This window comes from Oculina patagonica, chromosome 13 (genome assembly GCF_052425735.1).
Source record: "Oculina patagonica isolate OP01 chromosome 13, crgOcupat, whole genome shotgun sequence".
NCBI classification, from domain to species: domain Eukaryota; kingdom Metazoa; phylum Cnidaria; class Anthozoa; order Scleractinia; family Oculinidae; genus Oculina; species Oculina patagonica.
In genome coordinates this window covers 18,599,943-18,743,428 of record NC_135770.1, presented here as the reverse complement: position 1 = coordinate 18,743,428, position 143,486 = coordinate 18,599,943, and the positions used below count along the sequence as shown (strand labels likewise).

Here is a 143,486-nt window from a genome sequence, read left to right as displayed (position 1 = left end):
CCGCCCGTCTCTGACCAGCCTTTTGAGCCACCAAGTGACTCTGCGGAGTCAGCGGACTCGTCGGGTTCCCGATCTTCCACAGCAGAGGGAAGACCGATGTCGCCTGAGTCAGTTGTCTCTATGGCAACTGGTACCTCCCCCTCGCCTCCTTTGACTCCGAGTTCTGCAGCCAGGAAAATGTTTGATTTCAAGGGGGGAGCTGCATCTTCACAAAGCCGAAGACAGTGGGGTGTGACAGACAAGGTGCCGACACTTATTGACTTTATTAGTGTTTTCTCGTAGCTAGTAACGCCCCTTCCCTCGAAAAGCTTTCTTGCATAAACCTAGGACAGGCTATGCCCACGTAATACACAAAGACATTGCCAAATTAAAAGTTCGTTATCACTGAAACTGGAAAAGAAAACACCGCAGATGCCATGTGTTACTGACGCCATTTTATCTTCTGAATCAGTGTTCTCGTACATCTCCTATTGAACATGCGTTATCAGTGTTACTTTTTCGTCTTGCAGGCTGATGAAAAAAACGAAATGTGATCGACGAAGTCGAAGAGAACTTTTACTTTGATAAAATTTGTAATAATGTTGTACAGTATTAGAAATATATCGAAATATAGTATCGAAAAACGTGTCTGATGAAATTGCTAACACGTGGTATCGTTGTTTGTATTTTCAGCCTGTAGAAGATCTAATGCTGTCCTCAATCCATGCATTCTCTGTGGAGTTACGTTTGGCTTCCGAATCGGTTCTTTCTAAAGTGAAGTATGTTTAATAATCATCCTCATTTGCCATTTTGAAAGTGTTCTCTTTCTAATGGCTCGAGCTTACTGATACTGTGCCAAAAAGCAGTTTCTGGCCCTTTCTTTGTCACACAAGGCTTTGTGGCATGACGACCAAATGTTAAAACATTATTTCACTTAAAATAGGAGTCTCTATGATGGAAGTGAAGAGTTGAACGGGACGACAAGATCAAGAACTGATTCTGATAGTAAGCAGGAATCCCAGAGTGCTTTACCGGATTGGAAGAGCTCGCACGCGGTACGTGAACGTAAACTGGTGCCGAGTTTTGAACGGTTGTCTTTAAGTTTGTTCTCGTCTTGATTTTAAGACTAACAAGTGCATTAATATTGCAATTGTCAACGAAAATAAGTATTTTTAAAGGGTTTAACAAAGGGTTAAAGTTCTACAGTTACTTAATTTGACCTTGTTGATCGAGGATCTTTACTTTTGCAGGAGATAGCGGGGATATTCCGAAATTTGCGCAAAGTTGAGCTTCGCCTTCGCAGTGAGTATTCGATGTTCTGCTTGTCGGTTTTATTAGATGAATCGTAAACTATTAATGTTCAGTTTGTAACGTCAAAACGCTATTGTAAAGTCCATATTTATTTATTTACTGGTAAACTATGCCATTTATCTCGACAACATTTTCAAGGTCAGAGGTAGTTGTTTCTCTGTTTTTGATCAGGAAAGTTGCATTTCACTCTTTTGTTTCCTTCTTTGCTTAGCGATGGAGCAAGCTTTGTCTATTATGTGTGTTGCAGCACAAAAGGAGCCTAAAAATGTAAGTAGATACGGTACTAAATCAAGGGGCTAAACCATGGTAGTAACAATGACACCTTTTTAGTCCCCACGCTTTCATCAGACGAGTGATCAAAGAAACCTAAACATGCAATCAGCAATCACCCCTAGTTTTGGTCCCGACACTGACATAAGGCTAATCAAAGGAACCTAAACATGCAAGCAGTTATCAACCCTGTTTAGCCCCCTCGCCAATAACATTTAAATCAAAGAAATTAAACCTGCTTTTAGTCTCTTGCTGAAATGTGTACACGGCGATCACACCAGTATTCAGTCCCTTGGTAGAACATATTCCCTTCAGCTGAACTTACATGCGTAAACTGTGTTTCATCCATGATGTAGGGGCTATCAGTTATGTAGCTTTATAGTTATCGCTTTTACTCGATTGAGCAGAATGATACAAAGGGAATACAGTATTCAGAGAGCCGTTTGGAACTGGCCTCTTTCCCTGCTGTTTCGGCTTTCCCTGGCTGCCACTAATTGCTCCTGGGTCTCCGAGGATGAGATACCAGAAAGTCTTTTGCTTATTGCGTTTGGAGCTGTTTGGAACTGGACTCTTTCCCCGCGGTTTCGCCTTTCCCTTGCCAGCACTAATTGCCCCTGGGTTTCCGAGGTTGAGATACCAGAAAGTCTTTTGCTTATTGCGTTTGGAGCTGTTTGGAACTGGACTCTTTCCCCGCGGTTTCGCCTTTCCCTTGCCAGCACTAATTGCCCCTGGGTTTCCGAGGTTGAGATACCAGAAAGTCTTTTGCTTATTGCGTTTGGAGCTGTTCGGAACTGGACTCTTTCCCCGCGGTTTCGCCTTTCCCTTGCCGCCACTAATTGCCCCTGGGTCTCCGAGGATAAGATATCAGAAAGTCTTTTGCTTATTGCGTTTTTTTCTTGTTAGTCTTTCCAGGATAGGAAACTATCAATGGTGGAAACATCAAGCTTGGGTAAGAACAAATTGTTATATTTTTGTTTATTTATTTTTAATTTTTTTTAATCAACTCAGTTGCGTACCTTCGGTTCTGTATTTCTATTTCTAACATCCAAGACAATGTGATAAGTATATTGATAACTTTTTCTCCTTTAGCTTCAGGCCAGAAATGGAGGGAGTTAAAAATCAGAGCTCGTCGAAATTCTTGGGCAGTGGAACACAGAAACCAGTTTCCAGTCCCACCAGCGGAATCAGACGAAGATGACGAGGACACTTCGTGATTTCATTATACAACGTATATCATTCAATGGGCGATTTTTGCAAAGTATCTGGTGATAATCAACACGAAATGACCCGGAAATGTGCAAATAGTTCCGGTGATGTATGACTGCCCTTCGGGAATCCCTGGGCTTAGTCTTTCATTTGCCATTTACCTGGGTTTCTACGTTGTTCCGCCTCGAAATCTGGGCGAAAGGACGATTTTTGGTTACTTTGAAATTAGAAATTCGTTGTTTCAATTACAATTTGAACAGAGATCGAATAATCTTCGCTTCTTTCCTGGAAGTAAGCTGCTTTTCTGATCTAGGAGGTATGAAGCTGCTACTGCTGACCGAAAGCTGTCCAATGAATTTTGAACGTTCGGTTGCATGGTAGCGAGATGTTCCTCGCACGAAACGTTGAAAAGACGCTTTATTTTTTTATGACGTGAAAATCATTGCTCTGGCGCAAATAATTTCGCCATTTTTATCGTGTTAAAAATTGTTACCTGCCTCGCTTTGCAAGCAAAGAAGGGACTATTCCAGGTAACAAAATCAAGTGAATGTAAATGTTTATAAATACGCAAAAGGAGAAGGTAAAAAAGTAAAAATGTTATTTAACGCAACCTCGTTTCCAGAATCTCTACTGGAAGAATAGAGAGACCCTGGTAATGAGGTTGCTATTTAATAATTAATTAGATAATTGATGTATATAGTGCAGATGAAAAGGAAAATTAAAAAAAAAGCATTCCATCGTCTGGCTTTCCTGTTGACTCTGTGTTTACGGGAAAACTAAAAAATACCATGCATCTGGGTTTACAGGGTTAATAAAGAGTACCAATCCTGCGTTTATTTTACATTTTTTTTTTTTTTGGGTTCTGTATTTTTTTGCGCCTGGTATTTTGTTCTGGTTACTCGCTAGAACTGTAACTTTTAATAAGGAGGCTCGATGTAGTTTTTTTTTAGCCTAAGGGTAGTTGTTTTAAAAATTAAAATTATCTAGGTAGCCAATGTTCGACTTTTGCCAAAATACACCATTATAAGCAAATGTGACGAAATTTTAATTTTTTACCCGTCACTCAGACACAAAGGTTACCATAGCAACGTTTGACGTTTTCTTTTGTTCTCAAACAAGCTTGATTTTCTCGAAATCTAGATTAAGTCGTGGTGTTTATTTTTTGATATGTTAAAATTTAGCAGATTGACTACCTGTTGACGAAATTACTAGATAATTTTAATTTTCAAAACAACCACCCTTCGGCTAAAAAAACTACATCGAGCCTCCTTAAATTAGCAACGAAAATAGCCTTGTGATTCGCGTTCCCGCTCCGTGCTCTGCCCGCTGTCTGTTCACGCGTGAATGAGTACGTGCGTGTGTTCACGCGTGAGCGGCATAGCCGCGCGTGTATTCCCAAACGTGAGCCTGCTCGCAGGTTACAGCGAACCTTTTTATTGCATACCCTTTGTTGTTAATTTCTGATCTCGGATTACTGTTGATCGGCTTTCAAATAAGATTATAAAGGGCAAGAGGTTTAAAAATAGCAGCATAACGAGATAGTACAATTCTAATCCGAATTAATTAGTGTCGGCTTTCGAGTATCATGGGTTGGATCGTAGTCTTTCAAATAGGCTTAAAATGAAAATGACGAAGAACATCTTAACGCCTGTGGGCGAAACGAAACGAATTTCTTGTGTATTATACAGCTAAGATTAGCTTCATTTTCTCAAATATATTAATGAACTTGTACTAGTTGTGCTTGAGATTTTGCTTGTATTTTTCCCGGATGGACTATACACAAAACGCAATGGAAGAACGCCAGAGAAAGTCGAAGGATCGGGGAGTGCAAACAAGAGGCGCGAGGGATGGGTGCGTGGGGCGAGCAAAGCGAAAAAAAGGAAAGACGAGAAACTTGTAGAGCTACGCCCAGACAAAAAAATGCACCAGTGCTCATTCCTTCTCCCCTTTTCAGTTCCCCCTGGCCTTTCAGTTACGAGATTCCAATTGACGTTAATTTACGTGCTTTTGCGCGAAGCTCGAATTTTATCTGGACTCACTAACAAATTTACTTGACGCCAGGAGTCACGCAAGGCAGAGAGGTTGGTTGCTATGCTAATCAGTGAAAGTTTTCTTCGGGTGCGAACAAAAATTCACAGGCAACACAAGCGTTTGCATGACATGTATTTGCACCAATAATTGGCGTACAAAACTGTATAGCATTTGACGTGGCTGTATACAAATGCTAATGTAGAGTGGATATAGAGTGATACCAAACTTGTCACTGTGGTTTAAATCAATTTTGAATTCATGTTTATAAATAATTTGAAGTCATTTGCAGGTTGTTACCAAACTTTTTCGAAATGTTTTAACCCTTTTTCTTTTGTCCAAAATCATTCTGCTACTCCTGAAAGAATTTGTTCATCCTTTTGTAAAAGAATTAAGTGCAGAGATGGAGGCGTGCCCATAGTTACGCCGGGGTTGTGTCCCCGGCGTCTGTGACGGCTCAGTCACTCGGGGGACTTTTGCAAAGATCAATCAGTGTTGATTCTTGGAATTATAGGCACCTTCCAATAAGCAGAAAGGGGTTTGGGGGAGCAAATTCACGCATTACGTTTTCTGACAGATTATGTTAAGGGTTTCATCCAAGACTCCCGCCATAATTGTTTGCCGCAATTCTAGTTATCAGACGGTAACTTTTTTGACCAGCGTTTATTCTTTCATCAAAAAGGTATAATTATACTTTATCAGTTTTCAGTATCTTTAATTTTTGAAGAAAACTCAGCCTTTTAAATGAAATATCCGATTAGCGAACGTTGTTACTATACTTGCATCTATGCCAGAATCCGGCCGGCCGCTGGTAGTACGTTCTCTAAGGTACCAAAAAGGGCAGAATAGTAATGTCATTTCACGCAATAAATAGGATAAGTAATAACTGCTACATTTGTTGTAAACTGATTTGTTGGCTTGTCGTTGTTTGGTTTTGCTAGCTTGATTATTTCTGTCGATAAGGACCCTTCAATGTTACTTGTAAAAATCACATTAGTTATGCATAAATTAAATGTCTCATCTTTCATTGTAGTTCAAATATCGCAAAAAAAGACGAGGTTCCAATACTCCGATTCACGGTGACTTTTAGTATGTTATTCCTCAATGTATGCAAAGTCGAATAAGGCATGTTTTATTTTTGTTGCAATTTGTTTTGGGTGTAATACTAAGTTGACTGGACTACAATCAGCCCGACACGAGTTACATACACATGTTTGCGTGACTCACTTTGGAACACCAACGTTTGTTTGAGGCACCTTGCTTGTGCATTGTGTGAGGCGTGCACCGGCAGCACCGCCATCAATACGACTTGTGTGATGGAACCGTTTGCGTGACTCGCTTGATGTGCACCGACGCTTGTGCCCTAGCAAAGGGTTTGCGATTCCGAATGCGATGAGTGTGACAGGAGCCTTGACCCCAGGCTTTCTCTCTTTTTCCTCCCTTGCCGAGTGAAAGGAGAGAGAATGGAGCCTGAGATCGAAGTTGGTGTGTGACATGTGACCTGAAGTGCACAGACATTTGCGTGACTGCCGCCAGCGGTGCTCTGTGCAAGTCTTCCACCTGCCTTTGTTCTTACGCGGAAGTTTTTCCTGAATTGTTTTATAAGAACGGCAACTGACACTTTTCATTACCGTTTATTCATTAATTCCATTTCCACCTGTTTTTAGTCACAATAGCGTTAGGCTTAAATTAAATACTCTACTTAATTTTCATTCTTTTTTTGTTCTTCATTTCACACGTATATTTTTACAATGGCAAAAGCGTTGAGTTTCAGCTGTCTATATCGCGTGAGGAAATGGTACTGCGCGCGTGTATACGCGCTTATGCTCATCTTTCAAACAAGTCCTTTACCCTCGACAAACGTAAACTCTATGAAACGGCCTTAGCTTGCTTATATTGCAATTAATCGATCACCCTGGGTTCTGAAACACTTATGTGCCACTAACCCCAAACAAAACCTATCGACTAGTGTTTTATGGCCACAAACTTGCCCGGGAGGGAAAATAAAAAAAGAAATCGACACTCTTACTCCTAGTGAAAGCGATCGACATTCACACCATTGATGAAAACTCATGTTTGTAGGAAGAGAGAACCAACGAACTGGTCAACAAACGGCCTGCCTTGTGTTTAGCTCGCGTTTTTCACGCGCAGACTATTCAGCAAGATAAAGTTAATTTTATGAATGATTAAGTTCTCCAAACGTGTATGACATAAATGCTTGAATATGAGTGAGAAGAAGGTATATGGCTAGCTATCGTGTGGAACGCAATATGTCAATATATACACAAGATTGTGGAATTCGCTATTTCTTGAAATCAAAAGGCTCGTCGGTTTTAACTAAAAAAAAAACGTGTAAAAATTAAAGGAGAAGATAAAAACCCGTGGCCAATCAGAACAAACTAGGCACTTAACCATCGCATAAGCTTGCATTCTGCTTCATTTTCAGCTCAAAATATTTAACTCCCCGAGTCATGGAGGCAAACAACTCATCATAAAGTACTTCACTCTAAATAACAACTTTATCTGTTGTCGAATTCACAAGATTACTGTTCCTTGCTGCGCCTTCGAAGCGGTTCATCGCTGAACCTTGGTTTCCATAAACAAGTTCCTGCGCTCTTGTGCTTCCTAAATCAACTGTTAGTGTCATTTTAGTCTCGTCAAAATATGCACTACTAGTCTTTCTTCTTCTGAACGGTGGGGTTTTCACTTTAAACCCTTCAACAATATACTGTCCGTCTAGAGAGTTGTATCTTGCTGTGATTCGTTTAGGGTCCACCCCCTCGGGTATAGGAACAGCTCTGGAAAACTTCGCACCCTCCACTCCCATGTCGAGTCTTTGCGTCCGCTTTCCTTGCAGTAACACGTGATCGCCTTCAACTCGCCACGTCATGTTCTCCGGGCGATAATTTCCGATGTCAAAGCATGCAATACGGACGATATCTCCTGCCTTCTCAGTGCTGAATTTGTCTTCTCCCACTGAAAAGAAGTCTGAGGAAAAGCCAGGCGAATTGAGTAGACCGCTTAGTATTCGTTCGCTGTCACCAGAAAGGCTGCAATATAAAAGAAAAATAAAATTAAAAACGTTCAACAAGACATGAGCTTCAGTCCTTAAGCCTGGTTTTCACTAGTGACTCAAGCACAAGCACAAGCGCAAGGATAACAGCTCTTATTTTATCGTGAAAACGGCTTCGACACAAACAAAAGCACAAGTGTTTTGCATTTTGATAGTTGTGCTTGTGCTTGCGGCAAGCACAAGCGCAAGGATCAAAATGTGTCCTTTTTGCGTGATTGTGATTTTGCTTGTGCTTGCGCTTGTGCTTGCGTCGCTAGCGAAAACCAGGCTTTAAAGTAAAACGATGCTACGCTAGATAATAAATCTCGAATAGAGTCGCTTTCTTGAGTGTCGAAAGTAATTCACATTTGCTTCGGTTTTGTTTTACTACACTCCGTGATTTTCTCAACCAATCAGAAGTAAACCAGAACCAATCGTGACTCGCTCTCACACGTTTCCCGCGCTTCGTGTCGGCTACATGTATTTGCTTGAAGTTTCGATTGGTTCACTGGATTATCTGTTACCTTTGTGATAAGCTTGAATGATTCTTTCAACACTCAATTGAAAACCGCTCTATCGAGTTCGTAATGTTACTTATACTCGCCAGTTAACATGGCAGGTAGTCATGTTGTTCTAATTTAAAGTACGACCTTCACCGAACTACAGTTGGACCTCGCTAATTCGAACTCGGTTATTCGTTCCCCTTATCGCTCCCGTTTCCCTGGCCCTTCGTCACTCGCTTTTCGCTCCCGCTTCCTTTTTTCCCCTGACGGTTGAAATCGGGGTTCAACTGTATTACTTAACTTTACAAATCAAATGCGTCATGTAACATTACCTGTTACTGAAGAAAATATTAGCGGTGGTCTCTTTTAAAATAAGCCGTGATAAGGTAAAATGTCTTATACATCATATAATTTTATAACCACAAATAGCCTATATAAGAAATGTAACAATTTTCGTAATTATAGGTTCTAACAACGATGAATTTTTGTCACTACTTTCGGTGGGTCGCTACTACGGAAGTGGACAATGACAAAATTGCGTTCGCTGAGTCATGCAGTGAAAAGATGTTGCAAGTGTTATCTTTGAGGGAATTTCTGTCGGTGGATATCAAGATCTCTTGAGCCATTTTGACTTTGCTTACCTAATTGTTTCAAAATTTCGCATTTCCATTGTCATAAGTAACCACTTCACGAGTTGGAACACACACAAAAATATATCATTTGTTTTCACCGCCTGCTCAATGACCAAGGAGGGAAAGGTCACGTGACTAGCTACACCAGCTGAAAGTGCAGATAAAGAATCTCTGGCTAAAAGGGAGCAACGCAACTAAAACTGCGGATTAATAACTGCACATCTAGCCTTTAGCCGGTATAAAAGCAAGTTTGCACGAAACATTTTCAACGAAAGCACAGTTCTCAAGTTCTCATTACAATTAAAGACGTGATCCGAGTGAGTTATTTTGGAAAAATCGAAGGTTCTGGAAGTTCTTTTGCTCTTGGAACACATGGCTTTGAATATCTTATTGTTTTATTACCATATAATTAATGACACATTTGCCCCGTGCAGCTTCGAATTGCATCTAAAAATCAACACGAGTTATCGATCAATTGTGCAATTTCTGTCACCGTTCCACCTGTGGCAGAAAGTTCTCGCTCAAAATAGAAGTCCTTCTTCTAAAAGTGTACTGATAAGAGTTGTAAACAGACTGGACATTTATAAGAAATAGCTGTTTACAATTTAAGTTCAACTGAAGTATGAAAGCGGAAAGGACAAGAGGTCGGGCGAATGGCGCCCTTCCTCCTGCTAATTGCTTCTGAGAAATTTTAAGGTACCTGGCTCATTTTGAAGCATATTTGGTCTAAGTTATAATAAATTGCACAGTCAGGGGGGATCTAGGAATAGCACATTTTAAACCTCCTACTCATCACGTGTTTTGACCTCCCGTTGTTAGTTTCAGTGATGTGATACTAAAACTACTGGAACGATGAAAGGGAAACTACGAAAAAATCGCAATTAAAACACACCAGAGTTTCGTTCTATACCTATCGCCATATTTACGCTATATCAGTTAGAAGTTTAAAGAAAGCAAAAAAGGAAATGAGGAAAAAGAAAAACGAAAAGACGTAGACTAGAAATTCAATTAGAGAAAGCTGTATACATTGTATTGAGCTGCTGGTTAAAAGATAAACAATGGGTGGGGTGGTAGCGGGCTCGATTGGTAATGTTTATTACGGTGATAATGATTTTCCTATGCGAGATTGAATATAATCGAAAATTCAAGAAAAGTGGTATACAAAACAGATAAGCTGTCCTAGATCATAGCGATAACGAGACAAGACTTGTGCACAAGAGTTCAAGCCGATTGTTTTGTTTTCCTCGCGCCCTCCGACCCTCCAATCAAAGATAATTTATAACACGATAACAGCGTTTGCCATAAAAAAATACAATAGTAGTTTCTCGGTTTAGCTCCATGAAGCCTTAACTGACTAAAAACAGAAGCAGGGCACTGCTGTGCATGGGAAACTATGGACATACATGACTGTATCGACTCTAAAATACCAACATTTGCCAAAATACAGGTCACTTAAGGCGTGCAACCGATAACATGCTAGACAGCACATGTTCAACAACAGGTTCAAGGCGCAATTGTCATAATTTTCAAACAAAAAGTATAAATTTATAAAATGAAAATTTGCGGTAAGACTACATAAAACTCTCTCATAACCGCGTTGCTCTATTGTGAAAAATAACCCGAAAACGGAACGACTCCACATCGGTGATATCTCGAGATATTACATAATGAAATACCCCGCTTTCTTTGGCAAGAAAACCCAGTTTGATCACTGACCGAAACACCCACATAACATGCGCTTTAGTTAAAAACCAGCCAACGAGAGACAAGAAATCGGTTATTAGCAATGGGAACTCAAAGAAATCGCCGGTAATAAAATCTTAACTTACAATTGGGAATTCAAAATGCAAACAGCCTTCACAAAGACGAGCACCTTGGGACTACAGATAAAAGTATAATTCTCTCCATTTACTTTTTTTGCAGAGGCGTGTATTTACTAAAACCAATAGGGCGATTATTTCCAAATGCAAATCCGAGAAATCTACCGTCAGCATTTTGGACAACGATGAACAATTTATGGGACAATAAATGAGTTTTTAAAGGGTAATTTTAAATAAAAGTTGTCAACACCGCGAGAAACGAATTGAGAGTAAAGGAAATGAGAGCAAACCTCTTCTTAAGCTCCTCAAAGTGGTCCGGGTTTTTATGAGCCATGGTGGTGGATCCGCCGGCGGCCAACAGCTCTGAACACGCTTCCGCTGGGAGGCTGTATAGCGTTACACCAGCTCTTTCCTTTTCAAACCAGTAACACAAGCCGTGATCCGCACACGGACATCAAAGCTGAAAAATTCACAGCGCCACTGAAACACTGAACTTGTTACGCCTCTATGCATGTGATCTGATCTGAAAATCTTTGTGTGGGCTACACTTCATTTAGCGATGTGCTTCGCTAGTCTTGGCACGGTTGAATGCGACGAAATTGTTGTTTGGTTTCAAAATGACACGACAATATTCTTATTGTATCATTATACTGTACCTGTAAATTGCTACGGGGTTAATTCTTTACATCTATCGGTGCCCCAAAATTATAAACAATTTCGCGTACTTCTAACGGCCTTAGAAAGATAGAAACTTTATCCCGCCAATAATCGGGCTCTCTTTCGACGAAAATAGCGGCTAGATGTTAAAGTGAAGCGAAATCCATCTTGTTTACCGCGTTTCATTTCGGCCGGTGCAAACACGTTCCAGAATGTTCCACGACAAAACATCGACCCGCGAAATTAAGGTTCACTGAATATGTTATCTTCAATTCGACGTGTGTCTTCAAACTTGTTTGCATAAGAAATCAAACAAGTCTTATGTTTCAACAAACGCCAAAAAATGCAAAAACGGAAGGTTCTAGAAAGGGGAGAAAAAGAAACAAGGTCTAAAAAGAGGCTCTTTGCTTCTACGCAGGATACAGAGTTGCATAGAATTTATCAAAGCGGGCGACCTTTTTCAACAGATTTTGAAGTAAATTTTGAAGGTTTTTCTAACTGACGGCCCCAACAAAAAAACAACAACCAAATATCCTATAAAGAAAGATTCAAAATTACTTAGTTGAATTGCCAACGAGCAATATTCAAACGAAGGTCGGTCATTTTAGTAGCCTGGAGCCCTTGGAGCGGGCTGTTGTATGATTAATTTTCCCATTTAAATTCATTATTTTCTAAAATTGTCTGCTAGCCCAACTCAACAAAAGTACTAAATTCAATACTATCTTTCAATTTCAGTTCCCACGCTTCTTGGAATTTAAGGGTCGAAACAGTTGCCCTGTTATAAAATAACGCAATTTTATTCGCCACAAAAGCAATTTAAAATGTTTAAATTAAAATGCGAAATTTGCACATAGCATCCTATTTCTTTATGTCATATACTCGTCATTAACGCTCTACTATCAGAAATTCGAGCATAACTTCTTCAATTTTTTTAAAAAAAAAAAAAAAAAAAAAAAAAAAAAAAAAAAAAAAAAAAAAATATATCAGTTGAACATCAGAATTTTTGTAACTCGGGGATTGTTCAACAATCACGGAAGATTTGACACGATAAAAAAGTGAAACGGTCCCGGCGCACACAAAACACATCGAGTTTTGTAGAAGGTATTTTCGTCCTCATATCAGCTCGGACGGATCACGTTTCTGAAATGTTTTGAAATGTTGCGACTAGACATGGGCTGATCGACCGCTGATTTCAGTTTACGATCGCATTTCTAGACAATTGCAAAGATAAACATTTATGATATTATTAGCTGCCGCCAATGTAACTGCTACCGACCTATTTGGGTGCGAGCCATTCGCGCGAGGAAACGCCATGAAACGAGTTGGTTTGTAACGACGCAAACGAAATTTACAGTTTTGGCCGGTAAAATTGGATATCAAATCTCATTACAAGATTTATGGAGGAATGCTCTTGCACATTAATTAGCGGCGTATAATTTGAAAACATAATAACCTAGCGACACGAAAAACCTTGTTTTGTTAAATGAGCTGGCAAGCATGAGCGAGGCACTACCGCGCTCTGCAATATTAGGTAACAATGATAAACGCACCTCCGCCACTCAGAATTATCGCGAAACAAACAATTACAGTTTACTTCTAGAAGATGTCGGAAAGAAGTAACTTTGTACCTATTATCTTTTGTGATTCAACGCCTACGAAGTCAATAAAGGATCGGAATTGTTAATTCATAAACACAGATAACAAGGATAACAAACTTAACCTGCGTGACCCCAATAACTGAGACACACACTTCTTGACAGATAACCACCCCCTCCTGCATGGATTACTTCCGAGCTACCAGCTGAGCTGAACTTCGTAGCGTAGATTCTAGATAACCGAAAACGACTTAAGAAATCTTAAATTAAAAAAAGTAATCTATGTTAGAATTGAGAAAAAAAAAGATCTTGGAAATTCTTGTTCTCAACAGTTCCGTTTTTTAGCCGTTTCAACAAGCAGTTCGGACAGAAAGCGGCAACAGCAGTTTGAAATAGCTTACAGATTATTCTCGAAATTCAAAATTTAACTTAATTCTGGAACTTACGGGAAAAATAATAATAAAAAACAATTAAGCTGAGTTTGAGGGATAAATAAGTTATTTCTTTTGTTTTATTGTTCAAAGTCTTAGTTAAGTTTGTATTAAACATCGGAAATAGTGGATCCATGTACTTGTATGCCCGATAAGGCCAAAATGCCTTCCGCCAAATTGTTAAGATGTTTGTAAAAATTGTGAAATTTTACTGAGGCACTTTTGTGACTCTATGAAAGATAAGGGCCCTTCAACTGACGAGTAGTAGTGAATTTTAAGTTGCTATTTCCAACCGTGATAATTTCTCTCCTGGAGTGAAAACCGTAAATCGTGTAACACGGTTCAAGAACTTTTGAGTGTGTGGCTTAAAGCTCAAAGTGTTTCAATTTAATGAACGCTTAAATACTGAACAGTACTTTCTAGTACTGCTGTTAGTTTTTCAAGTTCAGTTTCTTAGTGAAAATTATTTACAAAAATGTGCCCTTTTAAGGCCATGGTCCAGAATCGCCCAAGGCAAATTCTTTGGATAATTACAACACGATTTTCTTGCTATTAAACAATGCGGTTTAAATTTACAAGTCACGTCGGATCTTGCGAATCTTTCTTTTAACACAAAAGTAAAAGTAAACCGCTATTGAAAACAGAAATTCGTTTAACCACCTTATAATCCTCAAGTTTTTAACGAAAGATGGCGACCGCTGACGAGTTGCAGGGTGCGCATGCGTGCTTACTCAGCCGTGCTTCAGGAAGCACGTGTATCCCGTCTACAGCTAATGTGAGATTAGAAAAGCACGTGGGGCGAATTGCAGAATTCACTAGCGCGTTTTCCTTGCAAGCGCGTTAGTTTTTCTAAGAGCATTCTAAATGTCTTCTTCTCGAGTTATTCCAGCTATATAATACAACACTGGAAAATAAATGTCATCGGCAAAATTTACATGTACTTGTGCATTCTTACAATAACTGCATGAAAGATTGGAACCGCAGCGATAAAACCGTTCCTTTGTCAAAGTTTGAAACGATTGTCCTATATATGAAATTCGAGGACCTTCGCGCGCGCCAGGGTAGGTTTGTGGTCAACAAATAATATACCGATTTTTAATACGCTTACAAATCTATTCGTCCAGATTGCCGCGAAAATGCTTTTCAGGCGACTAACAGTCTACAAAGAAGTACTAATTGAAAACTCATAAAAAGCGAGACAATAGCGCACACTTTAAGGTTTTGCGGTCTATTTGCGATGTGTATCGATAGATCTTTCTCGAACGACATAAAATTACTTAGCAGTGTAAAGGAAATTACAATAATCCCAGATAATAATCAAATGGATTTTTAGAAAGCCGTTAACGCGATGATTGTGGGCCGGAGATGAGTCAGCCATAATTGAGGTCTTTTTTAAGTTCTCGATATAATTAAAAATTTGCCTTGTTGAATGAAGACAATAATTTTGGGAAAATTTCAAAACCTCTTGGTCGGGGTTAAACGAGTCTTAAGTGTAATTTCACCGCAGAAATATTTCTAAGTCCGTAATTCAAATATAGCTTAATGTCAACATGATTCTTATCCCACTAGATCGCTGAAAGATTGAAAAACCGTAATTCAAAGTATATACTTCTAGAATTTTCGAACTCAAGATTTTTGCATAATCGCGACCACCAACAACGAACAAAAGAAAAGAGTTTGCAGTAGAACAATAATTTTGTTTTGGTAGACAGTTATTCATGTGGATATTCTCCGAATAAAAAATGGGTTTTACAACCTGGCAAAATTTGCGAAAGCGTGGCTGCATAGAAAATGAAAACAGCAAGAAACGTTGAAATAAACCCATGAAAATCTTTTGTTGTCAATTTTGTTTGCCAAAGGCTGAAATCCACTTGAAAGATATTTGTATAATTTGTCTAATTTGTCCACTTTGAAAGAAAAGAAATGTTTAAAAAACCGCCAAACTATATATAGTTCCTGCATTTCATCCAGCAAACGAACCGAAACGGAACCGCTACAAGTTTGGCTTTTTTACCGCTATAAACGATTCCCTTACGCCACATGCTGGGAAAACTCAATCGTTTCAAGTAGATAGGAAAAAGACGTTTCTAGAAGTTCTTACAAGACACAACTACTGCCGATAAATGTGACAGGCAGTAACAAAGAAAAAACAACTCGTTTTGTCATAAATTAAGTTATAAGTTTTGCTTTAAAAAAAACTGACAGTGTACTAGAATGTTCTAAGTAGCGTTACTCAGCGTTATACCGTGGCACAAGTTACCCGATCGAAGCACCCAATATTTTCAAATATGGCCAACACGGTCAGTTTTAATATCACAGGCCCACAGAACTGTGAATACAATATTTATTTCTAAAGCGCGCATTAGACAGAAAGCCAATGGACGTACCTACGCACGGTTGTATAGGTTTTCGAAATTAGGTACGGCAGAACACCACAATCTATCTATATTGGCGATACGACTGCATGTTAAGTTGGAAATTTGCTAAATGTTATAGGCAAGAAAACACTAGGGTAACAGGATTGAAGAAAATGGGCAAGTAAACTAAAATTTTTGAAAAACAAAATGTTTTTACGGCTTTGGATAATTTGTAAGCCCATGAAAAGCTACGGACTTTCAATGGGTTGATCGTTTTTCAACGGCTTGCCGACGGTAAATTAATTCCTTCCATTTACCTCGATATAAACTCTTGTTGAATAATTTAAATAGTAAAATATAAGTTAAATTTTTCATAACAAAGAAAATAAAAAGAGAAATAAAAATATGTATATATTTATATTATTATTTAAATGAGTCGATAAACTCGATTTCTTTCTACATGAACAGCTGAAAAATGTCAAAATCTTGCATAATATGGCTTACCTTCCTGGCATGAAGTGTCTCAACACAGAATCTGAAAAACAAAAATCAGGAGAAAAAAAATGTAGCTAATGAACAGTGCATTGCATTTCATCGTGTCAACGGTTCTTCCCTCCCTCAGTTTTTAGTTTCATTCTTTAATCGCTCGCCGTTGGTGTCCCTGATCGCAAATTAATTTATGTCACGCGCGAAAAAAGGTCGCGCAAACATTTCTTGCCTTGTGTGAAAAACAAATATCACTTTTATGAACACGATCTTAATTTTAATAACACACAATGACCTATGTTCGGTTTTTTCTACAGCACATCAACGTATATTTATTCAAAAAACACGATTTGTGTCACGGGGCTAAATATTATGATTTTTTTTATGCGCGCAAGCAAACGAACTGCGTGTAGATTTCCACGTACCAAGCTCTTTGACCAAGAAAAAAAATTATTTCTGTCGTTTTTAATCGTGTGAACTTTTTCCCATAAGCACAATTTTTTTGACATAAGGTAACTTAAAACTGGTACGCAATTGTTCGAGAAGTGTTAGCATGAAGGTTATTGCTACAAAAATGGCCGTAATTGGTATACACTGCATTGAACCTATGCGTGGGTGTCCCAAAGCGTACAGATTTCTTTTCTCGATACACTGTTACTGTATAAAGACCTCGTAAATGACGAATAATCTAGACCTAATTGGCGAGAACACTTGTGAATATGGTCATTTCTCTAGCAAAATCATCTTTGACTTTGTAACTTATGTAAAACAAGCACCGGCAACTTTATTATAAAGGCACACCACTGCTATAGTGAAAAGAGCTCAAGAAATAGTCTCACTTGTACTGACAGTTCATCTTCAAGTTAAACATAAAAAAAAAATATATGATATATAATAAATAAAATAAAAATAAAAATAGAATATAAAATAGGAGAAGGAAAATTAGGAATGTATTAAGTGCAAACCTGCGCGATTTTGAGGCATTTCGGATAGATCACTCCCTCGTCGACTTGAGGCCATGTCAACGAAATGACCCAAAGTGTAAAACTGTTTTAACTTCAATAGACTCGGCTGTGTTCACGAGCAACACAGACCAGCGCGAAAAGAATACAAACCACAACACGATCAGAGGTAAATCTATTGACGCATAAACCATGCAACATGAACAATATACCGCAACGAAGAAAGAGAGAAAGTTCTGGAAGGACATCTGTGCCCTTTTGATGCCTTTAATTGGCACCAAGAAAAAAAAATTGTGTGGCTTAATATTATTGAAAGCGAATTTAAACGATCGAGTTACGCGACGAGAAAAAAACTTACTGATTATTACAAAACAGAAATTGAATGCACAAGAAAATAGCTGAAGAACCGCAATGTATCGCAGGACCTTTTCTTCCTTCAAAAAAGCTTCATGGATCGCTTAATTCTGAACACAGGCCATCTTGTCGCGTGATTATTGTTTTGGTGCATACCCCACGTCGAAAGCCAACAAATTTCCTCCAGCATCTGTCCATCAATCAATTTTTCTGCCACGTGCAAGCAAAAGGAAGTTACTAGAATCAAACCAAGCAAGCCTCGGTAAACCTCATCCGATTTTCTAGCTACTTCATTGAGCCTATCTTTTGACCCGCGCCGGGAAATATTTATTTGTGATGCACATTTTCAGACAACTTTTTCCGAGCAATCATCACTGACACCGACCGATTAACAGACACCGATTTGGTGTTTTTCCAATTTACAAAACTAATATTTTGAAGCTTACGTAATTTCATACATCAGAAACAATACTGTGACTAGCGATCTCTCTTAGAATCCAATACTTAATTTTTTCTTTCAACCTCGCACGTGCAACATCAATGCTTTGTAAAGCAGGCAAGTAACGGCAATAAAAGATCCTCGACCTTGATTTAACACTAAAATCTCAAAACCAACACTTCAAGAAATGTATGACAGACTGTATGGAGATTTAATACATCAATCGGTTACTTAAAATGTAATGCCCCTTGGAATCGGTAGCATGCACAAAAACTTTAATTCGCATTAAATTCCATCGATGATAACAATATGTCATCAGGATTAAAACAGCGAATTAAACTCAGTAGGAAAACACACGTACCGCAGATTCCGAACAATGTAGATGTAACAGCTCTTTCCAGAAGATTTACAGATATAAAGAAAATTCTTGTCAAGTAAACTTTGACGATACTGTTAGATAAAATTCCGGGTATTGCATCTAGAACTGACTAATGTCGGATGGACGAAATTATTTTCACAGACAGTCGCTGAAACGTTGTGGATTTAGACGATCCTGAATTATATTCGTCTGAATTAAATGCGTCTGACCTTGAGCAAACCAGACAAAATACTTTTGTTTGATATTCTATTTGATTTACGTTGAGGTATATTGTAAACAGATTCCTTGCTTGTCCACGCCGCGAATTCAAACCTCTCCCCAGACCTTTTTCAGGTCATTAAAGGGACTATGTCACGGGGATTTCGCTTTTTGGGGTCTAAACTGTTCTGAAATAAGTGAAAGAGGAGCCCATGGTGAAAGGCAACTTTACCCATGAAAAACTTTGTCTTTGAACATTAACGGAAGATGAAACCTTTATTTGGGATGGAAATCAAACTTCGGCTATAAATATCGATTTTTTTGCAGGCGCGCGGAAACAACTTGAGAACATTGGCTAACGTTTTCAAATTGCAATCCATTTCCATCCGAGTCATCCGCAGCCAAACGCGCTTTTAAACAGTTTTGGAACATTATTTTTAGGTTTCCTACGACACAAATGTAAATTTGGGCTGTTCAAAAATCTGTTAAAATCCGTGACATAGTCCCTTTAAGATTGTAAGATTACGTAAAATTATATTTAACAATTGGACTACGAGCCCGAGTTTTCTACGAGTGTATAACCAACGAAACGAGTAGTCTAACTGTTTTAGTAGAAACTCTAAAGATTTGAAGTCCAAAACCTACACTTCTATGTAGATTGTACTTTTTAGCCAAAAATTAAGGATAATTCAACGCGCACGCGATCGTGTTCTGTCGGCAAATAGAAAACAATAGAAGAACCAATCAGATTCGCGGATTTCCAATAGAACACGGCTGAGTTTCTACTAATCCTTATGTTATATTAGGGGTGAAGATAAAGAAGAACTCAAAATATATCGATAAATGCAGAATTTAGGTCCTGCTATATTTCTTGGTTGATCAGTCCAGCCTACGATCTCTGCAAGATTATGAGCAGTTTTTTTCAACATTGTCTATTTACAACCATATGTTTCGCTTTTGGCTTCCTCAATTTTAAAGACATCGGTTACACAAAGACTGCTAAAACTTGTTTTCAAAATTCGCTAGGGTGATTAATTTACTTTTATCAACTTCAAGTTGATTCTTAGCTAAGTAAATTACTTCACGCCAACGCAGCCAAACAACTTCTTTAGAAACTTTATTTTGGAACATATATCGGCTACAAAAATAACTTTTTCGGATTATTATGAGCCGTCAAAAATAGCGCTCAATATTGCAACAAGGTCTCTCCAGATATGCGCTTTGCAGCTAAATGGACCGCCGAGTATAAATAAACTTCATCCTTCTTGATCTAATCGGATATTGCTTCCAAGCTTTTTAGTTATCGAAAGAAGGGGAGGCTTACGAAGTTCTGACAACAGTGACACGAAGCACAGATTAAAAACAAGGATATGAGTTCCCCACAAAAATCAACGAATAGAAATGGAAGCTAGCTTCTCTTCTAAGAAAGACTTAAGCATCTTAAAATGTTCAGCGATCCACACACTAAAAGTGTTTAATAAGAGAGTTAATAGAGTAGTTAGTACCCAACAATTTTCTTTGCCGACATCTAAACTTTCAAATGTGTTTCTCGCTCTAGCTCAGTCAAAACGAGTACAAAAGCCAACAGAAATTTTAGAGTGCAAACACCGGGAGATATTGGTACTCGTTTCGCGCGTTATTTGTACTCTAATGAATGCATTTTAGTCGTTGGACACGCAAACGCAGGCCTGTTATTAATCATCCAGTTTTGACAGCATATCTACTGTGTTTTTTTTCTATAATAACCTGAGGTTTAAGTCAACTTTGTACGTGCCAAAAACATCTAACTCCCTGATCTTCAATTACACAAACGCGAAGTTATAGCATCACAAAATTCCACGAACTTTTACCTTCACTAAGAGACATCCTTCGTGTAAAGTTTCGCAGAGCCACACGTTGAAAGAGCTGCCGAACGAAGGGCTGTACTAGAAAATGGCAGTGAAAACTGTTTATATACAAAATCTGTGATAGTTTTCTTCAGCTGTCGTCATATAAAGAGTCTTTTTTTCAGACGAATTTCTGGAAACAGCCATACAGGACGGGACAAATGTTGCCTATTAAAATAACGCCGTACACGCAAATGAAAAACAACAACACTAAGCTCTGAATATTGGCTTGAAAACGGAAACGAATTTTCCAGAGAAAAAAACTTTCTATTTCAAGCATTATTTTTATAAAAGGTCGCGTAGCTATGCCATTTTTTTTCGTTAATGAGTTTATTTTGATGTCGTACACGGTAAATCGTGTACGATTTGCGATTTTTGTGATCAATGAATGCAAGTTTAGATTACATGTGAAGGTCGTGAGTTCAAAAACAAAATGGCTAATTTTGCCAAGAAGCAATAAATGAAAATCTGAGTTAATCTGACCAAAATGCAAGCCAATATCTTAATTACTCCGCGCTCATCGGAATTTTAACACAAACCATTCATCGAGGCTAGTGTACTGTACATGTACGTGCAATTTTGTTCTTTGTTTACGGTTGTCAGCTTGCATATACCACATCAAAACAAAACAAATAGATCAGAGAAACGACAAGAAAATTTTTAAGCCCAGAATGTTCTTCATTGCTGAGTTATTAAGAAAGCTAGAAAAGCAATTAAACTGCGTACGGGCTGGAAAAAGAACATCAGCACTATCTAAACAGGTAATCATGTTAGCACAGCTTTAGGAGTAAATAGTTTTATGACGTCAGTTTAAGTAATCGAGATTTTTCTCCAAATCTTCTGATTTCCTGTTCAATATAGGTAGAAACAAATCTTATTAGACACAAATCTGCCCACAGAGCATCTGGAAACAAACATACAGGAAACAATCGAAGTTTGGCCAAGATTTCTTCCTTTCAAAGATTGTACTTTCGAATCAGTTTGCCACATCTCTGTTTTAGCCTTTGTTCGAGTAACTTACCGCTACTTCAAGATAATATTTCCACCGATAAAGATTATTTTTATTCTGAAGAAGAAACTAGATCTTTATCGCATTTCTTTTAAGTATCAGCGCAAATTTAGTCAGCGACAAGTACCGGTCAAACAAATGTACCGTAAACACTTGAGTTTCCGTAAATAAATGCTATTTCAAGGATTTTAAAATCAAATATCTCTTCCCCCTCTCTTGCTCACTTTAGTTCTCATAATCTGACAATTCTAATTATTTTCATAGTAACGTAGTCTACAAGAAATGTTCATATGTGCTTTGATCGAAATTCCTTTGGTTCACTTCCGTGACTGGACTTTAAGACGAATATCAAGGAAGGCTTAGAAAAAAAGTCTAGTAATTTCGCCGATAGTGCGGTAACCACGATCAATAGAACAGCGCAGAATTCGTCCGTGGTTTTTGACGAAATAAAAATTCTGAGATTTAAATTACTGATCCTACGTAAGTCTAAACTGTTCTTTTTACATATCATTCGCCTTCGCCCTTTAAATTTACAGTTTACACCCACATAGCACTTAGGTAAAGCAGATTTCGCTATCAATATCATTTGTTTTTACTTTAAAGCTCCTAAGATAGATCACTTTGATATTTTCATCTCATAGAGAATTCGAAAAATGTACGAACCTTTTGGCTTTGCCAACGAAGTCAGTACTGTGCGGAGCATTAAAACTTGCACAGAAACTAATAGTGATGACATTATTTTCCTGAGTGGTATCATTTTCCAAATGTCCTTTTGCCAATAGCTTGCTTATGAAAAACACTTCACAGCTAATATTTGTTCAAAATATTTTTTCTACCCACTTTATTGACTCAAGTGTATTTTTGTGTTTATATAATAGGCAAATATATTTTGCCGCAGACGATATCAATTCACACACGTAGAACCGCAGACAAAACACGCCTAAGCAAGTGTTTTGAAAGCATTAAGCATTTAAAATGCCGACCAAAATGTATAGCATATTTTAGGGAAACCTCTTCACTTGGTAAGACATAACAAAATTTAGTTCACGTTGATTTGAATTGTCTTAGACGCGGCCTGCTATTAAGAAACCCGGGACCAAAACGTCGTGTATTTTCGGGAAATTTTTCGTAGTTGTTACTCCGACAAATCACGAAAGCAGCACGATCGCTCTCCGACAAAAATGATGTCTGTATGGGCGAAATGCAAGTTTTTACCACTGATAAAAACAAAAACCAACCAAATGAAATCTTGAGAAGTTACATGCAAAACCACAAGAATTGAAAGCTGTAAAATACAACCGAATCTCAGTAAAGCCTATCGTGTAAATTATAAGATTTTGTGTGCGCGTACAAATCATGTGAGAAAAGAGAAACGTTCGTCTCATGAACTTTAACTTTTAAAGAATTCTGGACCTATAGTATTTTTATAACACCAATTAATGCGCTATCTCCGCACTTTATTCCTGGAGGGAAAACCAAAAACTCTTAAACCGAACGAGCGCATTTTTCCGAAAAAAAATGACTAAAAATACCGTGACATAGCACCTTTAACCAGCGCTACATGTACTTTCTTACGAGTTTCCGTCATTTGTTGAGTTCTTATCCGCAAAATCCAACTATTATTGAGCTTCTTATTACGTGTAAGTAAGTTTTGTAAACTTCTAGAAATTATGTCGAAATGTCGATGCACAAACATGACGTATTATTAATTGCCATGAGTAACTAAACTTTGGAAGCGCTTATTTAACCAATCTCAATCCGGATTATGCGATCGCAAATTAGAGTTCCCTTTCCATTTATACATGTAATTATGAACAAACCAATCTTAAGGCGCGTTTACACGGCAGAGAAATGGGTACGCACCCGTCGCAAAGGTCCGCCTGACCACTTGTGAGCAGTCGAATCCGGGGCCTGGCGCCTATGGCCCCGTTTTGTTTGACTGTTTCTCTCAAGTGTCGTCCGATTTTGCGGGTCCGTACTCAATCTTCTCGCTCGTGTACGCGCCTTAGATTGCAATCCGAACAATCCACTTCTCCGATGATGGATCGTTCAGATTAGTAACTGAAGCTGGTTACAGATTTTCGTTCTGTTAGAGCGAACTTGGTCGGCCACGCTAAACTCACCTGGGTAATCATTTCTTGGCAGTACCACTGTTAGTCAGTGTAAACTGTTTCTGAATCTGTTTGTATCTCTTGAGCTCGTGTAGAGAGACCGACGGTACAAGATTGTCCAACGCCTTCTTGAAATCAGCCTCCGTGACTTGAATGTCGCTATCAACTGCACTCGGGTCAGCTTGGCCTAAGAAGTAAAATGATCACTTCTGTCAAAATGTGCACCTTCACATGACACCTCAGATTTAATCTTTTTGGCGTTTTAAAAACCTTACAGAAAAGCAAGCAGTTACTAATCAGCCATAGGAAGCCATAGCTTACGCAAATTCAATTATCCTTGGATGGTTTACCTTGTTTAACACACTGTAGTCTTGGGTGACTGGTAAATACAGTTAAATGTAATTTAACATAGTTAACGACAAGGAGCAAGTCATTAGCGTGCTTCTAGTGTTTCAGGCGTTTGTAGCGTTAAGCGTTTGGGGTATGTTTGTTAGTAGCGTTCTGGTGGTGTTCACATGGTTGCTGAAGTGCTGGGTCGAGTCTGGTCCTGCGGTGTTTCCCTTTGGTACATGCGTAGCTATCCCATTGCTTGCGTTTGTTGTTCGTAGTTCGATCGGCGTGGCGTTTTGTGTTAACAAATGTTTGACTGTCGCGGACACAAAATTTGTGTCCGCGACACATTTTATGCGCAACAAATGTTTCCCCGTTTGCTCGCTAAGGCTACGTTTACACGGGACCGGACCAAAACCGTTTTGAACCGGACCGGACCGGACCGGATCGGCCTCTGTTTACACGGAACTGTTTGGAACCGATCCAGGTGTTTACACGGGACCGTTCTGGAACCGGTCCGGAACGAATCCATAACTTGACCTGCAAAACAACAGGTCCAGTTTTGGATCCGTTTCGGACCGGTTCCAGAACGGTCCCGCGTGTAAACAGAAGGCCTATCCGGTCCGAAAATCGGACTGGGTCCGTTTCGGACCGGTCCCCTGTAAACATAGCCTTAGTAAACATCACGAGTAACAATGTGTCCTCATTTGTCATTTGTTTGGACCAGTGCAGTCCAACCATTTCAAGGAAGTTTACTAGAGTTCTGAAAAGTTTCTTCAATACAGTGGAACCCGGATATAACGATCCTCGATATAACGACATCCCCGGGATAACGACGAATATGCTATGTCCCGGCAAAAGTTACAGTAAAATGTATGGGACAGAACCCCGATATAACGACCTTCGATATAACGATATTCCCGATATAACGATGAGAATTTAGCGGACCGAGCGTAAAATCTCCCCCGATATAACGATATTACAGTATCAGTACTACAATTTAAATAAACATTGAATTTAATATAAACGAGTACAGTAATCTACAATGTTTCTGCCAACAGCTTTCAGTTTACGATGCCTCTTTATCCTCCTTGTAATTTAATAGTTCTCTCAATTTTAGTATCTTTGAATCCTTCTTGTGACCAAACTTATACGTCGACGGGATTTCAAGGCCGATGCCTTTGTCCCTGCGTTTTCCTTGAACTTTAATTTAACAAATTTAATTAAATAATATGCAGTAAAAAGTACATTTTAATTTTACCCCGATATAGCGATATTTTCGGCTATTTTACGGCCATATCGTTATATCGGGAGTCTCGATATAACGATACCTCGATATAACGATATAATTTCACTTCTCCCTTGGCATATCGTTATATCGGGGTTGCACTGTACAAAGCATTCTTCTGACGGTTCACACTTGGAAACGTGATCTTTTCGCAAATACAAAATAAAAAGGTGTGAGTACACGCTAAACATGGGCAAAATATTTTACATAAGTTTTACAAAATGTCCAGAGATTTCTTTAGGTTGGTGCACAATGTTACTGTATCGACAGTTTGGCTCCAAGAATTGGCGGAGCCAACGGTATTTTATTTCAGCGATGTTGCCAAGCAACGTAATCTTGCCTCAAGTCGTAAGTCAACTTTGGTATTGTAAACACTTTTAAGGTCATGAACAAATTTTCTGATTGTTTAAAAGCTTTCGGAAATTCTTCAGATGCTCCGACAGGAAATAAGTGCTGTTTTCAATCCGAAATGCTGCGCTTGGTATAATTTCCAACCATCCTGTTAGTCCCTTGGTGTTTCGCCTATGGGCTCTTTGAGCTGACGGTTAAATGCCACAATCTCCGCATGCTTGAGACCAAGCTACGCGCCAAGACATCCAAAACATAGCGACGAAAACTAGTCTAACTAGCTTGACTTTTCCTTGTTTTGGATGTGCCAGTACGTAGCTTGCTTTCCAGCTACAGTAGGCGGATTTTGTGCAATGTGACCCTTAGCTGCAAAGGGTCCATTAAATCACCTTGTTCAAGCAGCTCGATCTTCCGCTTAACAGACTGCAACATGGCGTCCGAACACAGTGCATAGAAGTCAGCTCCTGTTAAGTTAGCAGGGCAAATGGCTGCTACGTCTTCTAACCGCAAATCCGGGTGTAAACAGAATCTGTGCAAAAAAGGAAAATAAAATAACAATAAACTGAGTCAAGCATGCAATACACGAGCGCCTGCTACGCAGGCTTGTGCTCAATATGAATCGTTTACCAGTCAAAATAACGGAAAAGAAGACTCTGCTAACAAAGGATGGTTCTTAGAGAGCACAGCACAAACTAACGAACATCTGTATAGTGCACCGATTTAATCAGCACGTTTTTATTGATATCAATGGACTTACTTCCTTGTCAGAGCTTTTAGTATGTTGAGTTGTGATTCTCTATCCTCACTCACTCCGAGGTAAAGAAGTTTATCAAATCGACCTGGTCTCAAAAGCGCAGGGTCCAGGAGATCAGGCCGATTTGTGGCCCCGATGACGAACACGTCACAGGCTTTGTGAAGCCCATCCAGCTCAGCTAGCAACTGGGACACCACCCTGTGGAACATCAACAAAAAAATTGTCACGCAAATCATGATAGCAAAAGAGACGACATGTACATTTCGGACCTGGGGGGGGGGCGGACACCTTATTGCCCGAAAAAAAAATAGACTTTCTCAAAGTCCGCAAGCTATGGAAAAGGTGATTGCAATTAAATCAAACTGAGGGATCACGCAAAATGTGCGCGAAAAATTGACCATGATTATAGCAATTTGCGAGAGAAAACGAAAACAGATGAATGAGAAATTTGGACTTTTGAACCACAAAATTCGGTATATTTTCAATACTTTTTTCTATAGATGTAATTCGTTTCGAACGTAATGTTGAGATTTGTCGGCATATTTTCTATTCTTTTTCTAGGCTTGTTGCCCGAATTCTAAGCATTTTGCCCGAAAAATTTCGGCACTGGGGGGGCTGCAGCCCCCCTCGCCCCCCCGCCTCGTACGCCTATGTACGCTTGAAGAGGCGACATCACGTTTCACAAACGTGGTTTACACGTGCCGCGACTTAAATGCAAACGCGAATGCAAGCGATTGTACACACGTAGAACGCAAATGCAGGGAACGTAAGATACGCAGAAGCAATTGAATTTTTTTTCCAAGATGGCGGACAATTCACTCTTTGCTTGCTTGCGTTTGCGCTTACATTTGCGTTGGCAGCGTTCGCATGCGAAACAAGTGCAAATGCTTTCGAGTTGTGCTAATTCGCACATTTTTTTCCTTATAATTTCTTTTGCGCTTGCAATTGCGGTGTTTGCGTTTGCATCGCTCGAAGAGCCCGTCCTTCAGAGCAAGCAACACCTCTGACGAAAATAGTGACTCATACACTTCTCACCAAATAAGGTCCGTATTTTGTAACTCACCTATCCATGACACCACCGGAGTCCCCACTCCTCCCTCTGTTGGGAGCTAGTGAGTCCAACTCGTCAAAGAAGATCACACAAGGCCGTGCACTCTGGGCACGAGTAAACACTTCTCGGACGTTCTGTTCGCTTTGACCCACATACATGTTGATAAGCTCTGGTCCTTTTACACTAGTGAAAAAGGGTACCTTATTCAGCCCTCGTGTCTCACAACTGTTTCACAGCATGTTCTTAGTGGAATCATATAGTACACCTACCATGTATAATTACAGGTTAAAATAGTTTCAAGATTCTTGTGTCAAGACTGTATGCACTTTAATGGAGGTAGAGGTGAAAACAGGAAAATGGGAGGGAAAAGGTTGCCACAATAACTGGTAGTCTCCTTCTTTTCTACTTTTCGGGATGTCACGCAACATTCATTCATTCTTTTCTTTTTTCCCCTTTTTTTTTGGGGGGGGGGGGAGGGGTGCTGCGTGACATCTCGGCTGCAAAGGACTAAAAAACGGGTGATGCAACGATTTTCTTCCTCGCTAGTCACGTTTTTTTGCTTCTTACTTGATAAATCTATTTGAGAAGGAGGAACATCAGCTTTTCATGGTATCTTAATAGTACTGCAAGCAGTGGGCATCATTCTATTTAATGTATTTTGTGATATTCTTCTGCAGCAGTCTAGTGTAAAATGTACATGTGAGTCAGAATCGCTTTATACCTGAGGAAGTTTAGTGAGCATTCTGTTGCCACTGCCTTGGCTAGTAATGTTTTGCCAGTGCCTGGTGGACCATACAACAATACACCTGTTTGAAGAAAGCAACATGAAGCAAGTAGTTAGCAAGTCATTGAATGTTCTCTGAGCATTTAAATTTACATTTCTGATGTCACGCACTGGTGTGTATGCTGTGTATAGGAAACAATTAACAACTAGATAATGTAAATATCCACTACTAGCCACCAGCACTGAGGTGAATAGTTGTTTCAGTACATCCTAAAACAGTGAGATGATATAGCCCAAAAGGATGATTTTTGACTAGTTTATTCCTGTCAACAACAGTTTTCACGCACAAGTTGCTCTGAGGTGAATAGCAAAGGATATCTGGAGTTTGAGTAGCCAATCAGTGCAGCCAAAAACGCTGCTACTGTTTGAGACAATCAACTAGATGATATAAAATTCATATAACTTGCACAATAAAATACCTGATCTCCTTAACCCTGCTGCAAACAGTTCAGGATGTTGAAGTGGCAGCTGAACTGTGTCCAAGATTTCTGCCTTCACCTCCGCTAAGCCTCCAACATCATCCCACTTAACGCTTGGAATTTTGGGAGCTCCAATTGCATCTGATAATGATGATTGAAGAATATCCAAGGAATCCTCAAAATCTTGCTTGCAGAGTTTGACACCAGATGTGCTCAGTTGCTGCTCAAGTTTCCATGGAAACCAATTCTGGCCACTGGTGTCTTTGGTAAGTGTTAATTTCTCTGTGTGTCCATCGAATAAACGTTTCGCAGCGGCATTTGATGCATGCGAAAAGAGGGCAACAAAGTCTGCCAGCACCAATCCCGCCGTTCTTTTGGCCACCTGTTCAAATGACACATCATTTCCTACAGATGCCATTCTCGCCAGTCCACGGAGCATGTCGCATCGTTCGCTCTCGGTGGGTGCCTCAAGTTTCAGCTCATGAAGGAAACAGGAAAACATGTCAGAGGTGATGTCATCAGGAGAGGATGAAGTTGCTATGACAACCACTGGCCAATCAGAATCTTCCTGAAGGCTTGCAATACAGTCTAGCAATGTGGCTGCTATTCGTGGTTCGTCGTCATTTCCTTCTTTGTCTTTGCCCAGAGCATGAATGTTTTGCAGCAGCAGGATGCAAGGTGAGCAGAAGATGCCTGGAAAATGAGGGCAAGGAATAATTTCCTACATCCTAATTTGAAAAAACAAAATTAATTATCCTTTAACCCTTTAAGCCCCAGTAGCAAAATGCACATTTTCCTTATTGTTCTCCCCGTATTTCTTATGGTACTGCTTGAGAGAATTTGTTTAAAAATTGAGACATTTCATCTATGGTGATCATTTTATTCATTCTCCTCACCTGTAACGGTATGTTTGATCAGGCAGTAATATTATCAGGAGAAATTAGATGCTGGTCACTACTGGTCACTGCTAAGGCTTATTACATGTACACATACATGTAACTATGTACATGTAAGTCAATAAGTTGAACATTAATATGAACAGACCTCTCTGGAATGTATTTTTAAGTCTTGCTTCTGTTGCTGCCACTGACTCGCCAATCAAATCATAGCAACTGACTTCAAAAAAGTGCAGGTTTAATCTTTTGCTTGTTGCTATAGCAACTGTCTTCTTTCCAGCTCCAGGAGGCCCAGTCAAAAGAATCCCACATGGAGGAAGGGAATGACCTTCCCTAAAAGAAATAACAAAACATGAGCTAATAGATAAGGATATACCGCTGACATTTTACAGCCAATTTTAATGCAGTGAGTAGACCTACAGTAGGTTTTTTTCAAAACATCATTGGCCCAAGTGTACTGGTGATAAATAAATTTTGTTCCACAGCCACAACTCTTTACAGTAATATTTTGAACTGGCTGGGGCAGATTCAACCCTTATGCAGTTAGGTCATCAGAAATCGCTTTGCTTTGCAAAACCTTTAGAATAAAACACCATAAAAACAAAAGGTACAATAATTTTATGCTCATTGAGCTGTAAACATGTGGCAGGACTGTTGCCTGGCCCCAGCTTCATATTAAATTAATTTTCTGTAACAATCTGTAAACTGCTCAGTTTCATCTGCTTGACAAATGCAGAAGGCTTAAAATTAATGTTTATGTCTCCCAAAATTAAAAAAAATAAGCCTTTGCCATATAAAAAGTCGAGTTTGACCAAATTTGTGCAGGCATAAAATTTATTTATTGCCACTTTCATGATCACCTTGGGCAATGATCCACAGTCAAAATTAATGAAGTTTTGAAAAACCCGGATCTACACATTGCACTGAAATTGGCTGTGGGGTTGTCAACTTTTTACATTGAAGAACTTTTTACGTTGAAGAACATAATTAAATTTAAATATCTGAGTTTGCTTAATACGTGGTGTTCAAATAGGGTTTCACAACATTCTCTAGGGCCTCATTGCAACTGTTTAATCCTGCAGGACATGTCTGCTCCCAATAACTTGGTCTTGAACCACAGGACTGTGATCTCTGGAGGGCAGGTACATAACTGCATACTGAACCTCTCTGCCAAAACAAAATGCAAGTGTACTATAATTATAAAATATGCTAGGTTGAAATATATTAACTTATTCCACAACATTTTACAATGTAGCTTGGTAAACAGAGGTTGCCTAGCTTTCCCTTTACCATTTTTGTTCTGAGCTGGAAACAAACAAGACCAGAAAAATTACTTGCAAATAAATGTACAACAACCACAAAATCTGCTGAGCAAATCTAAATGTACCTACTACTGTACAGATTTGGCTCATCAATATACAGTAGTTAAAAGTATGTCAAATAATACAGTAGAACCCCGGTAACTCGAACTCGGATAACTCGAACAACCCCGCTAACTCGAACAAACTTCCATTTCCCTTGAATTTGACCCCACTTTTCAGTCAGTTTTACTCGGTTAACTCGAACTCGGATAACTCGAAAACCCGTTAACTCGAACTAAATTTCGTTTCCATTGAACAAAATTTGGGTCAAATTTACCCCGATAACTCGAATTCCGGTTCTTGCAAGACGCCACGGTTGCCCATTGATTAGAGCAACGAACAGATCGCGTATTTGACAGCCATTTTCCACTCTTATCATGAGAATGTATGCCCGTGTTAGAGTTTCTGGCAAGATATAAAGTTCAATTTGCACTGTACTGTATACTGTAGTGCTGAAAAATCAGTAAACTATCAATTATTAACTTGGCAAATTAAGTATTCAATCGACCCCGATAACTCGAAATCCCGCTAACTCGAACTGTTTTTCGTTTCCCTTCAGAGTTCGAGTTACTGTGGTTCTACTGTACTTGAAGCATTGCCTATTTGACAACTGCTTTAATGTAGAAACTGTAGGTAACTGTGTAATTAAAAAAAAAAATTGAGCAATGAAATTAAGTTGCCACAGGAACCACTGTAAAATACAACTGGCATACAACTGCACATGTAACTGCATATGGGAGACCTAGAGACAAAGAACAGTGATACACTTACTTGATAAAGTGAAGTATGGTCCATGTCAACAAAGCAGGATCTTGCTTCACCATTCTCACAAACAAGCCGTGTCACTTGAAAGTAAACAACAAGATTTCTCTTTCCTTGATCATCACCTGAGCTGGACTCCTTCCTAGCATCACTGTTTTCTTGCCAGTTGTGATGTACGTAGAATATATCCCCAACTGTTAGCACCCTAGGCACTTTGAAATGTGATGCCAGTGCAAGATCAAAAGAATCTCCAGCCTTATAATGAGGAGAATGAACCAGGGAAACATGAGCTTCTGTCGCAAATGGTGGTTTGTCATTTTTGCTTGCTGTGCTTGAGTCTCCCTCAACAATTTGTGTTTTGTTGGAAAGTGGGTGAATGTAAATACTAGGACTTGAATCATTTGATGGATTTTTATGAAACAAATTGAAGTAGAGTAAAGGTGATATGTATGCAACTCCAACTTCAATATCATTACTGTTTGATACTAGAATGACGTCATCACTAGTGACATAGTCATTATGTTCAGTCTTGGAAGCAACTGCTACAACTTGAACAACATGACACTCGCTGATGCTACAACTGCTGTCGCAAGGATCTTCTTCATTGGATGTTACTTTAGAACAGCCATTTTGCCCTTTGTCATCACTAACAGTATTTGCATGGTTTGTGCATATTTTGACCCAGCTTCCATTGAACAAGCGCAAGTCAATCAAGGTTCCCAGTGACACATGAAGCCTGCTTGATGCATCAGAATTCAAATCTGCATCATTAACTTCACACGAGTTAAAAACACTTACTTTCAGCTTACAAGTCCTTACATTTGAGTCTCCATTAGTTAATTCATCTGATCCATCAGATTCAGGCAGACTCCCAGGGAAGTTGCGTGCAAAATCAGAGACCAGAAAAATTTCAGAGGAATCAGATGGAACAACCACAGAGTTTACTCCACTGCTTTCAGAGACTAAAGAAATCTCTGGTTCACTTAGCTTTGAAACAACTAAAGACGTTTCTAATGCGATACAACCTTGTACTACAGGCTCACACTGCAGCACAATCAACTGAGAAAATTGCTCTTCCTTGTCGTCAGTTATCCTTTCATGTTGATTATTAGGAAGACAAAAAACGTCATTTTCACGCATTGTTATGGTTCCCTTAGAGATGCAATCACAAAGAAAAGATGCTAAGAATTCTTTTGCCCATAGATATCTTTCTACCGACGAAATTCCGACCAAAATTCTCTCCAGTGGAACTGGATTCGCCTTCTTGACCCAGACAGTTTCGCCAACACGCATTTCATGATTATTAATAACGTTTTCTAACAGAAATATCTTCAAATTTCCATCAGGTTGTTGTCTTTTTATGTCAGTTTCTTTGCAAGCACAAGCGTTCAATATGAAATCTCTCTTCGGTGTGGAATATTGAAGGTCAGTTTTCAACGCTAATGCAAATCTTTTCCCTGTTTTTTCAAGAAAGATAGAATCTGTATCAGCTACAGAAATGATTCCTTCCACGAATGGAATATCAAAACCACAAAACGAAGTAAAATCCTCTCTAGAAATGCGGCAAATTATGCCCCTTCGGTATTCGCCGTCCGCCATTTTCCTTTTAGCTATGTTGCCTGGCCTCTACGACTCTACGCAAAGAAAGCGAGGTTGCTCTTGTAACGCAACGCTACGTGACACCTTCAAGGCGAGGCTGATCAATGAAGGCGAGGTTACTCCTCTTGTGTTTCTGTCACGTTCGCAAAAAAACTTTTTGGAAAATCGATCCATGCTCGTTACATGTAGGTGAAAAAAGAGAATTTAGATACAACATTGAGGTGAATCAAAGGATATCACGAATCCTATGGTCTATTTGAAGCGCTATTTCGCCTATGAAATGATTTGTTGGCTTTGCTAGAAACGTAGAAGAAGTGTCTTACAGTGAAAGCTTATGTAACCTTGAGAAACACGTGTTGGAGAATTTCTACTGATCGTTCGTTATGTCTAAAGAGAACTTACAAAAGAAAGAGATCGAGGAGCCGTTACTTCAGGATAATCCCAACAGATTTGTCTTGTTTCCGTTAAAGTATCCTGACATATGGAAATTCTACAAGAAATCTGTCGCATCCTTTTGGACTGTGGAAGAGGTTGATTTGGGAAAGGACTTGTACGACTGGGAAAAACTGAACTCTCAAGAAAAACAGTTTATTTCTCATGTTCTAGCGTTCTTCGCAGCAAGCGATGGCATAGTAGGAGAGAATTTAGTTGAAAGGTTTTATCAGGAGATCCAAGTCCCCGAAGCGAGATGTTTCTACGGATTTCAAATCGCGATGGAAAACATTCACTCTGAAATGTACTGCTTGTTAATTGACACTTACATTCGAGACCCTGGGGAGAAAGAGAAGCTTTTCAATGCTATTGAAACATTCCCCTGTGTCAAGAAGAAGGCCGAATGGGCTTTTAAATGGATGGATAAAAACTCTAGTGCTACTTTTGCGGAAAGAGTTGTTGCGTTCGCAGCTGTAGAGGGGATTTTCTTCTCTGGTGCCTTTGCGTCGATTTTTTGGATTAAGAAAAGAGGTCTCATGCCTGGCCTTACTTTTTCTAATGAGCTGATTTCCAGAGATGAAGGTCTTCATTGCGACTTCGCGTGCTTGATTTTTTCGCACTTGAGACAAAAGCCAAGCAGTGAGCGGGTTAATGAGATTATATGTGACGCGGTTGCCATAGAGAAGGAATTCTGGATAGGTGCATTACCTTGTCATTTATTGGGCATCAATTGTCACTCCATGGGAAGGTACATTGAGTTTGTTGCTGATAGGCTCTTGGTAGCATTAGGACTTGAAAAACATTACAAAACAGAAAATCCATTTTCATTCATGGAAAATATTTCCTTGGAAGGCAAAGCTAATTTTTATGAGCGAAAAGTTTCTGAGTATCAAAGAAATGGTGTGATGAATGAGAGATGGGAAAATTTTGTGTTCACCCTTGATGCTGATTTTTAGCACAGAGAAATATACATGAATGTTTGCAGCACTCATTTAAATCCCACGCATGAAAACCCAGCATTTATTACCTGGTTTTATAATATCTTCCCTCTTAATAATCTCTAACAGAGGAAATCAGTTGTAAATACCTGATAATTCCTGGTGGACGGTATCATGTTCATCTAAACAGGCTTTTATTCAGACAAAAAAAAACTAAAATTATTTTTATTTAGTTATTTGCATAATATGATAAAATCTTTTTAATAATATAGATTTTCTGTTTGTTGTATTATTGGACGCAGTCTGAAGTTGAGCCCCTTTTGCTTTGGAAGTTAGTGAGCCATCATTAAATAATTAAAAATATGTGTGAAGACTGTACATGTACATGTAGTTTGTCTTTTCAAATGATTTGTCTCTTCTATTGTTTATAAATACGTGCAAAAAAGGGAAATGCTTTAGATGTTGGGATAATACTATAAAATAACGAAAATAATCCCTGGGCTTACAATTGCTCAACACGCCTTGAAGGTGGGCATTTTAAATTTATACAGGAGGCATATTTTTGGGATGGAAAAATTTTTGGTTTCAAGAATGTTTGGGCTTATTTGAAAGGATACTGCATCTGCAGGGCTCGAGACGAACTTTTTTGCCAGTTAGCCTACTGGCTAGTGACAGCTTTGATATCACTAGCCAAAACCAATTTTCTGCTAGCCAGAATTCTCAAGCTAACTTAGGTTTGGGCAGAGGCACATTTCAGCTTGTCCACAGTCTTTGATAATTTTATACGTGATGACAGTGTACTTGTGAGTTCTTTTGGAGTCGATTTCGATGTATGGTTTTCTTCCAATCAAAATCCTGAAATTTCAACTAGCCATTTTGGCTAGTGAGAGCCCAGAACCTACTAGCCAAAACTGCATTTCTAGTAGACTGCGGCTAGTTGGCTACTGTTAATCTCGAGCCCTGATCTGTCTGGAAATTTTTTTGGTGCATATACAAGAAAACTAGCCTCCTACGCAGACATCCTTTGGGCTTGTCATATGTTCCTTCCCAGCCAAGGAACAGGAACACATCACAAGCCCAAAGGATGTCTGCATAGGAGGCTTACAAGAAAACTTGATGATAAAATTTATAAAACATAACCACTGGAAATCCAAAACAAGCCCTACAGTCATTTAATGAATATTACAGGTCTCTGAACACACTCTAACAACATAAAATGCAAAGAAAGTTCTACAAAGGAGGTAGCCTGCGAATACAGCCGCCTCTCATTCGCGTCCCGCAACGAAGATTTCGCTCTTCGTTGCGGGACGCGAATGAGAGGCGGCTGTATTCGCAGGCTACAAAGGAGGATACTTGTAATAAGAAAATTTATATATTTCTCTAAAGAGTTATAACTGAATAACATTAAATAACCCGGGGATTATTATCGGATGGTCATTTGCACCTTAGATTTGGAGGACTTATTTACAGGGTGGGGGGAGGGGGGGGGGGCTTAACTGGCTTGCATGGCTCTACTACCCACCTGCAGGCATATCACTCCGGCCCACCCTACCTCATGCCAAAATTAAAGCACGTTAAATTGGAACTGTGATTTAACAGTCACTGACTGAGAAATCCAGGCAGGCAGTCAAAGATGGGGGTCGGCCGTTGCTTCATCACAAAATATAGGTGGACTTATGAATAAAATATAAACTTGGCTCCTCAATCTTTGTTCCACTATTTATCACCCTCGGCTAAACCAGTGATTACATAAATAAAAATTAAAGAACGGAATTTATTTTCTGTGTGGCATAAAAGATAACTATAAAACATAAATTCTCCCGCACTTTTAACCTACTTTTTACATTTTCGAATGAGCAAATTTTGCCCATTTTCGATTCCCGTAAACACACAACTATAATAATATTGATACCAGATAAGTGCTCTTACCTTTCCTCTATCATAAACAGCAATAATCTTTTTGGGCCTTGATTAGAGCACCTCATTAGTTCATTAGGCGTTCGTCTTCAACAACACACGAACAACCAATTTTTTAAACTTCTATTTTTCCGAGGTTATAAATTCTTCGTTTTTCATTAAACATAGAACGTGGAAAAACGAAAAAACTATTTGACAACTCGAGGGGCCTGGAATTCAGCTTTTCCCAAGGAGGGTAGGGTGGGTGATTGTTTCAAAGGTGTATCACAGGTGGGTTAGAGGGGCTAGCATTGGGCCGAATCAATGTTTATCTATTTACAAAGGGAGTAGCTTGTTTATTTAGTTTTATACTATGAGCATTAAAAAATATATTTTAATAAAATAAAAAAAATAGACGTTGATAAAGTATATGTTGCTTTTTGGTTTTTGTTTTTTTTCTGTCCTCCTCCTCCTCTCTCTCGTCTCTGCAATTTTTTTTCGCCTTTTTTTTTTTACTCAGCTTGCTTTTCCTTTTTTTTTTGTCCGTCCCTGTTTTGCGGTGCAACACATACTTCCTTTAGCGGATTATATGGTGTCTGCCTGTGTGGTACATCACTTGCGCTGACTCCTTCGGGGACGTGGTCAACAAAACTACTTTCATTCTTCTGCAGCAAAATAATCCTCTCGGGAAAGCAGGTGTCAGCTGTGCCACCGGTTCTTCCGTTTTTTCTTTCACCTTCTGTGGTGAATTTGTTTCCTTTCTCGGTTTGTTTTCCATTCTTTCTTTTGTTTTTGGTCAGGGTGGGTTTTGCTGCTTCCTCCTCTCATAGGGAGTGGGTAAATCCCTTTTAGTAACACACTTCCAGGTTTCTTCTTCCGGGGGTCATCTTTTTTCCTAGTTTGTTGTTGTTGGGGTCTCTCGTCTCTTCTCTTAGTTCCGGCGATCGTCCGCCCTTCTACCTATCCTTTATTTCTTCCTACGATATTTTGGGCTTCGTCCTATAGATTGTTTTCGTATGGAGCGTGGGCCGTGGTGTTCTTACTGTTTTAGATGTCCGTCTTGTCCCCGGGGGATGGGTACTCCTGTAGTATACGGCGGGCTCCGCCCGAAGGTCTGAGGGTAGGGAAATCGCGTTAGGCAATTCCTTTTATAATATTTTGAAGCGACTGGCTGTATCATTTTAATTTACTACGTGTTTGAAAATGACGAAAATCCCGGTTTTTATTATTTCTTCTGTAGGTTGGGTACATTTTTATAGGGGGTGCCTTTTCTTTCACGGTAGGGTAGGGTTGGATTTCGGGCGCGGTGCCTCCCCGAACTTCTTTTTGTTAGTGGTTCTATACTGATTTGACTCATTCGGCCTCCCCGGGGGGGGGTACTCTCACGCGGACTCCGCCTGAAGTCTGAGGTGGACGCGGATCTTTTTTTTCGACGCAACTGGCTGTATTATTCGCTTTTGCCTTTTTTTTTTTTCTTGTTCGGACTTTTTTCTGTCGGGTGCCTTTTTTTCTTTGGGATGATCTCCTCTCTCGTTTTTTGTGTTGGTTTGTGGAGGGAGGACGGAGCGAGCCTCGGAGGGACTCCCTTGCCGGGCCGCACCCGGCCTTGGGGGGCGGTGCTCTACACTCCCACCTCTCCCCCTAGGGTGGGGTGTTTCGGCGTGGTGCCTCCCCGTAAAACGTTTTCTAGTCGCGCCCGCGCACACTGTTTAACTTTTTGTTCTTTTTTTTGTGTCTTCGGGTCGCTAGCGTACGCCTCCGGTGGATCGCTTACGGTTCTGGCTGCGGCGTGGGTCTTTTGTCGTGGCTCGCGCGCGTCCGAGGGGGTCCGCTCCCTTTCGTTGGTTTACTGGTCGCCCGTCGTATTCTTGTGTCGTTCTTTCTGGGGGTGTGGCGGACTTCTTTCGGCTCGGCGTCTCTCTTCCGCCTCCCCTTTCTTTCCTTTCCCTGGCTCTGGTTTGTGCTCCCCCGCACTAGATCTCGGTGTGTGCTGCGTCGGTCGCTCGGAGATTTCCGGGGGCACATTCCTCTACTTGGGTGGTGCCTCCCGATGGGGGGGCGAGGGTATCCGCGCTACCTCACACTGCACGTCGGACCGATGGGTGCAGACACTCCTAGGTCAGTCTCGACGTCTTCGCCCATCTTGTTCTCTTTCTTTTCCTTCTCCCCTCTCCTCCCGTCTCTCCCTTCTCCGCGCGCTCTTGTGCACTCCGCTTCTCGCGTCGGGCTCCAGGCGGTGCCGGGCGGCCTGGGGGTCACTGCTGGGGTTCCGGTCTTCACCTTCTTTCCCCTGATGTCTGGCCCTCGCTGCTTCTTTCGGGGGCCGTGCTTCTCTTGGGGCGCGTCGGGCGCTGAGGGGGGTCGGGGGGCGCAGGCTGGGGGGGCTGTGGGGCCCTCTCTCTGGGGCGGCCTGTGGGGGGTGTGTGGGGTCTCGTCTCTTCCTCTCTCGCCTTCCGACTATGTGCGCCTTCTTTTTGTGTGCGGGGGGGCGGGCGGATCGATCTGGGCGGCATATGGCGGGGGACGGTGCACGGGGGGGCAGAGTCGGGTCGCCCCGTCGCCGGGCAGTGCACCTACGGCACACGTAACAGAACACTCGGTTGGGCTTGGCCCGAGGGTCGGAGCACGGGCGGCGTCTAGTGGAGTTCAGGGGGTCCGGTTCCACTAGGTGTTAGAGCAGTTGAGTCTTGAGCGTCTTGGTGCTGGCGATCTCCGGGGGAGAAAGTTCATCTGGTTCTCCTCCTCGGGCAGTTTTTTATCTTCGAGGCTGTTCCATTATTTTGATTTTCCGCATTTGTTGTCTTTCTTCGTCCCTTTTCCCCCCTTCTCTTCTTCTTTTCTTTTTTTTTGTGGGCTTTTTTGTTCTTGCCGACGACTCCGCTTCTTTTTTCCTTCGCTGTCGTTTTTTTTTTGGGAGGATCAGGTGGCAGGTCGCAGGACGGTGATGGCAAACTTCGCTTTGCTCGGGCGCTGCCAAACTACAGTTTTTCTCCTGGCAGCGCGCGCGCCCGCGGCTGATTCGTGGGATCTTGGCCTGGGGGAGGGCTCTGCAGGCAGGCAGTGTGGGGTCGCCGCGACATCTCGAATATAGGTCATGGGTCTCGTGGCATGGTCCGTTAGAACTTTGTGACCTCTATGGATAGGATTGTGGGTCTTCCGGGACTCCTATGTGGACTCGACATCTCGCGGTTGTTCGACTTTCTCTACGTTACAGATCAGTATAGATGGACGGTCGAGACCCTTCTTCGGCGCATGCGTTTAGTATCAACAACATAAAATTGAATGGAGCAGAACGGCAGTGCTTTTTATCGTATACATAAGATCAGCAGTCAAAGCAAATTAAAGTGATGATTTTTTTTTTTTTTTTTTTTTTTGGGGGGGGGGGGTACTTTTCTTGCATACTTTATTTTTATGCGATTTACTCATAACAGATGAGCTGGGTGGAAAACATTTAAACAAACTACTATTTTAATTTCTCGGACTGTCCCAACCTTTTGGGATATATATCGATATGATTCTTTTGTCTGAGCACGTTTGACTGTGTATTTGCTTCGTCAGTCAAGTTTTATTTTTTTGCGCCGGTAAAACGTAGCATAATTGTCGTTGCCCTTACTTATGCATTCTTACTCTACTGCAGTCTACGAAACGATCGCTCAGTTGGCGTTTATTTTGTGGAGCAGTTAACTACATGAAGCATCTAGGGCGGAATTACGGTAATAAGCTTTTGTCTTCTTGTCGCGGGGTTATTGGGTATGCACTGTTGTTAAGCTTCGGGAAGTACGTAAAAATAAAATAATTTTTGTATGCTGTGCGCTTGTTGAGGTATTACATAAAATGTCACCCACCTACCTCCTGAGGCTGGATTCGGCCCCTGCGAGTTGTCAGTCGCTCTGATTTTCGTGTTTTTCACGTTTTCTTCCTTTTACGAATATCGACGGGTTGAGATATACGGAGGAATTCAGTCATTCATTTTTTACCTCGGAAAACTCAGTGGACTCGAGGAGTGGTTAAAAAACATTGGTTGCTTCGTCTGTCGTTGAGAGATATCGCCTACATGAACTAATTGAGGTGCTCTAATCTTGCTGTTCTGGCCCAAAAAATTATTGCTGTTTATGATAGAGGAAAGGTAAGAGCACTTATCTGTGGTATCCATGATTTCTGCAGTTATAGTTGTGTGTTCTACGGGAACTCGAAAATGGGCAAAATCTTGCTCATTCGAAAATGTAAAAGTAGGTGTTTAAAACGTGGACGGTGTAGACTTACCTGTGCTTATTTCGTACATTTCTGGATTTTTACAAGTAGTTCTATGTTGTTTATGCCACACAGAAAATAAAAATTCCGTTCGTTTAATTTTGTAGTTTATAGTGGTTTTCAAATTTGGGTCAAATTTACTGGTAAATCTAGGCCCTGATGGGGTGATAAATAGTGGACCTCGTATCTCCTATACAAAAACGATTGAGGAGCCAAGTTTAGTATATTTATTCATAGTCCACCTAACCTATTTATGGTGTTAGTATGAAGCAAATTGGCCGACCCCCATCTTTCGGTTTTTTGTAAAATTGCCTGGTTTTCTCAGTCAATGACTGTTAAAAATACTGTACAAGTATCCAAAGAGAATGAAAGTTCTTATGAAAAGAAGGAGAAGAAAGCTCGTTCCAAAAATGGAAAAAAAAAATGCACAGACAAGACCCAGCTACCGTTCCCCCCACCCTACCGCTCAAAAAATCTATTAGTGCCCAGTTTTCTCAGAGCGGGATTTTCAAAATGGCGGGAGACATTGTGAGTGTAGGTTTTGATGGAATATTGGAGCCGGCCAGTCCGTCATTACAGAATTGCATTAAATTTTCAAGTAGCGGAAGATTATTCAGCGTCTTGTGTGACTTTGGAGTCGTCTGTATTTGTGAGTTGACAGGTAAGCTACGCGTTTTCGACTTCAGTTCTCACTTCTGGATAAAATTATGAAACTTGATGGCCTGCAGACTTTGAATGAAGAAGAGTTCAACTCGATTGTCGATGCTATGATTTGATTAAACGTCTTATAATGAGTAAAGGTTTGTACAGTATAGCGTTTTCATTTGAAAGATAGAAGGCATAACGTATTGATGTACACTCACTAGTTCGTTTCGTTCACGTGGGACGGCGTTCGAATTCGTCTGCGCTATTAGGTGGAAGAGGGAGTGAGGAGTCATATCGCCTATTATGTTTCCTTCCCCGGCCCGGTCATTGGGGCGGAGTAGGGGTCATCTTAATAAAGTTTTGTGAGTTCATATTTTCAAATAAAGAAAATTAAGTAAACAAAAAGAAGAAAAAACAGCTTTTTTTCCCTATGGGGCATGTCCAAACATCAGTTCATCATTTAACCTTGCCACTTGTGGAGGGAGGGGAATGTGTAGCCTGCAAAAGCAGACACTATTTGTGGCTGTCTTTACTTTTCAGTGGAGAAAAGTGACAGCTTGAAATACGTCTGCATTCGCAGGCTAGGGAATGTATAGGCACAAAATGAAACATATGGTGTGACATTTTGTGGGGAAATCACAAGCATTAATGCTCTTTATTTATCATTGCACAGTTAATTAGGTTAGCAGGCAGATAAAGAGCCTACTATGTGAATATATTGCCCAATGTCGTCGTCATCCTCATCATTATTATAATTTTTTATTTGTTTGTTTGTTTGTTTTTGTGTATTTATCTATTTTATTTTCAATTTTTTTTATTTTTTATGATATCCTAGAGATTGGTGATAGCTTTAAGGTTGTCTTAGTTAAAAGACTCGCATACAGCAAAGGTGAACTACTTGAGGGACATGCCTGGTCTAGTGATGATCAAATTTTTGCTGTGGCTGGATGCAAGATCTATCTTTCTAAAGTAAGCATTTCATCTTTCTAAAGTAAGCATTCCATGTGATAATAGTGCCTAAATAGACTTAAATTAGTGTCTTCAATCATGGCACTGGGTTGGCAAATCTGTCAGCATCATGTAAATTGCATGTCATCATATGTTCTCAGCGATGGACTAGCATCCCTCCAAGGGGATGGAGAAGTAATCCTAGTTGCTTAATGCTACTGAAACCGGGATAAGCTCCAGTGGTATGGGCCATGACTTGACTCAACGCACTGACTTTACAAACATGCATGCTTACCTTAATTTATCTCCATGTACATCCAGTAACTAGGTAGTCTCCTTTAGTGCAGACATTTTGCATTTCTTAGTAGCTTGAGCTTTTCATAGCACATGCAGTTAGTTACACCTTTTTTTTAAGTTGATCCTTGAGGCATTTTATTATTTATTGTTGGTGCATGTACTGACAGTATAACTGTCCTGTCCTGTATATGTATATCAGGTCTGTCAAGGATTTTCCAGCCTCTATACCATCCCCTTGTATCACATGCCAAAAGACATCTCCCTGATCTTGAGTGACTGTTCATCCGTCCAGAAGGTAAGTTAACATTAAACGCAAATTGGACATGACTCAATTTTCTTGTAGGGTGACTGATAGGCTGTGAAATTTGGCAACTTAAATATTGTACACACGTATAATCACCACTGGTAACTTTTTTGGGTTACTTCTGGCCTGGGGTACTTAATATAAAAAATCCAGGAAATATTGAAGAAGAAATAAACAAATACTTATAATGCAGGTTGGTAAATTCCAGCATCTACTAGAATTTACCTTAGCCCAGGCCACCCTTGTGATTAAAGTCTGATTCCCTTAGGGCCAAAATGTGGCCCTCGAGACATCCTCTATGGTCATGTTACATACATGTAGTACTCGGTTTTTGAGCTAATAAAGATATGTCTGATAAAATAGTGTTTTTCTTTTTCATGTTCCTAAAATTATCACTATTTGCTCATAACTTAATTTGCAAATTTACCAAACATTTTTCCCAGGCCTAAGACCCACCACCCTTGTACTTGTGTCAATAGTGTACAGTCATACTATCTGCAAACGGGAAAAGTTAGCATCACACTTATATTCAATTTAACACTAATTACTCAGGCTAGGTTATCGGTCTAGAGTAGTCTAATGCTGTGTACAGTAGCTAGTCATTGCTTTAGAAACCTGTAGAAATAAGAACAAAATATACTTTAATTGGCAACTTGTGTAAATTTTGTTTTTGGTTTTGCAGGTGTATAGTTTAGCTGTTGCTGGTCCAAATGGAGTGGAACTGTATCAAATGGAGTTAGCAGACAGCTTTAAAATGGTAATAATAATGTATGTACACAAAAGCAGTTTAGACTATTTGAATCCATACTAAAACAGTCTCTCATTGTTACATTAGGGTTGTTCCTCGTCACTCCATTCAGATCTTGCCATTGCATTGGTGGAATTTTCTCCTGATAAACAGTACTTGGCTGTGGTATGACAGTTTTATTTGACATAAAAAAACAAAAATCAGTGGAGGGCATATTAAGCTATTAACTACATGTAGTACACTTATGCCGGATTTCCACTCTCGCGTAATCTTTTATGTGTGCGAAAAAATTTAGAGACAATGTACAGTATGAACGACTTGCGTAAACGTGTACATGTAAGTCGTTCATACATTGTCTCTAATTTTTTTCATGCACGTAAACTTACACGTAAATTATTACGCGTCAGTGGAAATCCACCTTAAGTGAGAAAATTGATAAGCAGAAAAAGCTAAATCAAATGGGACATGTAATTTATTTAATTAATAAACAAAATAACATTTTTAAGAGAATTATCTAGTAGCCTATTAAAAAATATATTTGCAATTGTACATTTTTTTGTACATAATTTGTGGAATTAATATTAAGTACTTTTTTTAAGTCAGACTTAATTAATTTATGAATATTTGTTTATTTGCTTGTAGGCTGCCCTTGATGGCCATTTTGGTATCTGGACTGTCTCAAGCTTGGACACTGACCAAAAAGGTAATAAATTGAAGTTAATAACAGACAGCCAGACAGGATTCCCTTTTCTGGCAAAAAAAAAAATTGATTAAATTCTCTTGTGGTTCATTTGTCTCAAAAGCCCCTGGCATTCATGTCTTTTTGTATGGCTCACAACTCAAATAATATTTGTTTTGCATATCTGCAGAGTTTTGGTATGTTCACCTTAAAACTGTTCGCATCACCAGCATGGAATTTTCACCAGACAGCAGCATGGTGGCTGTGGCAGGCTGGGAGGGGTCCTGGCATGTGTACAGAAAGGTATTCTTTATGATAAGCCCCTGTAAGGTGACTGAATCGATCTCCTTAAAGAAAAAATCTTAGTTGGCATCTCCTAGCTACAAAAGAATTGGCTTCACAAACTCAAACACTGCAATTTTATTCCTGATTTCTCGAACCAAGTAATCTGCCTGTCACTATACATCTATTGCTTTACTTAATTAGCCTATTCTTCAAAAACTATTGTTACATTTATGACAAAATTAATAGTCAAAAGACTGGGACAGACACAATGCCGATTGCAATTTTTTTTTTATATAATTATTTTATTTTAACAAACTACCAACTACAGTGACTGCGAAGGCATTGATAAGGAGTATGACTACTCTCTTTTAAAAAAACCCTTAATATTTGCATATAATTATCTATAACCTCATGAAACGGTCAGTGTGTGTCTATGTTTTAGACAGTTCAGAATGAAAGGTTGACGTGGAAAGAATTTCACCATGGTACAAGCATTGATAGAGTGTCTGGTGATCTACCTGGTTCCCTCATAAGCTGGTCTCCAGATAACAGATTTGTGAGGCAAGTAAATTTAAAAAAAAAAAAACGAGTTAAAAGCTAAAAATAGCAAAAGTGCACGGTAATTCCAGTCAATAAACAAAAGCCATTTGCAGTTCATTCAACGATACTGACATTAAAAACGCATGTAACCATGCATGAATGTTCTTCACGGTCTTCTCTGGAATTGAATTATCCAAATCTTCTTCCGAAACTTTGGAGAAACGAAAAATCGAAAAATCGCCACCATTTTGAAGATAACCTCAAGCCACTGCACACTTATAGAGTGCGATAGCTTGTATGACCAATCAGATTAAAGCATTTGTATTAGAAGTATACTAGTTGAACTCTACTAAATACTGCTAGTTTCTTGTGTATAAAAAAGAGTACCGTATTTTCTCAATTAAACGCCCCCGGTGTTTATTTCAAACTAGGCACCATAGATCCGGCGTTTATTTGAATGGTGCAGTTTATTCGAGCAAAATGTTTATTAGACAAGGGTTTTTAATAATTATTTGTGACATAAATGTATGTTGCCATCATACCTAAAGCATATTACGCTTTGAATAAATACCTGAAAGGCTTACTTACCACTTTACCTTCGACCCGGCGTTTATTCGGGCCCTGGCGTTTAATCGAGAAAATACGGTAAGCAAATATTTAAGACGTTAACTTACGCCTAAGCTATTAAGCCATTTATAATTATATCCCCAAAAGTAAAAGAGTTTTTCATCTGATGCCCCCTCCCCACAATGTCATCAGTGGGTGAGATTGTTTTTATAAGCCAACCGGTGCAGATACTGTCATGATATACCAGTGACCATAAATAATTTGCAGCAGTTTTTCAACTATAAGTGTCGTAAAACAAAACCAGAACAGTTACCATGTCCAATTACAACAAAAGTGAAAGGACATGCGACAATCAACCAAGGAGAATTCAACACAAATACTTGTTAATAAGTGACATACAATGAAACCAGCGCTAAGCGCAGGGAAATGCCAGTCAACAAGCCGTTGGTGCCTGAGATTGGTTTTCCATCTGACACTCTAAATGAAAAGAGATCTGACTAAAAGAAATGCTTTAAAGTGCATATGAAGCGAAATCAACTTTTGTTTATTTCGAAAGTTCTGTATGTTTAAGACACTATCCCAAAGTTTGAACCTTATCAAGAAAAAACTCGCAATTTTATAAGGCCTGAAAGTTGCGCTATTTTGCCCTCAAAATTGTCCTTCAAATCGCGCGGTCAAAATGGGCTGATGACGTATTGTTGTGGACAAGATTCTTGGAATCAACATGGCGGAAAGAGGGAAACTAAGGTAAACTGCGAAGAGGAGAAAGATATTGCGTGGCTGGTGCCCCAAATAGTCTAAGTTGTACAAATTCCCTTAGTTACCTTGTTATGAGCGACTAAAGTGTGATCAAGCTGTCCACAACAATACGTCACAAGCGCATAAACTCGCCCCAGTCTTCTGGACATTTTTAAACAGAAAATAAGGCTTTTTGCAGCGCCGAAATCACGACCAAATTTTATTTTTTAAGAGTTAAAACTTTGCAGTTGTTTTATTAACATATTGAAGGATAAAATTGTGCAAAAAAAATTTCGCTTCATATGCACTTTAAGCAATCAATAAGAAAAACGTAGAAAAAAATAGTAGATGTGACTGCAAAGGTTAAACGTTTATTTGAAGTGTTTTATACTCTTTTCAGGATAACTCAGTGTGATGACAAGATATCTTGTTTGTCGATGTTTGACACTCAAACTTCAGTCACTACAGGAATTCCTCTTGATGGTATTGTGAAGGGAATAGCAAGTTCCAGGTATATTTGGTCACTTGTCATCATTTTCATCGTCATCGTTATCATCATCATCATCATCATCATCATCATCATCATCAATAACATCTTATCTTCTTATCGTATTTCCTTTCATTTCTGTCAATCTTGAACCGTTCTTTAGCTTTACAGCAAGTCATGTTGATCTCACTAAGGTCCTTATAAATGCTTCTCCGGTTATGTTCATAGGTTTGCCACATTTTTGTGTGCCTTGTGGCACAGTGAACTAACCAGTCTTTATTTATTTACTTTATATTTCCCTGGCACATTTATAAACTTCGCTGGCGTTGTATGTCAGTAAGTCAATTATTCAAATTTTAACAATATGGCTGACGATGCTTTACCAATGTCCTGTCTCTTGTGATAGACAAATGTCAGGAGACTACAGCCTCTGTTTCTTGAGATCAAAGCAGTGTTTTGCAGTGAAGTGGCCAATTACCCAGCCTGGTAAGTGAATTTGTTGTATGTGGAGTATGTTATCATGTGCACACGGCTAAAAGTGCACAGTTTTATCAGTGAACTTGCGAGAAGGACTTGAAGTGTCAATTGTCTTCTATAAAAATATACCATATACGTAAGTGGCTGCTGCTGCAATAGGGTCAGGTAATAGATGTACCTTTTTCAATAAGGTTTAAATCAATACATTACTACAAGAAATGTTTGACAGTCGAGCCTGACACTGAAAAAGAACCAAAAAAATAGAACTTAGAAGACTTACCCCACTACTGACACCGTTCGATTTTTATCTAATTACGGGAATTTTGTTTTCAACCCACTAAACAGCCTCAGTCAAGACCACCTCTTCTCATGAACAAGAAACAAGACTTCTTTTTCAAGAATCCTTAGAGGGATCTTTGCTTGTAGAACGTTCAGTTCAAGGGGGAGTTACTTTGCAATGGAAAAGGACTCCCCAAGAAAGCCTTGCCTTGCTAAAGAAGATAACTAAACGGGTATCAGAAATCACTGAAGGTTATCCGTCATCTAAAATGGAGCGATGTGGACCAAATGTACGTGAAACAATTATTGACAGTGAAGCAGTTAAGCAGGAATCAAGGAGTGTACAGTGCAGTCAAGATGAATTCTTGAGGGCAGATGTTTTGAAGCAAGATGAAGATAGCGTTAAATCACTTGCTGACTGCAGACATGGAAATACCAGTCGTAATGTTATAAAATCAGTAAAAGTTTCTGAAAATAAGGATCTGTGCAGCGTTCGGTTAAAAACAAATGGTCAGCTTCTCGAGAAAAACGGAGATACACATGAACAAGATATCTCGAGAAATATCGGTCAAATAAGCAATGTGCCAACAGTTTCAGAGAAGGATGCTCTCGGATGTGCAGAGAGTTTTCTTGATTCCTCAGGATCATCCACAAAAGAACTTGACGTGGAGTCAAATGGAAAATCTAGTGTTACTTCCAGGTATTCAAATGACGTTTTGTCTATAGAAGCGCCATTTCTTAATCCGAGACTCCTTCAAAAGTCTGGTACAGAAAGTTTGTCTCCGGTAACAAATAATACTGTCAAACTGTTAATCTCATCAAGTTATGTCATAGTGGCCATCTTGCCTCTGATGGCTTATGTGTATAACCACGAAAAGAAAGAATGGAAAAGTTTGCTGTTTCCCTGTGCGGTCGACAACTGCTGTATCACACAAGGTAAGGCCCTGTTTATACGTTTTTCACAATCATTCGAATTTAATTGGGACGAAATTAATTCAAGGACCATTTAGCAATTAAATTCGACGATTGTGCGACGTAAAAATCGAATTAGTTTCGTCTGGTTAATTAAATTCGTCCTAGACGTTGTATCCGTCTTGGTAGGACGGATAAAATATAGATAGCGCGTCTTCACTTTAGACGTCGCACAACAGACGCATCGAATTAAATGCATACATTATCATAATGTATCTCCATTGAGCCCGTGGTAGATTCGAGGAAAGTTTCGTTCATGTCGCATGCGCATCTATAGGCGTCTTCTCGCGTTTTTCGCACGTATATATATCGTTGTGGAGGAAAACCTTGCCGTCCGCTTGCATAAATTGCAACAGGACCACAACATATTCATACATAGCTTGTGGGAGAAGTGTGTGTGTTCGGTTTGCTGAAGAAAATGAAACGGTGGGATGGAAGGCAAACAAAAGTGTTGGTCACTGTTTGCAGTGTGCTCCTGGGACTTCTCGGGACGAATCCTACAAAGATGACCACACCAAGTCCAAAAAATTCAGAAATAGTGTATAAGTAGTCACCTCTACCTAGCCTGAACAGACAAATTGCAAGCCTACATTCAGGCGAAACGGGAATTTCAACATTCGACGTCGCAGCTGCCTTCTCCGCTGTCTTTCTGGCCATGTTGTTTTTGTTAAATCTGCGCGCTCCGAAAAATTTCGCGGTCTCCCGTTAATTTTGGCGGGAATTATCCCCGCCAATGGTCAGAAGTGCTGAAGACTCGGGCGAGATTAAATTCGGTTGAATTAAATTCGACGTCTAAATCAGGCGGCAATTAACGTCGACATTTAATTTAATTTGAATTAAATTCGTCTGAATTAAATTCGACGTATAAACAGGGCCAAAGTGTTTAATGGCGAAGCAAACATAGGAGTATAGCGAAGAGCCCAACCTCGTTTTCTCCCCGCCCCCAAGAGCGAGAGAAAAACGTTTCGAAACGACCCACGGCAGTGTTGATCGAAATATGGAATTGTATGTTATCTCTTCTTATCCTAATTTTCATGCATTCCCAGCACTGCATGAGTTGTAGTCAGTGTTACTTTTTTGTAGTTACTTAGCTATCATAATTTGAACTTTTTTAGATAAATACCTTGTGCTTCTGACGAATGAAGGCGGACTCAAGATTTGGTGTTTGCAGAGCATGACAATGTTGTACTGTTCAAACGACCTTGTTTGTGGCACAAAGAGTGACTTCGAAAGGTAATATTTGGGTTTACACACTAAATAACCTCGCTTTTAGAAAACTGTTCGCTTCTCAGAACAGATAATGTCCGTGGACAAATATTAGTGCATATTTTCGCGCGAAATATATGTTGCTATTCATTTAACCGATATTTAAACTTTCCTTTGGTGTCTCTAGCTAATGTCTTTACTGTATTCTACATCTTTAACTGTTATGTTGTACTTTTATACCAAGGTGCATCATGTCAGGAAATCCATTTGAGCCTCAGTGTAGCATCCTTAAGCTGGACAAGACTGGTGGAGGAGAAGTTATGCATATTGTCTTTCAGCCAAGTAAGTCTGAAAATAAGGCTCTGCCTCAACCACCAATGACATGAATGTTCTTTATCGCAACAGCTAAGCACAAAAACCTTTAGTTAAAGGGACTATGTCACGGATTTCAAGAGATTTTTAAAACAGCCCAAATTTGTGTCGTAGGAAACCTTAACATAATGGTCCATTTTTATTAACAAGTGCTATTTTAGAGCACTTAAAATATTTAAAAGCGCATTGGCTGCGGATGGCTCGGATGGAAGTGTAAGCCAACGTGTTCAAGTTGTATCCACGCGCCTTTAAAAAAATCGATATTTATAGCCGAAGTTTAATTTCTATCCCCAAATAAAGGTTACTGATACCTTCCGTTAAATGTTCAAAGACAATGTTTTTCATAGGTAAATGTTCCTATATGCCACTTTTTTCAGAACAGTTTGGACCAAAAAACTGCGAAGTCCCCGTGACATAGTCCCTGTAAAGGTACTCATCATTTTATTTGCACCACTTCAACTGTATCGTAAATGCACAACTCGGTGCTGAGTTCGCAGAGGAAACGTTCAGATCTCAGTGTGTTTGTATAACAATTATCTACATGTCACTGTGAGATTTGTTGTTTTATAATTTCAGATGACGGTGGTTCCAGGGTGTCTGTGAAACGTTTACTAGTGTGTTACCCAGGCCTAGTGAGTCACAGCTGCGCAAGTCACTTATGCGGGTCTGTCGGTCACCTGATCATCTTCAAACAAAGCCAATATTCTGAGGATGGTGACACGAAGCTTAGCCAAGAATACAAAGGGTCGTCTCTTGAGAAATGGATTGTTGTAGTCCCAGGTACTAACGATAGTACATAAAACATAATACATGATGGCGCATTTTGTTATTTTCTGCCTTCCCTTCCGCCCCTCGCGGCCTTTTTGTTTCGTGTCAATTTGTTTTATTTATTAGTAGACCTCAACTTCCTCTCATCCCGCTAATGAACAACAACAACAAAATTATTCGGTCAATATTTCTACATCTGGATCTCACGCTTGGTCAATGACAGCTCTATCTTATGAGCCTGTGGCACTATCGTCCATTTGTAGCATGACATCAAGAAGGTTTAAAACTGTCTAAAAATGATGGTTTGATTTTGAAGAACATAAATACTGTCAAATGTCAGGAACCCAACGATGACAAGGATGGAAAACGTAAGAAACGGTTACATAACATAACATAACATAAAACTTTATTTATCCTCGAATTTAATATAGCTAAGACAAGCTAGTTTCTTCGAGAAACAAGTGAAATATATATTAAAAAATAAAAATAAAATAAGTAAAATAGAAGAACATAAATAAAATAGGTTACAATCTCCTGATTTTCATTAAAACGGGGTTTGCGTGGCATTAATTCATTTACCCATCCCTCCCTTTCTCCCTCCGTCCTTCCCTCCCTCCCTCCATCCCCCCATCCCCCCGCCTTCCTTTCCACCTTTCTTCCCGTCTTCTCTCCTGCCCTCTATTCCTCCCTCCATCCTTCGTGCCTTCCTTTCCACCTCCCCTTCCGCCCGCCCGCCCGCCCTCCCCCCATAACGCCCTACCGCCCTTTTCTTCCTTTTTTTTCCTTTTATTTTAATGCCTGTGTCAATGCAATTGCTCGCGGGAAACGTTTGTTTCCTCTCTTTACAGATGCAACATGTATTTTATTTTCTTAACTGTAACAATTCTTACATCATATTTTTAGCTTTTCGTTATTTTTATTTGATTTTTATTATTATTTCTTTTCTTTTAGAGCTTCATATAAGTAGGACATTTCTTGAGGAGTCAAAATTTTCCTTGGAGCAATTTATTATCCGTTATCATAGCGCTCTGAATCAACTGGACAATTTAGCAACAATTTGACTAGACATAGTGTTTAGCTTTAACTGGACAAGTCTTGTGAGTATCACATGAAAGCACAGGACCGTCAATTTTAGTGTTTTTCAAAAATGGTTTTTCTATTGTAATTTAACATTCAATAATTACTGAATAAAGCAACTCTTTCTGTTTGTACATATTGTGTAAATTATCTTAGCTTGTAAAACTTTGAATTTGGATGGTGAGTAAATAGCAACATTGGTTTCAATGCTAACCAACGAGGATTTGATAAACAATTTAATTGCGCTCTATTTGTGGTCTTGTTTGTCTACTTTCTTTAAAAATAACTTGGCAAATATAACTGTCAAATGTAAGTTTAGATCAGTGACTCAAGTTTTCAAAGTCCCAGTTATGTAGCGCACTAAGTATTCCTAGTACAAGTCGAAGAATAACTAACGAATAACTCTAACTATTGATGGGGCAGATCCAGTAGTGAATAGCGCACACCATATTATTAATGCCCAGTAAACAGCTGCGATGATCCTCTACAATCGCATTTGTACACTATCGTGTTTGTACTCGGGTCAACTTTTGCATCCTGAAAAACGTACTCTGCGCCTCTCTCCGTTGAACACGTGGCAGCAACAATTTTCATGCCCTGAAAGAAAAAATATATATATATATATATATATTTAAGTCTTAGTTTGGGAAAGGAAAGGGATTTAACTGAGAAGCTGTAAATCACCTGCGCAAAACGTTGCGACAACAGAACGACGTCGCGGTCCAGAGTGATTTTCGGTTTACTCAGGATTAAGAGCAATGTATAAAATATTAAACTCCGTCATTGGCGCATTGCATTTGAATGTTTTTTGTCACAGAACACACTATAGTGTTGTTTAACCTTGTTATTTTATGATCACGTTCTTAGATGCATTATGCATGCAGCTATTCGGCATAACATTCATTTTCTATGTGCTCAAATTATCAGCGCGTTCTGGAATTTATTTGTTTTTTACATACGTGTTTACGTCGGGTACATACCGGATGTTCATCTTCTCGCAGAATAACTCTAGAGTAAGCTGCATTTCCACCTGTCTGTGCGGATTCCTTTTTATTCTTGTACTGACAGAGAGTCATATTTCCGGGCCCAGGCCTACCCTGCGGGCCGGGAGGACCGGGAGGGCCTGGTACTCCTGCACCACCACTGCCGCTTGAAGAAGCGTTGTATCCAGGAGGCCCTCTAGGGCCCTCGAGTCCAGGGGGTCCTGGTGGGCCTTGAGAACCATTAAAGCCCATGGGTCCTCTGGGCCCTTGAAGACCTGGTGGTCCTTGTGAGCCGTTGACGCCGGGAGGGCCCATTGGTCCTTGTGTTCCATTGAAGCCACTAGGCCCTACAGGGCCCATTTGCCCCCGGGGATCCAATTCCTGGTGGTCCTCTGGGGCCTTGTGGTCCAATGTCTCCTTTCGGGCCCGGAGGTCCCCTCCCCCGTGAGCCGTCCGGCCGGGAGGCCCTGGTGGTCCCGTTCCGTTGGTATTCACCTTAAATAGAAGCAGATATATTCAGTTGGCTTTGCAATAGCAAGTTATCACTTTATGAAACCAACTTTGCAATATTTGTTTAATACATCTTATTCTACGAAATGATTACGAGTTTCGAAGTATTTTCCAAACCTTCAGGGGCAACTGAATGCGAGAATTGAATAAAATGTCAGTAAAACTATCGAGTAAAGGATTCTTTCGCACTAAATTTTCCTTGCCGTTTATTTCCAAAATGGGGCACTACAGTGTAATACGGAATACTAAAGTGCAATATCGTCTCATATTTTTTAAAATGGTCAAATCACGTAAAGTTAATTGCTATAAAAAAATAAAATAAATAACTTTATTTAAGTGTCAATGTATTTGGCACTGTTGTGCAAATTTTGGACACTGTAAATAAATAAATAAACAAACCAATATCGACAAATAAACAAACAAACATTGCAAACTTGTTAAAAGCCCCAACTGGCAGGAGGCTAACCAGCTGGCTATTTACAAAGTGTGGAGGAGTTGAATTCGGGACTACCGAAAACAACTCCATCTGGTGGCAGGGAGGAGGATTTGAACCCGGGACCTCCGGATTACAAGTCCAGCGCCCTACCCCTAGGCCACGCTGCCTCCCAAAGTAATTTATTACCACGTTTAACATTAATTTAGTCGCATTGATTCAATTCTTTGTGGCTTATTTGCTTGTTAAGGCTCACTGGCTTGGTCCTTAAGGCTCCTACATGAAGTTCATTGGCCTCAGGAGCCCTTATGGTCCATGTGAGCAGTGCTATTCAAGCGGACCAACATTTCTCTGAACAAAAGTTCAGAGTGGCCGAGCGCTGGTCTCTAGAGGTCCCCGGTCAAACCCTTTATCCAGCCATCAGGTACCCTTAATCCCGGTAGTCTCGAGATCAACTATTTTGCCAAGCCATGAAAATACCCAACACTGGAAAAGCTTCTCCGTCAGTTTTCGTTCCAGAGTGGTTTGGTTTCAATGATAATTTTAACGGTGAAGGGCCCTTTTTGCTGCCTTAGCTAATCATGAATAAAACTCACATTCGTTTGTTCAACTAGCTTCCTTAGTTCGTTCAGCTGATGACGAGTAAAGTTCAGCTCTTCTTTCAACTCTGACATCTGTGCTTTCATCTCTTCAAATTCCACACGCTGGACATACTTGGTAGATTCACTACCTGCAATATTTGGAAGAAATTGTTGAAAGTGTATCTGTTGGCTCCTGGCCATGGTCCTCAATCTTGCCCTCCCTCCTTAGTCATCATTCTAAGACGTTGTCTAAAATAACTTTTTTAAAGAAAATTTTCCCGCCACTTAAATTTCGCGAAATTTCGCGATTTCAAAAATTTCGCGAAATTTCGCGATTTCAAAAATATCGCGAAATTAAAGTGACACGAACATTAAGTGTCGCGAACAAAACATGACGCGAAAATTAAGTGACTTGCATTATGTCAATAATGAGGAAAAATCAAGAAAGAATACGTTTAGTACCACTGAAGGAAGGAATTTTTCAATGTAATTGGATGTCGTCAATTGACTCAAGAACAATAACTCACGTACAAGCATGACCTACTTGTAGACATTGTGAGAACTGCTCTGTTGTTTCTATTGGCAAGATTTAGTCGCGCCCTTGCGTTTTTGTTAATTTTGACGTTATTGTTCCTTTGTTGAAGTCGTTTTATTTAACTCAAGGGCATGTTAAATAATATTGCAAAGGAAATGTGAATTGTGTCTTACTCAAAAACGCGAAATAAAAGTGATACAAAATAATTTCTTTTTTAAGTATCGCGAAATATGCGCATCTCAAAAACGCGAAATTAACGTGTCGCAAAAATTTCATGTAATAAGGTATCAGTTTTGGCTTTTAATATTTGTTGTGAGATCGCGTTGCCTTACGGGTAAGAATTCAACGTCAATAACACCACATTTTCCAAACTAGTGATTTACTCAAAAACTCACATTACTTTTGGAAAAAATGTAGACATGAACGCATATAAAAGGCACCGTAAGTTAGTACCGTTTGCTTGGTATGTGCTCAGATGATTATCGGCTGATAGTTGGCTAGGGGCGATTGAGAAGCCTCGATTAAACTATCAAAAGTCGATAAAAACCGAGAGCGAGCCGTCTTATTGTTTAAAGCACAACCCAGAGATCGATCTATTATAACAATAAAACATTTCATAAAACACGATTAAATTACAGCTCAGCTTATGTGGTCGAATTCATCAAAAAGTTCAGAGAAATTGGTTTATTTATAGATACAGTCGAAGCTCTCTTAACGGACACTGTCGTAAGCGGACAGCTCTACTTACGGCCGCTTTGTTTGGACCCCGTTTTAACTCCCACACAAACCGTCTGTATTTTTTCATTCTCGTAAGCGGACCTTCCCGTAAGCGGCCGCGGACACTTTCAGAGATTACGACCCAGACTTTTTCTTTGTTTTTAAGCTCCCGTAAGCGGACACCCCAAAGAAAATCCTATTAACAACCTCTGCATTTTGTGTTTATAAATCAACTTCACATCGCCGTTCGTCACAATGATTTTAAAGTAATTACAGTACCATATTTCAGTGCTTGTTTTGGCGTCATCTACGTCTGTCCGGTTATTGTTAGCTGGGCAAGCTCCCTTAAGCGGCCATTTATTTCTAACACCTCTAGTGGCCGCTTTCGAGAACCATTCTCGTAAGCAGCCAGCTCCAGTTACGGACACTTTTTTCGCGTCCCGAGGGTGTCCGCTTACGAGAGCTTCGACTGTAGTATACGTATGTTTTGGTTTGCGTTTTCGCCAGTTTTACTTGCTCACGCTCCCAGGGTAGCCGATCAATAATTAGACCGCCCTTGCATAGCCGATCAGATTGCGAGTTGCCTAATAATCGGTCACTGGGTTATGCTAAGGTTTGTTAGACAAGCAGTTACTATGGTTATTTCTTTGTTACAGAACTGAGGGCAAGCCGCGAAGCAACGACATCGCCGTCTCTAAAAAATTAGGTACAATTTGCGTTTCTGGTGTGGTTGCGGTGGCTTCGTTCTGTTGGTCTCCCCCCTCTCCCGCGCTCGTCCGTCTCGTGCTGGGCCGTTCGGCCCCGTCTTTGTGTTCCTCTTGTGGGGCCTCTTCTTCTCGCTCCGTCTCGTCTGCTGGCTTCCGGGTGCCCTTCGGGCTGGGGCCCCCGGAGGCCTTACCTGTTGAGGAAGTGGGTTGATTCGAGCTTAAGGCTTTTCCAGTGGCAATTAATACAGCTAAAACAAGGCTGGCTGCGGCTGTTAAGAAGACCATGAACAGAAGCACAGTCATCAGATACATCATGCGACGGAATAGATCCATTTGCTGATGCATCGCCTGTGTCATAGTAGCCAAAGAATCGTACACTGTTTCGGGTAGGGAAGCTCGTTCTGATTTCTTTTCATCCTTTGGCAAATTCTTGTTATCATTCGCAATGACTTCGTAAACTCCTCCTTCATAACCCACCTCTGCTTCTGGAAACGCTCCAGTTTTCTCTGCCTCGGTTGTTTCACTGGTACCTTTTCCTGTAGATTGCATCTCAATGTCTGCGCTCTTCAAAGGATGAGCGCTATCAATTGAAGACATCTCATATTGTGGATCTCCCAGAGTTTCTGTAGATCGCTGCATAGATGAATTTTAAGTTTCTACCTTTTTTGTGGTTTGCGCTCCGTGAGTGTCGAAATAGAAGTATGATTGCCAATTATGAAACAACAACACGATTGTCAATTATGTACGATGTTTTGACCTCGCTTTCTGATTTCGCTAGAACGTGCACTGGCAAATCCGCTGAAACCGCACTAAAACAAACAAACACGATTTAAAGGGACAAAAAGTATAAGAAGGTATGAACATAAAAGGGTGATCTCTGCTGACGTCATTGTTTACATTTTGGCTTTTAGCATACCGTAAATGATCTAATAAACGTCCACTCTCAGATAAAGGCCTCGTATCTAATAAACGCTCCCCCTGAGGTGTAAAGTTTGTATTAGACGCTCCTCTCTAATAAACGTCCCGTGTCTTAAAGACGCCCCCCTCCAAGGATTGCCTCAAAAACCAAGGTAACTCTCCATAGAGTAAAATCACGTAATTTATTGAGTTTCTTGCTTAATCCGAACATCGAAGAGGCCAACGATACCAACATGGTTGACCCCGATGTCGATGAAAACATCGATAGCTTTGCATTAGCGCAGAATAGATTAGGCTCCTACCCACAAACTGTTTTTTGTTTTACTCCGCGCCGGCAAGTTTCGTGTCTTAATTGTGTTGTAGACATTGTTTTAATTTGTGTGAAATAAACGCCTCTCTCTCATGAACGCCTCATATCTATTTAACGCCCCTTCTAGGACCCCTAAAATTTAATAGACGCCTCGGGCGTTTATTAGATCATTTACGGTACGCCATTGCGCAGAGAAGGCATCATCAAAAATTAGAGTTCTTTTCGTGTAATATTAAAGGGGATATTAGCTTTCAAAATTGCAAAATTTCTGGATGTCAAAAGCGCAAATAAGCCCTAACTTTCTTTGTACAGTTTTGAGTTTTTAAACCCATGTCACAGAAAAGGTGTTTAATATATCGGGGTCAAATTTATAGTGAAAGTTAGTCGTGACATGTTCTTTCAATTTTCAGAATCGATATTTTCTAGTTTAATCAGAAGCTGACGCGCTTATGCTGAGGCAAATATTTTAAACAAAGATTCCCCTATAAATAGTGGAAAAGGCTTACCTTCTTGTTATTCTTCTGTGGGTGATATAGACAAAATCGATCCACAAGAACCGCTCTCCTGGCAGGGTGGGAGAGGGGGAGATTTTGTATGTTGGGGAGGGGGGTGTCAAAGAAGTCTCTCCGCCCATCCTTATTCGATTGCAAAATTCCGTATAATGAAGTAAATAACTAGGAATAATGCCCCACTACCCCCACCCCACCCACTGCTACTGTGCCTGTCTATTCATATCATCATGAGGTACGTCAATTCAAACTTTCTTTGTCATGTGGTACCAACAATCCGCTGTTGCAAATCTGGGTAAAAAGAGGCACCTTAAGAGTAAAAGTCTCCCTCCCGCCTTAATCATTGTCAGGACCTGTTACTGATGTGTGTTTTTTTTTTTATTTTTGTTGCAACTTGAATATTTTTAACAGGAATAGCTTTGTGTGTAACAAAGGCTAAAAATGCAATTCAAAGTTCTAAAAAACCAAAACGTTTTCGACCGTACGGTTATCATAAACCACTTATGTTGAACGTACGGTCCACAACGTTTTGGTTTTCAGATATGTGAATTGCATTTTTAGCCTTTATTGCACAAAAAATTTTAACAAACACATAGAGCGGTTTTTACTTGAGTGTCGAAAGTAATTCGCGTTTGCTTTGGTTTTGCGTTCACTACGCTTAGTGATTAGTTTAAAAATTTCGCGCCACTTTCTCGGCCAATCAGGAGTAAAACCAAAACCAATTGTGACTCGCTCGCGCCGTTTTCCCACGCTTCGTGCCAACTACGTGTATTTGCTTCTAGTTTTGATTGGTTCACTCGATTGTCTGTGTCCTTTGTGATTGGCCAGAGTAATTACTTTGGTTTTGGTTTTACGACACTCAATTGAAAACTGCTCTATTATGACAGGAATAGCTTTAGCAATAAAACAGTCAAACAATCACTCACTCTCCCACTCACTCATGCACACAAAAAGTCAATCAATCAATCGGTCGGTCATCAAGCAATCTATTTCGTTCACAGGCTTCTTCATTCCTGTCTTCCTTCTTTCCATCAGGTAATACAAAGATAATGCCAACCGAACAAAAAAAAAAACTTGCTATATACATTTAAACCAAATTATTATTATTTTTGTAGCTCACAGCTTATTGGAGACTCAACGCTTAATTTGTTTTTGATAGAAACATCTTGATGTGTAAAACGAAAAGGCAGGGAGGCAGTGCCCCCGCCAGAAAAGCTAAATTTCTAACATTGCTGTTTGATTTTTTTTGTAGCTATTTTGGAGTTTGCCCCGCAGCGGAGTTTAGCGGAGCTTGCCCCCGCAGACAAAAAAATCCTAGGTACGGCCCTGGCGGAATCCAAAGAAACTGGAAGCATTCTGATTTTTCCGACTCCGATAACATCGAGCTTATGACTCCTGTTTACTGCTCTGATTTTCGACATTCACTAGGTCGCAAGCGCTCTTACCATTCCGACTAAGACTCTGTCGCTAACGTAAGCCACACTTTAGAAGACCAAATCGTTTGTTATACGGGAATTGGTGATCTCACTACTCTCTTGTATGATCGACAATGTATAACTGAAACAAAAAGAAGTAAGGGGACGCTAAATCGAAACATTACGATACTTTTTTTTAACTAGCGGTGGGGCATATCCAGTAGTGAATAGCACACACAATATTATCAGGACTGGTAAAAAGCGATGATTCCCCTTTACAATCGCATTTGTAAACAATCGTGTCTGTATTCGGGTCAATTTCTGCATCCTTGAAGATGTACTCCTCGGCTGTATCTGTCGAACAAGTGGCAGCAATAATTTTCATGCCCTGAAAAGAGAAATAACTAAATAAGCTTAAAGAAGCTACGTCACGGAGATTTTGTAGATTTTTGGTCCAATCTTAACTGACCTGAAATTAGCGTTGAGCAACTTAACCCATGAAAAACATTATCGGATAGAAATCAAGCTACAGCTATCAATATCGATTTTTTTGAAGGCGTGTGGGGACAACTTGAAAATTTAAGCCTTAATTTTTTTTCAAGTTGCAATCCATTTCCATCCTAGCCATCTGCAGCCAAAGACGCTCTTTAACAATTTTAGTAGTGCTATAATTATAGCAATGTTTAGTAAAAATGGACCAATATTTTTAGGTCTCCTGTGTCACAAATATAAATTTTGGCTGTTCAAAATATCTGTTAAAATATGAGACATAGCCCCTTTAAGTTTGGAAACTCTCGGCCGTAAAAAGAACGCGCTTTTATACATGAATTGTTAATCGTATGCCCAAAAGTGCTGTAAACAAATGCGGGAATTCGTCCATATCGCGCCTCAGAATAATCCTCGCAGCAAAAGCAATTTTCAGAATTTACCACTCTGCAATGCACAGTGTTTATTAAATATTCATTATAGTTTTTTTGATCAGAGCCTTGGACATCTTCCGCCTTATGTTTATTCTCGATGCTCTCAAATTATCAGCGGGTTCAGCGTCTATTTTGCTCTTGATGTACACGTTAACGAGCCAGATATAATAAAAAAAAAAAAAAAAAAAACAAAAAAAAAAAATAAAAACAGGTACATAACGGATATTCACATTAAACACAGGTACGTACCAGACGTTTACATTCAACACAGGTACGTACCGGATGTTCACATTAAACACAGGTACGTACCGGATGTTTACATTCAACACAGGTACGTACCGGATGTTCACATTTAACACAGGTACGTACCGGATGTTCATCTTCTCGTAGAGTAACCCTCGCGTAAGCTGCTTCCTCGATCGTCTTTGAAGCGTTCTTTTTGTTCTTGTACTGACAGAAACTTGCATTCCAAGTTCCGGGTCTTCCCCGCGGGCCACGAGGGCCTGGTGGTCCACCACTGGGTCCAGGTGGGCCCTTTGGTCCTTGCGGCCCAGGGGGCCCTGGTGGGCCTTGAGAACCGTTTACACCTGGTGGGCCCATTGGTCCTTCAGTCCCAGGAGGGCCTTTTGGGCCTTGAGAACCCTTTGCACCTCGACGGCCCGTTGGTCCTTCAGGCCCAGTGGGCCCTGGCGTTCCTTGAGAACCGTTCACACCGATAGGACCAATTGGTCCTTGCGGCCCAGGGGCTCCTGGTGGGCCTTGGGAGCCGTTTACACCGCTTGGGCCCATTGGACCTTGTGGTCCTCTAGCACCCATTGGGCCTGGGGCCCCTTGAGAGCCAGGAGGTCCAATAGATCCCTGGGGGCCTGGAGGCCCCAGTAGACCTGCGCACTGACTGCAGTTTGATCCCTGCGAAACACAAAAGAGACGTGAGTTAGTGAAGGTTTTGAAGTTAGGTTTATCAGGAGTATGACGAGCTTTGCGTTGGCTCATCACTTAACGAGAGGTCTGTACTCGGTGTAGCTCCTTCACGGTTGCCAAATAGGTCTGAATTCAATTTACAGAGATACAGAGAGAAATGTAGTTAGTATAATCTTCTAACCAATAAGGGAAGGAGAACTTCTTAGATTTAGTGCGAAAAACAAGATGAGGATTTAAAAAAAAATGTTTTGTCAAAAGAGATAGAAAGGTGAAAAGGATTTTTTGGGTTTTTTTTTTTCAACAAATTAAAAAAAAATGTTGAAAAACTTACATAATATTAGAACAGAGATTATTATAACTGGTTGCACTTTGATCCCTGCAAGACACGAGGTATGCAGTTTGTGATATTAATTGCAAAAAATACTGGGATTGCTTTTGTTGTCAAAAAACCGAGGTCGGTATTATATTAGGAAGGATTTCTCTTCTGGAATTGCTTTTTTAAAAAGGAAAGAAACAAACATGCCTTGACGTCGGGGGCTTTCTTGTGTCCGAAAGTGGGCAAGGCTTATTAAAGGATTAGCCCTTTGTTAAACGTCAGAGTTTTGAAAAAAGTAATTAAAATAATTGTTGTAATTATTTTAATTACTATTCTTTGAATGAAATCTAATTGAAGTAAATTAAAATTAAAAGTAGTTTATATTAGTTTTAGAAGTTTATGGTCCTTTTCCAGTCAGCAACTGAAGTATTAATAACAGGACATAACATAACATAAGCATTGTTAGCTTGAATTTAGCGCAAAACAAAAGCATTCTTAACTCTATCCGGGGACAAGATGTTTGTATTTCGGCTTTAGTACTGTCCTAAAAAACGAAAATCTGAATTCACATTTAAATGTGCAATACGGTTCGTGGAAATGTTTTCATCTTTACCTGCATTGTTAAGTTTGCAATCACCAGCTTTTGCTTCCTTAATTCAGTCTTGAATTCTTCAAGCTGCAAGCGAGTGATGTTCAATGTTTGTTCCAGCCTTGAAATCTTCACTATCATTTCATGGTTTGACGTAATCTCTCCGCAGTAGGCTGGTGCGCTGCTACCCGTAGCACCTGTAACAACTGAAAAATCATGGTTACTGGTACGCTATTCTGTATGGCTTCAAAAACAGTCCGGATTTTTTATTAAGACATTTTTCTAAGTTAATTTGAAAGCCGATCGTACCTGCTGGTATAGCAGTGGGCAGATTCAAGCTGGAGGTTTTTCCAGTCAGCAATAAGGACGGCCAGAATTAAGCCGGCTGCGAATATAAAGAAAATCAGCAATAGAAGAAGAGTCATAGGACACATCAGACAGCGGAAAAACCTCATCTGTTGCTTCATGGCTTTGGTCATTGTGCTCACTGCGTCTTGGAGGTAAACCCTCTCTCTCTTCTTTGAACCCTTTCCCACATTCTTGTTTTCGTCCTTATTTAATTCTTTGTAAACTGTGCCTTCGCAGCGAATCTCTACAGTGTTCCGTAAGTGGGTCATTTTGCCGTTAGCTTCTCCAGAAGATTGCATTTCGATTCCTTCCCTCTTCAAGGGAGAAGAGCCACAAACTGAGGACATCTCTTATTGTGTTTTATTTTTTTCTTCCGAGATTCTATTAAGCGCTGCCTACGTTCCAACTACAGTTTATTTTTTTAAAGGATGTAATCGAAAACACCTTGCAAATGTGGTTGCTTATATACGATTTGAACAATCGTCAATTGTGTACAGGCCTTCAAAAAGTGCGCAGAAAACAATTACTACGTCCTTTAAGGATTAAGCAGTACTTTATTAAAAGTTGGACCTAACTAAAGAGCTTATTGTTACAAGTGTTCATTATTGCTCCGGAAAAGCACCTTTTAAACTACGCTAAAAAAAACTACCAAAACAAAATTAAAAAGAGTGAATTGGGCCTATATTTAATAATAAAAAAGCTAATCCGCCCATAATCCATTCGTCTCATAGTTCGTTGTTCTAGAAGCACGAAAGCAGATAGATTACTTTGTTATACAATCCGTCTTGTGTCCATCTTTATACCAAGACGTGTGACCAGACAAGCGAAAAAAAACTTTACCAAGTTCGTCCAGACGTACACAGCTATTTCAATTAACGTTATTAGATCAAAGCTTTAAGCTTAAAGACAAGACCGAATGGTGGTCTGGGTATTTACTGGACTTTTGCATACTGGTCACATGAAATGTACAAGTTTGTATTTTTACACGTGAGGAATTCATTAATATGTTTTGCTCTCAGGAGGGCTTTTTCTGTAGCTTTACTTTCACTGTCGTCGAGTGGCTTTGAGTTTTGAAAAGTCTTCTAAAATTCAGTGACACTTAGAGTACCTTTTTCCACATTCCTACAGAGAAAGAATGAGTGCAAATTCACGTTTGTCATGTCATTATAACTCATTAGTATTCAACATGGACAGACAACGTAAATTGAAATATCTGTATGGTGACTGCTATTATAACTATTACGGTTTGTGCCGCTAGATCTCAGGAGCACCCAAATGCAACGAGAAAAATTTACAATAAGTGTCCACCTTTTTTCATTTAAAGGTTCAGTTTTAAACACTAAGAAAAATATATATTTTCGGATTCTCTAGCTGAAATTTCAAACTTCAGAATATTTTTAGGGAACGAAATGTTATTACATTACCCGAATTTACGAGCCGCTGTTGCCTTCTCGAAAGACCTAGCTGGCCTTTTTTTAATTATACCCAAAACGACATTTCTCTCTCTCCTTGAAGACAACAGGCATTACTTTCCCTATGATACCAAAGTTTAAGCTAAAAAAAACTCTACCTTATTATCACATTTTTATCGGAAAATTTTAGGCAATCATGGGTCTTCCGAACAAACTGATCTAGATATTCATCGAAACGGTCTGTCGGGTGCCCGTGAGATCTGTTCTGCAACAACTAACTTGCTAAAAATTCATAACTGCTATTACTGTCCTGGACGAGCGGCTAAAGTCCTGGGAAGTTCTGAAAGTAAAGATAAAAGTTCCGGTCGTTGGTTAATCTTAAAGAAATTTTTTTATTATAAAAAAAAAAAAATTAAAGGAGCGACCCTTCGAAAGTGATTCGATTTTTATAGGAACAATGGGAATTACAGATACGACAAGCTGTACCTGATGTTTGTCTTATCGAATTAGACGGTACGATTCTGCCTACGATTATCGCATGCGACACGCTCACGCCTTGACTACAACGCGAATCGCGTCGTGTAAATCAACCTAGCACATCCTTACGACAGACGCGCGCGCGTGTAAATGATCCTAAGTCATGTCGCAGGCCTGTTTTAAGCTTGTCGCATGCGAGAAAGACGTACCTTGTAATTTTGCCCTTAGGTGACCCTTATTTCAAAAGTAAAATAGTCTGTTCTTTCAATAAGATATCTCATTTTTATCTCTACATATCAAAACATTTTCCCTTCATTAACGGAAGTAACGGTAGACGTTACGTTCGGAAATTTTTTCAGAATTTTACCTTCAAACGACGCATCAACAATAAACAGGCTCTTTATTAATTGTATTGAATTGAAAGGAAGCCGCAAGTTCGGCAAGAAAGTTATTAGAAAAGTAATTTTAACAAAGAGCGTGCCTATAAAAGGAAGGAACGCCCCCTTTAAACGCTTGGCTGGTATTAATGATTAATTTTGACGGTGGTGGCGCAATAGAAGAGCTCAAGGAGAATTTAGGCGCGTTTACACAACAGAGAAAATTTGGTACGTACCCGTCCAAAAATTGGTTCGGCATGACCACTATTGTAGAGAAACAGTCAAATCAAAACCAGGCCATAGGCGCCTATGGCCTGGTTTTGATCTGACTGTTTCTCTACAATAGTGGTCTGGTCCGGACCAATTTTTTGACAGGTACGTACCCAATATTCTCTGTCGTGTAAACGCGCCTCAATGTGTTATAGAGGAAATCCGCCAGGACTTCGAGTAGTTATTGGACAAAATTATGTACCAAAACTTTTTACACCTGATTGCAAGCTTTTGTGTTACTGCTTCAAATATCTTATCGAAAGAAATCTTTTCTAACAACACCAAACATCGACAACTAATTTCGAAGTTCCACTGAATTCCCATTAATCGCTTAAAAGATGTAAGCTTTTGCCCATAGCTTGTGAACTTTAAATATCATTTTCTCAGACTCTGATAAGAAATTGTTGTACCAGAATTATTTCCACCTTATTGCAAACTTTTTTGTTACTGCTTCAAATATCTTATCAAAAGAATTCTTTTCTAACAACACCACACATCGAAAACACATTTTGAAGTTCCGCTGAATTCCACTGAATCGCTTAAGACGAATTTACAAAATGGCTACACGTGAGATTTTGTCCATACCTTGTGAACTTTGAAATTCAATTTCTCAGACTCTGGTAAGAAATTGTTGTTGGTGTTATCGCGGATAATTAGTTACATCTTTACCTTTTATTAAGGGTAGGAAATAACGCAATAGGATTTAAATTATTCTGGAAATTGATTTTTGTCCAACTTTAATAAATATTACTCGACTTCCTAGTGGATTCCGTCTATAAACCTATCATAGTTTCAAGTCTGAAGTAACCAATAACCCTGAATTAAGTAAATTGAGAGCCAAAAATAATCTTGTAAAAAGTGCCTCTGTCGGCATTTCCACGTCAGCAACCACGACGGTAACGTCGACCAAAATTGAATCTTTATTAAACATTGGCTGTTATCTCAATCTATTTTAGTATGTTTATTGGTGTCAACTAAAAAAATAGCAGCATAACGGAGGTGCAGAGCCGTTTGACTGCTCATTTAACTTTTTGATAGGGATATGGTCAAAACTGTCGTACTCGGGCAGGACCAACAATCCCAAAAAGAGATTTTGTGTATATCCATTACACCCACATTGGCTTTTTACCATTCGATCAGGTGTAAACTACTTAGATCCGAAACTACATGTAAGATTAGGATTCAAACCTCTCTATGCCATTTTACTACAAAACAAGCTCCATGCACAGGGAATCTTTGTCGCGCCGTTTATCGTACGGGAAGCCGACGCGCTAAATTGAAACTTCAAATCTTCATATTGTACTTGTTTTTCTTGCTATTAATGTCCCGACACATGGAGGGACATAAGTGTTGCAGCGACATGTCCCTGTGCGATGTCCCAGCAACGTGCCCTTCAAGGGTAAGCTCCTCCCTCTAGTGCTTTCTTTTAAAAACGGGGTGTAAAATGATACACATGGACAAAAAAATAGGAATTAAACAAAACACCAATGTCGTATTGCAAACGTTGAACAGAATCAAAAACAACATAACGTCAGAAAAAAGGCAATGAATTAGTCAATCAATCAATCAATCAATCAATCAATCAATCAATCAATCAATCAATCAATCAATCGATAACTTATTATGTAGCTATTTTTTCTTTTATTTGTCATTGTTTATCTTTTTATGTTGCTTACGACCTAAAAATGTTCATGTACACCTAACAATACTAACCAAAATAAAATTCCTATAACTGAAGTTTGGAATACATCTGAATGGAAGTCATGCAGTTTAGAGATCATCTATACATGCAATCGTTTAAAACGTTAAAATTGGGAATTTCTATCTAAATTTAACAATGGATTAATTCCTAAGTTAAGCTAAGCTGAAAGTCAGTAGTGTTTCTGTACAGAGCTAAAACGTTGTAAGATCGAAGTTGCTGAAAATCGCCAGCTTAAGCTACTATGATGAGAACATCAGCCAAAAAAACGGTCACCGAATGGGATTTGTTTAGAACGTTAACTATGACTGTAAATAAATTCTTCAAGCTTTTATTTGGAATTTTAGAGAACAATGAGTTAGCCTTTTTCCGACTGCTAGGTTTAAAATAGTTCTGGCAAAAGTAAACATTGAATGGATCGTTACATCGATGCTTCAATCCCACCTGATACTTTTAAGTTTTGTTGCTAAGGCCTCATCTGTCGCAGTAGCTATAGCTCTAGCTTCCCTTATCGTAGAGAAAAACAATATTTTGTGATCGAATACTATTATATCAAAAAGTTACAATTGCGAACTGCAGTTGTTTTTGCGCCGTAACAAGGTTATGACGAAGTCGAACAATCGCTTCCAAAACAGCGAAGAAAAATGGCAAAAGATATGTTTCTAGTTATGTTTCTGTACAATGAAAAAAAGTTACGAGATTATTATAAACTTCTTATAAACTTAAAAACAAATATTTGTAGAATTGCACTGGGGATGTGTTATTAATCTAGATTAGTTTTACGTCGTAACGAAGTTACGACGAAGTCGAGGAAATTTGCGGAAAACTAAAATTTTGCTATATACAATCGATAGACGAAATGAAGACCGATATTCTAACAAACAATTTATACTACGCTACAATCTAGGGCAGAAGCACTTGAGACAAGATTCATTTGAATCAGTGTTACTATATATAAACCATCTCTGAATAATAATGCGAATAAGGCCCCGTCCACACTGACCCGGTTAAATTTGAAAACGGAGAAATCTGAAAACGCCGCGTAAAATGTTTTCCGTCCACATTAACCCGGGTAAATTTGAAAACGATACGCTTCATTAGTAAGTAAAAGTAAAAGTAAAGTCTTTATTTAACGAGAGTAGCACTAAAATAACATAAAAAATACTAACAAACCAGTGGCCCTCTAAAACTATTTACAATAAAATATAAAAATACTCTATTTCACGCTCCAAGTCCAAACGCTCATTGGTGAGCGTTTTTGAAAAGCTCCGTTTTCGGTGACCGAAAACGCCGTTTCAGTGTGGACGGTTGGCCTAACCGGAGAAAAAAAGATGCGTTTTCAAATTTACCCGGGTCAGTGTGGACGGGGCCTAAGACGTGTTTGCGTACATGTGCCCTTTTGTTGGTTAAGCACTGGTTAATTAAAACGCATACTGAAAAAATAATGTTAATGTAATTTATTTTACCTACATAACACAAGAGGTCGTTCGATAGTGTATGTGCATCGAGATGCAATTAGAACTTGATATATTGAACATGTTCTCAAGAGTTGTGCCCTGATTGAAGTCAGTCGCGGTTTGTCTGTACAGCGGTTGTAATAATAGCTTTGAATTTCTAATTTACCATACAACATAATACTTTTCAGAGTTAAATTGATTGCCAGAAAAGAAAGGATTACTTGAACTGTTTAACTTGTCAAAGGACAAATCCAGTAGTGAATAGCACACGCCATATTTAAACCAGTAAACAGCTTCGATTCCCCTTTACAGTCACATTTGTACACAATTGTATTTGTACTCGGGTCAACTATCGCATCCCTGAATTGGTACTCTGCAGCGCTGTCTGTTGAACACGTGGCGCCAACAATCTTCATACCCTAAGGAAAATCGATGCTTCATAAGAATTTGACACTTTTCTCAGACCTAGTTAGAAAATGTAGTACTGTAAACTAATAAATGACGCAGCTTGTTTCGTAGCCTAGAAATTAACCCGCTCAGCATTTAATCAGAATTTATTTGCGGAATTAGGAAGGGGATTGGGGGAAAAGGGGGAGGGGGCATTGTATGGGGGAGCACCAGGGCATTGTCAAACTATATTGTGAGGAAAGTTTGCATTACAAGGAGGGTAACGCTTTCGTGGGCTTTTACAAACGATTTATAAGTCATCGAATTAACATGGAACGTCTTTAACGAATCGGCGAGTTAGTTACGTTTTAGAACGAACCTTCCCCATCTTTCTGCTTATCCAATGCAGACTAGAAATGAATTTTCATTTCAACAGCATTAAGCAGACCAATGAGTGTTTCATCGTTTTGAATGAAAAGAACAAGTCAAATTCAAAGAAGCTTTTCCAAAAATGCGTTTACGTAGTCGTGAAAATTGCTTACCGGATGTTCATCTTCTCGCAGAATTACTCTCGAATAAGCTGACGTTCCAGCCGTCTGTGCACTTCCTTTTTTGTTTTTGTACTGACAGAGAGTCATATTTCCGGGACCAGGCCTACCCGGCGGACCAGGCGGGCCTGGTACCCCAGCACCACCACCACTTGAAGAAGCGTTGTATCCAGGAGACCCCATTGGTCCTTGAGGCCCAGGGGCCCCTGGTTGGCCTTGAGAACCGTTTACACCTCTGGGACCCAGTGGACCTTGGGGTCCAGGGGCCCCTGCTGGGCCTTGAGAACCGTTAACACCTCTAGGACCAATTGGTCCTGCTGGTCCTTTAATACCCGTGGGCCCCCGGTCTCCTTTAGAGCCAGGAGGCCCAATAGCTCCCTTGAGGCCTGGCGGCCCCGGTGGACCTGCGCACTGGCTGCACCTTGATCTCTGTGAAAGACAAAAGAGAGGGGTAGTTAACGTGGTTTTCACTACGTTTTATATGAGTATTGCAGGCTTGGCCCTAGTTTAAGAAAACCAAAGCTAAGGAAGTAGTACCAACATTCTCTCCCGGAGTAGGGTACTCTTGAAAATTCAGGTGCGGGCGTGTTCCCCCCAAAACACGTTCTCTTTTTCAGATCAAAACTTGCGATTTTCCCTACGCTTTGTCAGGCCTAACCCAAAAATCGATACTTTAATTTAGTCCAGACGCAGGCCTGCTTCGGGTCTGTGTAAATATTTAAGAATTTTTTAAAGGTCTTCAAAATTCCGACTTAATGAAATCGTACTTTTCAAGAGATGAATAATCAAACAAGTATTTTTTTTATACTGGGGAGTACTCCCCTGGACGACACCCCCCCCCCCCCTCTAAAAAAAAAAAGGAAAAAAATCGTTGTAGCTCCTTAGTAGTTTTCAAATACTATTAGGTCTGTATTTTATTAAGAAACTATTGTCTACATGTACCTGTATCGTTAAATTTGCTATCGCCAAGTTTTGCGTCTTAAGTTCGGTTCCAAGTTCCTCAAGCTGCGAGCGTGTGAGGTTCAACGCTTCTTCCAGCTCTGAAATCTTTATTTTCATCTTTTGCAGTGATACACTTTCTCCGCATCTAGTCGATCCACTGCCTGCAGTTTCTAATAAAAAGAAAAAGTATTGTATAAATAAAGTTTAGTTACTAGTAGTATGCTGTTACGGTGGCCATAAATTAAAAAATGTTTGCAATATTCCCCCCGGAAAAAAAGTCTTATTTCCTTCTCGTTTCCCAAAGGAGGCGGAAATTGCAGTGTTATTGTTTTGGTGGAATCAATATGGCCGACGTGACGTCACATAACAACAATCAGTGTTTTTGCAGTTCCACGAAATTGTAAAATTAACAAATAGATTTCATTTTGCCGTGCGTCTGTTCAGTAATAGATCACAGATGACGTCAAAATGTGGTATGAACAGAGAAGTGGCCCGCCCACGAGGCGCTAGCCGAGTGGGTCACTGATGTTCATACCACATTTTGACGTCTTCTGTGATCTATTACTGAACAGACCCACGGCAAAATGAAATCTATTTGTTTTATATAATAACACAAGACTTCAGCACACTTCCGTGTGTGAGCAATGCTGCCGTGCCGATGAGCTAAGTTGTTTTGATTTCACTATTAAGTTTTCGTTAACACGAAGCATTGTTAATCCGATTGAATAAACAGAAAAATGGTCAATTGAAAGTCAATGAAAAAACTAACCTTTATTCCGATTTGGAAAGTTGTTCAAATCTGTAAGCATTAACGGTCATTAACCGAAGCGTTCAACCGCAATTTCGTTTGTTTCCCGTGGCGTCGTCCAACTGTACAACACCGGTCAAACTTTCATACAGATTTCGGATAATTTCTCGAATAATTCACTGTCTTCTTCAAGCTTGTTTCGCCCAGTTAAATGCTTCGAAAGGTGAACGATGCTTAGCGTATTGTTTCTCACTAAAGATTTGTAATTATAAAGCTGATTTTTTTTGCTTTGTTGTGGCCCCGTAAGTTTGAAAAACTTTAATTTGCCGACAACTCTGATTTGGACTATGAACTCTGATCACGCGCGCGAGTCACACCACCGCGTGGCGTCAACCATGTGTCTGTACTCTGATAGATCATAAGTAAGAACCAATCAAAACGCGCGTAGAATTCAGGTTATTATATAATACAGATTATTTTAGGCATTTTAAATCAAGTCCATGTTAATTGAATTGAATTGTGCAATGGTTATCAAAAATATTAATATATACTCTAGGTCAGATTATGAATCAAGGTCGGGTGATAAAATACTTGCGAATGGCTAATGGTCTCTTTTCGAACTGTTTGAGATAGCTCGAGCTCACTCGTCATTTGAACCTACCCCTCAAGCTCGGTGAAACACAATGCTTTCATTTATGCAAACGTTCACATTGACTGTTATCATTCTATCTATGAAAGAAGAATGGCCTCCTTGGCTTTCGCTGTCATTAACCTTAACCCTGGTAAAAAAAAGCTTATATTTAAGCTAAGCAGATCAGTTGGTCGCAAGCATGAAAGAAACTCATTGGTTTGACCGACCACTAAATTCTCAGAACAATTATTAAAAGAAATGTATGGGAAAGTTAAGGAGAATTAATATTGCATCGTGTGACGCAAAGGCAAATTAAAGTAACGATTTCTGACAGCTTTTTTCCGGCCGTGTTGCTTCAATTGAAAATAATTTAGTTTATTTTGCTTCTAAATACCCAGGCACATGCAAATTACAGTTTGCTGAAGGAAACCAGCTTTCATTTTTTGCTCAAAATGCGTGGATTATTACTATAACTGTGTGCACCTTGCATGTCTTACCTGGCGAGGAAGTGGGTTTGTTCAAATTCAAGGCGTTTCCTGACTTTACCATCATAAAAGTCAAAGCTAGACTGGTAACAGCTGTAAGAAAGACTATCAACAGAAACACAGACATAAAATACATCATACGGCGGTGTAAGTCCATTTGCTGTTGCGTTGCTTGTGTTATGGCGTTGAATACATCGTACAAAGCGTCCCGGCGGTCACTCCCAGGTGGTGATTTTTTGTCCTGCGGAAGATTCTTGCCGTTGTTCGCGATAACTTCGTAAACTCCTCCATCGTAGCCCATGTTGAACTGACGAATCTCGACAATTTTCTCAACGTCGGTTTGTGCTCTAGATCTGTTAATACGCGGTGAGGACTTTGGTTTCGTCGTTTGGTCAGCCTTTCCGGTCGTTGGGTTTTCAGTGTATCTATCTTTTTTGACTTTCTTGTCGAGGCGGGGAGTTCCAGCAATACGTTTCATATCGAGAATTTGCACTGGTACCTGTAGCTCCATAATGTGTACTGTGAATGTAACAGCCTCTATGTAGTTTTGCAGTACTTCCTTGGCGATGTTGTCCGCAAAGCAAAATTTTATGCGTTCGACCCACGAGACGTCTGCTTGATCTGTTGACCCCCGATTTAGTTACTGGGTGCAAAAAGAAGATACGCAGACGCACGCCGAAAAAAAAAGTTTAAATAGCAGCGGCTGCGTTTAGTTTAATTGAAAAAATGGTCCAGCGAACGTCATGCATCGCAATAAACTAATTAAATGAGTGATTGCCGTAGATGCGATTTCATCGATCAAGGTTAATGGTGTGTATTTAAGGCTTGGATAAATATTTTTTCTCCTTGATTTCTTTGCTAATTGAAGCACCAACCAATCCCTTGCAGTTTGAATTTGTTGACCTTTTATATTCCAAGTGAGATGAAATTCAAACTTCTCCTAACGACAACAATACATTTTTAAGCAGACAAGTGAAGGGAATAAGAAAATGATCAACTAAGAGATATTGTTATGCATTACGGTAACAGAATTTCTTAAAACAAGCAATACAAGAGAAGTATTGCAGCGAGTATGGGGAGTTAACATCTTCGTCTTGAGACTAAATGAGTTTACAAGAGGTTTGTTTAGTTTCAACTCTGAAATGACTTTTACACCCAGTTCCAGTTCATAGCTTTATCGGCTGTGGGAAATGGACTTAATGACTTCTTTCCCTTATTAAAAGAAAGAGATCTTCAGAGCCCAAAGCTTTACAGCAACCAAAAAGAGCTGAGGCAAAGTAAAGAACATTCATGATTAAGAAAAAGAGAGCTTTGTGTGTAATAAACAAAGAAGCTCAGGTCATTAGAAAATCGCCCTCGGCCTTTGGACGAGCTTATCGAGTTACAGTGTAGAATGTTATCTTTTGGACAATAACGGGTGGCATTACTGAAAATAAATATCTGAAAGGAAACCGCGAAATTTCCGTAATAACATAAGCATGTGGTAAGGGCTTCTTTAAATCGGATGTAATTAGTTGAGTTCACACTACACACTAAGTCAAGCCAAGTCATCCTAAGTCCGCTTAAGCGTTCAGATATATATTTGAAGACAAATTCTTTCCGTGCAAAACTGTCATCATAAGCGATAATTGCATCATAAGCTGTAATTGCGACTGTTGTCTGTTTAATTATTAAATTTACAACGTTGATCAGCCAAATAACCTTTTTCAATACGAAATCTTATGTTCCTTCATGAAAGAATGATGGAAGATTTTCTCCAAGAGAGTGAAAGCTTGCTTTTTCTGACCGCCGTACTTTTGAGCGTTCGTCGGATAAGGTGGAAAGTCCGTAGCGTAATTTGCCTGCAAACTTTTCGTCCTCTCGGCGTTGCATGATTCTTGTTCGTGGCAGAGAAGTAGCCGTGTCGTGATTTTTTTGGTTTTTGGTTTTTTTGGAATCTCTATCTGATAAAACTCCCCGCTTTTAAATTTTTTTTGCTATCAGGTTTCTTAAGTCAGCCTTAAGTCATGTTTGAAACAGACTTAAGAACTGCTTAGATCGTTTGAGTTTGCCGACACTAAGACAGAAATTTAGCTTTTGTGACTTAGCGGTTCAGACCTTTCATTTTCACTAAGTCGACTTAAGAGATTGCTAAGTCAGACTTAGTGGTCTAATGTGAACCCAACAAATAAATACTGAAGGGCTCATCTGTCACAACAAACGCAGTTCAAGGCTTGATCTGTCGGAGAAGAAAGACAGATTTTTTTTAGTAGTATAGGACCCTAGGTGTACAAATATCAGACCTGTTTTCAGGTAAATGATAACTCAAGTTATTCCAAGCTTAGGCCAAGGTATTCCTGCATTTCCATGGCAACAGAATTGATTCACAAAGTCACTCAAGGTGGTCTATAAATGATATCCTTCTCAAAATATGTCATTAACTGGTGTAATATTGCACGTGCACGTGCCTTGGCGTTAAAACAAAACTCTTGTTTTCTTTTCCTCTATATCAACACTCTTCATTCGGAGAAATCACAAAAGTTATAATTAGTGATTCTCTTCAACAGCCGATTACTAAACGGAGATTTGTCAATTTAATTTCCGCCCACAACTTCGTAAGTTTTACTTCTGTAAAATCAGTTTTGTTTTGTACTAAACTGTAAGTAGACAATAACACTAGGACATGCATGACAACCAAATCTGCCTGTTATCTTAATAACACGCGTTGTTTATGTTGCGCGCAAAAGAGAAAACTGTCGCTCCGCATTGGCGTACGGAAAACACTTCAGTCCGGTACTCGACTGATTTCCTGATGGCAGACAGAAATAAATACGTTAAAGACAAAATACTACAGAAGTTGTTTGTCTTGAAGTGTGTGGTAAAAAAAAAACTTGCGCGGCGTAAAGCCACGGAAAAACAACCAGCAATGTTGTTCAACTGTGATCTATTATGTAACAAGTGCTTTGACTCAATGGCTGAAGAGAAATTGCCATTTCATTCATCCCTCAGGGATTTGTTTTTTCTTGTGGATTAAGATGACGACAGGTTTGGAACTATCTTACAGGCAGAGCTAAATGCTAGACTAAAACTAAATTACAAGCTATACCAGTTGTTGAAAAAAAAAAAAAAAAAAACAACAACAACAACACAGCTAAGATTTCAAACCTGTAAAACAGTTCGAAAACTTTAAACCCGTGATTGATAATAATACGCCATTAATCTGTTTCAACCTTTTCACCTGTGTTTTTAAATCACATTATCTGCTACAGAAGTCGACAGCACATCACATAGATTGTGCGCCTGTGAATTAGTCCCGATAACTAGCAGCCCTGAAGCTGGCTGCCGCCGCTCTGGCAAAATAAAGCTTTATCAGGGCGCGGAAGTCATTGTCCTAAACAAATGAAACCTTGTTTAAAGGCGCGCTGTTGTAGTAAAATCGTGACTGGAAACAATGTACCTTAAATCTCTTACACTTTTTCTGAATTTAATAAGATAATAAACGGACTAAATGACCCAGATCTTTTAGTATTCTTTCGTCCCTTGACAGCCAATTAAGCGTTTTAAGTGATTAAACTTCAAATAAACATTCAAATAAATACAACCTCGAATAGTGTTAAATTTTCCTTTTTATATACGTATTATTGATCCGTGGAAAAACTTACTGGGATTAGGCCAGTCTGGCGCGTTAAAAACAAGTAGGATATACAAAAGGGAGCCTACTGCTTAGTGCCCTGGGGCCAGGTGCAGAAGACATGTCGCAAGTAATACATACCCCCAGGCTTTCGTAGTTCAGTCAGCCCATTTATGTTTACCGGGACTGTAAACATGTGAGAATAAAAAAAAGCGACAGAAATATACAACGTTTCGATGTCGTCATGACATCATTTTCAAGTGACACTGTAAACATGGCTCGAAATACGGTGCTTGAGAGGAAAAAACGCAATTCTTGTTTCAAGGGAAGAAATCGCTATATTACTAGTAATCACCAAACCATAATCCCCAATTCCCTCTACGAGACACTACAGGGCATCATGGTAGTTAATGGTGGTATTAAGCAGACGTCCTGGATTTCGCAATGCAACGCTGAACAACCATAATTTCCTGCAGCCCGCTCCCCTCTCTTTAAAATCCCCCTATCTAATAAGTCTCCTGTCTGAAATTTTGTTTAAAGAAGGTCGAAAACAAACTGTTTTTCTGACATTTCTATCCGATTTACAGTGCCAGATACCCGGGGGGCACTTAAAAAAGTTTTATACGGGGAGGCTCCGCCCCGAGCTCTGACCCCTTATCCTTTTATATACCATTTTTGACGCAAATTGTACCCCTTTCGTATACCTTTTACTGAAAAAGGTACCCCTTTCATATACCTAAAGGACATGGCATAGACTTAGAACAGGACGTTTTCTTGTCATTTTCAAGTGGCGCTTAATACATTAAAATAATACAGCCGTAAATTGCATCTGTTCGAAATATTTTAATTAAAGGCCCTTTTAAATACCTAAATGACAGATTTCCATACCCTTTCGTATACCAAAACTTGTAAAATCCCTACCCTTTCATATACCTTAAGCCTGAAAAAGGTACCCCTTTCGGGCGGAGCCTCCCCTTATAGGTCATTATAGGGAGTACCCCCCCCCCCCGGGGGGGCCAGATAAAGGCATTACAAGTGAGAACTCGCTTATTGACATGTTAACCCTACCTGATATACATTTGAAATGAGCCCCGTTTGAATAGACCCTTCTCTTTTACGGTATTCGTAATATTCGTAATTCGACGTAGTAACATCGATAGGAAAACTTGCGGGCACACACTTTACTCTCGTAGTGCCTCTCTCCACTCATGTGTATAAATGGGAGGCAGCGAAATAATGCTGGGTGGGGGGGGGGGAACCCTGCGATCGACTAGCATCCCATTTAGGCGGGAGTAGACATATTCCTAGCCACTTAATGCTATCGAAACTGGGATAAACTCCGGCAGTATGGGCCACTTGGAGTGCATGCTTGTTGCAATAAACAATAGTAACACACTTCATACATCTGCATAAAAAGAAACTTTACTACAATACTTTGTGATACAAATTTGAAACAGTTTTTGCTTTTTCTTTTCTAGGCGTTTAATACAATATCGTATTTATTCGATGTAGCGCCCTGGGTGCTAGAAAATTTTTAGAGCTTGGGAGCGGGTGTTTATTCGAGGCTGGGAGCTTGTTAAATTTTCACCATTTTAGCAAGTATTTAGCTTATATTGTAACAAAACAATGAACAATAATAAACGTGAAGATGTACCAAAGCAAAATGTTAACTGTTCATTGTTAAAAGTTTTTGTAAAATACTAAGAAAACGCGGTCTTATAACTTTTCCCACCTACACAGTGGGCGCTTATTCGAGGTAAATGCTAGACTACGAGCAGTCTCTACGGACTCTTCGGAAAATTTTCGCTTCAAGTTCGACGGTCTCTGCGAGAAAATAGGCCTTCCGTTAGGGACTGCGCGTGGTCTAGGTGGTTGCTTGTTTGAGGTTGGGCGCTAAATCGTGCGAACATGGCGGCGGCCAAAGTTCCGCCTAAACACACACAGACCATGACCAATCCGTATATGATGTAATAAGTGTTAGTGACCCAGAATGCAAACAGGTACAGGGTCTTGTTACAATAGTTTTCGCTCCCTGGGTCGGTGTAGTTCGGCTCGTAGTTTGTGTAAATCCACACGTTTCCACAGACGAACCAAGCGAAGAGAAGCGTTTGTACAATTCGCTCTATTGGGTTTTTATCCCTGTCTTCGTTGTCTCTGCCACTGCTATTGCGCATGCCCCTGTTATATCCCATGCCACTGTAAAATCGTGTTTCACTGTAATATCGTATGCCAAAGTTTTTTTTGCATGCAACAGCAGCAGCAGTTGGTAAAGAGGCCGCCTGCTCCAGCCACGATCACGTAAATCGGGATCATGTCCTCCACCGGGCACTCGTCTTTATATTTAACACCTATAAAGACAAAAACCTGAACGTTTTGAACAAAGCAGGGCCGTAATTAGCAAGAGGCAAGACGAGGCACTTGCCTCGTCTAGATTTGTGCCCAAAATTAAAAACGAATGTTGTTTTGTTGGGAAAATAATCCACAGTTGAAAATGATTGCGTTTTTCCAAGAAATACGTCATCAAAAATTTATCCGAAAGAGTCTCGGAGCTTCTAGTTCTGGAGGGCATGCCTCTAGAACCCCCTAGCAAGATCTTGCCTGGTCTACGTAATGGCAAAGGTCTGGTTAAGGCACTGCAAAGGCGTTTTCCTGTGAATCTGTCATGCTGTCTGTCTGATTTTGTTGTGTTTGTTCATGTAATTTTAAGGTGTTCTGGCGTTTTCACGCTATTTAAGGGCCCCACTGTTTTAAAGCCCCTGACTGAAAATTTCAAGAATTCCTGGGCAGGCTCGAAAACGAAAAAAAATGTTCAATATCTATTTCTTGGTATTGAAGCACCTACGTTTGCAGCACTATCAAACAAGATTGATTGTAAATAAAAGCGTCGCTCTTCTGCTTTCTAGCTATGGTACTGTTAAAAGTTATTCTGTAGATGTTAAGTTGCCATCTCAGGCCTAATGTGAAAATAGAAAAACCTTGAACAACTTAGAGGATTAAAATGCTTTTTGTTATGTCGGATGTTAAGTCAAAATGAGCACTGTAGAAAAGAATGTTACTAATTCTTTAATAATATAAAGTAAAACAAATCAAAGCAAATGACTAGCATTTACGACAAAAACGAAAGTTCGTCAATTTATTGTTTACAAATAAGAAGGTTATTCATTTCTACAGGACCTTCTTTAGCAATTTGATATGTATGGATAAGTTTCATTTGAAGGCTAGTATTCACCAAAGAGACGAAGAAAATGAATAAAGACATTTTTTTTAATATGTTGTTAGACCAATTTTGTTTTGAACTTTTAATCCTGTGTAACACAAAACCGTAGATCTGCTACACTAGAGGACAAGTTGAATTACAAGTTGACCAAACAAAATCGGAGTTCAGGGTATACTGGATCACTTTTAATGAATAACAATTTTAATAAGTTATCTAACCTTTCCCCTTTTACGCTTATGCGTTTTCATTGATATGTCAAAACGTCTTCATTCTACCTTTTATCTTTGTTTTTATGTTTATTTGTGGTGAAATAAATAAAAAATAAAAATAAATAAATAAATTGATAAATGACAACTCACCAATTACTATCATTGCTATCTTGAGAGGAATTGTAGCCAGACCTACAATGAATGAGGTGATCAAAACTACAAGACAAAATAAAGAAAATCATGAAATTAACACGCCGTTGAGGAAAAAATAGGAAAGGAGGAATAATGCTTGTAAAACTTACTTGTTATCAGGAAAACGCTACCATACTTAATTAAGGTTTCCATGTTGATATGTCACTGTGCGCTCCCTTCTTTTGTATTTGTGTTTTTATGGTCAACTTCCTGCCAACGTAGAAACAACATGTTGTATTTATATATAATCCACGGACGTATGATACAACCCACCCACCCCCTCCCGTAAGGTTTTCCCAAAATGTTGAAAAGAGGATTTACCCTTCAATGCTGAACTTTTCAGTAGCTGTTCATTCATCCCTTGCAGAAATTTTGATATGTCAACCATGTGCCCATGATATTTGACGTTGCCACGGCAACGTCATAATTAAAAGCAGGTGTGGTCAAAAAACGTCATTGTTAACCTTTTTCTTAATTTTTTCCAGTTTTTTTGAAACACGATTAAAAGATTTGCTTATTTTTTCATTCCATAAGCATTCTGGCTTGATTTGCATTAACTAAGAAAATGGTGAAATCCAAGATGACGGCTCTTATGACGTCACGTGACGTAAAATGACGTCACAACCAGCAAAACACTATTGCTTTATATATATATACATAATTTTGGTTTCCTGTTAAGCGAACAACTTTGGAAGGGACATTTATTAACATATGAAAAGAGGTGACTAGACACTAATTAGTATGCAGCGGGAATCCCTTCATTAGTTTGGAGAAAGACAGTCAGTAGTATACAGGAAGACATACGGAAGACATGGGAAGGCAGGGAAAGGCAGAAACAAGACCCAAAAAGCAACATTTTGCACTACTCCGTTGATCCATTTGGCCACTATATGCTTTATATTTTGGATCTCTTGTAAAGTGCTACTACGATCAAATTTTCGATTTCCATATTTTTACATTTTCGTGTACAATAAGACTTTCTTACTCACCTTGCAAATTTTCAATCCATTACGAACATCAGAAGTCGTTTTGTTTTAACGTTTATTTCCGATATTTTATGGCCGCCATTAAACAACCTTGTTCCAAGGCTTGGTTGCGAATAGGGAGAAAATGACGTCAAAGGCTAAAATACCTCACGGGTTGAAATTATAATAACAATATGTATTGAAAATCACGCGAAAAGTAACAAAAACTTTGGGCTTGTTTTTCGTGCAATTTTCTATGCTGATTGTTTGACGTCATTTTGACGTCATTTTCTCCCTATTCGCAACCAAGCCTTGGAACAAGGTTGATTAATGGCGGCCGTAAATTCTCTCGAATAAATGTTATAATACAACGACTTCTGATGTTCGTAATGGATCGAAATTTGGCAAGGTGAGTAAGAAAGTCTAATTGTTCAACTGTTATTTCCTAGTTGATTGTCAAGTTATCCAATGTTCTTGGGGGCGTGAAAAATTGCTGTAGGCCATGCCAGGGCCTGATTATATGGAGGAGAGTTGTCCCTGGTAGAAGGGTTGCCCTCCATACCGAGCCAACCTGGGCGAGAGAGCTTTTCATACGTTTCTTTATAAATAGCTTCGAACTGTTTATATGAGAAATTGCAAAGTTGGCTCGGGGGGGGGGGGGGGGGGGGGGAGCAGGGTCACCCTGGGTGGAGGGTCACTCGCTTTGAAGGTAGGGTGACCCTGGGGAGCGAGCCAACTTTTTTCCATATAAACAGTTTGGCTATTTTTGCCTCCCCTACCAGGGACAAGTTGTCACATACGGAGCATGCGCAAACGCTAAAATCAGCAAAAACAAAATTGCAGATAAATTGAAATCGAAGTCGGTGGTAAATTAGTCCAAAAATTGGTCTTTGGCGACGATTCAGCGTTCCTGATTTTAGAAAAAGCAGCCATAATAGATGTTTCAAAACAACTCTCGCCAGTCATTTGAACCGAGAGGGCCAAGCTTTGGCTCGGTCAACAGGGACAACTTTTTCATATAAACGCTCGTTAAAAGATGGCTCGGGGGAGAGGGTAACCCTCCTACCAGGGACAACTCTCTTCCATATAAACAGGCCCTCAGTCTGTCATGACTCTGCGAAAAAAAATAACGTCGCGTCAAAAATAATTGCACGAAGGAATTTTAAAAACACTTGAGGAACATGACGCTTGATTTTTAAGGTTATTAAAAACGACAATGTGTTGCCCCACGAATTGAAGATTGTATTAAATATTGCTCAGCGCAGTTATACTGTCAAGTGTCGTCAGTTATACGTGCAGTGTGATGTAACTCACCGAAATTAAAATAAGAAACGTTCCTTTAAACCACTGGCATTTGTCATGTTTGTTATATTGGACTTTTTGCAGTGCGTGGTCACAGCTCTTCGAGCCGTAAAAACATATGAAACGACCTTGACAGTGCTCTGAAACCGACAACAATATTTTCGTGTAGTTTGAAATAACCCAATCAGGCATATAATTACGATTAATTACGAATATTGTTTGTACGTTTTTAGAAAAGTAATTATGCATGTATTAACATCAAGACACGAGCTCGATTTGAATAACAACACTCTGGTTTTCCCGTTAAAGTACTTGGTATTCGTAATGGTACAGATCAAATAAACGCTGTTTAGTGCTGCCAAGAACATTTTTAATTCTAGAAACAGACTGCGTAATTTGATTTATGACATGATTCTCGCCTGATCAAGAATGCAGCGCTGAATCAATGTTGAAAATTGTTGCAAAACTTACGCCTATTGCGTCAGCTTTGCGAATTTCATCCGTCTGTACTCTTAAGCCTGGTTCTCATATGATCGTCCCGATCGTCTCTGTCGCTTCTGTCGCTTCAAAAAGTTTGCCTGCTCCAATCAAATCAGACTTTGCAAACGACAGAAGCGACAGAGACGATCGGGACGATCATATGAGAACCAGCCTTTACTGATTATAAAAAATTAGCCAATCAGCGTGCGAGAATTCGCTCAGTTATTGTATAATTTTGTTTTTAACAATGTCATTTTTAATCTATTCTAAACTTTGGTAATTCATGTCAACTGAAATTCTTTCACTCAATATTGAGTAAGATGCGTCAAGCAAATTATGACAATGTTATAGCTCCAAGGAAACAACCATTTAGGGCTATTTAGTAAGACGTCTATTTGCATAGAGTAATTATGCAAACAGTAAGATATATTTAACAAAAAAGGCAACTCTAAATTTACAACAAAAGCACAAACCTGAATGGAGTAGTCTGATATGTGTCCTCGATATTTAACGAAAATGGTATTTAAAACAGAACTCTTTTTCTTACTGAGATGAGGACAGTACAACTTGCTGGCGCAAATGAGTATCCTTCCTAAAAAATCGAATCTAAATTTTTACGCCGGTTTTTGGAAACGCAGCGTCTAAAGGATCTTTTAAATAGAGGTCATCCCTGCTTGCACGTACTTTCAATTGTTTAAAAATTTCCTGTTTCTGCACGTTGCACTCGTCTATTCGGGGGGTGAGCTTACTTTGATCTTGCCGCTTTTGAGGTTTCTTTAATCACCCCAGTAAAGAAATCTGTCAATCATTTGAGAACCGTACCGAGCATGCGCAAAATGGTTTGGCCAACGCGAAACAACATGGCGTCGCGTGTTTAGTTGAATGTAGAAAATGAGTTCGCTGTCTGTTATTACCGCTAGAAATTTTTTTGTTGCGGTTCTAAGACAATCAAGACTGATGGAATGAAGGATTAGTTTTGTTTTAGGTTTAATAGTAGAGCAGTTAATATTTTAAAATGAGCAAGGAGCGAGTGACATGTTTCAGGGCAAGTTTCTGACCTGAGAATTTTCCCAGTCGAGTGTTGTTATCTCATCTTAACGCTGGCAAAAGAAAAGATTTCAATCACGATTCTCCCTTACTTGTATAGGAAATCAGTAGTCGAAGTGTTTCACGACTGCCACTGCTAAGTAGGTTAAACGTTTATAAGCTTTATTAAAGTTTACATTTAATATACAGTACCTGTCTCAAGTTCTGTCTGTACAAAAGCTTACTTTGTGTATGAAACACCAGTTATTTTTTTTTTTTTAATTTTTCTACTGATTGAATGCTTTATGGGAACATTTAATGAATTTATTTCTATAACCGAACATATATTAAGTGCCAAGTTGCTTTCAGTTGAAAATCGAATTTCAAAGCACTTTCCATCATGTCCATACGAGTGTTCAAAATCCAATTGCATGGCACTGGAGAATAAACGTTTGCAAGGGCAATCTTAAAGAGACTGGGATATTTCATTTAGAGTTTTTTCTTTTCGCTTTTGCCGGTGCAAGATTAATCTTAATTCAAAGCAAAGAACTCCAGGCCATTTATTCTTTCAAAAATAATATCATGTACACCGAGCTCTGTAAAGCATCGTTTCTCGAGCTTTGTAAAAGCATCGTTTTTTTTATTTCATTTCATTTATTTATTTACCAATGTACACTTTTCTTTTTTTGTTTGTATCGTATTGGTGTGAGCATAAATAAACTGTGCAATCTGGAATGCCTTGCCTACACACACAGAAACCGTTGATTATGTTTTGGGTAAATACTTTGGTTGAACAGGGTCAGAGGGATCACACGTACTGCAAATTAAGGTGGCCAGCTGTGTCAATGCTTGAATTACTAGAAGCACAAATATAATTTCATAGAGCTACCATGGTTTGTTTTCTCTTCCTGGGTTTATTTCACATCTCCAAATGAGCTACTTGGTGCACCCCATGCCAGTAATAAAAGTATAAAAAAAATGACCGAGTGGTTTGGGCGCTGGTGTTGCAATTCAGAGAAATCTAGGTTCAAGCCCTCTACCCATCAACCAGCTGGTTGTCCTGCTTTGTACCTTTTCGTACTAATTTTCGCGCGTACTTAATTTCGCGAAAATTGGGGAGCCGAATTTCGTGAGTATTTATTTTCGCGATTGCAAGAAAAATTAGAGAAAAAGTGTAATAAATTTCGCGATTTTGTCAGTGTTTTATGGATCAGTCGTCAAAGACTGATCCGTCAAGGAACAACTGGAAATACACAAAGGTCTGGCTCAAGGAGCCTGCAAACGGAATCTTTAGTGACTGTAAAGAGGTTTTATACCAATTTACAAGCCCAAAACAGTAATTAGAGGAAGGGTGCAGTTCCAAGCATTTAAAAGATTTATTGTTTTGATATATAATATGGTATTAATTTTTTGATCTTAAAGCGTGTGATCCGTTTTGTTTGTTTCGTTTCTAGGCGTTTCATACAATTTCCTTTGCGGACAAGGCGGCAACACAAGTTCCGCCTAAACACACACAGACCATTATCAGTCCGAATATGATGTAATAAGAGTTAGTAACCCAGAATGCAAACAGGTACAGCGTCTTGTTACAGTAGTCTGCGCTCTCTGGATCCGTGTAGTTCGGCTCGTAGTTTGTGTAAATCCACACGTTTCCACAGACGAACCAAGCGAAGAGAAACAACTGAACGATTGCCTGTACTGGGTTTACAGTCTTCTCTTCATCGTCGTCCCCGCCACTATAACGTATGCCGCAGGAACAGCAGTTAGCGAAGAGGCCTGCTGCTCCAGCCACGATCAAGTAAAGTGGGATCATGTCTTCAACTGGACACTCGTCTTTATATTTAGCACCTAAAGACAAAACCCAGGGGTTATGAACAAAACAAGTTGAGAAACAAGATTTTTGGTGATTCTATCATGTTTCGTCACGCCACGCACTTCTGTCACGTTTTTTCAACAGCAACTGCTACACTAGAGGACCACTTTTTTCTGAAATTCCAATTTTAAATTTATTATTAATTTTTTTAGGAAGCCTACCCTAGTTTATTATTATTTGGTGTGGTGAAATAAAAAATGAATTGATAAATGACAACTTACCAATTACTATCATTGCTATCTGGAGAGGAATAGTAGCCAGGCATACAATGAATATGGCGGTCACAACTATAAAACAAAATTAAAGAAAGACATGTAAATAGCATGAATGTTTTATTTTCGTGAACTGACTACGAGGAAAAAATAATAATAATGCTTCTAAAACTTACGAGGACATATGCACAAATTTCAAACAAAAATGAAAATTCTTGGCAAGAGCCCTGTTACGGATTTCGCTCATTCTCTTACCATGGGTAGGCCTTTATATGAAATAAATCACAGTATACTTTGTTTGGCTAAATATCGATTTGTTTTCGAGAAAATCGATAATTCTAAAATCCAGCAAAATTGACGCTTTCGGAGCTCAAAATTTATGCCGAGTTTGTTAGCTTCGCGTCGAAAAATAAAGCACTCTGGAAGAAAAATACCTATTTAATATCGAAGAATAACATCAAATTAGTACGTCGAAAGCAATTTCTGCTCTTAAAGTCCTTTTATTTACAAAATATAATTAAGTTTATTCGACACACTTTTGATTTAATTCAAAATAGGTCAAACTTATCGCTTTATTTAAGTATGAGCGAAGCGAAATAAATGGCCGAAAATTTGGTACTAGACAGATAAATGATTGTTCTTTTCGATACTAAAAGGATTTCCTAGGGAAATGATTTAGTGCGATGCTTTCAGATCTCAAAGTTGCTTAAAATTCGTTAATTTAACCGACCGTGACATTGTTGATCTTATCAACATTATGTAAACAATCCACGCAAAGGTTAATTTTCCCCATGTAAACTTCAACTGAGTAAAATAAAAACATAGACTTGCTTACCGTGGTGTTCGCTGATACATTGTAAATCCTATTTTCCTCATTTACGACAAAACCTAAGCCCTCGGCGAAGCTGTTATCCTATTTTCTTGACGCGCCATTTGTAACTGATTTCCACGTCTTGAAGTGACAGTTCTTTTCCATGCATTCTTGAAAACAGTCCAGTCTTAACTGATCAGTGTAAACAGGAATACGAAGTACTTTGCTTTAAATCAACTTAAAGCTTAGCAGCAGTGGTAGATAAATCGATACGACCGGCGAATCTTCGTTTCGAAAACCGCCATTTGAGATTTGTCGGCCCAGTTGTCCTGCGGTATGCAGATAATTAATTCACACTTGAGTAACTTCCGGCACATGAAATCGACAACCACCGTGACCAGAAAGCACCCTGCTTTTTGGTGTATTGGTTGAGGCATTATTTTTATTATTTTAACATAAGCTCTCAATGAAAATTTTTTGGGCTGAACTTGTAATTAAGTTTCACTTCAGTAAGCCACCGTTCGAGAGAGTTGTTAAATGGTTGCATGAAAGCGCTTTTAACTTCCGGGTCGAAAGTTCTTCTGTTGCGTTGCTTCGCTTTGCTGCATATTTTTATCCAGTTCTTACCCTTGTTCAAATTCTTGATTAGGCTAAGGCAAAACAGTTGTAGAGTCAACTCTCCCTTATTGAAGATCTCTATAAGACGGACACCTGGTGTTGGTCCTGTCCTTGCCGTTTTTTCAGTCATTTTTATACTCTAACCAGCTAGGCTACGTTTACACGGGACCGGACCGGAGCCGTTCCGAACTGGACCGGACCGGATCGGCCTCTGTTTACACGGAAGCGTTTGGCACCGATCCATGTGTTTACACAGGACGGTTCTGGAACAGGTCCGGAACGGTTCCATAACTTGACCTGCAAAATAGCAGGTCTAGTTTTGGTTCCGTCCCGCACAGGTTCCAGAACGGCCCCGTGTAAACAGAAGACATATCCTATCCGAAAATCGGACCGAAACGTTCCAGACAGCAGCAGTGGTTGATAAATCGATTCGGCCGGCAAATCTTCTTTTCGAAAACTGCTATTTGAGTTTTGTCGGCCCTGCGGTGTGCAAATAATGTATTTCACATTTGCGTAACTTCCGGCACATGAAATCGACAACCGCCGTGACCAGATAGCACCCTGCGTTTTGGTATAGTATTGGTTGAGGCACCATACTATTGCTATATTAATATAAGCTCTAAATGAAAAACTTTTGGGCTGAACATGTAATTAAGTTTCACTTCAGGTAGCCACCGTTTGTGAAAGTTGCTAAATAGTTGCATGACAGCGCTTTTAACTCCCGGGTCTAAGGTTCTTCTGTTGCGTTGCTTCGCTTTATAGTTTTTTTTTGTTCTTGCCTTTGTCCAAGTTCTTGATTAGGTCAAGGCAAAACAGGTGAAAGCAAAATCTAAGATGTTATCGTTGGATCCGTCTTCCGTGAATGTTAAAAAATATGACCATATATATATATTCTGTTGGGGTCCGGCGTAAACAAGGGAAGGTGCCCCCCGCCAGAGCTTGCGGGGAGAGACAAGCGCCTCGCCGTCAGGGGACCCAAATGTATTAAAAATATCATAGTCATTATATAAATATTTTGTTTTTAAACCTGTTTTCCGGTGTGTTTTTGAGTTGATTTGGAAGCTATTAGGTGAAAAACGGTTTAAGTTTCAAATATTATCCGCAGTCTATTCCTTCGTAAATAAGACGTTTAATTATAATACGACTCAAGTTTCCAAACAACAAGAGAAATAAAGTAATAACTTAATAATCACCATAATTCTCAATTCAATAGGCGAACTTTATTAGGAAGGAGTTGTCGAAGCTGGGGTATTCCCCCAAAACGGCTCTGTGCCGTCCAATGAGGTCGTGGCTTTGGGTTCCCGATCTAGAACGGGATTTTCAATATCAGACGATATCTAGAACGAGATATGGTATTTTGAACACACAAAAGTTCCAAAATATCAGCAGCCAAAACGGGGTGACTTGTTTCTAGAACGCGGTATCTTTTGAATGCAAGTTCTTTCTAACTGAATACCAGAGGCCCTTCCAATTACGCTGGTAAAAAGGGAATGTTGTGCTTCTAACAATGCTTGTTTTTTGTCCGATATAATGCTCAACTGTAATTATGCTCATTTTTTTTTAAATAATGCTACTTTGGTATAAATGCTTTGTTGTACTTTGCAGAAATAAATACAAAAAATGGCATCACGTCAGAAGTCCATAACAAACTTCTGATTACGTGTACTTTTCTTCACCTAGCTTTAATCTAATGAAGTGAAAAGCACCCTTTCCTTTATTTTTACACCAATATACACCTTGGCGTAAACAGTCATAAATGTTCAGCGTTTTATTATAAATTGTTTACCGTGACTGGTATTACAACTGCATATACATGATATATGGTCCCTTTTTCCCCCACCCCTTCCCCACCTTTCATTCCCGTTTTTATTTCGCCCAATCCTCCACAGGAGAAAGAAGGAGAGCTTGTTTACAGGCTAGACTACACAGAATATATATTTTTAACTGACATTCACGGGAGACGGATCCAACGACGCCATCTAAGGTTTTGTGTACAGCCAACTCTCTCTGAAACGGGTACCTTCGGGACCGGCTCCAACTAGATTTAGATTTTTTAGATTAGATTTTTTATTATTTCACACTATTTACAACTCAGTTCGGATTTTAACGTCGTTTCAAATTTTCCACTGAAGAAGGGGCAAGAATTTGAACAAGGGTAAGAACTGGATAAAAAATATGAAACAAAGCGAAGCAACGCAACAGAAGAACTTTCTACCCGGATTTCATGCAACCATTTAACAACTCTCCCGAACGGTGGCTAACTGAAGTGAAACTTTATTGCAAGTTCAGCTTAAAAGTTTTTCACTGAGAGCTTATGTTAAAATGATAAAAATAGTGCCTCGACCAATATTTCGAAAAGGAGGGTGCTATCTAACCTGCGATCAGGTGTTATTTTTCTTGCGGTGGAGGGGTAAGCCTGATCGCAGGTTAGGTGCTATCTGGTCACGGTGGTTGTCGATTTCATGTGCCGGAAGTTACTCAAGTGTGAATTAATTATCTGCATACCGCAGGACAACTGGGCCGACAAATCTCAAATGGCGGTTTTCGAAACGAAGATTCGCCGGTCGTATCGATTTATCTACCACTGCTGCTAAGCTTTAAGTTGATTTAAAGCAAAGTACTTCGTATTCCTGTTTACACTGATCAGTTAAGACTGGACTGTTTTCAAGAATGCATGGAAAAGAACTGTCACTTCAAGACGTGGAAATCAGTTACAAATGGCGCGTCAAGAAAATAGGATAACAGCTTCGCCGAGGGCTTAGGTTTTGTCGTAAATGAGGAAAACAGGATTTACAATGTATCAGCGAACACCACGGTAAGCAAGTCTATGTTTTTATTTTACTCAGTTGAAGTTTACATGGGGAAAATTAACCTTTGCGTGGATTGTTTACATAATGTTGATAAGATCAACAATGTCACGGTCGGTTAAATTAACGAATTTTAAGCAACTTTGAGATCTGAAAGCATCGCACTAAATCATTTCCCTAGGAAATCCTTTTAGTATCGAAAAGAACAATCATTTATCTGTCTAGTACCAAATTTTCGGCCATTTATTTCGCTTCGCTCATACTTAAATAAAGCGATAAGTTTGACCTATTTTGAATTAAATCAAAAGTGTGTCGAATAAACTTAATTATATTTTGTAGATAAAAGGACTTCAAGAGCAGAAATTGCTTTCGACGTACTAATTTGATGTTATTCTTCGATATTAAATAGGTATTTTTCTTCCAGAGTGCTTAATTTTTCGACGCGAAGCTAACAAACTCGGCAAAAATTTTGAGCTCCGAAAGCGTCAATTTTGCTGGATTTTAGAATTATCGATTTTCTCGAAAACAAATCGATATTTAGCCAAACAAAGTATACTGTGATTTATTTCATATTGAGACCTACCCATGGCAAGAGTATGAGCGAAATCCATTTAAGGACTCTTACCGGCATATGTTTGACCGTAGGAAACCTGTGCTCTTACGTGTTACCAGGAAAACGATGGCAGACGCCCCCATGTTGATATGTTGTCGTGAGTCCTTCTCTCTTCTATTTGTGTTTTATTTGGTCAACCTCCTGGCAACGTAAAAGTAACATTATCTATTAACATTAATTTGAGCAGATAAAACGCATCTGTAGCATTTTCAAGTCTGTCTGCAGATTTGAACATCCTCGCAGCTTAAAATTAACAGTTACAAGACTTCGTTTCGTTGGGTATAAAGTTGCTTTTCATCCATGCAAGCTATATGTAGATTTGTAACGGTGAAATTCCCACACCAAGTTTTCCGTTATTTCATTTTCAGACGCCGTTACAGATATAATGTGTACAGATATAACGTAACTGTCAAAATCATGGAGTAAATAAAGTACATTTTATGTTACTATAGTTACAAACAAATTGGCGTTATATGTCTTTTGTTTGTCAACATGGTCACGTTTTGAATGCATATTCCTCATGGCTCAACAAAAACCTCAGCAGGACTTCTTCCGTTATAGCGCAGAAATTGTTAAACTGACTTAACAAATAAATTTACCCAAGAAAAGGTTTACTGGAGTTTAGAAGAGTTCTGACAACTTCTTGCTTATGCTAATGTTGGTTTTCAACTCGCAGAGCGGAAAATGTTTTTATTTCGTTTTCTCAGAACTGAAAGGGTAATATTTTGGTTTCTGGCTGGGCTCTATTGACATAGTAGCTTTCATCTTTTCGAAGGCATTTTGACATTTCTGTGCAAACATAATACACCATTGGGCCTGAAATATCGCTGAAATGATCTAGGTAAGTGTAAGGTAATTCAGGTAATTAAGACGGAATCCATCAGGAAATCGAGTAATATTAATTTTAATTTTTTAATCAAAAGCGAGTAAAAAAATAATTTGAATCGTATTGCGTTATTTTCTACCCTTTTTAAAAGCTAAGATGCAAGTAATTATACGGGATAACTTCAACCACAACCTCTTATCAGAGCCTGAGAAAATTTCAAAGTTCACAAGAATCATGTAAACTGAAGTTAAAATCTCACGTGTAGCTATTTTGTAAAATCGTCTTTCGAGCAATTCATGATCAGTAGACATTCGATGTCTGGTGTTGTAAGAAATGATTCCTTTAGATAAGATATTTGAAACAGTAACACAATAAGATGTAAATATTCTCGAAGTCCTGGCGGATTCTATCTTAATCAAAATTAAAATTTATAACTTAAATCCTTATTAGTTATACGTAAAAAAGGTGCAAAGCTGAAGAATGTAACCTTATTCATTTTCGTGTGCAATCATGTCGTAAACATAGCATTGGAATGTGCATTTGTTTAAGCTTGAAAGAGCTAATAGGGACAACAATGTGTCAATGTTTTTTTCTTGAATTTATAAATTGGATTTGAATTGGTTTGAAAATATGGATCACTATGTTTTAAATCGTACTGGTTTGCTGCTCTGTGAATAGTTTGCCAAAAGTCTTATATCTCCGCGAGTTACTATCAACTTTCAATAATGCTTCACTTAAAACAAACTGAACTTGTCGGACTTGGCTTGCCATTCCTCTGCAATTCGTAGTATTTACACTCTACTACCGATTGTACGGTAAATAATCATTAGCTGTTTTTCTTTAAAATGGTAACTTGGCATGATATATTCTGCGTGACCTTGCGTATGCTGTTAGCTTTCAATTTTCCGATTCAGATTCGCAATTAAAAAGAGTGCTAGTGTCGTATAAGCTGACGCTTACCTGAAAATATGTAAAATCCAAATTTCAAGTTCTGTACGGATAGGAATCAATTCTGAACAAACAAAAAATTGCTTAACTTATATACACCTCTAAAGTTATTTCAGATTGATTAGCTAGAACGTGAGCTATTTTTGGAAATTACACGAAAGTTTTTAAAATCCCTATATATGTTCGTGACATGTCGTTACATGTTCGTTTCATGTTAGAACAAGCTAAATAAATAGGCTTTCTTTGTGCTAACGTTTTCATATGATCATAAGTTAGATTTGCGTGAAAGTGAACATGCAAGTCAAACTATTTTTCTCCAGTGTGAATGGTTTCTCAAGAAGACTCGTTTTGACACAAGGGCGAAAGACAACTCGAAATTGTCTCACCGCTGACACATTTTGTCGATATATGTAATGTTTTGGATTTGTTGTACGGGCAAAACGTGACTCATGAGCTATAGGATAAGTGGAGTTTTTTTCTAAATTAAAAGCCAATATCTTACCACTAAAGTCTTTTTACTACTCTGTTTACTTCTTTGGTTGTTCGATCGCAACACATGGGTATACGTAACCAGGCTTTTATTCAACAGAGAAGACCTGGATGCTAAACTAATTTGCATTTGGTGTTACGGCGAATAATAAAAACACTGGGTAGGAAAAACTTTTGCTGTTGCTAGGAGATTTTGGTTTTTGGCCAATCACTAAACTGGACAAACAATGGGTATTTTTTTTTTAATTTCGTGTTGAGCTCGTAAGATCAACGAGCACTCTCAATCCCCTAGTGAGGTATGAAAAAGGCGACAAACTTGAGCCTTTCCCCACATGGACGAAGAAAGGTTTGGCAACCGGAAATGAATTTTGGTTTATTTTGGAGATGTTCGCAACTCAACGGTGGAAAAAAAATGTAAATTTCGGATAGTTTTGTGGTCGTTGTCGTTATTTTTGAAGGTTTTCGCTATGGAGTAAGCTGGAGTTGTCTTAAATTGCCTAAACAAGCAACGAGTGACTTTTTACCGGTGCAGCATGAACGGGAAAACACAGGCGTTGAACTCTACGCGTGTGTTTGTGTGGTCACAACTTACAAATATGAATATTCAAATCTATTCACTAATTGTTGTTGTGAATATTTAAGCTTCGAAAAATCGGCTTTTACGACTGAGGTTTTGAAATAAAATAAATAAGAAAAATTTCCGCATAGGGTGAGTTAGTTTTTATGCAGTTTTTTTGACGAATTTAAGCTTGTAAGAGCGCTTCTTTGTTTAATTTTTTTCGACTCGTATATATAATGCAATTATTTACATGCGGCGTGCAATTTATTGTCGTCGGAGAATCCACTACTGTTTCTGGAATGTAGCCGATAAAACTTTATTTCCACCACTCACTACTTCTCTCCACATTAGAACGTCAGATTATGACAGTAAAATAAAGAAAAGTAGTAAGAGCGGGCGAGCCCGTATTATTTTAATTTACTTCAAAGGTGATGTAAATAGTTCTTAACTCCAATTCATAGTCGCAAAATTCAACCATTTAATTAAGCAAGACTCCAACAACTTCGGGTAAACCCATGTTCACCTCATCCCACTTCCTGTGTGAATGAATGGTTTCGTTTGTATAACCCCCAGGTGGGTCACCTTTACATTCCTTATAAGGAAAATGGCCACCTTTGGATCTTACGAGCTTCACACGAAAGGAGGGATTATCTTCCTACCCATGGTATTATACACATAGTCCCAAATGCAAATTAGCTTAGTGGTCCACATGTAGGAATACCTACCCCCAAAGGCATGAAATGGTGCTTTTTTTCGGGGAGTGGCCAGGGGCACTCCAAATGCAAATTATTTTAGCATCCAGGTCTTGTCGGTTGAATAAAAGCCTGGTTACCCATGTATTGTGATCGAACAACAAAAGTAGTAAACAGAGTAGTAAAGAAAAGACTTTAGTGGTAAGATATTAGCTTTAAACTTAGAAAAACTCCACTTATCCTATAGCTCATGCGTGACTGCTGGATCCTGATTTCGAAGTCCAGCGAAAATAAGTAACAATAAGGTAGTTTTTCATTCAGCAATGCTTTCCGATGCACAAATGATATATTTTTAATAATTACAAGCTAACCGGTCAGGGGCTCAAATAGCTGGAAATTTCGCTGATAAAATTGCAATAAAAGTTGACAAGAAAAATATTTTGAATTAATTTGGATGTTTCAGTGATTCAGAATGACACTTTGATAGTAGTATTCTGTTGTTGCTTGTTTGTTAATTTACCGGGGAAATTCGTAGTATGAGGGCTGACCAATTTTCTTCGAAGCAATTTAACCGTATGAGTCCCATTTCTTGTCAATTTTTTTTTCTTACGCCAACGCTTTTGAACCTGTTTTTACCCAGTCAATTGTTAAGTCATTTAATGTTCTTGTGGCCGTAGGTCATGTCAGTCTGTCATAGCCTGCGAATATAACTGCCTCTCATCGCTCTTGCTACTACATGCACTTAGTAGCGGGATCGATGAGAGGCGGCTGTATCTGTATGACGTCAGTAGGCTAAGTCTGTCATGACGCAGCGAAAAACGATTACGTCACGGCAAAAATAATTGCACGAAGGAATTTCGAAAACACTTGGGGAACCTGATGCTAGATTTTAAAGGTTATTAAAAAATTGCAATGAGTTGCCCCACGAATTGAAGATTGTATAAAACATTGTTCAGCGCGCTTAGGTACTGTCGGCATTTTGGTACTCAGTATCGAGTATCGTTAGTTATTCGTGCAGTGTGATCTAACTCACCGATATTAGTATAGGTAATCGCATGATTTCGAGTGTAATTTGGGATAAATCAGCAGGAGTAAATTTTTCAAAGGCTAACCAAATTGCACAAGCCCGTAGGGCGAGTGCAATTTGTAGTCTTGACGTGCTCTCAGCCAATGAGCATGCAGAAATTTTTGTATGTATATTATTAAAATGAGAAACGTTCTGTGAAAATACTGGCATTCGTCATGTTTGTTATATTGGACTTTGCGGGCGGTGCGAGTTCACAGCTCCTCAAGGAAGTTGAAAAACTTGTAAATGAAACGACCTTGACAGTGGTCTGGAACCAACTAGAAATAAATGTTCCTGCAGTTTGAAATAACCAATCAGGCATGTAATGGTACAGATCAAATGAACGCTGTTTAGTACTGCCAAGAACATTTCTTGTTATTAATTTCTTGTTATTAATCCTGTACATGTATAGTAAATTTTTGAGACGATATAAATGGCGTTCAATTTTTAGGATTTCGACTTAAAAGTCTAATAAGCTAGTTTGACATTTACGATCGATTTTCTAAGCAACTATTTTTATTGACAAACCCCAGTGAAGAATCATGACTTATAACTAAACATTAGAATTTAAAACATATTTAGAACTATATATATAGTGAAAATAGAAAATCTAAAGATTTTAGGTCTAACCGGAGTCCTTATCAGCTAAACTAGAGTGCTACACTTATACTAATGGAAGAACTATTTAGGATAAACATAGCAATGCAACTCGACACATTTACGTCAGTCGACGAACTGAAAAATCCGAAGTCATGAAATGGACAATCCCCTGTACTTTTTAGAGCTGCTGTTTGTTTTTCAATTTTATTAATAATAATAAAATTTGCAATCTACTATTATTAATAACTTCGGTATTGTTGTCAACTCAAAAGTTTCACTCGATATTGAGTAAGATGCTTCAGCCTTTTGAAGCAAATTGTGACGGAATTAAAGCTCCAAGGAAACAACCATTCAGAGCTATTTAGTAAGACAGCTATTTGCATAGAGTAGTTTTGGAAACAGTTAGACCCAGTAAGGATTATTTAAAAAAGGCAATTGTAAATTTCAGTATAACAAAAGCACTCACCTATTTGGAGTAGTCTGAGATGTGTCCTCGATATTTAACGCAACTGAATTTTAATCAGAGCTCTTCTGAGATGTTGACAGTACAACTCGCTGGCGCAAATGCGTATTATGCGTAGTAAATTGAAATCTAAATATTTATGGACGTATCCAATGGAACTTTGGAATAAAAGTCATTACGGCTCGCACGTACCTTGAAATGTTTAAAATGTTCCTGTTTGAGCACGTTGCACCGGTCCATTAAATTCCCCATTCCTCTAACAAAGGTATTTCCTGTCACGAATTAAGTATATTAATTCCAAACGGCTTTTACGCGCTAACGCAGTCATACTTAAACGAAAACCGCGATATAAGCAAAGATTTAAGAATTGTATATTGCGATGGCTTTTTTCGAAATGTAACGATCGATTGTCAAATGTTTTTCGCTCACAAACAGAGTTCGGATTTATAGTTCACAAGATGTCTGAAGATGTTGCCGGTGATTGGTAACGCTACAATAGAAGACAAGGACTAAGAACTTTGATACCTGTTTTGTTCAAATGTCTGAGATGCACAAAAATACTTTGACGTTAACAGTCAACATAGATTTTTTGTTTCTGTCATGATTTTGGTGTTAACGAAAAATAAATAAATAAAAATTATAATTTGTAGCTTTAGAAACCTGAGCGGAAGTTGAAGTGGACTAGTCGACCGTGACCGTAACGTGACAATACACACGTCACAGCTAATGCCCAGAATGAAGCAGATATTTTTATTATCGTGGCAAAGAACTCTTAGTTAAAAAATCAACCTCGTTCCCAGGGCTTTTCCCTTGGTGATTTGAAACGTGCGGGAAAAGACCCTGGCATCGGCCGGTCACGTGATTATCTTAAATATTCCGCGGAATTCTAATTTATGCAACAGCTGGTAAATCTCGCTAAAACAAAAGTGAATAGAATAAGTTTTCTCTGCGTTTTCTGTAAAAAAAAAAATGGAGCAGTCAACTCCCAAAAATACACGCTCGGAATTCACTTTGCCGGCTCTGTGATGGTGAGTACGAAAGCCATCATTTTGCTTCGGGTTTTTGCCATTGATGACATCGAAGCGCTTGGCAACCCTTGACGGGTCCGAGATGCATGGAAAAACCTCCGCCAAGCAGCTAATGTTTGGAGAAAATCCGGCACGTTACGATGAAAGCGATCTTAAAAAAAACAATGGAAAAGGATTCTTCGTCCTATTGAACTGAGCTCCTAACGATATAAACCAAATCACTGGAGCAAATCTGGACAGTCTAGAGGTCACAGGTCTGCCGGCGTATACACAGTTTCCTGTTTGACACCTCTAGCTCATGTTTCGCTACACGGATTGTTTTGGCTCTTTTCTATTTGCAAGATATTCTATAAGCTCTCAAAATGGTCGCTCTGGAAGGACAGGATCTGAAATATTCCGTGATAATGTTGATTACTTGCATTGTGATGCCGGGTTCGGCTGTTTAATTTCATGTAATACCGTTGCAAGATGTATTGTATCTTATTATTCAACAGATGCGCGCGCTGCCCATATATGGTCAAAATGTTAACGATATCTGTCATCCGTACATAACAGATATCCTGCGATATTCGTAGGTTGTGAAGATTCGTCCGAAATCTTGCAAAGTGCTGCATAATAACAGTTTTTCTATGTGCAAAATGTGTTTCGTTGACAATTTGTTGAATAATAAAACAATTATCCTGCTCAATCTTGCGGAATATCGTCTGATTTTAGCCGACTCGGCCTACGGCCTCGTCGGCTAAGTATCAGGCGATATTCCGCGCGATTTCGCAGGATAATTGTTAAATATCACGGATGACATTATCTTTGTCCGGCTTTTTCAGAGCTTTACTTCGAGAAAGCTAAATGTTTATTTTATAGAGAGACATTCTGTGTAGTAAAGGTTATGCTTCTTGTATTAATTTGATCGAGCGTTTTGTCTATTGAGCTCGATGCTCCCTTGTTCGCTAGGTTACGTTGTGGCACCGCATGATTTCAATGCAGATTTGAAATCTCACACGCGCAAGTTGAATATGTTGACTGTTTTTCGTGTTTTATATGCCATTATATATAAAAAAAAAAAAAATCCTCTTAAAGTGGCTTTAAGCGAAACAGAGGACATTTGCGGTGGTTTAGAGCCATTCCAAGCTGACTGAGCAAACCGAAAACAGATAATTCATGCGTTGCCTTGGTTCAATTGATGCTATCTAAAATTTATGACACCCAAGATTTTCGGGTGTCTGAAGCTCACGTGACTGGCCGATGCCAGGGTCTTTTCCCGCCCGTTCCAAATCACCAAGGGAAAAGCCCTGGGAACGAGGTTGTTAAAAAAATGCAACATTCTCTGAGGAAAAGTGAAATCTCTGCATATTAGAAGCTTTGCCATGCCGTGAGATGATGGAGCACTGGAAATAATGTCAAATAATGTGACTAACGTGTCAAAATTCACGATTGTTCTTAAACTAATCGATGCATAAGAAAATTATGATGCATACGTGTAGTGTCGGGCGTGCGTGGATTCTTAAGAAAGTGTGTTCAGAGCCAATAACCAATAGAAATTACAGCATTCTTACATATTCTTGCTTGTAAATATCGACTGGTCTTTGGCTGGCCGAAACACTTCAAAAACGTCGGCAATTAAATTATGATTCCCTTTAGTGTATCCGTAGCCTTGCTTTTAAACATTTTTGTCCTATTCTTATTTCTTATATTTTATTCCTATTCTCTGAAATACTATTAAGAATACCTGATAAATAATACTGCTGAATTGTTTTCACTGAGAATGGTTGCACCAAGAATTTTTGGATCTTTCTCTTGCACAAAGTGGTTTTGACATTTCCATCCAAATTACAGTGCCAGGTACATCCATAAGTAAAGAAAGAACTAAAAACAACTCGAACAAAATGTTCCCCTGCTCTGCTCCTCTCTATTTGCCTCTTAGAGCAGAGTTACCGCGTGCAGTGTCTTTGCAGACTGCGCAGAGTACCACCCTCACCGGTCCAACCGCACGAGGGAGCTCCGACAGGGCTCGTTATGCGAAAGCCTTCACTGAAAGGTGGAAACCTCTTTCTACCTCATGGTAATGAGGTATTATCAAAGGCTCTTCGAGCAACCTCATGGTAATTCGATGAAGTGCCGATCGACCTTCGCATTTTTTTCCAAAGAAATAAGCGTCCAATAATGTAACGCAATTTCACTTTATTACTAGCGTTCAATACTAACGTGACAAGAGATGACGTGACACGAAACAAAAACGTGCTGTGGATGTCGTGTTAACTAAAACACGTCACACGGCAAGCGCAATAATATTTTTTATAATTTAAGCGTAACTGCATGTAGCTTATAGCTGCCATCAGTAATGTCACAATCTCACTTCATTTGCCTTGGAATGTTTTCTTACGCAACGGGTCATGTTCTGAGGCTTCGTTGAGCGAATTCTATTCTCTTTTATCACCATAAGTGTAACTGATCCTCTTTCGATTTGTTTTGTAAAAATTCAACCTTGTGAAAGAGAGAGACCCTGGAAACGAGGTTGGAGAATAATTTGTTTTTGATTACCATGTGCTGAATGGCGCTTTAAAGAACCTTTCTGTCAGCACGTTTACCGTTAAATGCATAAATTAATTACGGTTTAATATCAGAATGGAGTGATCTAGTGAGTGAGTGATCTAGTGAGTGAGTGATCCACTCACTCACTAGATCACTCGAGAATGATTACTACACCTCATTACCATTCGGTAATAAAAACCACCTTTGATAATTTCGGCCCGACACGCCATTTTGAAAATGTTCATCTCTGCACTCAAGCAAACATTTGGCCTCTATCCCACCCCCCAGATATTTGAACAGAACACAAGGGCGGGGAGGCAGGGGAAATTCCGTGACATAGGACCTTTCTGTCAACACGTTTACTGTTTAATGCATGAATTTATTGCGGTTTGATATCGGAATGGAGTGAGCAAGTGAGTGAGTGAGCCAGTGAGGGAAATAAATAGTCATTTTTAATACCTCATTACCATGAGGTAAAAATGACTCGATTTCACTCACTCGCTCACTCCATTCAGATATTTAACAATTAATTTATGCATTAAATGGTAAACGCGCTGACAGGAAGGTTCTTTAAACACATTTAGCACATGTCAGTAAGAAACAAATTATACTCGAACCTCATTCCCAGGGTCTCTCTTTTCCAGGGAACGAGGTTGATTATTTACAAAATAAATTTCCTAAATGCGGAAGAGAATCAAAGGTTACTCTTCATTCTGGTGGTAAAAAAAGAATAGAAGCCTCAGAGCACAAACTATCAATGACCCATTCAGGCAAGAAAACATTCAAAGGCAAATTGAGTGAGATTGTGAATTTCCCTCATCATTTCCCTCATGAGCAATTCCGCTGAACAGTGTCAACAAAGGGCAAATCATTTAAAATAAGTTATATAAAGCTATTAAATATGACTCAATGTTTTTCTTCTTACATTTTTCACATTTTTCGAGTTTTTCTTTCATCGAGTAACGTATTATGTAATCTATTTTTAAGGAAAGATTGTGTGATGTCTCACGATTGGGACTTTACCGACTAAAACTTTTGATGCGGATGTAGATGTAGATCAGTAATTACAAAAAAAATTCAATGAATTATTTTGACTTCCGTTCGAAAAGCAAATACAAGTCGCACGTACGGTTATCGTACGAATAGCTACTGCGTTATTTTTACCATCTAAATACACCTTTATGTTTCCCTTATGTTTCAGTAAAGAAGACATTGAAGTCTTGAAAGTGTTGAACAGAAGCGATCGTTTTACGTTTGAGTCGTTTTAGACGAATCGCTTGGCGAGAACGTTCGTGCGGTGACCTCAAATGCGGCTTTCATCACCCTTGAGGGAAAAGATGGAACGTTTTATAGTTTTGAACACGGATTTTCAGCCCAAAAGTTTTCAACAGCCTCAACAGACGACTAGGTATAGTATTTAAGTAGTGCATGCTTGTTGCAAGAAAAAAAATAGCACACAAGATAAACGATATTTATTTTTAGTACTTTGTACCACGTTTTAAAAACAGCTTGTCTGTATGATTGACGTTTCATCCGTTTTGCCTTTTTCGTTTCTAGGCGTTTCATACATTATCTTTTGCGAACACGGCGGCAGCGCAAGTTCCGCCAAAACACACACAGACCATCACCAGTCCAAATATGATGTAATAAGAGTTAGTAACCCAGAAAGCAAACAGGTAAAGCGTCTTGTTACAGTAGTCTGCGCTCTCTGGGTCGGTGTAGTTAGGCTCGTAGTTTGTGTAAATCCACACGTTTCCACAAACGAACCAAGCGAAGAGAAACAGTTGTACGATTGACTGTACTGGGTTAACAGTCCCCTCGTCATCGTCTCCCCGGTTATATCGTATGCCGCAGGAACAGCAGTTGCCGAAGAGGCCAGCTGCTCCAGCCACGATCAAGTAAAGCGGGATCATGTCTTCAACTGGACACTCATCTTTATACTTAGCACCTAAAGACACAAACCCGTGAGTCATGAACAAAACACTGAAGTTGAGAAATAGGATTTTTGGTTAATCTATCATGTTTCGTCACGTCATGCAACTTCTGTCACGCTTTGTCGCGCGTTTCAGTCAGTTCTGTATCACTTTGTCACGCGATTTTAATCGATTCTGTCGTGCTTCCTCAGGCTCTTTTTTTCTCAAGTAATTCTACTATGCTTTGCCACGCTGTTTCAGGTGTTTCAAATTCTGTCACGCTTGCTCGTGTTATTTTTGGGGTATCCTGTCATTCAAGATTGTCACTCTATTTCAAGGCTAGTCGGCCATGCTACATGAAGTTCATGCCAAGTCACGCTATTTAAGGCAATTTAAGTAATGTCACGCCAGCTCACACTCGTGTGATTGTTCCCTAAATTTCTCTTTGTCCTTTGTATAACTAAGATGTCACCACTGATTAGATTATTTACTTTACATTGAGCAGCTCTCGAGACTCAGAGAACAACATATTAAACAAAAGGAACAGTGACTCTTGCTTCAAAAACAACAGCAACCGCTACACTAGTCCAGTTTCTGAACTCTCCCTTCCGCGCACCCTTTATAGGGGTTGAACCCAGGCGCGCGAAGAGAGAGTCCAGAATAACTTGCATATGCATGCTCAGAACGAACCAAACAGAAGCGAGGAGTGTGGCGTCACTTGCTTGAGACGCGCGCGCTAGGTTAAAAATGCTCGCTCAAATGACGAATTCAACTACGCGACCAAGCTCGCGAATAAAAGCAAGAAAAAAATGTGCTAAATTGCATCCAAAACCAATTCAATAAACAGCTACAAAATACTAGGGAAAGCTGACGGATAGCGATTTGTGTTTTGGCCGTTAGCTTTTAATAAACACTGACTGGAAAGCTTGGCTTTTTAAATTTACTCCGGTGATCCTGCTTTAGTACATGGTCGCGTAGTTGAATTTGTCATCTGTGCGCGCGCGTTTTCAAAAGTGCTGCCAAATATGGTTTTTCCCCCAATTTAGGGGGAAAAACTGGCGCATGCGCATGCAAGTTATCCTGGACTCTCTCTTCACGCGCCTGGGTTCAACCCTACTTCGTCCCCAGGCGCCGATTGGCCGGACGTTAAGGCGGGAAAACAGGGAGCGCGGGGGTTGATGGTTAGGGAGCAAGCCGCGGACGCCTGGCAGATCTTCATTCAATATGGCGGACCAAAATGTCATCAACCCTGAAAAGTGTATTATAAACAGCGAAAGAGCCGTCTATTTAGCATTTTTACAGCACAGAGTGCCTTGGGCACATCTTTTATGAAACATATTTTTATTAAGAAGACTTGACCGCCATTTTCGCACGCTTCATCACGTCCCAGCTCAGCTTGAGAATAGGCAGGAAGAGCAGAAGAGCCACTCTGTGCAGATAAAAAAGCTTAAATCCTTTACGGCAAAAAGACGTTAAAATGTCTAATGACATTTTCCGATCTCCAAGACAGACAGGTACTCAATCCCGTTTATCGAAGTTGTCTTGTTAATCCGAGTGTAAATGACAAGAAAATCAGTTATCCTTTCCAGCCTTTCCATTATTGTTTCGTGTAGAATTTTTTCGTAGAACCTGAGAGTTAGTTGCCTTTTAGTTATTCAATGGACGCTCATTTAAAAACTCCTCAGCCAGAGGCGACAGAGACAATGCAACAACAGTATGAATCCATCGATACAATTCTTCTGTCTTTGGGATGTCATTTCTACTATCTCTGGTTTACTTCAATAAAATGTAAATTATCTGCTTATCAGTAGTCAAGCACAGCCTTCTATAGTTGTTTTTTTTTTAATTGAAAATAAAAATTAAAAATGTTTGATATCATAACTGTAATTTTTTCAATGCAGATTTTTTATTGATTGCCAGTAGGTGCTTTTTTCCATTAAACCACAATTTTTTAAGGATAAATGCACAAAATTTTTTGTCAAGCATTGTGGCAGTGAGTCTGCCATTTATGTTGTGAATGCAACTGAGACAACCAGATTGTTTGGAATGTGCCTATGCCATGTCATGCAGGCTTTTAATTTGGGGGGCAGGTGATGATATTATCATCAGGTGCAGAGAGCATTTCTGTCGAATGTGACACTGTTTTCATGAAGTTTTGAAAATGGTTCATGTGGACATTTACATTATTAATAAACATACATAAGAACATGTTTTTGGTTAAATGGTCCAAGGCCCACCATCATTCTATTCTAAATAACTCTGGTTTTAAACCCCTCTGAATTATTTATCACTCTCCTGTACATTTATTTGAAAAAATGAAAAATGTTCACTTTGTGCTTGCAAATTTGGTGTCTAAAGGCCTTTGTTATGCTCCCACTAACTTGATATTAACTAATTATTGTGATTGATATGGTGAATAATTCTTCGAAAGAAGCTGTGGTGAACTGTACATAGAGAGTTGGAGAGGGTAGTACATCACTTTCGAAAATCAATCAAGTTAATTTTCAGGAGAAGGCTAATTGTTATGTTTAGAATATAATCAGATGAAGGGCACCACCAAGAAATTGTCGTACAAACAGTAATCCTCAGATTATCCCATGCACAACTTATTTGAATTCACATTTGGGTTAAGGCCATGCAGGTAAAACCCTCCTGGCTAGGAAACGTTTGTAAATTGAAGGGAACTGTCTGAATGGTTTTGCAAAATCGGTACTACTAAAAAATATTTTCAATAACAATTTATTAAAAACATTTGACAATTAAATGTATCTCAAATGCAAAAAGTATTGTTTTCCCTTTAGATGACTGTTGTCATGGGTATAAAGCAGCAGGGTAGGCAAAGCATACAACATTTAAAATGTTTTAATTGTATTTCAAGACTGCTAGAGGCAGTGGGCTTTTAGCAAACTGAGGAAAGAGTGGCAACTCCAGGTTTGTAGAGGTATGGTGATTGCTTCTTCAAATACAAATGTTGCACATTATTTTAATTTTGATGAAACTGCATGGCATCTCAATTTATTTTCCTACACTATCTCAGCCATACACTCTTGGGCTCGCAAAAATTATTTAAGTTTTGTTGTCCATAACACCACTGTTTTGTTACCTTTAGGAAAAAAGATTTGCCACACATTCTCTAAAAGCACCTACTAAGAAACACTCCCTATAACATTAGAACTAGAAAAAATTATTTTGTTATTTTTGTTACAAGTTTGTCAAAGTCTTATCCTGCATAAATCCTCTACAAGAGTGACCAAATCCTTATTTCTCCTTGCAGTATCAATGCATTATCAAGCAATACAGTGATGAGAAACACACGAATTAATCAGCGGGGAGTAATTTCGATATAAACACTTGAATCAGTAAAAAGAATTTTGAGTAGGATCTGCCTCCTCTGGTCACTAACACATTAAGTGCTGAAATTAACAGAACTACGCAAAGACGGTTGAAAGTTCAAGAAATGCAAGGACGCTAAGCACTACTCAGAAACGAAACAAATCTCTGGCATCCATTGAAGCGAAACTTACCGTCAGTTCGCAGCTTATAAAGAAATTTAATTTTCTAACGACGGCAGAGATTCTTTACTCTCCGCCATTGCACGATCTTCTCGCAATCAAAGTGGGATTTTCTTTGTTCAATCTTCTGCTCAGATTTCATGCCATTTCTCCGGATAAATCGCTGATTTTGAGCTAGATTTCCCGCCAACATTAGATTAAAGCGAAGGGACCCTAGGCTCGATTTCCAGCCGCTTTTTAAAAAGACCGGACCCGAGAATACGGCGGAAATCGAGCCTAGGGGACCCCCGCTTCGCTGGCTAAAACCAGCCTCAGTGAACGCTGATCGAAAAAAATCGGCTCGATAGAGCAACGAAAACGATCCGAAAGGCCGCCAAAATCCCCATGTTGACAATACTAACTTCCACGTAGCTTCCAGTGTCGACTTCTTGACATATAAACTTGACAAAAGCGCTAAAATGCCTTTTGACGAGAAACCGAACACTTTTGCCAAGAAACTGAACAGGATCTGCCAGGCGTCCGCTTTCCCGTCCGCATCAGGCCCAGAACGCCAAGCGAACAGTGCACGTCAGTCCCACAACGCCAAGCGAACCGTGCACGACCAAGGACAAGGACGCCTGGGGACGAGGCAGGGTTCAACCCCTATAAAGGCGCGCGGAAGGGAGAGTTCAGGGACTAGACTACCGCTACACTAGAGGACCAGTACAATTACAAGCTGACTAGGAATTCAGAGATTGGTGTATATCGGATCACTTTTTAATCAAAAATTTTAACTTTGTTATCTAACATTTTTAGGAAGTCTACCCTTATTATTTCATGTGGTGAAATAAAAAAATAACCGGCACGCATACATGCATGCACAGGCGATGACGCTTTACAATGATCCCCGAAATTGCATTTTTCTTATTCATTTTAATTTTTATTTGCCTTGACTACAAAACGAACCTCCAATACATTACAAACCTACAGTATGATAAGATAAAAACATTAAATCATTATGAACTTCGTCATTTAGCAACAGAAAGGCCCAGGATTGATTTCCACACCTAGTCGATACTGAAGATTGTGTGACATTTCCGTATTGAAATGGTCTGAAATGTAATGAAGTCAACACCGCTTACTAGAATCACTTACATGAATTTATGCAACTCTAGCTTATCAAACAAAACATTTTAGATCAGCTAAATCAGCAATAGGGTAGAAGTTCTTTCTGAACTCTGGCTTCTCGTACAAATAGGAATACTGATACCGTCACTGTGTTATTTTTAATGGCTTGAGATAAATACCCGAATAAATATTATCAAAAGCAGTAAAAGGAAGATGGCGAGTCGCGAAGGGAAAAGAAAAGAAAATTAACTTAAAGTTAAATATTATCGACAACAATGCACGTCAAAGCAAACAATGATTTCAGATAGCTCACCTTTGCAATCTAATCAAGATACTGCTGCCATCGGTCTCCCTTTTGGAAAGGTTTCAAAAGTTATGCGTGACACTAACCGGCCTTCACTCGTCAAATTCAACATCAGTCAACTTAGTCTGCCATCACGTATGCCGACTTCGAATACACGTACAACGGTAAAAAAGTTCTTTAAGCGAGCTGACAATTATCCAGTACATCATTCTCCCATGACCCCAAAACTCCGTTTAACTGTACGTTAGAAATCAAACGCGTTTTGCCGATGGATGCTCTTAAAGTTGATTCATACTCATTGGCAATCAAAGATGGCGTACTGAAACCGAGTAAACAACAAAGTTCCTAGTTCCCAGTGCTACTCGGTTGGAGTAATCTCTCACGCACACCTCACACGGCCGTCCACCGGGCGATAACATATAGGCGTCACCGCTTAAAAATGAATTGATAAATGACAACTTAAGCGTAAAATGCTGAAATTGCAGTCAGGGATAGCCATAACAACTTACCGATTACTATCATTGCTATCTGGAGAGGAATAGTAGCCAGGCATACAATGAATATGGCAGTCACAACTATATAAATAAAATAAAATAAAATCATTTATATAGCATGAATGTTTCATTTTCATGGCTTTAAGCTGACTACGAGAAAAACTAATGCTTCTGTAACTTACGTGTTACCAGGAAAACGAAGGCAGACGCTCTTAAGGCTTCCATGTTGATTTGTTGCTGTCAATCCTCCTCTCTTCTATTTTTGCTTTATCTGGTCAACCTCCTGCTAACGCAAAAGTAACATTTCTTATTAACATTTGAGCAGATAAAACGCTTCTAGCGTTTTCAATGTCGTGAATAAACCGTTCGTTCTGCAGACTTGAACATCCCCGCTGCTTGAAACAGCAAGAGGACTTCGTTTTCTGTTTTTATAAGTTGTTTTTCGTACAGGCAAGCTACATGCAGATTTGTAACGGTGAAACTCCCACACCAACGCTTAATTAAGCTTTTGAGCCTGTTTTTTTCCCAGTCAATTGTCAAGTCATCCATGTTCTTGTGAGCGTGATGAATGGCTACAATCTTTGACAAAAGTGTTGACACATTATCATTTTAGGCCCTATTTTATTGTAATTTGGTCTAATTTCAGCCCCACTTTTCAAACCCCCTCCCCCTATCAATTTTGGTAGTTTGTTTTGGGGGACCCTTGCTACGGCCATACAACATTGGATGGAGGGAGAGGGGTATTTAGCAGAGTGTGATGAAATTTAAAAGGTGGTAATTAATTTGCCATAAAAACTACAAAGCGATGTGTCAATGTGTCGACTACTTTTGTCTAAGATTGTCGGTCATGTCAGTCTTTCATGACGCTGCGAAAAAAAGTTAACGTCGAGGCAAAAATTATTACACAAAGGAATTTCAAAAACACTTGGGGAACATGACGCTGGATTTTTAAGGTAATTAAAACACTGGGATTCGTCATGTTTGTTATATTGGACTTTTTGCCGTGCGTGGTTACAGCTCTTCAAGGAAGTCGTAAAAATAGATAAAAGGACCTTAACAGTGGTATGAAAGCCAAATGACAATATTTGCATGCCGTTTGAAAAAACCATCAGGCATGTAATTTCGATTAATTACGAATATTACTTGTACGTTATTAGAAAAGTATTTTTCTATGTATTTACAGGAAGAAGCAAAATCAGGTGTAGTTCGATTGGAATCTTGTCACTTTGATATTCTTTCTATAGTTCTTGATATCCTGATTGGTACGGATCACATGATGATCAAAGGCTTAGTGATGAGAACGCTTTCAATCTCGCGTCGAACTAAAAACTCCCAAGCCATGAAATTGACAATCCCATGTACTTTATGAGCTTTATTTTTAGTAATGTAATTTGCAATCTTTTCTAAACTCCGGCATTCTAGTCAATTCGAAATGTTTCACTCGTTATTAGGTAAAATGCGTTTTGACAGGTTTGTAGCCCTAAGGAAACTAGGAAGATAGCTATTTGTATTGACTAGTTTTGCCAACTGGTATTTCAAAGAAAAGGAACTGTGAATTTATAGCGAAAGCACTAACCTGAATGGAGTATTTTGAGATGTGTCCTCGATATTTAACGCAAAAGGAATTTTAACCAGAGCTCTTCTTTTGAGATGTTGACAGTACAACTCGCTGGCGCAAGTGATTATCCTGTCTAGTAAATTGAAATCTAGAGAAATATGGTATTAATGGAACTTTTAAATTAAAGTCATTACGAGTCTCACATACATTGAAATGTTTAAAAAATTCCTGTTTCAGCGCGTTTTAGACTTAAGACTGGTCCATTAAATTTCCCATTACCCTTGCAAAGTTATTTCTTGTCACGAATTAAATATATTACATCTAAATGACTTTCATACGCTAGCGGAGTGTTTTAACACTATAGGCAAAGATTTCAGTAAGAATTATATTGTGATGATTTATCTGCTTACTTATTAAAAAAGGCTTTTTCGCAATATAAAGATCGGTTGCCAAACGTTTATTGTTCACAAACAGAGTTCCTAGTTCTAGTCACAAATATAGTTTACAAGATATTGCCTGTGATCGGTAACGCTACAATCTTTGCATAATTGCAGGGCGTGACTTACAACTTCTATAACTTGTGTTGAACGAATGACTGAGATGCACAAAAATACGTACACTTTGACGTTAACAGTCAACATAGATTATTTTCTTTTCTGCAATTATTTTATTGTTAACGAAAAAAGCGAAAAAAGCAATAATTTTAAGCTTAGGAGAACCCGGCCGGAAGTTAAAGTGGACCAGCCGGCCGTGAACGTTACGTGTCAATACACACGTCACAGCTAATGCAAGCATCAGAATGAATATATTTTTATTTTCGTGACGAAGAACTGTTAGTAAAAAAAAACGCATCATTTTTGAAGAAAAGTGAAACCTTTGGGGCACTTAAAAATTTTTATATTAAATAACTTGTCAAAATTCCATCAATGCACAGGAAATTATGACCTAAAACGATGGTCATAATCAATATAAGTCGATAGCAACTAACGTACACTTAGGGTCGCGGGGGACATCTTAGGCACATCATTATGCATTTATTTATCGACAACCCTACGAGATCTTTTGGTTTCTGAAAAATATCCCTGTTTCCTTGATTTCTAAAACAAAGAAAGATACGTTTATATATACGTTTATATATTATATTATTATTATTATTATTATTATTATAGATTGTAGGAAGTCTATATTCGCTATTTTCACCGTCCCCATAATGCACGTTGTTTACCCCTCAATTTCTTTGCTTAAGCATTGTTTTCAATTTCTCTTAGTATTTACCTTGACCTACAATCGTCTCAAGAGAAATTGAAAACAATACTTATGCATTTTCTTTTTTTGAGGGGGGGGGGGGGGGGTGGTGGGGGTCAAACAAGGCTAATATTCAATCGCACAAATTTGAATATTTCTACAACTCAAAGTAATCACAAAATATTCATAAACAATCATGTCCTTTTTTAAACACATTGTTACACAATTTAAGCGTGGAATATAATTACCATACTTGCTATACTTATATCTCTCCTTTGGAAATCGTGTTTTGGTCGGGACACCTTCGGAAATCTCAACTTTTGGACTTTTTCGACAATTTTGTGGCAGAGAATTCAGCGAGGATACAGAACTTCATGACCTTCCACTGCAGATAGATAAATTAGGAATACTGCAGTGTGTCATAACAAAAGCGGAATTTTGAAAGAGCGCGTTTAGAAAGAGGTAGAAGGCATTAAATTGAAAAATTTGAACGCTAATAACTTTTTCAAGATTCAACCAAACGCCGCCAAACTTTACAAGTATATATAAAATGTATCTGGGAATGATTCTGTGGGGTAGTTAGTTGTGTCGGCAACATGACATTACCATTACAACGGCATTTTGACAGACATGTTTCCTCAAATGTGTAGTTTTGTGTTCCTATTATTGAAAATTATCTATAATGCAATTATTTCACCATTTTAGGTTTTTGTTTTGCACTAATTGATTGATTTGAATTTTTTTCAGTTTATTTAGGTGGCGGATGGATTCATCCTAATAATCACTACCGGTCCAAAAGAATCGAATAAGAAAGTGTTACATGAGCCATTTAAAATGACGATTTTGGGCTCTTGCGTCAAAAAACCACCACGGAGATTAAAGCTGATTTTCACTCCAGATCCAGGAAAACCGGCTAGTTTGAGACTTAAAAAGTTCAGTTTGTGTCTTTTGGAAAAATGTCACCACGTGGATTTATCCTAACTTTCACTCCCGGCCCAAACGAATCGAAAAAATAGTGTTATTTGAGCCACTGAAAATGACGATTTTGGGCCCTTTTGTTGAAATACCAGCACTGAGAAAAAAGATAATTTTCACTCCAGATCCAGCAAAACCGGCCAGATTGAGACTTAAAATTTACAGTTTGTTTCTTTTAAAAATACCTTCAAGAGCATTTATTCTGATTTTCACTCCTGGTCCAAAAGAATCAAATAAGAAATAGCTACATGAGCCACTGAAAATAACGATTTTTGGCCCTTGTGTTGAAATACCCAGCACGTAGACTAAAGCTTATTTTCACTGCATTTTTCCAGCAAAACCGGCTAGTTCGAGACTTGAAAGGAACAGTTTGGTTCTTTTTAGAAAAATACCATTACGTGGATTTTTCCTAATTTTCACTCCCGATCAAGAAGAATCGAATAAGAAAGTGCTCCATGAGCCACTGAAAATGACAATTTTGGGCCCTTTTGTTGAAACACCACAACGGACATTAATGCTTATTTTCACTCCATATCCAGCAAAATCGGACAGTTTGACACTTGAAATGTACAATTGGGATCTTCTTCGAAAAACTGCATCACGTGGGTTCATCCTTAACCCTATTCAGACCGGGGGGGGGGGAGCTTTTGAGGCCCGCGCTGACTTTGAACTTTTATAACTTTTTTAAGATTTAACCAAACGCTGCCAAACTTTCTGAGTTTTCCTAAAATTTATCTGGCAACAATTTGGTAGGGTTAGGTGATGTGTCAGGAACTTGACATCACCATGGCAACGGCATTTTAACAGGCATGTTTTCCCAAATTTGTAATTTTGCGTGTTTCTGTTAATAAAAATCAACTTAAATGGGATTATTTTCACATTTTTACGGGTGTAAAGCACATTTTTATTTATTTTTAGTACTTTGCAGTGATTTTGGGCGGTTTTCTGGCATTTTGGAAAAATTTTGAAATCCAAGATGGCGGATCCAAGATGGTGGCTGTTTTGCCATCATGATGTAATTGTCACGTGATGTGACGTCACCATCCCACGTGATGTAAACCAAAAGAAAGAGATTTGGACATACAATACATCCTATAAGTTTCATGGTGATTGCTTAAATATTCTGGAAGTTACATAGGGGGGGCTTCCGAAGCCCCCCCCCCCCCCCGGTCTGAGAAGGTCCAAAAAAGCCCGGTCTGAATAGGGTTAAGCTTATTTTCACTCCAGGTCCAAAAGAATCGAACAAAAAAGTACTACATGAGCCACTAAAAAAGACGATTTTGGGCCCTTGTGCTCAAATACCACCACGTAGATACAAGCTTATTTTCACTCAATATCCAGGAAAACCGGACAGTTTGAGACGTGACATGTACAGTTTGGGTCTTTTGTAAAACTGACATCACGTGGATTCATCTTAATTTTCACTCGCGGTCCAAAGGAATCGAATAAGAAAGTGCTAAATGAGGCACTAAAAATAAAGATTTTTGGCCATTGTGTTGAAATAACACCACGTAGATTAAAGCTTATTTTCACTGCATTTTTCCAGCAAAACTGGCAAGTTTGAGACTTGAAATGCACAGTTTGGTTCTTTTTGGAAAAATACCATCACGTGGATTCATCCTAAGTCCCACTCCCGGTCGAAAAGAATGGAATAAGAAAGTGTTACACAGCCACTGTAAATGACGATTTTTGGCCCTTGCGTGGATAAACCACCACGGTGATTAAATCTTCTTTTCACTCCAGATCCAGCAAAAATTGCTAGTTTGATACTTGGAATGTACAGTTTGGTTCGTTTTGGAAAAACGCCATCACGTGAAATCATCCTAGTTTTCACTCCCGGTCCAAAAGGATGGAATAAGAAAGTAAATAAATAAAAAAAATTTACAGTGGGATCTTCCACTAGGTGGCTCTTCTTGATCCCACTGATTCCAGATCGAATTGGAATTTGGAAGTGTTGGTTTTTGTGGAGGGAGGAAAACCGGAGAACCCGGAGAAAAACCCTCGGAGCAAAGACGAGAACCAACAACAAACTCAACCCACATATGGTACCGGGCCTGAATCCGGAACCCGGGCCACATTGGTGGGAGGCGAGCGCTCTCACCACTGCGCTATTCCTGCTCCCCAAGTGCTATATGAGCCACGGAAAATGACGATTTTGGACTCTGGTGATGAAATACCACCACGGAAATTAAAGCTTATTTTCACTCCAGATCTAGAAAACCCGGAAAGTTTGAGACTTGAGATGTATAGCTTAGGTCTGTGGAAAAATGCCATCACGTGGATTAATCCTAACTTTCACTCCCAGTCTAAAAGAATCGAATAAGAAAGTGTGACTGAGGCACAGAAAATGACAATTTTTGGCCCTTGCGTTGAAATACCACGACGGAGATTAAAGCTTATTTTCACTCCATATCCAGCAACACCGGCCAGTTTTTATACCTAATCGTACCTTTTTGGTACGCTTCGGCGGCATATCAGGCGAGTTTGGTCGAGCCATGGTTCGTATTTTGGCGAGACGCAGTCGAGCCAAAATACACATGGGGAGAACAAACGAGCCTGATATGCAGCCGAAGCGTACAAAAAAGGTACGATTAGGTATTTACCGTACCCAAATTTAGCCAAAAATCCGGTTATATTTATCGCTCTGTTGAAGCCATGCTTGCAAGGTACGTACTGCAAATGTGTTGACTTGGTCTTCAACACTTTTACCAAGTTCCTCTTCTGCCTTTTTTTCCACTCGGTTGTTTAGAGTTTCATTCTCTAAATTTTCAAAATCAAAATTAAGCGAACATTCTGGAAATTCCGACTCCATTTTTTCAGTCTGAATGTCTCAGTACTCGTCGGCAAACATCGCGCAATTGGCGAGCGCGCTCAGGTTTAGTTTTGGCGGGAAAGATTTTCTCTTTTTACGACCGCTAAACACCGCTAAATTTAAATTACGAAGTTCTGTTTTAATGGTAAAACCTCTTTTCAATTCATCGTACAGTAACACTACTTTACTTCAAAGTGACCGTGATATGGTGGCATACCAGGTCTACGTGACTTGATATCGTAGGATATCTGGAGAGTAGATCGCGCTTCTGATTGGCTACTTGCGAATTTGGGTACGGTAAAAGACTTGAAACGTACATTTTGGGTCTTTTTGGAAAAAAATGCCATCACGTGGATTCATCGTAATTTTCTTTCCTGGTCCAAATAAATCGAATAAGAAAGTGGTACATAAACCACTGTTAATGTTCCCAACCCATGAAGTCAAAACAAGACAACAAGTTCAGTGGGAGAAAAGGGGTAAGGGATGAAGTGCTCGAGTTGCCAATCAGAATCATCAATAGGAATCATGCAGGGTACATGTATCACAGGTTAGTTGGTTGGCAACGAGAGACTGGAATCCTCTCCTTCCTTTCAGGACTGGAAGCCCTAGTTCCCAAGAACCTGGGGTCCTAATCTCTAGGACCCTTGGGAACAAACACAACCACATGCCCTGGTTCCCAAGAACCTGGGGTCCTAATCTCTAGGACCCTTGGGAACGTTCCCAAGAACCTGGGGTCCTAATCTCTAGGACCCTTGGGAACAAACACAACCACATGCCCTGGTTCCCAAGAACCTGGGGTCCTAATCTCTAGGACCCTTGGGAACAATCACAACAACCAACAACAGCAACACTGGGGGGTCCCCACTATAAGGGGAAAGCTGACCCTGTGAGGCTATGGGGCAAAAGGGCGAATGGTACAGAGCACTTCATCCCCTCCCGTGGTTTATTAACAATAAGGAAAGACAATGCTTAATTAAGATGGTCTAAGGCTATTGAAGAAGTTCAGAAGAGACAGTAATCGAATAACAGAATGGTTGAGTAAGTGTATGCCAGCTCGACACTTAAGCTAACGGTTACATGTATATCAATATCTCAAAAGCAGACACATTGCTCAAGTCTAACAGCTCTAAGCCTGAGCTAGCATACAAAATGGTAACAATATAAAAAAACAATTCCGTAAGCAGGCATGCTGCTTAAGTCCATCAGCTCTAAACGTAAGTTAGCATACAAAATGGAAATAATAATTATAACAATGTCTACAAATACGGGCTTGCTTCTTTAGTCCATCAGCTATGGCTTACGTTTGTAAATAATAATAATAGTAAAATAAACACCCTCAACATAGCCAGATATGTGCGTAGAACTAGAACATTGCCTACATTTTTACAAATACTAAGCTAAAAGAGAACCAAAGAGGGTTGGGTGGGTGGGATTATTGTGAAAACTCTTCTAGGGAGCTCAGAGAATTTGAAGTAAAACTACTCAAGTCTAGATAAAACCGCATGGCCTTGATTGACATAATAGAAAAGGGGGCGATGTGATTGGCCAGCCCAAATAGCGCATCACACTCTAGAAGTGAATTTGACTTTTGAATGTAACGCAAGAGTGATAGTCTTGCAGCATATTACGTGACAGATCTGCATATTTGAATAGAGTGATCTTATGACTTCTCTGAACTCCTTTCATGGTTGTCACATTAACTTTAATTTATATTACATGTAAATTGGCATTTATATTACATATAAATTTGCTAAAATGACGATTTTGCGCCTTTGTGTTGAAATACCAGCACGAAGATTAAAGCTTACTTTTACTCCAGATACAGCGAAACTGGCTGGTTTGAGACTCGAAATGAACAGTTTAAGTCTTTTTAGAAAAATGCAATCACTTGGAAGTATCCTTAATTCTTTCACGGTTAAAAAAAAGAATCGAATTAGAAAGTGCAACATGAGCTACGGAAAATGACGATTTTGGGCCCTTGTTTTGAAAGACCACCACGAATTATAAAACTTATTTTTACTTTGGACCAGCCAAACCGGCCAGTTTGAGATTTGAAATATACAGCTGGGATCTTTTTGGAAAAACGCCATCACGTGGATTCATCCTAATTTTTACTTCCAGTCTAAGAGAATCGAATAGGAAAGTGCTACATGAGCTACTAAAAATGACGATTTTGGGCCCTTGTGTAGAAATACCAGCACGTAGAATAAAGGTTATTTTCACTCCAGATTCAGGAAAACCGGCCAGTTTGAGACTTGAAATGCACGTTTGGGTCTTTATGGAAAAACGCCATCACGTGGATTCATCCTAATTTTTACTCTCGGTCTAATAAAATCGAATAAAAAGTGCTACATGAGCCACTGAAAATGGCGATTTTGGGTCCTTGTTTTGAAATACCACCACGTAGATTAAAGCTTATTTTTACTCTAAATCCAGCAGAACCGGACAGTTCATGACTTGAAATGTACCGTTTAGGTCTTTTTGGAAAACAATGTCATCTCATGGATTCATGCTAACCTTTACCCTGGTCCAAAAGAATCGAATAAGAAAGTGCTAGTATGAGCCACGGAAAATGGCAATTTTGGGCCCTTATGTTGAAATGCCACGACGGAGATTAAACCCTATTTTCACTCCAGATCCAGCAAAACCGGCCAGTTTGAGGCTTAAAATGTACACTTTGGGCCTTTTTGGAAAAATGCCATCACGTGGATTCATCGTAATTTTCTTTCCTGGTCCAAAAGATCGAATAAGAAAGTGCTATAAACCACAGAAAATGACGATTTGGGGCTCTGGTTTAGAAATACCACCAAAGGAGATTAAGAACGACTTTCAGCAGATTTCAATCAAAAAATTGATTTGGCGGCAGAAATTGGAAAAATCGATTTCCCTCATTTTTTTGCCCACAAATAGCCTTGAGCTAGCCTTGAAATTTGATGTAGTTTTTTTCGTCTCAAAGCGCTTTACATCCGTGAAAAACAAGAAAAAGGAATTTCGCCCACAAGATCGCCAAAAATGGCCGAATACAAAGCTAAAATTTGGCAAACTAAGTTTTAATTTAGTTCGCGTGCAAAGAAATACTTGAATTTTTGGATACGTTTTCTTAAAAGGCAAGGTATTCAGCTTCTAAAAATAGGTAATAACTTGACTTGAGCGTCATTTGAGAATTAATTACAAAATTTGTAAAACTAACATTATTTACTTATGGGAAAATCCCTAATTTATTGATAAAGTTCAGAATTTTTTTTCGCTATGTGCCTTAACTCCAAATTTCTTCAAACTTCGGCTGTGGAACCCTTTTATGCTGTTATAAATTATGTATAAAATTCAGCTTGGGTTCTCTTTCGAGAGATTTTCGAGGCGCCGCTGAATTAACCAAATTTTAACGAAATTATCAGCAAATGTGAACAATGGTTGCTTGTTGTTCATTTCAGCGGGCTTGTTGAAACATCCAATATATCTTTTGAAATTCCTTTACAAACATGTCTCCGTTCTTAAGATATAAATTGGTTCTTGAAATTAAAATATCATGGCCAAAAAAATTCATTCTTGGATAAAACACTGTCATCAATAGAAGAAATATTTATTTTACCCGTACGTCGGTAATTAATTTTGTGGTCGGCATTTCGTGATTTCTGTAGATTCCTTGTCGCCGTAATGTAAACAGTATGTGTAAAACTGCTTCGTGAACGAACACTGTTCAAAAGGATGGCAAGATTATTTAATGTATTTGGCAGATAAGATGCTAATAAAATGCTTACCTTTAAAACACGATACGTAAAACACATCACTCTGGATACTTTGGCGTACTTTTTACATTTGGTCGTTGATAATGATCTTGATTGACGTTTACAAATTAGAAAACCTTGATACAAGCGCGGGAAACGCTTAGAATGCGAGTTTGAAGGAAACGTGTTTTTTATCATTATTTCTGTATGGAAGCGAAGTGTTCTTTTAGCGATATTGTCGGAGATTCCTGCACCTACGAGCGAAGAGATAAGGCGAAGAAGACAGAAGTTATTCCGTTGTTATACTGTACTCGAGAAATAGCGGGACATAAGTCTACATGGGGGATCTCAGATGTCGAAACAGAGGTTGATTTGATTCTTGCCAGAGCAGCAGTTTTTACCTTTCCTGAAAACATTGGTCAGTTCACTATTTGTCCCTACCACCGATCTTCCTTGGGAACTGGATGGCGCCGTGGATCTCAGCGATGCCAGGTTCCTGAGAAATTATCGGGCCATAGCGAAGATAGAAGATGGCCTAAAGCAGAGAGAGGTCTTGGAAAACGGGGAGCAAAGATGATACATCAGAGGACAGGTGTATTTGTTGCCGTCGGATCAGGTTTGTACAGATTACAATGAACATACATTGCTATTAAACAAGTAGCAATTTCCTTTACAAACTAAAGATCATTTTCGTAAACAAAAGATTCATACTCCGAGGGATATGCCAGCCTGGTCACGTGACTTTGTTGTCAAAAGTAGTTCTTCTTATCACACGGGAAAAACAAACACCTGATGACAATGTCCCATTCAATGTTAATATTGATGTGAATTTTTTTTTGTTTTAGGTGTTTGTCGTAACTGTCGTATTTTACTTTCAAAACTCGATTGTGAAGCAAAATCTACAACAGAAAGCAGAGAGGCACTTGCTGAAGAGCTTAGTGACAAAACAGAAGTGCTCGTCCCCATGGAGAATCTTACAATCGTGAGTCTCTAATACTGAGCCCGTTTTACCTATTTTGTACTGAGCGTGGTTAACAGTGTAAACCAATTCTAGACAAGATACTACTAATGTAAAATCCGAAAGCCCCCAACCCCCCCCCCCCCTCTCCCAGGAAAGCCCCTCCCTCCGAGAAATAAGTTCCCTAAAAACCTGACGCAAGAACCTTTCAGATAATAAGCGCTCTCGATTTAAAGCCGAAAAAGTACAATTTTTCAGATTGTAGGCTGCTGTTGTGGAGGTTGTTTTGTTAGTTATAACAAAAAATGCCCCCCCCCCCACCCCACTAAACGACTAAACGAACTGTTTGGGGTTTTAAAGTGTTATCTTTAAAAAGCTTTGCCTTCTGGTATTGTATACCCCAAAAAGAGAACGTACGGAATCACTTCCCAATAGGAACGCAAATGCATTGCAAAAATCCATTCAAAAATAACCTCGCCTCCCCTCCCCCCATCGTATGTAAGCCCTCCCCGGAAGTAAGCCCATTTGAAAAAGAAATACAACTGCTTACAGAATTTCAATAAACCTCTGTCTATTGGTTGTTTACTCACAGGAAAATTAGATTTTGAGATAAAAAAAGGCGTGGCACCATACTGGGGATTCCACTTTACCCTGAGAATATTTTGCCGGGTTTTTTTTTTTGCGATCTCTGTTGTATAAAATTTCAGAAACACAACTGTTTTCCCGTTTGACGTTCCCAGCTTTATTTTCTTTTTGTTTTCTTGCTCCAAATTATCTTGAACTGCCCATAGATTTGCAATCAATCTTTGCATGTGAGTTGTTTACCTTGAGGGAACGTAAATTTCAAACATCATTCTCGTTCTTCCGTACATATATAATCCAATCAGACGTCAACGGAAAGCTGTCCTCGGCTTCTGATTGGATAATAACTGCACGAACGAATGTTAACTCATTAAAAGTGGTCACACTTTTGGGCTATCTGCTCTAATGTATGTTTCATGATAAATTTACGCACCTTAAATCCTGGTTTTCACTAGCGACGCAAGCACAAGCGCAAGCATAACAGCTCTTATTTCATAGTGAAAACGGCTTCGACGCAAGCACAAGCACAAGCACGCGAAAAGGAAAAAAATGGTCTTTGTGCTTGTGCTTGCCGCAAGTACAAGCACAAGCATAAAAATTCAATGCGCTTGAGCTTTTGCTTGCTTTGAGGCCGTTTTCACAGTGAAACAAGTGCTGTTATGCTTGCGCTTGTGCTTGCGTCGCTAGTATAATTATTATTGCCTTTCAGTCGGGACCAAGAAGTCAAGCTCCTGTTGCAGCAAGTACTCCTTTCCAATTGCATCGTGACGATATCGAGAAAGACGCCTCTGAAAGTATCCTTTCTATACAGTTAGATGCGTCGTATGATGATACATGGAATTTGACGGAAAACGTTTCCACATCGACGGTCGTAAACGCCCCTAATTCCTTAGCGCTTTTGAACACCTTTTTGGAAAGTAGAGATGTCAGCCCTATCAGGTATACACTGCGAACACCGTGGGATGAAGCTAGTGAGCGGACAAAACGACAGCATGTGCGTAAAGCTAGGGAAGCCGTTTCAGCTGTTTTAAGTGAAGTAGCACCAGAGGAGCCAAGTCAGTTATGGCACGCACTCTCCGAATCTCAAGAAACGAAACGGTTGTTTAAAGTAGATGCTGAGAGGCGTTCTGCAACTACAGATGATTCACTCTTGGAAGCCCTTGCAACTTGCTATAACAATGCGGATCAATGGGATACTCGCAGACAGATTCTCTCCATCATGGCCGACAAAGCTAGTTTTGCAAAGATTCAAGAGTGGATACCTGGATTAACCAGATATCGTTTCACGGTGGCTAGACAGCATATTCTCCTCCACGGACGAGGTGCGCCAGTTCCGCCGCCAAGGTCACGAACAAGAATGGTGGTTCCAGAAGACAAGCTGGCACATTTTCTGGACTTTATTACTAGTCCTCATATCATACAAGATCTTCCGTTTGGAGAAAAGGTGGTCACACTATCGACGAAAGAGGTAATCAAAATACCAAACGTGGTACGAAATATGATACCTGAGCGCATTGTTCAGCAATACCAAGCCTATTCTAAAGAGAGTGGCTTTACTCCTATGAGTCGCAGTACTCTTCTACGTATTCTTGAAGTGTGCCCTGCTTCCACTCGGAAGTCGTTACAGGGAATAGATTACATTAGTTCAGCTGGTGCGGAAGCCTTTGATATCCTTGGAGGTGTTGCTGACCGTTTGGGAGAGATGAATATGGGGATGTCGTGGGCAAAAGAACAGAAAGAACATCTAAAGAAATGCAAGCGTTACCTAAAGACTGATTACAAGGTAAGTGTACCCATTTTCCTTGATCTGTCTGTTTTCTACAAACTGAAGTAGAAGCTCACGTTACTTTTCAACTCCATATTTTTCCCTGGATGTTGAAAGATGTAGTTTATAATAGATCTTAGCTTAAAATCTGGGAATCAAACAATCGGTGTACTTTATGGCAACCGTGGAAACAAAACATGGAACGAGAAAGTGAAATATCAAATTAGTTGTTCTTGTCATGTACACGCTCTAACCTACTTTTGTTTCGAGTTAACAAATTGACATCAGTTTTTTCTGCGTTTGTCCTGTTATTGATGACAAATTGTGTCATAACATTGTCAAAGTGTTGCGGCGAGTGGATCTACAACAAACTTTAAAAATCATCAATAACAGGACAGACACATAAAAAACTGATGTCAATTTGTTTTTTACAATAACAAAAAGCCAAGACTGATTTTAAAACGAAGGAAATAAATGCACGAGGAAGATGCGATTGCCGTACGGCCGCAGAATTTAACTGAATTTCGTCGCTGTAATTCGGATAATCATAGGCTCGTAAATTAAAAGTTTGGTACAAATACGGCCAGAAATACAAGAGAAAATTCGAATTGTTCAACTGACTTTTAATCCAGTGAAAAGTGGTCACAAAATAATCCGCAAAAACGCGGTTCAGCTTCTTAACTGACAGCACACATTCCCGCTCACCGCCAATTTTCAGCTCTAAATCCTCGATAAACATCCTCATCTTTTCGCTCTCAGGCTGCAATAGTTTCTTAAGCTTTAACCGATAAATTGTAGATGATTTCCTCATTAAAGACTACTTGTTTTGTGGAATAATTCTCGCCTCATCAAGAATACAGCGCTAAATCAGTGCTGAAAAGTTTGAAAAAACCTTCCCTGATTTCGTCAGCGACGCGTTTTATGCGTCTGTCCTCTTATTGACAATGAAAATTAGCCAATCAGAGCGCGAGAATTCGCTGAGTTATTGTAAAAAAATATTTCACATAGTTTACTTGTGACGTTAAGGTCGCGGGGGATACCAAATGCATGAATAAATTCATGAAGGGTAATTTTGCTTGACCTGCATCTTTAAAAAACGCTTATTTCTCAGCTGTTATGGGTGCGATTAAGCTCAAATTTTACAGAGACATAAAGAAATGACGAAAGATTGTGAATGTCATCTTTAATTTGAAAGATTGCATTTAACGGCGATGTTATAGCCTCGTTAGTGCCAAATTGGGAAAAACATGCTTTTGTGGCAGAGTTTGCGGAACGAGTAGGAGACAGCACACTGTGTTCTTGTCAAAAGCTAATCAGTCAATACCTCAAGAGTGTCATAACAGAAGCGGATTTTTTAATTTAAAGTTTGCCAGCAAGTTATGGTGGTTTAAGTGCGCAAATTTGAATTTAATGTCTTCTACCTCTTTCTAAAAGCGCTCTTTTAAAATTCCGCCTTTGTTATGACACACTACAGTATTCATAGTTTACCTATCTGCAGTGGCAAGTAATGAAGTTCTGTATCCGCGCTGTATTCTCTACCACAAAATTGTCGGCAAAGTCCAAACTTTGAGATTTCCGAAGATGTCCCGACCTAAATACGATCATTTTGCCAAGGAGAGATGTAATTATGGTAATTATATTCCACGCTTTTATGGTGAGAACAATGCGTTTTTAAAAAGGGCACGATTGTTTATGACAAATATTTTGTGATTACTCTGAGCTGCAGAAATATTCAAATTTAAATGAAAATAAGCTCAAAGACTTCCTACAATCTATATAAACGTATATCGCTAAGTGTTGTTTTAAATTGGTTAAAATATCAAAGAAACAGGGATGTTTTACAAATCACACGCACGCGCCCATTTTTTTGTCCAGTCATAAATATCTCGTAAAGTTGTCGATGTCAATCGTTGCACCTCGTGCATACGCTTTAAATAAATGCATAATGATGAGCCTAAGGTGTCCCCCGCGACCTCAAGCCTCGGCTAAACGATCAAACATTTTCGTCCAACATCGTGTTCGTGGCACACAACATGGAGTGGCTGAACGAGCAAACAATGTTTGATTAAACATCTACCAAAGAGAGCTTGTGCATATTACCGCTGAAATTATGGCGCGACGTCACAGAGTTTCGGTTTCTGATTGGTTGCTTTTTCCCGCTCTGACTTGCTTTGTTTGCAAAGGTGGCTAAACGGTCAAACATTTGCGCGTGAAACAAAACGTTGGATGAAAATGTTTGATCTGGATCAAACAGGGGAAACCATTTAAATGCAATATTGAGAGAGGCGGCTAAACGGTCAAACATGCTCTTCCAACATGATGTTGGACGAAAATGTTTTATCGTTTAGCCGGGGCTTTAGTTTTGTATGCTTCAATTCGCAGGTTCATGTCTCGGCGAGCTCGGATGTCGCTGACCACTGCAGAGTCTACGCACTCAACGACCCTAAAGACCGTGATTACCAGTCCCAGTGTTCACATGAGCACAACACCAGCTGTGACAATTGCGATGATCTTACTAAAACTATGGACGAAATTGAGGCTGCAATAGAGAAGCTGGCTTCTAGTGATGTAAAAGAAGAGCTTTGTTTCGTGATGAGAAAAGCTCGGAAAGACATTGTGAACTGGAAAGCGCATCTGCTGCGGTCAGTAAATCAAGAAGAAGCAAGGCTAAGCCAACTGAATGCACTCGACAGCACGTCCATTGTTTTAGTCCAAGATTGGGCTATGAAATTTCTACCCCGCAAATTTAGAGAAAGCCAGACCGATTGGTACGCAAAACGTGGTATTTCGTGGCACATAACTGTAGCCATCAGGAGAGGCGGCGACCAGAGCCTCCAGATGATGACGTTCGTAAATGTATTCAGGAGTTGCAACCAGGATGGCTGTACAGTACTCTCCGTCATGTCAGATGTGCTAAGACAGGTCAAAGAAGCTCAGCCTCAAGTTAAGAAGACCTATTACTGGCAAGACAACGCAGGCTGCTACCACTGTGGCACAACCATAGTGGGAGCAAAACTAATCAGCCAACAACATGACGTTTCTATCAAGAGGCTGGATTTTTGCGATTCGCAAGCAGGCAAAGGAGCGTGTGATAGGAAAGCAGCCGGCATTAAGTCCCATATGAAGATTTATCTCAATTCAGGGAACAACATTGAAAGCGCAGAGGAAATGAAGGATGCCATTCTCTCAGCGGGTGGATTACCATCGGTTAACGTTACCGTTTCAGGACCCCCTGAGCCCGAGACGTTCTCAGCTATCATGTTGGAAGGTGTCAGCGCTATTTCAAACATAGAGTACACCGACGAAGGGCTGATTGTATGGAGGGCCTATAAAATTGGTCCTGGGAAATTGATTCAGTGGGACAATCTCGACTTCCAGCCAAATACGGAAGTTCCAGGGCTATCAGCAGTTGACAGCGTCACTAACGGACAAAAAGCGAACTTTACAACAATTCAATCTAAGAAACCAAAGATCCCTTCGAAACAGGCTGACACGCCGGCCCCAAGCGATTCACCAAGCTCTGACGAATCCTCTTCTGATGAATCAAATGTTAGTCTCTTTTCCTGTCCTGAAGAAGGATGCATTAAACGTTATCAGCGTTTCTCCTCACTTCAGCGGCACCTTGATTGCGGCAAACATCACCGCGCTATTGAAAACGAGAGTCTTCTTGACAGAGCCATTACTGGTTATTCAGAGAAACTTGAAGTGCAATCTGGTATCGTCCCAAACATTCCAACAAAAGTACCTAAACCACAAACGACAGGAAGCGTGTCTCTTCCCATGGGCTGGGCATTGCGGTCGTCGCAAGTTAAAAGAACTAGATTCAATACTAGTCAGAGAGATTACTTGACAAAGAAATTCGATCTTGGAGAGACATCAGGGCGAAAAGAGGATGCAGACTCTGTTGCAAGAGCCATGATGACAGCCAGGGACAGTGAAGGGAATCGTCTCTTTACAAGCGCCGAGTTTCTGACTTCCAAGCAGATAGCAAGCTTTTTAGTCGCCTGGCTGCTAAGCGACGCCGGCAAGATGTAGCAGATGTTAGTGATGAGGAAGTGGACAACGCAGAGAGGGAGAGTGCCCTTCAAGAGTTGACCAATACAGTCATGCAGGAAGTGTCGCTGGAGCATCCAATAGTTTATGACTGCTATAACCTATGTGAACTCGTCCGTTCCTCGAAGCTGTCTTCTTTTGCTATTCAAATGCTAAAAGAAATCTGCAATCACTTTGAAATCGACACCAGTCATATTAAGGTGAAACGAAAGAAGCAATACGTGGATCTCTTGGTTTCTTTTTCGAAGAATTGTTCCTGCCAGAAGTAACTGTGACCAACATTGTTCAAGGCCAGGAAGAATATATACTCGCTTTCTTTATATAAGAACCTTTAAGAGCGAATTTTTCTCGTGACCGAGTGAGAGGTGGTACAAAATTTTAAACAAGCCTACCCTCAATTTTTTTTCAGAGATACCTTATGGTGAGTCGATCAACGTGCTATGATTTTTTCTTTAAGAGCTATCTTTGTTTGGCAGAAAAAAAAATAAAAAAATGTCACGCCTGCCGACTGCCATGAAATGGTCGAATTTCATACCACGATTAAGAGCATAAGAATGATGCTGCTCACAAGCGCAAAATAAAGCAGACTTCTCTCGATTTTGTGTATTTGTTAAGGAGGCATTTACAAATGATTTGAGTCTAAGAACAGTATTGCAAAGATCGATTTGAATATTTAGAGCCTGTTTAAAAATTACAAAAATTTGATTGCTTAAAAATCTCATTTTGGAGCATTTTTTCAAAGAACTCTTTTCCTATGCGGTATAACTCAGAATCACTTAAGACTTGGGTTTTAATGAGCGGAAATGATGTTCTTTTTAATGGTATAAAAATCAGCCTTGGGCTTTTAATTGCTACGAAGAACTTCCCCTTTTAATTTGGACGAAATCACAACACCGACTTGTCAACAACCGCAAATAATCGAATAAGGCTCGAATTACGCTTTCCCTTCTCAAAGCCAAAATTCCGACAAAATCTTATTAGTAAACACCCTGTTTAATCCAAAAGTCAATATTTAGCTTACCTGGCGTAACAATTCGTTGAAGATTGCTTTGTATCCTACTTTTGTTTCAAATACGTTACCAGCACTCGAACGGTGTTTACCAAATCACAGTATTCAGAGAATTTCAAATCAGCATTAACTTTGCCAGAAGGTCCTTGAAAAAAAAACCACCGCATTCCGGTCTTCACAGTTCCAACCACATTTAGTGAAAACGGCCAATTCATAGAAGAAACTTGCTTCACAGTTTAAAAACCGCGTTTTGGCCGTTGTTTTTGCAGAAGATCAACTAGAGCGAAAATGGCGGCTTGACATCTGTCACGCAATGATATGTCACTTGAGGGGAGGTTACCCATTGAATTAAATTTGGTGGGCTATGTACTTTGAGAAATACCGTAAACTTTCGGTTATAATCCTTGGATTTATACAACTTCGTAAGTGGTTTTGGTGGGGCTTAATATAAACGTAATGGCACATAAACGGGGTAATAAAAAGTCTAAAAACCCTTTCAAAAAAGTCACGGCATATGTAGATGAAAGTACGTTTTCACGTTAAAAAAAAAACACACATAAAGATACTATAGAAAAAAAATTATTAAACCTGAAACGGGGAAGGTCACTGAGTAACTGTTGCCGTTGTTGTTGCATTTTTAACGGAGTACTGCAGCTGTATTTTTGGTTGTTTTGTTTTTTCGAAGTAACTTTTATTTTTTTATTTTTTGGTTTTATTTTGGGGAGGGGTTTTAACGTCAAGGTCTGGCACGGATTAAAGAAAGGGGTCACATATTTTTTGTTTTAACAAAGTGGAAATAGCATTTTTAAATATCAGAGATTCTATTTAAAGATCAGAAAGGAAAAATAAACTAGATTAGGTGCAGCTCTAACAATATAATGAGCGTCGCGCCATAGTTTCCAAAGCAAACAAGAACTGATAATTTATTTTGTTGATTCGTGCTTTTAATAAGTAGAGAATTTTACAGAGTATAGAATGGAAATCAATTACTCTTTTCAAAGATTAGTTGGGGGATACTGCCTCCAAGATATGCGAAGTCGAGCTGCGGAAAGAAGTTCTGTTATACTCCCTCTGCGTTCATATCATTTTAGCGCGGCATCAATCTTCAATGTACCTTTGAATATTTCGGACATTACTATCTGCCCAGCTCATCGGTTTTCTCTGGGCAATGGATGGAGAAGAAGTTCGCAACGGTGCCGCGTTCCCGCAGAATTATTGAGGCATGCCAAAAAAGGGAAATCACGCAAGTCTGCCCGCGGAATCAACACCCCGGGGGACTGTATGAAACGGACGGGGATGCTCGTCAGAAATTTTGAAAAGAACCCCTAAAAGAGAACAATCTGAGTGTGGCTCTAGCTTTTCTTGACCCCTAGACGCCTCCAAAAAACTAAAAATAGAATTGCTATTTGCATATTTCTGCGTGTATAACCCTGAACGAGACCATTTTGGCTGAAAATATTGCTATTTTTTCGCGGAAGACCCTAAGTGAGACCAAATATCAAAAATTTATACCCCCGTCACTTTCATAGGCGAGTCCCCCCCGGAAATCAACAAAGCGCTTTTGAGAACGATCTTTCGACGTACGGGCATATTTGTCCCTGCTGGGTCTGGTAAGTCTGCGATTTTTGTTAATTTTCTATAGAAAGTACAGTCGAACCTCGATTATCCAGATTTCCGATTGTCCGGAATTCCAATTTTTCATGAATATTATATTTAAGACCAAACTCTTTCAAAATTTAAATGCCACTTTCTTCCTCCACAAACTATGTAATTATAATCGGAATCGTAAATTACCCAATAAGTGAAGCTTCGAAGGATAGAAACTGTGACGCCTCGAGTGCGCTATGTTCATGAATGAGCGTTATCGTCATCGAATTCGAGCTAGAAGGGGTTTATTGTAAGTCAGTTCTCAGTCCGTTTAATATTGTGGTTATATAAAATGCGATATTATTAAGTTTAAAAAGGAGAAACCTAACACAGTGTGATTTGTTCTTTTTCTCTGTTTTAGTCTGATAAATTCTGGTAACGGTGGTGACGGATATATATAAAATCGAGCTTAGCGCCGTCTGATAACAAATGTCGATTATGTAACGTTTTCCTGACGTAATAATATGCTGAAACAGCACCGCATTCGAGTGAATGCTAGCCTGCGCGGCAGGCGTAAAAAGGGGAGGGAAAAAGACGGGGAAGAGGGAACGCCTGCCTTAAGAACCCCCTACGTTTTTTTCCCTCTTTCTCTCCCTCTTCCCAGCTCCCCCTCCCCCCCACCCCCCCCCCCCTTCCCCCTTCCGACGCCTGCTATGCAGGCCTATGTGAATGCAGTCGAACATTATTGCGATCCCGTTAAAAGTGTGCGGGACGTTCCTAGTTATCTCGTACTGATAAGTTGATCAGCCCCCCAAAGTAAAATGAATAAAAGTAAAAACGTTTATGACAGACTCCTCTGTGTATTGGAAGCGGGAAGGGTGAACTCCCATATTATGGTTAAGTTACGGATTTTGGTCACACATATAGGGTGTTCAGGACGTGGCAGGCTGCCTGTAAGTTTAACCAAAAAGGTTCCGTTTTGAGCTGCACTCAAAGGAAAACATACTCTCGTGATTTGTTGGCAGTCTTCAGATCATTGATAAGACATAGAAATGGTATCCGGCTCCGGGGTCAAATTAAAAAGCTTTTACCACGCCCAGATGGGGTTCCGTATAATAGTATAATAATTTTAACAGGAATAAAAAGCCTGTACAAATTACCGTACCGTTGGTGCTAGATGCAGTGCTTTTTCAAGTCTGTACATCTTGATTATTTTGTATTGAATAAATAAAAGGGAAAATGGATTTCAAAAAGCGGCTTTTTTATGACCGAGTGAGAGGTTGCACATGTGGACGAACAAGAGAGCATGAGAAAACTTTTAAAACGTGAATTCGAGTTATCGGGAGTCGACTGTATCTAAATGGCAGTTGAAAAATGCAGACTTTGAAGGGATCCCCCTGTAAAGTACCCACCCACCCCCCGGGAGTTCGTGACTCATTGCGTGACAAATACGAGGGTTCACGAGCAATGACATGTAACCGTTCTTTGAATTTCACAACATCTCATTTGAGGCTTAAAACGTCGTTAAGTGAATCTGTTCATCGTGTTATCAAGTCCCTTGCACGAATGGCTGTATGGAACCTGAAATGTGGTTAAAATTGTCAAGAAATACCATGTTTACGAGGGCCTTTGCTAATATCGACTGATTGTATCATAAGCAACATAGCCGCTTGCCCGTGCAATTTGCCGGTAAAAGAATGTCAAGAATGAAGAAAAACAATGTTTTACCACTGCTTTTGCAAGGTAAGAGTAAAATATTAATAAATAAACTCGTGTGTAGCTAAATGATAAGATTGTGTTCGAATTTTGGCTATATTAAGAGAAAGTGTACTGCGTAATTCGATTATTTGCTTTGTTTACATAAGTCACTGTCGAGCGATTTCTTCGAAGTAGGACGGTCTATTTCTTGGATAAAATCAAAAGCCCAGAGCAAATTTTTATATAATTAAAAAGTACATCATTTCTACTTATCTAAGCCAAAGTTTCAGGCGAATCCGAGTTATACCGCATAGCAAAAGTACTTCGTGAAAAACGTCTCCAAAATGAAATCTGTAAACAATGAGAAAATGGCGATTTTTAAACGCCTGCCTGGATTTCACAGTTCAGTTGATTATCCTTATTTTAGACTCATAACATTCGTCAATGCCTCCTGTACAAATATACAAACTTGAGAAAGGTCATCTTCAATTTACGCTTTTGATGAGCTAAGTTCTTGTGACCATGTTCGTCGCTCTTGTTTCGGCCATTTTATGTCGCCGGGCACTCGTTACAGTGTCTGAATATTTTCTCGAAAATTAAAATAGATTTAAACGAAAAAAATACACCACGTTTATCGACTTACCATAAGGTATCTCTAAGCCAAAAATGAAGGTAGATGACTTTGGAAGTTTGTACCGCATATTTTTGTTTTCACGCGGTCTACAAAAAAATTCGCTCTTAATTTTTTTTAAGAACGTCGATGCTGGAGACAGAACGAATTTTATTTCAAATCAGGTACGAAATAATTTTTTTTTTTCAGGAGCCATCGATTATGGCCCCTGATCGTTTCAAATTCGATTATGGCTCTGATCTTTTTAAATTCTGACCTGAAACGACCAACAATTTGCATTACTAATTACTGACGTAAACATGTACATTTCAGTAAGGGATGAATTTACTGCAGTACCAATTTCATAGGTGACGGAGCAGGGAACTGTATTCCCCCTCCCCCAACAAAAGAACTCTCTTCCCAAAACGCTACTAGGAAAGGTCCACAACCTGTAAGATCGTATTTGAAATGGTGGCATCGGAGACTGCAAAGCATACATGTTCTGCTCTCCGACGTCTAAAGAATTACCCCCCAAAAGCGCCATGAAGCAGGATCGTCTAAACTACCTAGTATTTACCAATCGTTTATAGACACACAGTTGTTGAAATAATTTGGGAAGATTGAGTAGGGGTATGCGCCCACCTCAGTGACGGGGGGGGGGGGGGGGGGTAGGAATGGGCTTGGCTTGTTTCAAACGGCGCTCTGTTGCATCTGACTTTGGTTTTAAAATTTTTAAAAAGGGCATATCTCCTAATTTTTATTTTTTCTGCCCGTTAACTCTTTCCATTGACCATCAAAAACGCGCGGTCTACTGAACAAAAAAACACGCAAAGATATAGTTTAGTTTAATTTCGCTTCGTTCTTAAATATGTGTCGAACAGTTCAGTTTGTAAATTGATCATTTCTTACATTGTTCTTTAATTTTCGCTATGTCACACAAAACTAAAAATTTTATACCATTTATTACTTGAGGTGTTTACGGAAGACCTTAGTTTTTACATAACATTTGATTTGGAAAATCTTTCTTTCGGTATTGTGTTACTTTAAATGCATTAATTTCAGTGGGCCCACAATACAAATTAGTTTCTATTTTCGTCTTGCGACATGAAATCGACAACTCGTCAAGATATGTCTCACACTCGAGAAATTCATTCAGCTTGTTCCAGTTAAATATTGTTACTTTGGCGCTTTAATCGAGTTTATTCTACCTGTATTTAGGAAACAAGATATTGGCTTATGAGTACTAAGAACTCGTAACACAACTGTCAGCTTAAATAAGCCTTTTTTGACAAGACCGCTTGGCGCCAAAACACGGCAACAGTCCGCTGTTTACCGTTTGCTGATGTTATTTCGTTAAAATTCGGTTATTTCAGATGCGCCTTAAAAATCTCTCGAAAGAGAACCCAAGCTGATTTTCATACATAAGTTACAATAGCATAAAAGGCTTCCATAGCCAAAGTTTGAAGAAATTTGGAGTTATGGCACATGGCGAAAAAACATTCTGAATTTTATCCCTAAATAAAGGATTTCCCCATCAGTAGATATCGGTATTTTTACAAAATTAGTAAATAATTCTCGAATGACGCTCAAGTCAAGTTATTACCTAATTTTAGAAGCTGAATACCTTGCCGTTCAAGAAAACGTATTCAAAAATTCAGGTTCTTCTTTGCACGCGAACTAAGTTAAAACTTAGGTTGCCAACTTTTAGCTTTGAATTCGGCCATTTTCGGCGATCTTGTGGGCGAAATTCCTTTTTCTAGTTTTTCACGGATTTAAAGCGCTTCGAGACGAAAACAACTACATCAAATTTCAAGGCTAGCTAAAGGCTATTTGTGGGCAAAATATGAGGGAAATCGATTTTCCAATTTCTGCCGGCCGATATTTGAAATTTGCTGAAAGTCTTTCTTAAAGCTTTTTTCACTATAGATAAAGCAAAACCTGCCGTTTGGGATTGAAATGTACATTTGGAATCTTTTTCGAAAAACGCCATGCCGTTGATTAATCCTAATTTTCACACACGGGCCAAATAAATCGAAAAAGATAGTGCTACATGAGCCACCGAATATGCCATTTTTGGGCCCTTGCGTTGAAATACCACGACGGAGATAAAACATTATTTTCACTCTAGATCAAGCAAATCCGACCAGTTTGAGACTTGAAATGTACAGTTTGGTTCTTTTTGGAAAAATGCCACCACGAGGATTCATCGTAACTTTTACTACCATTCCACAAGAATCGAATAAGAAAGTGCTACCTGAGCCACTGAAAAAGACGATTTTTGGCCCATGCGGTTAAATACCACGACGGAGATTAAAGCTTGCGTTCACTCCAGATCAAGCAAGCAAACAAAGTACAGATTCCTCAATGTTTTAAAAGTTTTTTAGTCGAAAAATCTGGCTAAACAGTCAAACGAATTGTCTGAATAAAAGATTCTGGGTTTTACCTCTTCCAGAGATTTCCTTCTGCTTCTACTTGTCGAGCGCTTTCAACTCGACGGCCAGCCAAGTGAAGCTGTTTCGCTTTTCATTTCAACACTTCCTTGGACGAAAAAATTCTCTGTCTCGTACAATAGAAAGCCTATAAGTTCTGTTCTCTAAGTACAGTGTCTTTCCAGCTTTGTAAGCATAACTTTGAGGCTTTCTGGTCCATAATCTTCGAAAATGTGTTTGTTGGCGTAAATAAATTTGCTCAAGCAAATCGTGAAGTTAGTCGGCTTATAGTTTCGATTTCGTCGGCAATTTCCTTCTTAGGAAACCAGTAATTCCAAAACGAGAACCAAAAACCAGTGCTTTTCAGTGCTATGGTATTTAGAGCTGTCTTCTTGTCCTTTACTGTGCTCAAAACGCCAGCCATTTTTTTTTACTCGCATCTCGAAGCAGATCCAAACTTCGCGCCATTCAAATCGCGTGAAAGCGTTTGATTGGCCCTCTGTGGCTGTCTTTGTTTATTAACCAATCAGGATGCCGCGTTTGTTTCTTTTTTCTGCACTGAATTTCCTCATTTCTGCACTGAATTTCATCATTTCTGCATCGAATTTCCTAAAAACTGCATTTCTCTAAGCCAATCAGATTCGAGAAATTTTTTGATGTATATTATTAGAGACTTTAAATGTACAGTTTGGTTCCTTTTGGAAAAATGCTATCACGTGGGTTCATTCTAAATTTCACTCCCAGTTCAAAAGAATCGAATAAGAAAGTGCTACCTGAGCCACTAAAAATGGTGAGTTTTAGCCCTTGCGTTGAAATATCACGACGGAGATTAAAGCTTATTTTCAATCCAGATCCCGCAAAACCGGCCAATTTGAGACTTTGTGCCTTTGTCGAAAAACGCCATCACGTGGATTAATCCTAATTTTCACTCCCGGTCCAAAATAATCGAATAAGGAAGTGCTACATGAGCCACTGAAAAGACGATTTTATGCGCTTGTGTTGAAATGTCACCAGGTAGATTATAGCTTATTTTCACTCAAGATCCAACAAAGAAAGTGCTTCGTGAGCCACTGAAAATAACTATTTTGGCGGCTGTTTTGGCGGCATGAAATGATTTTTAGTGATGTGACGTCACCATCCCACATTATAGATGTTCCAACATTTTCTATATCCTCTAAGTTTCATTGTGATTGCTTAAATATTCTGGAAGTTAAAGAGGGGGAGCGGAATCCACGCTCCCGGTCTGAAAAGATCCAAAAAAGCCTGGTCTGAATAATGTTAAAAACGTCGACAATTAAATAATGATTTCCTTCAGTGTAAACTTTTTTAAGCATTTTGTCCTTTTCTTGAAATATCATAAAGAGAATAGCTGATAAATAATATTGCCGAGTTATTTCTACATGTTGCACCTAAGAATCCTTGGATCTGTCTGTCTAACCATCAGCGAACTCCATGAAGACAACATGTAAAATATCCACTAAATGCGAAATATCAAACGCGATGTGCATAAAGTATCGGACATTTAAACATATGCAAGGAAGTCGATGATAATTTCTTTATTTGTACACAACAGTTATTGGCCAGGGACAGATTTAGAAATGTTATATAGGGGCTCAAACCCTCAGAGTTTTAACTCTTAACAGTGACCAATTTGTATGTTGACAACATTATGAAATTGCTAGAAATGGTGCGTAATTATAACAACAACTACTTCGTCTTCAATGGCGCATTCTACAAATAAGTATTCGGCTGCCCTATGGGCTCACCAGTAAGTGCTATCTTAGCAAACTTGCTAACGGAATACGTCGAACAAAGAGCGTTAGAAACCACACCTCACCCCCCCCCCCTCCCCCCCCCCCCGAAGTGGTGGTATAGATATGTTGATGACTGAGTCAAGTCTGCCTATCAAGAGAACACCTTACAGAATTCCACACCCATCTCAACTCCATCAACCAACCCATCAAGTTTACTGTAGAAGTGGAGAAAGACGGATCTATTGCTTAACTCGACACGAAGACAGCCAGGAATCCCGATGGAACCATTAAGACCAGCGTTTACAGGAAAGCCACAGACTGACTGACAAGTACATTCACTTAAACTCTCGCCACCCTTCACAACACAAACGCTCGGTTGCTAGAACCCTTCTCGACAGAGCAAGGAAAATCCCGTCAACTGAGGATGACAAACTGAAGTACAACATGTTAAATATAACTTAACTGAGGTATAACATGTCGTCAATGCGCTTAGGATTGCAAGAAGCTGCAAAAACACAACAACACCAGCAAATCAGTCTCAAACAAGTAAAGGTTTTGTTACTTTGCCGTGTAACAAATTGCAAGAACTTTGAATCAGTTCAACGCTAATGCCGCTCACAAACCCGTAAAGACCGTCGGCTCAATCCTAAAAAAAATGTAAAGACAAGCTTGATCAAGATCTAGCGACGGGAGTCGTTTATGAAATTAGCTGCAAAGACTGTAAGAAAGAAAGCATCGGACAAACATCTCACACACTAAGATCCAGAACAAGAGAACACAAAAGAGCTGTTTTCACAGGTAACAAAAACTCTCTGTTGGCAAAAAATTGCACCCAAACTAATCACGAATTCAATTTCGACGACGTCGAGATTATAGACCGTTTTTCTCAGTGGTCACGCAGACGTTTTTTAGAAGCATGGCATTCCCAACTTGATCAATGAACTCATACACATTCCTGAGATGTCCAAAGTCCTAGCCAATCCCTAGCGGGCTCTCGCCTGCATCTTATTTAAATCTGGACGCCATTTTAATCTATGCTGAAGAAGGCTAAAATATTTTTAACCGAAACAACAAACATGTTTACTAATTTTAATCACGCCTGACGACAACTACGGTATTTTTTAAGGCTTGGGATGCCCGTTTTAACTATATTCGTTTCAACCGCACGATGAGATCGGTCAGTAAGAACAGTTCAGAAGTTCATTCAATATTTTCACCCTTAGTTTTATTTTATTATACAATGAAAAAAAAAAAAAACACAGTAAAAACCCTTAAATAAAAAGTTACATTAAATCTTCAAGTGTGATTTTCACTTTAAGTTTTTCGGCAGAAAATTCACTTTGACAAACTTGATTTAGAATAGACTGGAAAAAGACCTACTAACAAGTTTTAATTTTTTTAAAATCCAGAACCATCCGACAATTTAGAATACAGTAAGAAAAAGGCGAGCCCGAGAAGAGAAATCACTGCAATTTTGGTTGACGCAAGATTTAATTTCGAAGTTACATTATTTTCAACTCTATTGCAGAGTCATAGTCATGTCTTGTCACAAGGCTGTTACAATAGCAATATTTATACCTGAGTTAATTAGCATACAGCGTTTATAGAGCTGTAAGAACAGCTCTTATTCTCTGGAGGCTTTAAGGCCTTCATTTATTGTGGTCTTCAAGTTCTTTATGCAAAAAGCTTTTAGAAAACAAAGCTGTGACCAGTTGTCATTACGATCTATTATTTCACAATTATTGTGAACTGCCTGGCAAATATGCTTATTTAGGTTGACATCAATAGAGCAAGGCAAGCTGAAAAAAAAACTAACAAATTCTTTAAACCTGTAACAATTAAAGAAATGTCTGAACATGGGCTGTTCCGATCTGGTGGCATGTTCACGAAGCCAAAAGGCTAAGGAACGATCTGTTTTGCTGATGTAATATTGCGAACACCCTGGACATGTCAATCTGTAAATAACTTTAGCTTTCTGCAGAAAAGCAGCAGGGTCACTGGTAAATTAGTTTACGTTTTACACACGACTTGCTAATTACAGCAGTTTGCTAAAAAAAATATTATTTGATAGGCATAATTAAAACTGTTCAGTAACCCTTGATAACACTAATTTGACCAAAAAAAAATATTTACCATCATTTAGTGAACGTAACAAAGAGACAACAAGTTTTGCTGATTGCATCGTTCAAAAATCTTAAAGCGTTTGACCCATTTTGCCATGTTTTTTGCTAGGCGTTTCATACAAAATCGCTTTAGGACAATGGAGGCAGTTACGCCTAAACACACACAGACCATTATCAGTCCGGATAAGATGTAATAAGAGTTAGTAACCCAGAATGCAAACAGGTAGAGCGTCTTGTGACAGTAGTCGGCACTCCCTGGGTCGGTGTAGTTAGGCTCGTAGTTTTTGTAAATCCACACGTTTCCGCAGACGAACCAAACGAGGAGAAACAAATGTGCGACTACCTGTACTGGGATTACATTCCACTCTTCCTCATGACTACTATCTGGTCCACCAGATGTCCGTTGTCGTATGGTAAAGCGGCAACAGCAGAGGGTAAAGTTAGAGAAGAAGCTAGCTGTTCCAAGCACGATCAAATAAATCGGGATCATGTTTTCCACTGGACACTCGTCTTTGTATATAGCACCTATAAAGAGACAAACCCGAAAGTTATTAGTTATGTCTGCCAGCTCACACTAATTTAAGCCATTCTTTCCCTTTCTCGCTGGTGTATGCGATATTTCATGTTATGTTGTGCAACTTAGGAGTCTTAGGTAGCTCTGTCACATACATTAATCTACAACGCCATACATTGATGTTTAGGCACTGAACAATGCCCCCCCCTCCCACTCCCCCCAACTTAAAATATTCAAAATCAGTTATTTTCAATGTTTTCCAACTTTTTTTTTTTTTTTGGGGGGGGGGGGGAGGGGGTGGGTGGCGTCGAGGTTTCGTTTTCGTGACCCACGTGTAGTGTTCCAATTCCTTTTGTCTGGGATTGTTGCTGTGTAGCTTTGGCAAATTATTTCCTAAATTTCCCCTTAACCAGTTATATAGCTAAGATGCCACCACTGATGATTTCAGTTATCCTTTTGAATACGTAAGACGACAAGCAAAAAAACCCGCCTTATTAACTCCCTTCATTGTATTTTACAAATTAAATTAAGATTGGAATTTAAATTTCTATTGCCCAGGACCCAGTTGTTCAAAGGATGGATAACGCTATCCACCGGATAAATCACTATCCAGTGGATAACTGTCATACAAAGCCTTCTATGCTATCCACCAGATAGTGATTAATCCGGTGGATAGCATTATCCACCCTTTGAACAACTGGGGCCAGGAATTTAGAGATTGGTATATCTTGGAAGCTTTTTTAATGCAACCCCTTTAAGTTTGTTATCTAAACCTTTCTGAAAAAAGGCCAAACTGCCCCGTCAACACCTCTATGCGTCAACATCTATTTTGGAAATTTCTTCCCTCTTGCTAGTTTCGTTATCATTATTTCGTTATCATAATACAACTTACCAATTACTATGGTGGCTATCTGGAGGGGAATAGTAACCCAACACACCATGGTTATGGAAGACTGGACTATAAAGGAAAGCGCCAGAAACTCGTATAAATGACAAAGATGCTTTACTGTCATTGTATTTTAAACTGACTATACACACAAGACAAAGATTTAAAAAAATATATATATTAAAAATACTTCTTGCATGTAAGACTTACTTGCTACCAGGAAAGCGATGGCAGACGCCTTTAAAAATTCCATGTTGATGTGTTGCTGTGAATCCTGCAGTCTCTTGTATACTTGTGCTTTTGTGTCAACCTCCTGCCAGAATAAAATTAACATTTTGTATTAACATTTGAGCAGATATTTTATGAGTCCCTTTCCGCAATGTCCTGAATAAACCGTCCGTTTCTGCAGTTGCCGTTTCTTTCTCTTCTTCTCCGTCTAGAGGTCTCTTAGGTTCAAAAATCCCAAACACTTTACGGCTGCTGTTTGCTTTTCAATACTTTGCCAAAAATATCATTTGAAATCTTTATAAACGCATTTTGAAATTGGCTGTTCTTCTCAACACAAAATGTTTCACTTCATAACGACAGAGATACGACAGCACTTTAAGCCAAATTGTGACGGGATTGTAGATTCAAGGAAACAAGTCGACTAAGGAAGACACTTATTTTACACAGTAGTTATTGGTAAAGAATTGCTTTTAGTGAAAGCTGCGAAAAAGTTAAAATAATACTGAGCACATACCTGAATGGAGTATTTTCAGATAATTTATGCCTTCGGGATAACCAGAGCTAACCAGAGCTCTTCTTTTGAGTTGTTGACAGTACAATCCACTGACTCAAATAAACAGTGTGCCTTGCAAAGAAAAGCTAAATATCTGCGACACTTTGGAAATTCACTGAAATCTTAAGGTTCTAAAATCATGACGGATTGCACATATCTTCAAATGGTTACAATGTTCCTGTTTCAGCACTTGAAAACTGTGCGCTGGTCCGTAAACAATTTTATGTTAAATGTTGACCTGCACGCGCTGGCGATAGTAGTTGATTAACAAAAACTCCAATAAAACAGATAATTTCGAATATTGGTTATGAAGATTTATTCATCTAGTTATTTGAGTGAAAGCGTTTTTCGAATATAACGATAGATTAGCAAAATTTCATCGGTTTAGAAGAAGAGTTCTTAGCTCAAGTCGGAAATAAATAGCAGATTTATCTATTAGTTCTTGCAATTTTGATCACAGTCTTAGCACAGATGCAAAAACTACTTTGACATAAATCGTCAACAAATAATTTATTTACGATATTCTAGTAATTTTGTTTGCGAAAAACAAAACTTAAAACAATGTATAAAACCCGTCCGGAAGTTAAACTTGACAAGTTGTCCGTAACCGTAACATGTCGATACACATGTCACTGCTTACATGAGACTGATGATTGTAGCATGATTTTTTAGCAAAAAATATGCTATATTTTCTGGAGAAAAGTGACACTTCTGCTTGTCAAAAGCTATAGGTCACACAGAGACACGGAGTACTGGGGTAATTAATTTCTAAAAACGCGTCACAATTCGCTGTTGCTCTTAAATCGATAACCAACTGATGCGCAAAAAAATTGAGGTTTTAATTTACGCATGTAAAGCCATTAAAATTCACGCTCGTTAACGTACGAACCTGCGTCAAATCCACTTTCAAGTCACAAGAGGCGTACGCGGTCACGGGGGGAAACTTGTTGTTGTGGTTATAGACCAGTGAGCGAGCAGCGGTTATAATCAGAATTTTAAAAAAGGTATATGTGCAAAATTGAGATTTTGTCGGCTTTCCTGGCTTAAAACAGAATGCACTGCACAGCGACCAGAATGCACTGTGTTTGCTTCATTGTGGCGAGGACGGTGTGCTAAATTTCATAAAAGTGCACAGATTTAAACGAATTGAATGTTGTTGTTGTTAAAGGGTTTTCCGACCACCATTACAAAACTTAACTCACCGCAGTCGTAGTGGGTACATGTATTGGACAGTGGCGACTAAAGCTCTCCCACAGTATCTTCCCGATGGAATGATCGAATTTAGTCCTCAGCCGAGGTTTGACTGTTACATGTAGCTCATAACCAATTTATCGTTTTCACGGCCTAATGGCGGCCGATACGTGAAGTTGTTGGCTCCGAACTTCAAATTGCATGCGGTTAAATCACATAGAAAGATGGGAATTTTATCGCTTTTGGAACATGAAAGGAAAATATTGAGGTGTGTCTGGTTTAAGGAGGCTAGCTCTCGATGTAGTTTTTTTAGTCGAAGGGTGGTTGTTTTGAAAATTAAAATTATCTAGGAAGCCAATGTTCGATTTTTGCCAAAATACACCATAATGATCAAATATGACCAAATTTTAATTTTTTACCCGTCACTTAGTCACAAATGTTACCATAGCAACGATTGACGTTTCCTTTTGTTCTCAAACAAGCTTGATTTTCTCTTTTTACTCTTATATTTATATATTTGTCGCTTACAATGTGTAACCCTTTTTCTAAAATGCAAAATATACAAAAACAGTAACCGCAGCAACATCATCATGATCTTTGGCCACACTAGTTAATAGTCATAACCGATAAAAATCGATAGCGCCCTGTATATATATTTTTTCTATCAAATATATATGTTTTATTTTTTTTATTTTGTTTTAATTAAGGCCATTCCCTTTTTTCTCTGTTTAGCGTCGTCCGACCGACCCAGATTTTCGCGTTTTCAAAAAAATGTTATACAGAAGGTAATGAAGGCAATGACACATTATTGCTGCGAAGCCTTAGCGTAGCAGCAGAACTATTTTTGACTGTCCGCGCGGGGCCTGGGCGCTTTATATAGGCGACACACTCGATTTGACTTTAACTGGCGATAATTTTGAGTACATGCAGTACGTATGATCAGCGGCATGTAACATGTGGAAGCTGCGTTTGTCGTTTGCGATGTCCTTTTCGCTAAAGAGCAAGAAGTTAAATTTTAAAGCGCTGCCGCTTGCGCTCCTGTTCAGTACTTTGTAAATGCTTCCCAAGAAACCTCTCTTGAGCAAGATGGTCAAGTATAGTGCCGGGGAAATGGTCTTTTCATCCCTTATGCGCCAGCTCTGATGAATAACGAATTTACGAGGCCTTCTTATAGTTCGCTTTCACAATTATTCATTACTACCGTAAAAACCCGCAGATAAGCCGCACCTTTTTTCCAAAAATTTTCGCTCGAAAGCGGGGGTGCGGCTTATCTGCGGGAACATTCGGAAAATGTTGGTTAACTGATGTCAATTTATGGAAAATTATGTAAATTAAAAAACTTAAAATTACAAGAGAGTACCGGTCATTGCTTTTGCAAGTTTGACAGCTCCTATACTGTTTGCAGTGTCGACAATGGCCTATAACTTTAACAGTAATATTGATACTTTTACGAGCGAGAAAATACCACGAGTATTCACGAGTATTAAGATGGCCAATTGTTTCTCTCTCATTTTGCACTTTGATGAAAAATTTGTCGAACTGATTACAAAACTCTCATTATGCAACAAGTTTATCTCCAATAGATGGCTCCCAAATCTCTTTAATTTGTCAATATGATAGCCACGAAACTCGAACGCCTCCATCGCCATCTTGTTTTGCTTTACGTTCTCGCCCAAGTCCCATATTTCGCGTCCGATCAAATGCCTGGTTACTAAGCTACGAACGTTCTGCAAACGAAAGTTCTTGTTGTTGTCACACAAAAATCTATGGAAAAACTGCGTTGAATGAAGAAATACCTGTCAACAAATGCCAGAAAAAGATCACCCATAATATGTCAAAGTTGGTTTTCATTATATTAAAGAGCTCAAATTGTGGGTAAGACTGAAGTATTTTCTGTTTCAATGTTCATTGAGTTTACGTTCGATTAAGAAGACTTCTCAAAGACTCAACTTTGGATTTTTGACTCGACTTTGGATTTTCTTTGATTTACTTTCAAAAAACTTTTTTTCCAACATTTGAGTTGTTAAATTCAGGGTGCGGCTTATCTGCGGGTGCGGCTTATACGCGGGTGTTTACGGTAAGTTATTTTAAGGAAAAAAATTACTTTCTGAGCCTTAAGTGGGGAATACGTACAGCAAAAACACTACGAAGATTATTTGCGAAGGCTCCACGAAAACGTTTCCATAATGACCGCCGCGCTAGAATGGAACGAGCTTTGACTGAGCTTGTTGACGTCATAAATTGGTGTTTCTGATGACTTTGCAATCAAATTGCCGTGCTATGTCATGTTACATTGCTTTCGTTCCTTAATTTCACTAATTATTATATAAACTAAGCGAATTACCAGCATTTAACTCACTGAGAAAAATCATGTCTTTCACATCTGAAAATGTGAACATCCGAAACATTCCAATGACCTTCCGTTCGTTCCTACTACTATTATTATTCTTATAACTTACTTCGCAGCACTTTACTTGCTATCAGCAACTCCTAGTTTTAAATAATAGTTCATCCTTTTTACGCTGTTCTCGTTTGAGTTTAAGGTGGTACATATGGCTAAAATGCGTCTAAAAAGAGCCCATTTTAAGATATTTTATTAACTTTGTTTAAATCCCTAAATTCACTATTCTATAGTAATTTTTACCGTAGAATCCAAATTTGAATTCACATTTTTCAATTTCCGGTCATAAAGGTGTGAAAATTGACACCTTAAAATGTCACTCAAAATAATAATTACTTTATTTTCTCCATTTCTTTTCTTTGAATAGCTTTCTTCTTTGTACTATCAAATACCTGTATAAAAACAATTCTTCGGTGACTTAGCCGACATCCAGTTGTTATTCCTACGGAAAATAATCGACCATCTCTAAACCAGTCACGTGCCATATCATAATCGGGCAAAAAAACGATCCGATGCTACGAAAAATGTCGGCTAAGTCAGAGAAAGCTCCATTTGTGTGTATTAACTCTGCCAAATTTCACAAGAATTCAATAAAACGCATGGAAAATATTTCTATTTTCGTCTCACACATGCTGAGAATCCGTCGAATTTTGCCTGTTTTTGTGGCTTCGTTCGCACAATTCTTGTCCGCCATGTTTGTTTTCGGTTGTCCATGCTGCATTGGCTTCTGGGTCACGTATTTCGTGGAAGAAACGAAGAAAATGACTTATTTCGAGCGTGCTACGTGTCCTCGAGAGAATCAAAAGGAGAGTCCCTAGCAACCGCCATAAACAATGGCACTGCGATCCTTTTGTCAGCGGTAACAATGCGCACTTGCCATTACGCATAAGCATCGCGCGTGTTCGAGTAAACATATCGAGTGCACACGCAAGGGTATTTAGATGCTTCGCCGTGGCGATTTAAGTTCTGCTGTTTTTCAGCCTATAATCTTGTAATTTTTTCGGTGGAAATAGTCTGTGAATAATAATATATTATTATTATTATTAAATAGTCTGTGAAGGATAAGCGAAATATCCTGCGACAACAGTGGCGTTCTCTTGTGTTTACAGCACACACAAAAGGAGTTGGACGCGCGTATAATTTTCGTACGATCGATCGCAACAAGATGAAAAGTATTCTGGCTGGTTCGAATGCTTCATTAGCTGGAAAGAATTCAACGATGTTTCCGAGCCGTTTTTTCGTGTAGTACGTGAAGTTTATTCTTTGCTGTTGCGGCCTAATCAACATTCGATTTTAGCTTAAAAGCCCACGTCGAGAAAACATCCCACGAAGACATTCAGTTGTGGATTGGCCGGGGATATATTCATAATGAACCAAGATCGATCTGGCGGTTAATACGTATGAAGATACTCTAATAAAGGTGGAATTATTTTCGCCGAAATGGCCATGTAAGTAGTTGCAAGATAAACTGGTCTAAACTTACATTTCTCAATTGACTTGTCAGCTTTTATTTGCTGGTCGCGGTACGCTTTTCGTTGTGTGATTGTGTCCATGTCCCGGCACGGGTTGTTTATACATTTAGCTTCACCATTTGAGATATTAAAGTATTATGAGAGAATATATTGGTATTCGCTGTTGTAGCTGGTTGTTATTACTGCGAGCTTAAAATTTACCATCTTTATTATTTACTACAAAATATGGCTAATTGCTCCCATATAAGTTATCATTCAGATATAATTAATTAATTTGATATAATTGTTTGTAAATTAATAAACCTAGTAAATATGTAAGGTAGTGGAATTAATTAGCAATAAAATTAAATTATTTTGTAAAAAATGCAATGAACATTTCTTGTACATAACGCTTGTGTATTTCTTTTTAAATAGGTGTAGCTCTGTAATTCATGTAAGTTTAATTTAATTATCTATTTACTTTTTTGTTGTATGTCGAATAAAGATGAATTTAAAAAATAAAACAAAATAAAAATAAGAATGATGTTGACGATGATGATGATGATGATGATGACGATGATGATGAAGATGATGATGATGATGATA

The 143,486-nt window shown here is 39.2% G+C and overlaps 8 protein-coding genes and 1 long non-coding RNA gene across 14 annotated transcripts in view; 3 read left to right on the top strand and 6 right to left on the bottom strand.

Moving 5' to 3' along the window:
• Window positions 1-3,508, top strand: part of LOC144634544 (uncharacterized) — a 25,605-nt gene extending 22,097 nt beyond the window's left edge. For all 3 annotated transcript variants that reach the window (XM_078493532.1, XM_078493534.1, XM_078493533.1), the window contains 7 exons: window positions 1-243; window positions 673-758; window positions 923-1,034; window positions 1,230-1,281; window positions 1,502-1,557; window positions 2,464-2,509; window positions 2,650-3,508. The exon at window positions 1-243 is cut by the window's left edge and continues 248 nt beyond it. In XM_078493532.1, coding sequence (XP_078349658.1) covers window positions 1-243; window positions 673-758; window positions 923-1,034; window positions 1,230-1,281; window positions 1,502-1,557; window positions 2,464-2,509; window positions 2,650-2,774 — 720 coding nt within the window. In that variant the 3' untranslated portion in view covers window positions 2,775-3,508. The remainder of the gene's footprint in view (window positions 244-672; window positions 759-922; window positions 1,035-1,229; window positions 1,282-1,501; window positions 1,558-2,463; window positions 2,510-2,649) is intronic.
• Window positions 3,509-7,738: 4,230 nt separating this feature from the next.
• LOC144634546 (peroxisomal ATPase PEX6-like) lies at window positions 7,739-33,263 on the bottom strand. Its single transcript, XM_078493536.1, has 11 exons — window positions 31,668-33,263; window positions 30,554-30,702; window positions 29,684-29,868; window positions 28,640-29,332; window positions 28,158-28,242; window positions 27,449-27,619; window positions 26,389-26,583; window positions 26,021-26,160; window positions 23,678-23,852; window positions 16,346-16,376; window positions 7,739-7,844 (listed from the first exon to the last, which is right to left on the bottom strand). The coding sequence occupies exons 1-9, from the start codon at window positions 33,255-33,257 to the stop codon at window positions 23,686-23,688; spliced, it is 3,375 nt and encodes a 1,124-aa protein (XP_078349662.1). The 5' UTR covers window positions 33,258-33,263; the 3' UTR covers window positions 7,739-7,844; window positions 16,346-16,376; window positions 23,678-23,685.
• On the top strand, window positions 33,217-35,002 carry LOC144634640 (ribonucleoside-diphosphate reductase subunit M2-like). Its single transcript, XM_078493658.1, has one exon. The coding sequence runs from the start codon at window positions 33,641-33,643 to the stop codon at window positions 34,643-34,645; it is 1,005 nt and encodes a 334-aa protein (XP_078349784.1). The 5' UTR covers window positions 33,217-33,640; the 3' UTR covers window positions 34,646-35,002.
• A 6,185-nt stretch (window positions 35,003-41,187) lies between these two features.
• Window positions 41,188-52,177, top strand: LOC144634554 (uncharacterized). Its single transcript, XM_078493551.1, has 15 exons — window positions 41,188-41,435; window positions 42,255-42,388; window positions 42,864-42,959; window positions 43,651-43,725; window positions 43,804-43,881; window positions 44,359-44,419; window positions 44,586-44,698; window positions 45,123-45,241; window positions 46,926-47,036; window positions 47,419-47,498; window positions 47,835-48,704; window positions 49,856-49,973; window positions 50,191-50,288; window positions 50,895-51,098; window positions 52,038-52,177. The coding sequence occupies exons 1-15, from the start codon at window positions 41,198-41,200 to the stop codon at window positions 52,145-52,147; spliced, it is 2,505 nt and encodes an 834-aa protein (XP_078349677.1). The 5' UTR covers window positions 41,188-41,197; the 3' UTR covers window positions 52,148-52,177.
• A 273-nt stretch (window positions 52,178-52,450) lies between these two features.
• On the bottom strand, window positions 52,451-72,936 carry LOC144635458 (uncharacterized). The gene is made up of 8 exons (XM_078494563.1): window positions 72,321-72,936; window positions 70,445-70,614; window positions 61,071-61,610; window positions 59,983-60,169; window positions 56,821-57,276; window positions 54,686-54,819; window positions 53,144-53,641; window positions 52,451-52,760 (listed from the first exon to the last, which is right to left on the bottom strand). Exons 1-8 carry the CDS (start codon window positions 72,817-72,819, stop codon window positions 52,617-52,619), a joined length of 2,628 nt encoding a protein of 875 aa, XP_078350689.1. The 5' UTR covers window positions 72,820-72,936; the 3' UTR covers window positions 52,451-52,616.
• Window positions 72,937-77,726: 4,790 nt separating this feature from the next.
• LOC144635457 (transmembrane protein 272-like) lies at window positions 77,727-79,713 on the bottom strand. Its single transcript, XM_078494562.1, has 4 exons — window positions 79,647-79,713; window positions 79,495-79,560; window positions 78,164-78,266; window positions 77,727-78,114 (listed from the first exon to the last, which is right to left on the bottom strand). The coding sequence occupies exons 1-4, from the start codon at window positions 79,687-79,689 to the stop codon at window positions 77,727-77,729; spliced, it is 600 nt and encodes a 199-aa protein (XP_078350688.1). The 5' UTR covers window positions 79,690-79,713.
• Window positions 79,714-84,725: 5,012 nt separating this feature from the next.
• LOC144634707 (transmembrane protein 272-like) lies at window positions 84,726-108,485 on the bottom strand. Of its 4 annotated transcripts, none has more exons than XM_078493742.1 (4): window positions 108,350-108,485; window positions 90,293-90,384; window positions 85,404-85,469; window positions 84,726-85,157 (listed from the first exon to the last, which is right to left on the bottom strand). In XM_078493742.1, exons 2-4 carry the CDS (start codon window positions 90,324-90,326, stop codon window positions 84,769-84,771), a joined length of 489 nt encoding a protein of 162 aa, XP_078349868.1. In that variant the 5' UTR covers window positions 90,327-90,384; window positions 108,350-108,485; the 3' UTR covers window positions 84,726-84,768. The 4 variants fall into 4 exon arrangements, with proteins under 4 accessions (XP_078349868.1, XP_078349870.1, XP_078349867.1 ...); XM_078493744.1 differs by lacking the exon at window positions 108,350-108,485 and adding an exon at window positions 96,079-96,101; XM_078493741.1 differs by lacking the exon at window positions 108,350-108,485 and adding an exon at window positions 95,890-96,049.
• Window positions 100,901-107,232, bottom strand: LOC144634706 (transmembrane protein 272-like). Its single transcript, XM_078493740.1, has 3 exons — window positions 106,956-107,232; window positions 106,789-106,854; window positions 100,901-101,391 (listed from the first exon to the last, which is right to left on the bottom strand). The coding sequence occupies exons 1-3, from the start codon at window positions 106,996-106,998 to the stop codon at window positions 101,006-101,008; spliced, it is 495 nt and encodes a 164-aa protein (XP_078349866.1). The 5' UTR covers window positions 106,999-107,232; the 3' UTR covers window positions 100,901-101,005.
• Window positions 108,486-113,821: 5,336 nt separating the features above from the next.
• LOC144634737 (uncharacterized) lies at window positions 113,822-114,943 on the bottom strand. The gene is made up of 2 exons (XR_013567248.1): window positions 114,156-114,943; window positions 113,822-114,091 (listed from the first exon to the last, which is right to left on the bottom strand). It is a non-coding gene; the product is annotated as an uncharacterized LOC144634737 (long non-coding RNA).
• Window positions 114,944-143,486: the final 28,543 nt, after the last annotated feature.

Bases quoted from the DNA above. Each gene is read 5' to 3' on its own strand.
- LOC144634546 (XM_078493536.1), bottom strand. From the start codon at position 33,257: ATGGCGGACGGCGAATACCGAAGGGGCATAATTTGCCGCATTTCTAGA. The intron at 28,243-28,639 runs GTATTTTATTGT...TTCTTCAAACAG, and splicing joins AGCAGGGTTAAGGAGATCAG to GTGTATTGTTGTATGGTCCA. The intron at 26,161-26,388 runs GTAAGTCCATTG...TTTTTTGCACAG, and splicing joins CTAAAAGCTCTGACAAGGAA to ATTCTGTTTACACCCGGATT.
- LOC144634640 (XM_078493658.1), top strand. From the start codon at position 33,641: ATGTCTAAAGAGAACTTACAAAAGAAAGAGATCGAGGAGCCGTTACTT.
- LOC144634554 (XM_078493551.1), top strand. From the start codon at position 41,198: ATGCACAGACAAGACCCAGCTACCGTTCCCCCCACCCTACCGCTCAAA. The intron at 45,242-46,925 runs GCAAGTAAATTT...TACTCTTTTCAG, and splicing joins CCAGATAACAGATTTGTGAG to GATAACTCAGTGTGATGACA. The intron at 51,099-52,037 runs GTACTAACGATA...CTTTTCTTTTAG, and splicing joins ATGGATTGTTGTAGTCCCAG to AGCTTCATATAAGTAGGACA.
- LOC144635458 (XM_078494563.1), bottom strand. From the start codon at position 72,819: ATGGAGCTACAGGTACCAGTGCAAATTCTCGATATGAAACGTATTGCT. The intron at 70,615-72,320 runs GTAAGACATGCA...TCTTTTTATTAG, and splicing joins CAAACCCACTTCCTCGCCAG to AAACTGCAGGCAGTGGATCG. The intron at 54,820-56,820 runs GTAAGGCCTCCG...CAAATATTGCAG, and splicing joins TCAACCCACTTCCTCAACAG to GTAGTGAATCTACCAAGTAT.
- LOC144635457 (XM_078494562.1), bottom strand. From the start codon at position 79,689: ATGGAAACCTTAATTAAGTATGGTAGCGTTTTCCTGATAACAA. The intron at 78,267-79,494 runs GTGAGTTGTCAT...TTGTCTTTATAG, and splicing joins GATAGCAATGATAGTAATTG to GTGTTAAATATAAAGACGAG. The intron at 78,115-78,163 runs GCAAAAAAAACT...ACGATTTTACAG, and splicing joins AACTGCTGCTGCTGTTGCAT to TGGCATGGGATATAACAGGG.
- LOC144634707 (XM_078493742.1), bottom strand. From the start codon at position 90,326: ATGGGGGCGTCTGCCATCGTTTTCCTGGTAACAC. The intron at 85,470-90,292 runs GTAAGAGCACAG...TTTGTTTTATAG, and splicing joins CATCGTTTTCCTGGTAACAC to TTGTGACCGCCATATTCATT. The intron at 85,158-85,403 runs GTAAGTTGTCAT...TTTTGTCTTTAG, and splicing joins GATAGCAATGATAGTAATTG to GTGCTAAATATAAAGACGAG.
- LOC144634706 (XM_078493740.1), bottom strand. From the start codon at position 106,998: ATGGAAGCCTTAAGAGCGTCTGCCTTCGTTTTCCTGGTAACAC. The intron at 106,855-106,955 runs GTAAGTTACAGA...TTATTTATATAG, and splicing joins CTTCGTTTTCCTGGTAACAC to TTGTGACTGCCATATTCATT. The intron at 101,392-106,788 runs GTAAGTTGTTAT...TTGTGTCTTTAG, and splicing joins GATAGCAATGATAGTAATCG to GTGCTAAGTATAAAGATGAG.